We start from the raw sequence: 144,179 nt of genomic DNA, 5'->3' as shown, positions 1-144,179 counted from the left end.
TAACAACGCTATAAGAGGGGCTGAGCAAAGCGGTAACATAACCAAGCAACGGTTTGCTAGGAATGGTGAAAAGGTTAGAGGTTGTCATGGCAATATGGGAGGCATGGTAAACAAGTGATAGGTAGCGCAGCATAGCGATAGAACGAAGCAACTAGCAAGCAAAGATAGAAGTGATATCGAGGGTAATGGTCATCTTGCCTTAGATCCCGCAAGGAAGAAGAACGAGTCCATGAAGAAGACAAACGAACGTAGTCGAACGAATCCTCACAACTCCGGAACGAAACCGAAGCTAACGAGAGAAGCAAACCGGAAAGAAGCAAACAACGCGGTAAACACACAAGCATAAACAAGGTATGATGCACAACCAAATATGATGCATGTCCGGTTTAATGAGGCATGGCATGGCAATATGCACAAACAACACTACAAGTTAAGTGGAGCTCAATATGCAATAACTTGCATATTGACGGAACACCACAACAATTATTTAGTTCTCTCTCGTTTAGGTACAACAATATTAAATGTTATTAAACATGGCAAGGGGTGAAGCATAATTGAACTAACTATTTAGACAAGTTTAAATGAGGCCGGAAACAACAAACAACAATTCCGGAAAATCCCCATATGTCATTTAGTAGTTTAATGCAACAACAATTTTAAGCATTTAAAAGTTGTTATCATGATGCGGATGACATATGAAAGTTTTATGCAATTTATGAAAACGTTGACATCTAATATGATAGGGAGCATTTGGTCACCATGGAGGAAAAAAAGGGGTGCCACGGCAACGATAACAAAAATGGTGCCACGGCAACGATAACGAAAATGGTGCCACGGCAACGATAACGAAAATGGTGCCACGGCAACATTTCCGGTCCCAATAACTCGAGTGAGATACCGATGCAAACGAGAAGTGTGACATGAGCGTGTCATGCAAGGATGGTGGGGTGCTCCCGGCTTCCGGGTTCCCACGGGATGGCGGCATGGAAACGAGTGACAATTCGGACACGGTGCAAACATATCGTACATCTCATACATGCAAGGGCATCTCATCGCGGTCGTCTCGGGTTATACCTTTGAAGCGAGCGTTTCTGGATGGAACGAGTTCGTAGTGGAAGTAGTAGTTCACGGGCCGTAGTGGAGGTAGACGTTCACGGGTCGTCGTGGGAAGTAGTCGTACACGGCGTAGTGGAAGTCGTTGTACACGACAATCGTAGTGGAACTTGGTGTGTCCAAGGTCTTCGGCGTAGTGGTACAAAAACAACATCGGACTTGGACGAATCCAGAGGCGTGCACAGGCAGTGGTGGTCGTCCATGGAGGGGCGCAAGTTGCCGGAGAAGGGCCACGCCACGGGGCTCAGCAAGGAAGGCGACGAAGCAGCAGAGGCGATCTTGCCAGACCTGCGCCTGCGGCTGATGACGGCAGCACAGGAGAGCTTGGGGTCGGCCCTGGCGTCAACTTGGCCAGGGAGATGGCGGAGGGGCTTGGAGCCGCGGGGACGGCTTGCGGAAGCTCCGGCGAGGGCACCGTGGTCGCGGACGGGCGAAGCGACGACGAGGAGGTCGGGGAAGGTCCGGGCGCGCGTCGGCGAGAGGGTGTAGCAGCTGCTGCTGCTGCCGGTGGCGAGGTCGAGGCGGAGGAGGAGCTGCAGAGGAGCGGCTGGAGGCGATAAGCCGGCAATGGAACCGGGCGCGGGTTCGGGCGATGCGGCGCTCGCGCAGAGGCTACGGGGGAAAGGGATGGAGGCGGCGAGGGGAAGGACTCGCGGCGGAGAGGATGGGGCCACGCGCGGGAGGAGGGTTGGGGCGCGGTGGAGAGCTCGGCAGCGGGGCCAGCAGCGGAAGCCGCGGGAGGCCGAGGCCGGTGGAGGTGCGAGCATCGAGGCAAGGCAACGGGAGGAGGAGGCTGAGAGGGGCGAGGCGGAGGCGCAAGGATCTCCTGTTTCATGGCGGCAGAGGGGATCGAGACGAGGGGAGCTCGATGCGTGTGGCGCTGGAGGGAGATGGGGATCGAGCAGGAGGCTCTCCCCTGCGCTAGGGTTAGGAGGGGCTAGGTGGGCTGGGCCTTAGAGGCCGGCCGGCTGGGCTTTAGGAGGTTAGGAAGGCTGGCCTAGCTGCAGGGCTTCTTCTCCCTCTCTTTTCAAAACTCTTCCAAAAACAGAAAAACAAGGAAAGAAAGGAAGAGAAAAGAAATGAGTGGACAAGAATTAGGGCATGAGGGTAATTTCCCGGACTCGCAAAAATATGCTCGTTCCAGGAAAAATAGAAAAGAGGCACGAATGCAAGATTTGAATTCAAACTCATTTGAATTTAATTCAAATGGGTTTGAACTAGGACTTGATGAAAGGAAGGTCCAAAAATGTTCGGATTTTTGGTGGAGTTCCGGAAAATGATGAAAGAATTTATGGGCAGAGTTGGAGACCAATAATTAAGATAATAAAGGCATTAGGATATTTGGCAAGTGGGTTATGGTGATTTCCAAAATAAAGAAATATTTAAATATAGCTCCCTAATATTGGAGGATATGTTATAAAGAGAAGTCACCATGTGAATATCCCTCGATTTAAATGGATCAAAAAATCCATACAATTTTATTTAGTTGAGTTTTAAAAATTAAATGGCATGATGGCATGATGACGTGATGCAATGCACATGATGCAGAGATGAAAGCACGAACCAAACAAAATCACACAACGAATCTCGGAAACCCTGGAAGGCATCTGAAGCTCCGGTCTTGGGGCGTTACACCCTTTCACCATTGCTAGCCTCTCTAGTACCGTGCAACTTTCGCCGGTGCATTACACCCACCATATACCTTCCTCAAAACAGCCACCATACCTACCTATTATGACCTTACATAGCCATTTCGAGATATAGTGCCATGCAACTTCCACCGTTCTGTTTATTATGACACATACCATCATTGTCCTATTGCTTTGCATGATCATGTAGTTGGCATAGTATTTGTAGCAAAGCCACCGTTCATATTTTTTATACATGTCACTATTGATCATTGCACATCCCGGTACACCGCTGGAGGCATTCATATAGGTTCATATCTTTGTTCTAGTATTGAGTTGTAATTCTTGAGTTGTAAGTAAATAAAAGTGTGATGATCATCATTATTAGAGATTTGTCCCATGTGAGGAGAAGGATGATGGATACTATGATTCCCTCACAATTTGGGACGAGGATCCAGGCAAAAAAAGAGCCCAAACAAAAAAAGAGAGGCCAAAGAGCCCAAAATAAAAAATGAGAGAAAAATAGAGAAGGGACAATGTTACTATCCTTTTACCACACTTGTGCTTCAAAGTAGCACCATGATCTTCATGATAGAGAGTCTCCTATGTTGTCACTTTCATATAAAAGTGGGAATTTTTCATTATAGAACTTGGCCTGTATATTCCAATGATGGGCTTCCTCAAATTTCCCTAGGTCTTCGTGAGCAAGCAAGTTGGATGCACACCCACTTAGTTTGTTTTTGAGCTTTCATACACTTATAGCTCTAGTGCATCCGTTGCATGGCAATCCCTACTCACTCACATTGATCTATTGATGGGCATCTCCGTAGCCCGTTAATATGCCTAGTTGATGTGAGACCATCTCCCTCTTTTTGTCTTCTCCACAACCACCATATTCTATTCCACCTATACTACTATATCCGTGGCTCACGCTCATGTATTGGGTGAAAGTTGATTTTTTTTGAGAATATCAAAAGTATGAAACAATTGCTTGGCTTGTCATCGGGGTGGTGCATGATTTAATACTTTGTGTGATGAATATGGAGCATAGCCAGAATATATGATTTTGTAGGGATAACTTTCTTTGGCCATGTTATTTTGAGAAGACATGATTGCTTTATTAGTATGCTTGAAATATTATTGTTTTTATGTCAATATTAAACTTTTGTTTTGAATCTTATGGATATGAATATCCTTTGGATAAATATGTTAGGTAGAATTCCACATCAAAAATTCTGTTTTTATCATTTACCTACTCGAGGACGGGCAGGAATTAAGCTTGGGGATGCTTGATATGTCTCCAACGTATGTATAATTTTTTATTGTACCATGCTATTATATTATCTGTTTTGGATGTTTTATATGCATTAATATGCTATTTTATATTATTTTTGGGACTAACCTATTAACCTAGAGCCGAGTGCCAGTTTTCGTTTTCCCTTGTTTTTGAGTTTTACACAAAAGGAATATCAAACAGAGTCCAAACGAGCTGAAAATTTACGGTGATTTTTTATGGACCAGAAGAGACCCTCGGAGCATCGGAGCCAGGCCAGGAGGTGGATGAGGATTCCACAAGCCTAGGGTGCGCCCCCCTAGGGCACACCCTCTAGCTTGTGGGACCCTCGAGCGTCCCCCTGATGTGAGACCGATGCCAAAAATTCCTATAAATCCCGAACCCCGAGAGAGAAACCTAGATCGGAAGTTCTGCCTCCATAAGCCTCCATAGCCATGAAAAAACAATCGGGAGCCCGTTCTAGCACCCCGTCGGAAGGGGAAACCATCCCAGTGGCCATCTTCATCATCTAGGCGGTCTCCATGACGAGGAGGGAGTAGTTCACCCTCGGGGCTGAGGGTGTGTAATAGTAGCTATATGTTTGATCTCTCTCTCTCTCTCTCTCTCTCTCTCTCTCTCTCGTGTTCTTGACTTGGCACGATCTTGATGTACCGCGAGCTTTGTTACTATAGTTCTGTCATATGGTGTTTCTCCCCTCTACCTTCTTGTGATGAATTGAGTTTTACCTATGAGGTTTCACTATTATCGGATTGAATATTATTATGGATTTGAGAACACCTAATATATATCTTGCGTGGGATACCCGTGGTGGCAATGGGGTGTTCTATTGATTCACTTGATGTATGTTTTGGCACTCAACTCGCGGATTCCCGAGGTGACATTGGGGTAATCTATGCGTAGGGGTTGATGCACGTTTTCGTCCTTGTTTCTTCGGTAGGAATCTTGGGGCACTCTTTGAGGTTCTTTGTGTTGGATTGAATATTACGAATCTGAAGTTGTTTGATGCATATTGTATAATTGACCCACGGATACTTGTGGTGACATTGGAGTATCTAGGTGACATTAGGGTTGATTCATGTGTATCATATGGTGTTATTTTACTATGAACTCATGGGCTGTTTGTGACACTTATAGGAATAACTCAATGGATTGATCGGAAAGAATAACTTTGAGGTGGTTTCGTACCCAATAAACAATTTCATCTTATGTTCTCCGCGATAGGAACTTTGGAGTGACTTTTGTCGCACATTGAGGGATTGCCATAGGATTTAATTATGCTATCATTGTTGAAAGAACTTGCACTAGTGAAAGTATGAACCCTAGGCCTTGTTTCCAAGCATTGCAATACCGTTTTTGGTCACTTTTACTACTAGTTACCTTGCTGTTTTTATATTTTTAGATTACAAAAACCTATATTTACCATCCATATTACACTTGTATCACCATATCTTTGCCAAACTAGTGCACCTATACAATTTACCATTGTATTGGGTGTGTTATGGACACAAGAGACTCTTTGTTATTTGGTTGCATGGTTGTTTGAGAGAGACCATCTTCATCCTACGCCCCCATGGATTGATAAACCTTATGTCATCAACTTGAGGGAAATTTGCTACTGTCCTACAAAACTCTGTGCTTGGAGGCCCAACATGAGTCTACAAGAAGAAGGTTGTGTAGTAGACATCCCCATGGTCTAATAACATGACTACCAGGATAGGATTACCGTACCACTCTGGTGCGGAACGTGTTCTGGTCGACCTACGAAGTTCAACAGTAACTTGATCCGAAGTTTCATGATCATCATCATTAGTTTCCTCTCTAGTTGGTGTAGGCATCACGGGAATGGTTTTCTCTGATGTGTTACTTTCTAATTTGAGAGAAGGTAAAATTACCTCCTCAAGTTCTACTTTCCTCCCACTCACTTCTTTTGTGAGAAACTCCTTCTCTAGAAAGGACTCATTCTTGGCAACAAAGATCTTGCCTTCTGATCTGTGGTAGAAGGTGTATCCAATTGTTTCCTTAGGGTATCCTATGAAGACGTACTTCTCCGATTTGGGTTTGAGCTTATCAGGCTGAAGTTTTTTTGACGTAAGCGTTGCATCCCCAAACTTTAAGAAACGAAATCTTAGGTTTCTTTCCAAACCATAGTTCATACGCTGTCATCTCAACGGATTTATACGGTCCCTATTTAACGTGAATGCGGCTGTCTCTAATGCATAATCCCAAAACGATAGTGGTAAATCAGTAACAGACATTATAGAACACACCATATCTAATAAAATATGGTTATGACGTTTGTACGCACCATTACGCTGTGGTGTTCTAGGTGGCGTGATTAGTGAAATAATTCTACATTGTTTTAAATGAAGGCCAAACTCATAACTCAAATATTTGACTCCGTGATCAGATTGTAGAAACTTTATTTTGTTGTTATGATGATTTTCCACTTCTCTCTGAAATTCTTTGAACTTTTCAAATGTTTCAGACTTGTGTTTCATCAAGTAGATATACCCACACCTACTCAAATCATCTGTGAAGGTTAGAAAATAATGATATCCGCCGCGTGCCTCAACACTCATCGATCTACATACATTGGTATGTATTATTTCCAGTAAGTCATTAGCTCGCTCCATTGTTCGGGAGAACGGAGTTTTAGTCATCTTACCCATGAGACATGGTTCGCAAGTATCAAATGATTCATAATCATGTGATTCCAAAAGTCCATCCGCATGGAGTTTCTTCATGCGCTTTACACAAATATGACCTAAACGGTAGTGCCACAAGTGTGTTGCACTATCATTATCAACTTTGCATCTTTTGGCATCAATATTATGAATACGTGTATCACTAAGATCAAGATTCAACAAGAATAGACAATTCAACAAAGGTGCATGACCATAAAAGATATTACTCGTATACATAGAACAACCATTATGCTCAGACTTAAATGAATAACTGTCTCGCAATAAACAAGTTCCAGATATAATGTTCATGCTCAGCGCTGGCATCAAATAAGAATTATTTAGGTCCAAAAACTAATCTCGAAGGTAGATGTAGAGGAAGCGTGCCGATGGTGATCACATCAACCTTGGAACCATTCTTGACGCGCATCATCACCTCGTCCTTAGCCAATCTTCGTTTATTTCGCAGCTCCTGTTTCGAGTTACAAATATGAGCAACTGAACCAATATCAAATATCTAGGTGCTACAACAACATGTATATCAAATATACCTTTGTTCAGTTTGCCATCCTCCTTATCCACCAAATACTTAGGTTAGTTCTGCTTCCGGTGACCATTTCCCTTGCAGTAGAAGCACTCATTTTCAGGCTTGGGTCCAGCTTTGGGCTTCTTCGAGGGATTATCAACTTGCTTGCCATTATTCTTGATGTTCCCTTTCTTTACCTTGCCATTTTTCTTAGTGGTCTTGTTAACCATCAACACTTGATGCTCCTTCTTGATCTCTACCTCGGTACCTCATCCTTAGCCAATCTTCGTTTATTCCCCCCATATACTTTCCTCAAAACAGCCACCATACCTACCTATTATGGCATTTCCATAGCCATTTGGAGATATATTGCCATGCAACTTCCACCGTTCCATTTTTTATTACACATACCATCATTGTCATATTGCTTTGCATGATCATCTAGTTGGCATAGTATTTGTGGCAAGGCCACCGTTCATATTTTTTATACATGTCACTCTTGATCATTGCACATCCCAGTACTCCGTCGGAGGCATTCATATAGAGTCATACTTTGTTCTAGAATCGAGTTGTAATTCTTGAGTTGTAAGTAAATAAGTGTGATGATCTTTATTATTAGAGCATTGACCCATGTGAGGAAAGGATGATGGAAGCTATGATTCCCTCACAAGTTGGGATGAGTCTCCGGACTTTACAAAAAATAAAAGAGGCCAAAAGAAGCCGAATAATAAAAATGAGATAAAAGAGAGAAGGGGCAATGCTACTGTCCTTTTACCACACTTGTGCTTCAAAGTATCACCATGATCTTCATGATAGAGAGTCTCCTATGTTGTCACTTTCATATACTAGTGGGAATTTTTCATTATAGAACTTGGCTTGTATATTCCAATGATGGCTTCGTTAAATTGCCCTAGGTCTTCGTGAGCAAGTGAGTTGGATGCACACCCACTTAGTTTCTTTCTGAGATTTCATACACTTACATCTCTAGTGCATGGAAATCCCTATGCACTCACATTGATATCATTGATGGGCATCTCCATAGCCCGATAACACGCCTAGTTGATGTGAGACCTTCTTCTTCTTTTTTCTTCTCCACAACCACCATATTCTATTCCACCCATAGTGCTATGTCCATGGATCACGCTCATGTATTGCGTGAAAGTTGAAAAAGTTTGAGAACATCAAAAGTATGAAACAATTGCTTGGCTTGTCATCGAGGTTGTGCATGATTTAATATTTTGTGTGATGAAGATGGAGCATAGCCAGACTATATGATTTTGTTGGGATAACTTTCTTTGACCATGTTATTTTGAGAAGACATGATTGCTTTATTAGTATGCTTGAAGTATTATTGTTTTTATGTCAATATTCAACTTTTGCTTTGAATCTTATGGATCTGAATATTCATGCCACAATAAAGAAAATTACATGGATAAATATGTTAGGTAGCATTCTGATACGTCTCCAATGTATCTATAATTTTTGATTGTTCCATCCTATTATATTATTTGTTTTGTATGTTTTATATGCATTAATAAGCTATTTTATACTATTTTTGGGACTAACCTATTAACCTAGAGCCAAGTGCTAGTTCCAGTTTTTCCCCCATTTTTGAGTTTGGCAGAAAAGGAATACCAAACGTAGTCCAAACGGAATAAAACCTTCATGATTATTTTTCTTCGACCAGAAGACAACCAGGGGACTTGGAGATGAACTCGGAGGAGCCACGAGGCAGCCACGAGGACGGAGGGTGCACCCAAGGGGGTAGGGCGTGCCCCCCACCCTTGTGGGCCACTCGTGCACCTCCTGACCTAATTCTTTTGCCTATATATTCCCATATGTCCGCAAACCACCAGAGGCATCCACGAAAACACTTTTCCACCGCCGCAACCTTTTGTACCCGTGAGATCCCATCTAGGGACTTTTACGGCACCCTGCCGGAGGGGGATTCGATCATGGAGGGCTTCTACATCAACTCTATTGCCCTTTCGATTAAGTGTGAGTACTTTACCACACACCTACGGGTCCATAGTTAGTAGCTAGATGGCTTTCTTCTCTCTCTATTTTATTCTCAATACCATGTTCTCCTTGATGTTCTTGGAGAACTATTTGATGTAATACTTTTTTGCCGTGTGTTTGCCGAGATCCGATGAATTGTGGATTTATGATCAGATTATCGATGAATATTATTTGAATCTTCTCTGAATTCTTATATGCATGATTTTATATCTTTGTAATTCTCTTCGAACTATCAGTTTGGTTTGGCCAACTAGATTGGTTTTTCTTGCAATGGGAGAAGTGCTTTGCTTTGGGTTCAATCTTGTGGTGTTCTTTCATAGTGACAGTAGGGGCAGCAAGGCACGTATTGTATTGTTGACATCGAGGATAAAAATATGGGGTTTTCATCATATTGCTTGAGTTAATTCCTCTACATCATGTCATCTTGCTTAATGGGTTACTCCATTCTTTGTGAACTTAATACTCTAGATGCATGCTGGATGGCGGTCGATGTGTGGAGTAATAGTAGTAGATGCAGAATCATTTCGGTCTACTTGACATAGACGTGATGCCTATATTCATGATCATTGCCTTAGATATCGTCATAACTTTGCGCTTTTCTATCAGTTGCTCAGCAGTAATTTGTTCACCCACCGTATTATTTTCTATCTTGAGAGAAGCCTCTAGTGAAACCTATGGCCCCGGGTTCTATTTTCCATCATACAAGTTTTCGATCTATCATATTAGTTTCCCATCTACTATTTTGCAATCTTTTACTTTCCGCTATATAAACCAAAAATACCAAAAATATTTACTTTATCGTTTATCTATCTCTATCAGATCTCACTTTTGCACGTAACCCTGAAGGGATTGACAACCCCTTTATGGCATTGGGTGCAAGTTGTTTGATTGTTTGTGCAGGTATTCAGTTATTTGTGCGTTGTCTCCTACTGGATTGATACCTTGGTTCCCAAACTGAGGGAAATACTTATCTCTACTTTGCTGCATCACCCTTTCCTCTTCAAGGGAAAGACCAACGCAAGCTCAAGAAGTAGCACATTCCACATCAAAAAATTTATTTTTATCATTTACCTACTCAAGGACGAGCACGAATTAAGGTTGGGGTTGCTTGATACAGCTCCAGCGTATCTATAATTTTTTTTATTGTTCCATGCTATTATATTATCTATTTTGGATGTTTTATATGCATTAATATGCTATTTTATATTATGTTTGGGACTAACTTATTAACTAAGAGCCCAGGGCCAGTTTTTGGTTTTTCCCTTGTTTTTGAGTTTTACATAAAAGGAATATAAAACGGACTCCAAACGTAATAAAACTTTCGCGATGATTTTTCTTGGACCAGAAGACACCCAGCAAACTTGGAGAGGGGGGCAGAAGAGTCCCGAGGGCTCTACAAGCCCTCAAGGCGTGCCCTAGGGGGCGTGCCCCTGGCCTATGGGCCCCACAAGACTCCTCCAACCCTAATTCTTTTGCTATAAGTTCCCAAATATTCCCAAACGACCAGAAGCATACACCAAAATACTTTTCCGCTGCCATAACCTTTTGTTCCCGTGAGATCCCATCTTGAGGCCTTTTTCGGCACCCTGTCAGCGGGGATTCAATCACGGAGGGCTTCTACATCAACCCTATTGCCCTTCCTATGAAGCATGGGTAGTTTACCACAAACCTACGGGTCCATAGCCAGTAGCTAGATGTCTTATTCTCTCTCTTTGATCTTCAATACAATGTTCTCCTCGATGTTCTTGGAGATCTATCTGATGTAATATTTTTTTGTGGTGTGTTTGTCAAGATCCGATGAATTTTGGATTTATGATCAGATTATCGATGAATATTATTTGAGTCTTCTCTGAATTCTTATATGCATGATTTGATATCTTTGTATTTCTCTTTGAATTATCGGTTTGTTTTGGCCAACTAGATTGGTTCTTCTTGCAATGGGAGAGGTGCTTAGTTTTGGGTTCAATCTTGCGGTGTCCTCACCCAGTGACATAGTAGGGGTAGGGAGGCACATATTGTATTGTTGCCATCAAGGATAAAAAGATGGGGTTTTCAACATATTGCTTGAGTATATCCCTCTACGTCATATGTCATCTTAATTAAGGCATTACTCCGTTCTTATGAACTTAATACTCTAGATGCATGCTGGATAGTGGTCGACGTGTGGAGTAATAGTAGTAGATGCAGGCAGGAGTCGATCTACTTGACATGGACGTGATGCATATATTCATAATCATTGCCTTAGATATCGTCATAACTTTGCACTTTTCTAGCAATTGCTCGACAATAATTTGTTTACTGATCGTATGTTTTCTTTCAAGAGAGAAGCCTCTAGTGAAACCTATGGCCTCGGGGTCTATTTTCTATCATATATTTTCAGATCTATAAACCAAAACCCCCAAAAATACCTCGCTGCAATTTATTTATTTTTATTTTGTTTTACGTTTAAGTAATCTTTTATATCTATCTCTATTAAATCTCATCCTTGCAAGTGACTGTGAAGGGATTGTCAACCCATTTATTGCGTTGGGTGCAAGTGTTTAATTGTTTCTGCAGGTGCATAGATTGGAGACTTGCGTGTACCTCCTACTGGATTGATACCTTTGTTCTCAAACTGAGGGAAATACTTATCTCTACTTTGCTCCATCACCCTTTCCTCTTCAAGGAAAACACCAATGCAAGCTCAAGAAGTAGCATGGTAGTGACTGAAGAACTCTGTGAATAACAATCTCAACTGGAAGATCAATTCCCAACTGAGTCAAGTGGTTATGATACCCAGACATTTTGAGTATGTGTTCACTGACAGAACTGTTCTCCTCCATCTTACAGCTATAGAACTTGTTGGAGACTTCATATCTCTCAACCCAGGCATTTGCTTGAAATAGCAACTTCAGCTCTTAGAACATCTCATGACACATGTTCAAAACGTCTTTGAAGTCCCAGTTCTAAGCCGTAAAGCATGACACACTGAACTATTTAGTCATTAGATCGAGTCTAGCAGACGTTCATAACATATGTAGTAGCTCCTACAGCAAGTCTGTCACCTAGCAGTGCATCAAGGACATAATTCTTCGGTGCAGCAATGAGGATAATCCTCAAGTTATGGACCCAGTCCGTGTAGTTGCTACCATCATCTTTCAACTTAGCTTTCTCTAGGAACGCATTAAAATTCAAGGGAACGGTAGCATGGGCCATTGATCTACAACATAGATATGCAAAAAACTAATAAGACTAAGTTCATGATAAATTAAGCTCGGTCAATCAAATTACTAATGAACTCCCACTTAAGTTAACATCCCTCAAGTTATCTAAGTGATGATACAAATCGACTACCCCATGTCCGATCATCACGTGAGATGGGGTAGTCATCAATGATGAACATATCTATGTTGATCATATCTACTATATGACTCATGTTCGACCTTTCGTTCTCCAGTGTTCCGAGACCATGTCTGTACATGCTAGGCTCGTCAAGTTTAACCCATGTATTCTGCGTGTGCAAAACTGTCTTACACCCACTGTATGTGAACGTAGAGTCTATGACACCCGATCATCACGAGGTGCTTCGAAACGATGAACTTTCGCAATAGTGCATACTCAGGGAGAACACTTTTATCTTGAAATTTAGTGAAGGGATCATCTTACAATGCTACTGTCGTTCTAAGCAAAATAAGATGCATAAAGGATAACCATCATATGCAATCAAAATATATGATAGGATATGGCCATCATCATCTTGTGGTTTTGATCTCCATCTCAAAAGCATCGTCATGATATCCATCGTCACCGGCTCGACATTTTGATCTCCATCGTTGCATCAGGGTCGTCTTGCCAACTATTGCTTCTACAACTCTTGCTAACACATAGCGATAAAGTAAAGCAATTACATGGCGCTTGCATTTCATACAATAATTAAGAGACAACCCTAAGGCTCCTGCCGGTTGTCGATATTACAAAACATGATCATCTCATACAACAACGTATATCACATCACGTCTTGACCATATCACATCACAACATGCCCTGCAAAAATATGGTAGACGTCCTCTACTTTGTTGTTGCAAGTTTTACATGGCTGCTATGGGCAACTAGTGTGAACCGTTCTTACCTACGCATAAACCACAACGGTGATTATCAAGTTTGCTATTTTAACCTTCGTCAAGGACCGATAGTAGTCAAATTTGATTCAACTAAAGTAGGAGAAACAGACACCTAGCAGCCACCTTTATGCAAAATAAGTTGCATGTCTGTCGGTGGATCCGGTCTCATGTATGTGAACACGTAAGGTTGGTCCGGGCCGCTTCATCCCACAATACCGCCGAATCAAAATAAGGCGTTGGTGGTAAGTAGTATGACCATCACCGCCGACAACTTCTTTGTGTTCTACTCATGCATATCATCTACGCATAGACCTGGCTCATGATGCCACTGTTGAGGAACGTTGCATGGAAAACAAAAATAATTCTACACACACGCAAGATCTATCCATGGAGATGCATAGCTACGAGAGGGGAGAGTGTGCCTACGTACCCTCATAGACCATAAAGAGGAAGCGTTTATTAACGCGGTTGATGTAGTCGAACACCTTCGTGATCCAACCGATCAAGTACCGAACGTACGACACCTCCGCGTTCAGCACACGTTTAGCTCGATGACGTCCTCGTCTTCTTGATGCAGCAAGATGGGCAAAGTAGTAGATGAGTTCCGGTAGCACGACGATATGGTGACAGTGATGGTGAACTCATTCCCGCAGGGCTTCGCCGTGCACCGGGGAAAACTAGACGGAGGACTAAATTGTGGAGAGGGGCTCCACACACGGCTAAGAGATTGTCGTGGGTTGTGTGGCGCCCCTCCCTCTCATATATATATATATATATATAGGTGGAGGGAGAGGAGCGGAGGCAGCCTAGGGCTCCACAAGTGGCATGCGGCCACCTTTGGGCTTTGCTCTAGCCGCACCCCTACTTTGTCTTTTTTAGGCGCGTGTGGAAAGGCAGGGGAGCGTGGTGCCCCCTTTCCTTTCTCCCATGAGGAGGGAAAGGCAGGAGAGGATAGCACTTCTCCCTTTCCGTCCCTTATGGCCGACAGCCAGGGAGAGGGCATGCCAGCCCCTTGCGGGCTGGTGTGTGCCTCCCCTTGGCCCATTAGGCCCATAGACCTCCCGGGGCCTCCCAAAACCCCTTCCGGTGATCTGATGAATACCCGGTTCACTCCAAAACCTTTCTGGTGACCAAATAGTTCCATCCTATATATCAATCTTTACCTTCAAACATTTTTGGAGCTCCTCGTTATGTCCGTGGTCTCATCCGGGACTCCGAACAACATTTGGTCACCAAATCACATAACTCATATAATACTATATCGTCAATGAATGTTAAGTGTGCGGACCCTACGGGTTCGAGAATGATGTAGACATGACCGAGAAACCTCTCCAGTCAATAACCAATAGCGGAACCTGGTTTCCTATATTGGTTCCTACATATTCTACGAAGACTTTATTGGTCGAACCTTATGACAACATACACAATTCCCTTTTTCTGTCGGTATTTTATTTGCCCGATATTTAATCGTCGGTATCTTCATACCTAGTTCAATCTCGTTAACGGGAAGTCTCTTTACTTGTTGAATAATACGTCATCTCATAACTAACTCCTTAGTCATTTTGCTTGCGAGCTTCTTGTGATGTGTATTATCGAGAGGGCCCAGAGACACCTCTCCGATACACGGAGTGACAAATCCTAATCTTGATCCATGCCAACTCAACAGACACCTTTCGGAGATACCTGTAGAGCATCTTTATGGTCACCCAGTTATGTTGTGACGTTTGATAGCACACAAGGTATTCCTTCGGTATCCGGGAGTTGCATGATCTCATAGTCGAAGGAATATGTATTTGACATTAAGAAAGCAATAGCAATAAACTGAACGATCATATGCTAAGCTAACGGATGGGTCTTGTCCATCACATCATTCTCCTAATGACGTGATCCTGTTATCAAGTGACAAAATATGTCCATGGTTAGGAAACCTTAACCATCTTTGATCAACGAGCTAGTCTAGTAGAGGCTTACTAGGGACACGGTATTTGTTTATGTATCCACACATGTATTTAAGTTACCGATCAATACAATTCTAGCAATAGCAATAGACCTTTACCATGAATAAGGAAATATAATAATAAAACTTTATTATTGCTTCTAGGGCATATTTCCATCAAATATTTGGGATTACAACTGAGTATCAAGCAACTGACAAGGTTGGAATGGCAACCGATAGTGGATGCTTCACTCAAAATCGTGCCCGGTTGGCAAAGGGGGATGATTACCCATGCAGGGAGGTTAATTCTACTGAACCAGGTGATGCATGGGTGGCGTACGCATCATTTGATTGTTGTAGAAGCCCCCAAATGGGCTATTGAGAAAGTGGACAAGGGGTGCCGCTCATTTTTCTGGGCCGATTCAGAAGAGATTAGCGCCTAAAAATGCTTTATATCTTGGCAGAGGGTATGTTGTCCAAAGAATCTGGGGGGGGGATTAGGAGTAACGGATTTACGCAAACACAGGCTAGCGCTCATATTATGTTGGGAGTGGTTTAGGAGAACAGATGACGTCGGGCCATAGCAGGGCCTGAACGTGGCGCCGGATCGGCAGGTGCTCGCGGCCTTTAACAATCTGGTACATTCGCAAATTGGAGATGGAGCTCAGATTCTCTTCTGGAAGGATAGATGAATCAGTGGCTTTAGCATGGAAGAGGTTGCTCCACTGATCGTTCCAAAGGTTAGAACATGGGTGGCCAACAGGAGGACAGTCAAGGAGGGGATGCTGTTACACACATGGACTAGGGATATTTCTGGAGATCTTTCAACGGAGGAACTTTCCTAGTTCATTAAAATTTGGGAAGTACTAATTGATATCCAGATTGAGTTGGCCAGGGAGGATAAGGCTGTCTAGGTGTGGGATGCGAATGGCAAGTGCTCAGTGTTGGGGAACGCGGTAATTTCCAAAAAATTCCTATGATCATACAAGATCTATCTAGGTGATGCATAGCAACGAGGGGGAGAATGTGTCCACATATCCTCGTAGACCAAAAGCGGAAGCGTTAAGTAACACGGTTTATGTCGTTGAACGTCTTCGCAATCCAACCAATCAAGTACCGAATGCACGACACCTCCGCGATCTGCACACGTTCAGCTCGGTGACATCCCTTGAACTCTAGATCCAGCTGAGGCTGAGGGAGAGTTTTGTCAGCACGAAGGTGTGGTGATGGTGATGATGAAGTTACCGGCGCAGGGCTTCGCCTAAGCACTACGACAATATGACCGAGGTGGAAATCTATGGAGGGGGGCACCGCACACGGCTAAAAGATCAACTTGATCAACTTGTGTGTCTATGGGGTGCCCCCCTCCCTCATATATAAAGGAGGAGAGGGGAGGCCGGCCGACCCTCCTTGGCCCACCCCAAAGAGGGGAATCCTACTAGGACTCCAAGTCCTAGTAGGTTTCCGCCAAAAGGGAGAGATGGGGAAGGAAGGAGAGGGAGAGCGAGAAGGAAAGGGGGCACCGCCCCCTTCCTAGTCCAATTAGGACTCAAAGCAGAGGGGGCACGTGGCCTGCCCTGGCCGCCCCTCTCTCTCTCAACTAAGGCCCATCGAGGCCCATTAGTTCCCCCGGGGGTTCCGATAACCCTCCCGCACTCCGGTTTTATCAAAAACTTCTCCGAAACACTTCAGGTGTCCGAATATAGTTTTCCAATAGATCAATCATTATGTCTTGACCATTTCGAGACTCCTCGTCATGTTCGTGATCTCATCCAGGACTCCGAACAATCTTAAGTACATCAAATCACATAAACTCATAATACCAATCGTCATCAAACGTTAAGCATGCAGACCCTACGGGTTCGAGAACTATGTAGACATGACTGAGACACGCCGCCTGGTCAATAACCAATAGCGGAACCTGGATGCTCATATTGGTTCCTACATATTCTCCGAAGATCTTTATTGGTCAAACCGCATAACAACATATGTTGTTCCCTTTGTCATCGGTATGTTACTTGCCCGAGATACGATCGTCGGTATCATCATACCTAGTTCAATCTTGTTACCGGCAAGTCTCTTCACTCATTCCTTAATACTTCATCCCACAACTAACTCATTAATCACAATGCTTGCAAGGCTTATAGTGATGAGTATTACCGAGAGGGCCTAGAGATACCTCTCTGAAACACGGACTGACAAATCCTAATCTCGATCTATGCCTACCCAACCAACACCTTCGGAGACACCTATATAGCACCTTTATAATCACCCATTTACGTTGTGACGTTTGGTAGCACACAAAGTGTTCCTCCGGTATTCGGGAGTTGCATAATCTCATAGTCTGAGGAACTTGTATAGGTCATGAAGGAAGTAGTAGCAATGAAACTAACACGATCATAATGCTAAGCTAACAGATGGGTCATGTCCATCACATCATTCTCCTAATGATGTGATCCCGTTCATCAAATGACAACACATGTCTATGGTTAAGAAACATAACCATCTTTGATTAACAAGCTAGTCAAGTAGATGCATACCAGGGACAATATGTTTTGTCTATGTATTCACACATGTACTAAGTTTCCGGTTAATACAATTCTAGCATGAATAATAAACATTTATCATGAAATAAGGATATAAATAATAACTTTATTATTGCCTGTAGGGCATATTTCCATTAGTCTCCCACTTGCACTAGAGTCAATAATCTAGATTACATAGTAATGATTCTAACACCCATGGAGCTTTGGTGCTGATCATGTTTTGCTCGTGGAAGAGGCTTAGTCAATCGGGTCTGCAACATCCAGATCCGTGTGTATCTTGAAAATCTCCATGCCCCCACCAACACTTGATGACGGATGGAATTGAAGCGTCTCTTGATGTGCTTGGTTCACTTCTGAAATCTGGATTCGTTTGCCAAGGCAATTGCACCAGTATTGTCACAAAAGATTTTCATTGGACCCGATGCACTAGGTATGACACCTAGATCAGATACGAACTCCTTCATCCAAACTCCTTCATTTGCTGCTTCCAAATTAGCAATGTACTGTGCTTCACATGTAGATCCCGCCACGACGCTTTGCTTGGAACTGCAAAAACTGACAGCTCCATTCAATAAAAATATGTATCCGGTTTGCGACTTGGAGTCATCCGGATCAGTGTCAAAGCCTGCATCGACGTAACCATTTACGATGAGCTCTTTTTCACCTCCATAAACGAGAAACATATCCTTAGTCCTTTTCAGATATTTCAGGATGTTCTTGACCGTTGTCCAGTGCTCCATTCTGGGATTACTTTGGTACCTCCCTGCTATGCTTATAGCAAGGCACACACCAGGTCTGGTACACATCATTGCATACATGATAGAACCTATGGCTGAAGCATAGGGAATGACTTCGATTTTCTCTCTATCTTCTGCAGTGGTCGGGCATTGTGTCTAACTCAACTTCACACCTTGTAACATAGGCAAGAACCCTTTCTTTGACAGATCCATTTTGAACTTTTTCAAAACTTAATCAAGGTATGTGCTTTGTGAAAGTCCAATTAAGCGTCTTGATATATCTCTATGGATCTTAATGCCCAATATGTAAGCAGCTTCTTCGAGGTTTTTCATAGAAAAACTCTTATTCAGGTATCCCTTTATGCTATCCAGAAGTTCTATATCATTTCCAATCAACAATATGTCATCCACATATAATATCAGAAATGCTACAGAGCTCCCACTCACTTTCTTGTAAATACAGGCTTCTCCAAAAGTATGTATAAAACCATATGCTTTGATCACACTATCAAAGCATTTATTCCAATTCTGAGAGGCTTGCACCAGTCCATAAATGGATTGCTGGAGCTTGCACACTTTGTTAGCACCCTTTGGATCGATAAAACCTTCTGGTTGCATCATATACAACTGTTCTTCCAGAAATCCATTCAGGAATGGAGTTTTCACATCCATCTGCCAAATTTTATAATCATAAAATGCGGCAATCGCTGACATGATTTAGACAGACTTAAGCATCGATACGGGTGAGAAAGTCTCATCATAGTCAGCTCCTTGAACTTTTTGAAAACCTTTTGCAACAAGTCGAGCTTTGTAAACAGTAACATTACCGTCTGCGTCGGTCTTCTTCTTAAAGATCCATTTATTTTCTATGGCTTGTCGATCATCGGGCAAGTCCACGAAAGTCCACACTTTGTTCTCATACATGGATCCCATCTCAGATTTCATGGCTTCAAGCCATTTCACGGAATCTGGGCTCATCATCGCTTCCTCATAGTTCATAGGTTCATCATGGTCTAGTAACATGACTTCCAGGACAGGATTACCGTACCACTCTGGTGCAGATCTTACTCTGGAAGACCTACGAGGTTCGGTAGTAACTTGATCTGAAGTTTCATGATCATCATCATTAACTTCCTCATTAATTGGTGTAGGAATCACTAGAACTGATTTATGTGATGAACTACTTTCCAATAAGGAAGAAGGTACAATTACCTCCTCAAGTTCTACTTTCCTCCCACTCACTTCTTTCGAGAGAAACTCCTTCTCTAGAAAGGATCCATTCTTAGCAACAAAGATTTTGCCTTCGGATCTGTGATAGAAGGTGTAGCCAACAGTTTCCTTTGGGTATCCTATGAAGACGCACTTCTCCGATTAGGGTTCGAGCTTATCAGGTTGAATCTTTTTCACATAAGCATCACAGCCCCAAACTTTAAGAAACGACAACTTTGGTTTCTTGCCAAACCACAGTTCATAAGGCATCGTCTCAATGGATTTTGATGGTGCCCTATTTCAAGTGAATGCAGCCGTCTCTAAAGCATAACCCCAAAACGCTGGCAGTAAATCAGTAAGAGACATCATAGATCGCAACATATCCAATAAAGTACGGTTATGACGTTCGGACACACCATTTCGCTGTGGTGTTCCAGGTGGCGTTAGTTGTGAAACTATCCCATGTTGTTTCAAATGAAGACCAAACTCGTAACTCAAATATTCTCCTCCGTGATCAGATCGTAGAAACTTTATTTTCTTGTTACGATGATTTTCCTCTTCACTTTGAAATTTTTGAACTTTTCAAATGTTTCGGACTTATGCTTTATTAAGTAGATATAATCATATCTGCTCAATTCATCTGTGAAGGTAAGAAAATAACGATACCCACCACGAGCCTCAATACTCATTGGACCGCATACATCAGTATGTATTATTTCCAACAAGTCAATAGCTCGTTCCATTGTTCCGGCGAACGGAGTTTTAGTCATCTTGCCCATGAGGCACGGTTCGCAAGCACCAAGTGATTCATAATCAAGTGATTCCAAAAGCCATCAGCATGGAGTTTCTTCAAGCACTTTACACCGATATGACCCAAATGGTAGTGCCACAAATAAGTTGCACTATCATTATTAACATTGCATCTTTTGGCTTCAATATTATGAATATGTGTATCATCACTATCGAGATTCAACAAAAATATATCACTCATCAAGGGTACATGACCATAAAAGATATTACTCATATAAATAGAACAACCATTATTCTCTGATTTAAATGAATAACTGTCTCACATTAAACAAGATCCAGATATAATGTTCATGCTCAATGCTGTCACCAAATAACAATTATTCAAGTCTAAAACTAATCCCGATGGTAGACTAGAGGTAGCGTGACGACGGCGATCACATCGACCTTGGAACCATTTCCCACGCGCATCGTCACCTTGTCGTTAGCCAATCTTCGCTTAATCCGTAGCTCCTATTTCGAGTTGCAAATATGAGCAACAGAACCAGTATCAAATACCCAGACACTACTACGAGCATTAGTAAGGTACACATCAATAACATGTATATCAAATATACCTTTCACTTTTCCATCCTTCTTATCCGCCAAATACTTGGGGCAGTTCCGCTTCTAGTGACCAGTCCCTTTGTAGTAGAAGCACTCAGTGTCAGGCTTAGGTCAGACTTGGGTTTCTTCTCTTGAGCAGCAACCTTTTTGCCATTCTTCTTGAAGTTCCCCTTCTTCCCTTTGCCCGTTTTCTTGAAACTAGTGGTCTTATTGACCATCAACACTTGATGCTCCTTTTTGATTTCTACCTCCGCAGCCTTTAGCATTGCGAAGAGCTCAGGAATAGTCTTGCTCATCCCTTGCATATTATAGTTCATCACGATGCTTTTATAGCTTGGCAATGACACTATCATCAGGAAGATTAACTCCCAGTTGAGTCAAGTGTTTGTGGTACCCAGAAATTCTGAGTATATGTTCACTGACAGAACTATTCTCCTCCATTTTAAAACTGTAGAAATTATTGGAGACTTCATATCTCTCAATCCGGGCATTTGCTTGAAATATTAACTTCAACTCCTGGAACATCTCATATGCTCCATGACGTTCAAAACATCGCATCAGTCTCGGTTGTAAGCCGTAAACCATGGCACACTGAACTATCGAGTAGTCATCAGCTTTGCTCTGCCAGACGTTCTTAACGTTATCAGTAGCATCTGCAGTAGGCCTGGCACCCAATGGTGCTTCTAGGATGTAATTCTTCTGTGCAGCAATGAGGATAATCCTCAAGTTATGTACCCAGTCCATGTAGTTGCTGCCATCATCTTTCAAATTAGCTTTCTCTAGGAATGCATTAAAATTCAAAGGAACGGTAGCACGGGCCATTGATCTACAACAACATAGAGATGCAAAATACTATCAGGTACTAAGTTCATGATAAATTAAAGTTCAATTAATCATATTACTTAAGAACTCCCACTTAGATAGGCATCCCTCTAATCATCTAAGTGATCACGTGACCCAAATCAAGTAAATCATGTCCGATCATCACGTGAGATGGAGTAGTTTTCAATGGTGAACATCACTATGTTGATTATATCTACTATATGATTCATGCTCGACCTTTCGGTCTCAGTGTTCCGATGCCATATCTGCAAATGCTAGGCTCGTCAAGTTTAACCCGAGTATTCTGCGTGTGCAAAACTGGCATGCACCCATTGTATGTGAACGTAGAGCTTATCACACCCGATCATCACGTGGTGTCTCAGCACGACGAACTGTAGCAACGGTGCATACTCAGGGAGAACACTTATACCTTGAAATTTAGTAAGGGATCATCTTATAATGCTACCGCCGTACTAAGCAAAATAAGATTGTTGGGGAAACCGATCACCTATGGGGTCACAAGGATCCCTTCTATGTTCGGCAGGCATTAGTTGCACGAAGAGCAGGTCGAGCCGTTAGCACACAGAGGATTTTTATCCAGGTTCAAGCCGCAAAGATGCATAATACCCTAGTCCTGCTTTATCTGGTTATATGTGTGTTCTTGAGCTCTTGAACTAGCTACGATGCATGCTTTGTCCAAAATTCCGAATCCTCTCTCTGTGCGCCTTGGGCCTCCTTTTATACACAAAGGGATTGCCACAGTGGCACACAGGAGGTGGCAAGCTATAGTGCTACGAGCTTATTGCTCGATCAACATAGGACAAGTGCATTTAATGCGTTGCCTACGTGTCCTCTCGCTTTATTAGGGACGGCAACAAAGGCCATCTCATCCTTTGCCACTCCTCTTCTTCTCGCCATGCGTCCGGGCTGATGAGGCATGTAGCGCCATGCTGGCCAACTAGCTGTTGTGTTGGCGAAATGGTAGGCTTCCACGAAGATCTGCATGCCGCCACGCAGGCGCCTGCTTAGCTGGCAAGCCTATCGTTGCATTGGAGTGGTGGCCTTGTTGGTTTCTTCACGGGCCGCCCCGGCAAGGAACTTGCCGGGGGCCTCACAGGTTGCCTCGGCAAGGCTTGTTGCCGGGCGTGGCCCTGCTGGTCTCCTGCTGCCTGTTACCTTGAGTGTCTTCTCTGATATTCTTTGTTCCCCTCTTGCCTTCTGCCGTTCTCCTCTGCCTTGCCAAGCCCTGCTATAGGTGTAGCTGCGATCATCTGTGCACAATTAAGGGGTACAGAAGTACCCACACTTTTGTACACCGACTGGAGCCCCCGGGCCTCGGCCACACATAAGCGCAAGGCGTAGTTGGGCCAGGCCCAAAGTAGTGCGCGGGCGGGCATGGCAGAGGCGAACCGCCATGATCTTTCTGTCAGTTGTGCTTCCCCACACCCAGCATCGTGTGCGTGACGTGGGGGTCGTGCATGGGATGGCCTCAGCATGCTCGCGTCATCTCGCAGTCGATAGCAAAGAGCCGGCATGTGCTTCCCTTATTAAAAAGGAAGGAATCTACAGGGGCGCTACTCATTTACTAAGTGGACTCGGGTCGCAGCCTGCATAGCGCCGCAACCCACGATCATGGGGTGGCAATCGGTCGTCCCACCCGTTCTTATGCCCCTTCTTCTTCATCACATACACTCCATGCGTTGGGAAGGGCAGGTGGCGGTTGTGGAGGACGTGGGCATTAATGCCGAGGCGGAAAATCAGGCATTCATGGATTGGGGGAGCGGGCCGGTTCCGATTCCCTGTGCTTCAAGAGGTCGCATTGGCCGTGCGGGGCGGCCGCCACTTGGGCTGGGTGGCCAGGCTCCGGCCTTGCTCTTCTATAAAAGGGGAGAGGGATAGTGCTTCTCCGCACTCGCTCTCTTCTCTCCCTCTTGCTTACCATCTTCCTCTCATTCATCGTGGTGAAAGGGCGCGCTAGCGCCTCGACGACAGCGATGAGGGCTTCTGCTCGACAACGTGTCCCTCCTCCCTCGGAGCCTCCGGCAGTGGAGCCCGCCGCGAGAGGAAGAGGAAGGAGACCGGGCCGAGGTTGTCGCAGCGCTCGGGGAGGAGGCGGAAGGGGAGGCGTACCCGCTGCGCTCCCGCCAGCGGCCCCTCCTCCCATGGGTGACCACATCGGGGACCAACCCTATGAGTTCTTCATCAGGCTGTATAAGCTTGTGTGCAGTCGCCTCCAGCTTCTGACTCCGTTTGCTCGGGTGATGGATGAGGAGGCCCCGCGGGCCTTGAGGCTTCACATGAGGGACTGCGGGAACGGCAGCATGTGGGCCGATGTCGACTTTCCCCACCCTCACTTCATGTATCTTCGTCAGGGGTGGAAAACCTTTGCACGTGACCACAACTTGACGGAGGGGCACGTTCTCTATTTTAAGTTAATGGAGAGCGGCCTGCTCTCCGTCAAGGTCGTCGGGAACTCCGAAATTCGCCTAGGGTGCTGTGTGGAGAGCTCTAGTGATGATGAATGCTCCTCCTCGAGCGACAGTGGTGAGGAGGACATCGCGAGTGACGACGACAACATCGGGCGGGAGGACGATGACTCCGACTCTGGCTGACCGCCAGTGGCCGCACCATCATCTGGCCCGCTCCCTCCCCCGGCAACACGCCTTGTCGGGGGCTTCATCCTGCTGTCCCTGGCGACAGTGGTTGGTGGGCTTCCTCATCAACCTCTCCATCGCCCAGTTCCCCATGCCCGTCACCTTGTGCGGCCTACCGGCCTGGAGAGGAATGAGGCAAGAATGGGGATTATGGGACACTTATCTTTTTATCAATTTGTAGGCACTTGCCAAATCTTAACTTTCTAGGAAATGTACTCTACCAAGCCCATGCTTATGTTTTGTAATATCTATAATTGCATCAACATATCAATGAAAAAGATGAGCTTTCGCTGGGAACTCATGCACGTGTACGTTCGTGCAGAGGCAAAATGCCCCTTTAATGAAAATAAATGAGTCTCCCCGGCAAGCTACCTTACCGGCGCTCCTGTGCCTGCCGGAGAATCACATCTGCCGGGTTACATGCACAGGGTCCAGCCCCCCTGCTAAACTCTTCTTTTGCCCATGGTTACTGCAACTACCCCGACCGAAGCAGCGTTCGAGTCGGGGATGGGAGCACCCAAGTCTAGACAGAGTGGTGAGGTTTTCTATTGCACAAGCCACAAATTACGAACTTGAATGGGCAGGTGAGGAACTTTATCTGATTAAGCTGTTGATGGAGACGCCGCACCAAGCAGTCTTCTCAATCTCTTGTCGGGGCGTTGTTACTACGGCCGGAGGGAAGAGAGGACAGGGGCATGGAGTCTTGGCAGTTTCCCAACACCTGTTAGAATCTAAGGTAGCACAATATCCTGGACAAGTATACATGCATACATATACATATATAGACATGGAATCTAGTAGGAAAATGTACATGCTAAAGACTATCTAGCTGCGTGCAGGGTCTGCGCCTGGCTTTGTACATTGGGTTGTGTGCCTTATTGGCAAGGCTAGTACAAAAGGTGGTTGTGGAAGCTCCCGACAACCGTGCCCTATGGGTAAAACTTACGAAGATGCTCGATATTCCAGGAGTTTCTCACTGGAATGCCATCTTCAGTCTCCAGGCAGACTGCACCGTGCCTCGTGACTCATATTACCCGATAGGGGCCTTCCCACTTTGGCGTAAACTTGTTTGAATTCTTGGCGGTCTAAGCGCGCCGAAGAACAAGGTCACCTTCCTCAAGGCTTCGGGCGTGAACCTTGCGGCTATGATAGCGGCGCAAGGCATGCTGGTAGCGAGCAGCTCGAAGACGATCTTCCTCAAGGAGCGTTGCATCATCTTGGCACAACTGCTCTTGCTCAAGCTCATCATAAGTGAGCACTCGAGGTGACCAGTATATGAGTTTAGTGGGGAGAACTGCTTCTGCCCCATAAACCAGGGCAAAGAGTGTCTGGCCAGTGGCTCGATTTGGTGTCATTCTGATTGACCAAAGAACCGTTGGCAATTCATCAATCCATCACCTTCCACACTTGCGCAGCTTGTCGAAGGTTCTTGTTTTGAGGCCTCGCAATACTTCAACATTTGCCCTTTCCGCCTGGCCATTGCTCCTTGGGTGAGCAACAGAAGCAAAGCATACCTTGCTGCCAGGTGTTGGGATCTACGGTAGGGTACGTCGACTGCAAATTAAAATTTTCCTACACGCAGAACATCCAGGAACATGCTATGGGAGATGGATCACAGTTTGTTACCACTAGACGCGCAGTGCCGTGCAGCGAAAGAAGAGTTGGGGCAGCACGTCCATGTGGATCGTCTCCTCCTCGTCCGATCTCCCTCGAATAGCCGGTCGTCCGATCCCGCGTACAAGTTCGCCGGAGCAGCACAAGTGCACCACCTCTAACGGTATCCGGGCGTGCAGGAGGAACACCGTGCGGCGGACTGCTAGGTCCGATCACACAGTCGGCAGCGAGTGGAGGTGGCTATTCGCAACACATGCAAACCCTAGTGACGGTGCCGAAGCGATCAACCCCCATGAGTGTGCCGCACCTCCACTTTATATAGGCGTCCATCGCAGGCTCAACACTTGGGCCTTGCATGGACCCTAAAGCCCAAAGTCTACTTGGTCACGTTCCTTGTCCAGTTTGGATCACATCCGACCAGTGTCCTATGAACCGACCTCGTAGGTTCCTTCCCTTAAGCGCGCGACCCCTTAGGTTCAAGTTGGCTTTGTCACAGTTTGGATCACCTCCGACCTTCATGGTTGGTAGCGGCCTCTAGCAAGGTGTGCCGACCACCAAGCAGACTATGAAGCTGGTTAGGCGAACCTGTACAACGTGTCACACTTCTGTTCCCTTTGCCACACGATATATGTTGTCGAGCTCAAGGCGAGATTGTCATCCTTGTGCTAGCCCGACCTCTTTCTCGTTCTAGTGATTCTGACCACTATCCGGATTATCTCATAATCCTTGTTGCATGGCCATGCTTATCCTGGTCGGATCACACGAGGGGCCCAGAGTATATCTCTCCTAATCGGAGGGGAAAATCCCATCTTGCTCGACCATGTCTCACAGCATGGGACTGGACAAACCCGAAACCTACCTTTGTAACTACCCAGTCACGGAGTAGCGTTTGGTCGGCCCAAAGCAAGTCTGTCACCATCCCGAGTACATGCGTCAGCTCATGTCTTAGGACATAGAACGTATGTTGTACTAGAGACTCACAGATGACATATCGCTGCATCTCATAGTTGGGTCTGTCCGACTCGGATCCGACTACGTCGAATCCGACCAGACCTTTCCAAGTCCATATTATCCGGTTAGCATCCAATGCTCCATGGCTAGTGAGACCAAGCCATCGACCGTGTCATATGCTAGTCTAGTCGGCTGCGCATCCAGACAGCCCTTTCGACTAGGGACCTTTTAGGACAGTCGTCATACAATGCATAGTCTCACAAACAAGTCACGTACTTGCTGATACACATCATTGATAATGTCCAAGGACTATCTTTATTTATAAACACATAGGAAATATCATCATACATGATTGCCTCTAGGGCATATCTCCAACACTAGGGTCCTGGATATACTGCATGAAGGTGCGGCTCATGAACTACGTGCCGTTGTCGGTGATGACTCTGTTTGGCACACCAAAACGGCAGACGAGTCCCTTGAAGAACTTGATGGCTGATTGTGCTATCACCTTTCTCACTGGCTCCACTTCTAGCCACTTTGTGAACTTGTCAATCGCGACGTACAAGTACTCAGAGCCCCTGACAGCGCGGGGAAAGGGGCCCAGTATGTCGAGCCCCCAGAACGAAAATGGCTAGGAGAGATGGATTGTTTGAAGGGCTTGAGCTGGTTGATGAAGCTTCTTCGAATGAAACTGGCACGCTTCACATTTGGTTACTAGTGCCATTGCATCCTAGAGGGTAGTGCGCCATAAGAAACCTTGCCGGAATGCCTTGCCGACAAGGGCTCTTGACCCTACGTGGGAGCCACATATACCTCTGTGTATCTTTGCCAACAACTCTAGCTCGTCCTCCTGAGGAATACATTTCAATTTCATGTCGTTCAGCCTTCTTCTGTAAATGACATCGTCCACAAACTGGTACATGCTAGACCGACGGGCTACTTTCTCTGCTTCTTCCTGCTCCTTGGGGAGCTCCCTTGTTAGGAGCAAGTGGACTGGATGATGTGCCTGACGGTGTCCAGGACTAGGGAGTACTCACCACGTCGTCTGCCGATCAGTTAGATTGGGCCAAGGACCCCCATGGCCGTATACTCATGGGCCAGTTCGGACAGTTGATGCATACACGAGGAAGATTCCACAAGACTTGTTGATCAAGACAATGACTCCTCCCCACCGGCGTATTCGGCTAGGACTCTTGTTATCCTAGGCCTCTGGTACATTATATAAACCGAGGCAGGCTAGTCGATATGGGGGCTAGATCATTATGACATTACTCATCATACCTCTAGGGTTTAGACCACAACATATGATCTCGAGGTAGATCAACTCTTGTAACCCTATATTCATCAAGATCAATCAAGCAGGAAGTAGGGTATTACCTCGATAGAGAGGGCCCGAACCTGGGTAACATCGTGTCCCCTGTCTCTTGTTACCCATCGATCCATGACACACAGCTTGGCACCCCTACCCGAGATCTGCCGATTTTGACACCGACAATGGTGCTTTCGTTGAGAGTTCCGTTGTGTGATCCGCAAAGGATCGATGGCTCATCTGCAGATTAACTATGGTGTCGGCATCTTCGTCACCGGCTTGACTGGTCACCTCGGCTTGACCGAGGACTATGCCCTACCTCGATAGTCATGTTCAGACGAGGGCCTTCATCAACATCAACTCCGATCTCTATGCAGACAGTGAACTTGTATCCGCCGCCACCGCCTCCTCGAGTGTCGTCTTAACGATTGCTTCGGTGGAATTGTGCGGAGTTCATTCTACAACAACCCGGGAAGATTTCGTCGAGTTCCGATGGAGGAATCTCTAGCAATCTACGATATACCAGAGCCCTGTCAAATCTGGACGAGAATCTAGATGAGTTTAGGGCGTGGTCTCTAGAGCCCATCTCGGAGGTCCTTTGGAAGATCCAACCGTTCATCTGCTGCAGAATTCCCATATCTACCAACCCTCAAAATTTCAGCTCAATCCGACCGTTCAAACTCCGGAAACCTTCCAATTAGTGCATCCCTTTTCAGATCTGCTTTCTGTGCGAGAACGAATCCGATCCGAGTTCATATTTTTTATGAACGGGATTTCGGACATCCTTTTCGAAGGAAGTTTTGTAAGGGGTATTGTGTTTTGTTACCAAACACATCCCGCTAATTTTAAAGTCTTTTCCAATATGATCTTCACCATCGCGCCGGTGTCAAACCAACCCGACAACGTTACTCTATGGCTGCCGACCTGCGCTAGACACGTCGTCGCTTTGTTGAGCCGAGCTCAACTTCTCTGGATCATCATCTCGGTAAGCCGAACAAGAGTTCAGCATCGCGAAGGATAAATCGTCACCAACATCGCCGCCCCACAGATTACATGGAGAGGGCACACCGGCATCGCTGCACGGTCACTTCATCAAGCCAGCATTGACCATGTCACAAGTTACGACCTACATTGGCATGGCCGAACCCTTGCTTCATCGAGCTGATGTCCATCACGCCGAACTACTTCAACACCTCGGCTGACATGGCAGGTGCAACATCTCCTCACCGACCTGCTCCGTCTCCTCTCTGGACCGGGGGCTTCGTCATCCCTTCATCGACCTACTCGGGAGACTTCGGCTTTGTCAACCGACCACCTTCATCATGTTAGCTGGACCAGGAGCTTTGCCTCGGCAAGCCAACCTTTGCCAGCATCGCCATGTCGCCGCTCCATCGCTCACCAGGCAATGGGTGTGCGGATCAAGTCCCAATTTCGGGAGCAACCTTTTTTTAGATTGCTACAACAGATAAACCAGGTGCTATTAATCCTAGTAATTTTTTCTTGCTTGGGTTTATTTTTCTAAAAAGTTATTACTCTAGTTTGTTCCATCATCTTTACACAGGTCTGTTAAATGATGGCCACATTAACGATGGTTGCGCGATGGTTTGGTATGTTTCCCGTCCGTAGTTCGGCGAACGCCGCATCTAGAGCCCGGACCGCCCTGCAAATTCAGGCTTTGTCACGCCTTCACTGTGTCACACCGACGCCCTGCATCGACATTGGCTTCGGCGCCAGGCCACATCTTTTTAAATAAATTATTTTTGCTTAAAGCAATTATACAAGGCTTATATATATTTATTATTATTATTTCCTGGACCGCACTGTTTTATGTGTGCAGGTAATCGATTTTGACTGCATTACGCGGTCACTACTCCGGAGTGCCGAACCCCTTGCTCGGACACCTCGGGCCTGGGGGCTGGGTCCTCGACCATGCTGAGGACTGCGAACCTTGTCGGATCTGTCACAGATCAATGGGCGTCTTCATCCCACCACAAGCCCGAACCGCGTCATCACCGGCGAGCGCATTAACCAGCTAAGTCGCTTTCATGCTCAGAAACTTTCAGTTTTAAATTTTGTTCGGTTCAACCAAGCATTATACTTTTTTGGCAAAAATTTGTTTGTGAAAAACTTCCTTGTCAAAAGTAACTTTGTGACACACAAATTCAAATACCCCGTTTACTTTGGGGCTTCCTTTATGAAGCCTTTCCTCTTGCATATGATTATACTTGTATGGCTTCGTTCCTTGTTCGTGTATTACACCACAATATGCACTATGTTGACTTAAGTGTTCCGCAAGCTGGGTTGCCTTGCTCTTGTGTTTACCCCTACGTTCCCGATTGTTCGGCTAGGGAGTAAAGGGAGCACCTCTGCGATTGTCACGATCGGGTCATCCGAGCTCGGACCTCAGACTGGGTGAAGCCGAAAGGTAGTACTCTTATTGTTTTCAATCATGGTCGGCACACAATGGAACTCATGGATACAAAAAATCTATTGCACAAGTCTCATAGTAACAATGAGAAACCGAAGAAAGGTATCGGTGGGGGGGGGGTACTATTTTCTTCGAAGATGCTTCTTACACTTCATTAGTAATATAGCATAAGTTCCCTGAGCGCGCTTTGTCTGTTACAGCCTTATGGCCTGATTACCTGGTTATCGGCAACACCGTCGATATTCTCGACAGGTGGAGTACATAACACTTTTCGGCCCTTGACTAAAGAGGGAGAAGCCGATGGTCGGTTAAGACGCGTTTAAAGTTCGTGTGGACACATATATGATATAAGTACTTCGGTACATACAATCATTATACATAAAATTCTTTTACCCAAGTCACTTGGGGGCTCTTAAATTTATATGAGCTGTTTCATAGTAAATGTGTTTTCTTCTTGGTCATCGCAAAGTCTTTTTCTACCACTCCTTTTTCGACTCGAGTGTATGATCAATAGCCGGATAGCCTGTCTTCTCTCTAAAAACCGCTCGAGTTTAGTTTGCTAAACTAGCCTCGGTGAAGTACTCCGCCTTCGGGATAAGGAGCTTGAAGTTGTAGGCTGACCCGCTTGAACTCTTGAGATCGGATGTGTCATGTTAAAGCACGACAGAAGCACAATTTTTTTAGGACAAATTTTGGATTGGCACCGAACAGTTGATCTAGTTCGGACGTCAAATTTTTACTGAAGTTTTTTTGGTTTTCCAAGCCTATGGCACTTTTAAACTATTTGTGTGTTTCCAGCATAAGTCTCGCAGTGCAACGCCGTACACCTTTAGAGATTCGGCAAAAACATTCTCGGATATTGCTATATATGTATAGGTTTCAGATGGTCAATAGTTGGGTTGCCCGGCTCCCGTGCTTGCCTCCTACGGTCCGCTTTGTTCGGCTAGGTGCGCAAAGGGAGAACCACTGCGATTGTGCTTCCATCTAGCATGGTTAAGCGCCTCAGTGGAGAAAGCCGAAAACTGACTATCACAATACGCGTAAACTGGTCAGCAATCCAATGACTCATTAAACTATAAGATCGATAGAGGTCACCCCGTGTTAAATTACAGCGTTCGTAACATTGGCCGAAGTGTTTACGGCTTGACCTCTACTGTCGTTGAACACTAACCGGGGGCTAGTTACCGGCCTCCCAACTTTAAGCTCCTATGACTAAGTGAAAGTTATAAAGCCCGGATATCTGATTGCCTCGTTTCCGCTAACACAACCTCCTTCGAGCATCAAGGCGTCGGCTAAGGGTTGTCTTGTTATTGCGGAAACACCCTGCGTAGTATCTACAAAGGGGTAGAAGCCGACGATGGGCCACTTTCAACTGATAAACGGTCGCAATGGAGTCAAAATAAGTATATATCATCAGCGTTTGTATTCATTATACAAGCGCTGCCTTCCGTAATTATCGTTATATAAAGCCATGAATATGCATCAATTTGACTTAAGATTTTGGCCAAGTTGGGTTGCCTGGCTCCTGTGCTTACCCCTACGTTCCCAATTGTTTGGCTAGGCGGTAAAGGGATCACCTCTATGATTGTTACTACTGGGTCATCCGAGTTAGTACCTCAGACTGGGTGAAGCCGAAAGCTAGCAATCTCAAAGGTTCACATTGGTCGGCAACAACGGAAGTGAAAATTTTGGTTCATTAATACCATAGAGTTCGAGAACTTTCCCCGAACTAAATCCTCAATATTTTTCTCCCACATTGAACAAAGATGAGGTTTCATGATCATGGCCAGCATGATAAACCAAATAAAGGAACTGATAGCAGGACTATTTTCTTTGGAAGATGTTTCTTACGTTAAAAAGTAATATAACATATCTCTCTGTGTACCTTTGTTTATAAAACCATATGGCCAGATTGCCTTGTTTGTCGTAAATCTTTGCCCTCATAAAGGCTTTATAAAGTAGGACAAACCCTCCTTGGCTACTGGCCGAGGAGGTTGAAGCCAATGGCCGGTCAACAAAGTTTTGTACAATACGGATTCGAGCATTAATGATGTAGAGTACTTGGATACATAGAATCATTACATATAATTTTTTATTTTACTATGGATATCGATCCTTAATTTGGCCACCCGTGTCCACATTAAGGCTCGGGGGTTATTGGTCTCCGGGCTTGTTATTTAAAACTATTAAAGGGGCACGTCGATCCCCTGATCCGGTGTTGCCACCCGACCCGTGTCTCGGGGGCTACTGTGTTGCCTGTTCAATGCAGAAAATTCAAAGTGCTTAGTGTTTGGCTTGACCGAACTATGGGCAAACGCGTCTTTGGACAACAATAGGTACCATCTGGACATATCTGGCGTCAAGCTAATATATTGCGGCAACTTCTCAAGACCCTTTCTCAAGGGCCCGTTCGCCGATCACTATTATCTCTAATATATTACAATGCGTTTCTATTCCTAAGTATGCTGCCGAGCTAAGAGTTGATCCTCAGGCCAATTTCGCACATCGACCTGAGTCTCAGGAGCTACTAGGATCAGCGGTTTCATGTTTTCCTTCAGGTGCATCTCGGGTTTTAGACTGACACACACCTTGAGGACTACTGGATATACATATACTGGCTATATATTTCGACAGAGAATAAATTGCACCAGTCAAAAATATTCACCAAAAATCAGCCCACGGTCGGGGTGGTGCACCACCTCGGAAGTAGTCCGGCATAAAGCTCGGGCGCCAGTGGCTAGCTCCGTAAAGGGCATTTCCGGCATTAAGCTCGGCTAAACTCCTTCAACTTTTTTCAACCAAGGTGATCTATGACACCTCGGATATAGTCCAGCGTTGGAGCTCGGATGCAGCCCGACGTTGGAGCTTGGACATAGTCTGGCATTGGAGCTCAGATACATTCCAGCGTTGGAGCTCAGAAGCAGTCCGACGTTGGTGCTTGGCTGCAAAAGATACCTCAAATGCAGTCCGGCGTTGGGGCTCGGATGCAAGAGGACACCGCCGCACGGGAACAACTTCAAACCCGAGGTGTGGCGTAAAAAATTACAAGGTATTATCAAAGGCCGAGAACTTAAATGGGCTCCTCGGATATCCGACGTGTGAACTCTCCAAATTCACCTCGGTGATCCTCAAGATCGAAGAGAAGATTTGGTGAACTAGTTTTCAAGACCGATGACTAAAGATGAAGAATAGTTTGGAATAATCAAGGAGCGTACACAACTTGAAGACCGGTTCAGGGGGCTACTGACAGTGTCCTGGACTAGGGGGTACTCACCACGTCGTCTCCCGATCAGTTAGATTGGGTCGAGGACCCCCATGGCTGTATACTCATGGGCCAGTTCGGACAGATAATGCATACACGAGGATGGTTCCACAAGACTTGGTGATCAATACAACGACTCCTCCACCGGTGTATTCCGCTAGGACTCTTGTTATCCTAGGCCTCTGGTACATTATATAAACCAAGGCTAGGCTAGTCGATAGGGGGGCTAGATCATTATGACATTACTCATCATACCTCTAGGGTTTAGACCACACCATATGATCTCGAGGTAGATCAACTCTTGTAATCGTATATTCATCAAGATCAATCAAGCAGGAAGTAGGGTATTACCTCGATAGAGAGGGCCCGAACTTGGGTAACATCGTTTCCCATGTCTCCTGTTACCCATCGATCCACGACACACATCTTGGGACCCCCTACCTGAGATCTGTCGGTTTTGACACCGACAGTGCCCACGCTGGAGCCTGAGGCTCGACGGCAAGGACTAGGGGCATGTCTTCTACTGCGGGGGCAGCTTCTTCGACGGCGGGGACCGGGGGCCCCTCCGGAGGCTGCTGCCCCTCGGCAACTTGGGGTACCCGGCAACTTCTTTGCCAGCAGCTCCTGGGAGATCTGCGGGAAAGTACTTGTCGAGCCCTACCTTATTTTGCTTGTTCTATCCTACCGAGGGTTCTACGGATGGCTGAGCTAATTGGAGCATGAAGGTACCTGGTTCCACAGGTACTTGAGGGTGGCGCGCTTCGACAAGTTGTTGGCGACGTTGTTCTCTGCTCGAGGAACATGCTCCGCTTGCGGACCATCAAAGCGCTCTTCCAACTTCCTCACTTCATCCACGTAAGCCTACATCAATGGGCTCTGATAATTCTTGTTAACTTTCCCGACAACAAGTTGTGAATCTCCTCTGATAATAAGCTTCATGATCCCGAGGTTTATCGTGATCCTGAGACCGGGGAGCAGCCCCTCTTTCGGGGGAAGTGCATCTGGATCACGTACTTGAGGCGTTCTTTGGTGGGCGCGAAGAGCAACACGCCGACACCTGCACCTTGTAACGAGATGGCTCCATCGAAGTACATAGTCCAATGAGTACTTGCCTCTTTGCCGGGAAGGGTGGTTTCTTGAACTCCTTCGTCGGGCGTGGATGTCCATTCTACTATGAATTCCGCCAAGGCTCTGCTCTTGATCATTGAGGTGCTCTCGAACTTAAGGCCAAAGCTTGACAGCTCCAACACCCACTCCGCAATCCTCCTGGTTGCATCTGGGTTATGCAAGATGCGTTGCAAAGGGAGGCATGTGACGACAGTGACTTCATGTGCTTGGAAGTAATGACGCAGCTTTCTGGAGGCCATAAGGATGTCGAAAAGCAATTTCTGCATCCCAGAATACCTTGACCTAGCCCCCTACAAGAGGGAGCTGACAAGGTAGACTGGGTCCTGCATCACCTTCTTCTTCTGCTTTACCTCGCTTACTTGCGCAGACACTGCCTTGCCAGGATCGGATCCTGTCGGGGGCTCTCCCTTGCCGGGGTCAGATCCTGGCAGGTCCAATTCCTCTCCTATGGGCCTTGTTGCTGCTGTCGCCTTGTAACGCCCCGGATCCGATGCGCCAGGTGTCTGCGAGTTATTCACCGTCGTTGCCATGTCATTTGCTTGCGTGTTGCATTTTGTCTTGTCATCATGTGCATTGCATTGCATTGCATTGCACACGTGTTTATCTCTTGCATCCGAGCATTTTCCCCGTTGTCCGTTTTGCGATCCGGCACTCCTATGCCCTCCGGCGTCCCCCTTTCGTCTCTTGTTGTGAGTGGGTGTTAAACTTTCTCAGAATGGACCGAGTCTTGCCAAGCGGCCTTGGTATACCACCGGTAGACCGCCTGTCAAGTTTCGTGCCATTTGGAGGTCGTTTGGTACTCCAACGGTTAACCGAGTTAGCCCGAAAGCCTCTTTCTCCTTGCAGCCCAACACCCCTCCAAAGTGGCCCAAAACCCATCTAACTCCCCTCCATGCTCTCGGTCGTTCGATCACGATCGCGTGGCCGAAAACCGCTCCTCATTTGGACTCTCCTAGCTCCCTCTATCTATATATATGCCCTCCCCCCAAAAATTCGCGGATGAAAACCCTAGTTCCATTCCTTCCGCGCCGCCGGACATGTCCGCCCGGCGACCGGACGTGTCCGCCCCTCTCCCCCCGTCCAATCCCATCCCGCCACGTGGCCGCCGTCGCCGTCCGCTGCCCGCGGCCCGCCCAGTCCCGCGCGGCCGCCCGAGCGCCCCGTGCCCCGCCGCCGCTCGCCCCGCTCGCCCTCCACCGCCGGCTCGCCTTGCCGTCCGCACCTCCTCCTCCCTGACCGGATCCAGCCGCGGGAGGGCTAGATCCTCCTCAGCCGGCCCTTCTCCGGCTATCCCCACCAACTCCGGCGAGTCTCCGGCGATCCTCGACATCCGTGCAGTACGAAGGTTGACATTTCCCCCTTCCCCGAATTGTTGTCCCCGATATTTTTGTAATTTTCATGTCATGTTCGTCATGCCGTATCTCCGCATCCGTAGCTCCGTTTCGTGCGTGTAATATGTCAAATTGTTCGTCTCAACAAGTACATCATTTCATTCCATTGAATCATATTCATTTGAGGTCATCCTGATGCCTGAATCATCATTGTAAGAGTGCTTCATAATGTTTTCTGCTGTCTGTTAACAGAACGAGCTCTTTTGTCATTTTTGCCATGATTGATGTGTGCATCCTATGAGGTTGATGTCTACATGTGTTTTGATCTATGTTATGTCTTCTTTACAGTGGTGTTTGCCATGTATATTTGTGATCAATGTGGTGACTAGCACAAGCATGCAAACATCCATCTATGCCCCTGGTTGCATTTATAGCTTGCTATAGATTGTTTATATCTTGCTCCAAAGTTGCTTGATAATGTTGCTGTTAGCCTATTAACATTAAGTTCAGTTGTTGCCATGTGTTTTCCTAGTGTTCCATGCACCCTATGACCTTGCTATTGCCATGCTTAGCTTCACAAATATGCCTTCTTACTGTTGGTTGCCTTGCCATGCCATGTTTTGCTATGTAGTGAGTTGCACAAGCTCATTAACATGCCTTCATAATTCTGTTTCTGCCATGTTTGAATCTGTATTATAACTTGCTATGTTTACGTGGGTGCCATCATATTTTCTGATCCTTTTTGGCTCATGGTCAGTAAGGGACTTTTGATCTATGCAATTAGTAGATTCATGCCATGCCTTTGTTTGCCATTATAAGTTCCTATAACATGTTGTTTGATAGCTCTAAACATTGCATCGTGATGTTATTTTCTGCAAAGTTTGAAACTGTTATTACTTGCAATCTTACCATGTGTGTTTGAGCTTGTTCTAGTGATTTCTGGAGATAGCTCAGTGTTCATGTTTTGTAATGCTTTACCTATACATCATGTCCATGCCTTTTGTTATCATGTTGGGGTGCTGTAGCTTATTGTTTTGATGCTTGCAATATGCCTAGTTGCTGTTTTGGACAGCTTGTCCTTTAAACTTGCTTCATGTGTGTGTGTTGAACCGTTGCTCCGTTTTGAGTGTGCTCTATATGAAACTTACTTGCTTTTGCATATAGTTTCATATTATCATGTTGCAGCCTTGTTTTGAGGTGTTTGCTTGATGTTTGGGTGCATTTTGCATCAATGCCATGTTTAACTTGTTTTGCTCATATCTTCTAGGCCGTAGCTCCGAACTAAATGAACTTTATATGTAACTTGACTAGAATCTCGTGTAGCTCATCTTTGTTCATCTTAACTTGCTGTTTAACAACTTGAACATAAGGTTTATTCAGATCTGGACCAATTTCGAAATATGCATCTGAGGACTTACCGGAATTGTTATATGTTGTTCCCGGCCTCATTTAAACTTGCCTTGATGTGTTGCTCTTGTTTGCATCATCTCTTGCCATGAGTAGCTTTGTGTAGCTTTGTCATGCATCATACTTGGTTGAGCATCATGCCTTGTTCTTGTGTGGTGTGTTTACTATGTTGTGTGCTTCTTTTCAATAGTTCCTGTTTCGTTGTGATCGTAAGGATTCGTTCATCTACGCTTGGTTCGGCTTCATCCGTTCATCTTCTTCATGGACTCGTTCTTCTTCCTTGCGGGATTTCAGGCAAGATGACCGCTACCCTGGATCTCACTACTATCATTGCTATGCTAGTTGTTTCGTTCTATCGCTATGTTGTGCCACCTATCACCTGTTTATCAAGCCATCCCAAATTGCCATGCCAGCCTCTAACCTTTGACACCTTTCCTATGCAAACCGTTGTTTGGCTATGTTACCGCTTTGCTCAGTCCTCTTATAGCGTTGCTAGTTGCAGGTGAAGTTGAAGATTGCTCCATGGTGGACAGGATTTTAGTTGGGATATCACAATATCTCTTATATTATTAATGCATCTATATACTTGGTAAAGGGTGGAAGACTCGGCCTTTTGCCTAGTGTTTTGTTCCACTCTTGCCGCCCTAGTTTCCGTCATACCGGTGTTATGTTCCCGGATTTTGCGTTCCTTACGCGGTCGAGTGATTTATGGGACCCCCATGACAGTTCGCTTTGAATAAAACTCCTCCAGCAAGGCCCAACCTTGGTTTTACCATTTGCCTCAGCACCACCTATCCTTTCCCTTGGGTCGGCCAACCCAAGGGTCATCTTTATTTTAGCCCCCCCCCCCGGGCCAGTGCTTGTCTAAGTGTTGGTCCGAACCGAGCCGCCTGCGGGGCCCCCTCGGGGCAACTCGAGGTCTGGTTTTACTCGTAGCCTGTCTCATCCGGTGTTTCCCTGAGAACGAGATATGTGCAGCTCCTATCGGGATTGTCGGCGCATCGGGCGGTCTTGCTGGTCTTGTTTTACCATTGTCGAAATATCTTGTAAACCGGGATTCCGAGTGTGATCGGGTCTTCCTGGGAGAAGGTCTATTCTTTCGTTGATCGCGAGAGCTTGTCATGGGCTAAGTTGGGACACCCCTGCAGGGTATAATCTTTCGAAAGCCGTGCCTGCGGTTATAGGCAGATGGGAATTTGTTAATGTCCGGTTGTAGATAGCTTGACACTAGATCCGAATTAAAACGCATCAACCGTGTGTGTAGCCGTGATGGTCTCTTTTCGGCGGAGTACGGGAAGTGAACACGGTTTCTGGGTTATGTTTGATGTAAGTAGGAGTTGAGGATCACTTCTTGATCATTGCTAGCTTCACGACCGTTCCGATTGTTCTCTTCTCGCTCTTATTTGCGTATGCTAGCCACCATATATGCTTAGTCGCTGCTGCAGCCTCACCACTTTACCCCTTCCTTTCCCATTAAGCTTTGCTAGTCTTGATACCCATGGTAATGGGATTGCTGAGTCCTCGTGGCTCAAAGATTACTACAACAACAGTTGCAGGTGCAGGTTATGCGATGATCATGACGCGAGAGCGATGCTTGCTTACGTTGAGTTCTTCTTCTGCTTCTTCGATTAGGGGATAGGTTCCAGGTCGGCAGCCTGGGCTAGCAGGGTGGATGTCGTTTGAGTTTCTATTTGTGTTTCATCCGTAGTCGGATGATAATCTTATGTATGATGATGTTGTATTCATGTGGCATTGTATGCCTTATGTATGTATCCCCATATATTATGTAATGTTGATGTAATGATATCCACCTTGCAAAAGCGTTTCAATATGCGGGTCTATCCTTGGTCGGACCTTCGAGTTCCTTTTGGATAGGGTCACATATTGGGCGTGACACACCTCTTCCTCGACTTCTCTGTGCGCCACTAGCGCAGCACCAACCACTTGATTTGTTGCCGCCAGGTATAGCAGCAACAACTCTTGTGGCTTGGGCGCGACCAGTATTGGTGTAGAGGAGAGGTATCTCTTTAAGTCCTGCAGTGCTGCCTCTACCTCCGGGGTCCATTTCATTGGACCTGCCTTTTTGAAAATCTAGAAAAGGGGAGAGCATGCTCAACGGACTTAGAGATGAACCTGCTCAGGGCGGCGATGCAGCCGGCAAGCCTTCGGACATCTTTGACCCATTGAGGGAGTCCCGGATTAAGGGGTCCTCGGACAGCCGGACTATATACATTGGTCGGACTGTTGGACTATGAAGATACAAGATAGAAGAATTCGTCTCGTGTCCGGATGGGACTCTCCTTTGCGTGGAAGGCAAGCTTGGCGATTCGGATATGTAGATTCCTTTCTCTGTAACCGAATTTGTACAACCCTAGCCCCCCCGGTGTCTATATAAACCAGAGGGTTTAGACTTCTAGGGTTTAGCCACAACAATCATAACCTCACAGGCTATACTTCTAGGGTTTAGCCATTACGATCTCGTGGTAGATCAACTCTTGTAAAACTCATATTCATCAAGATCAATCAAGTAGGAAGTAGGGTATTACCTCCATAGAGAGGGCCCAAACCTGGGTAAATATCGTGTCCCCTGTCTCCTGTTACCATTAGCCTTGGACGCACAGTTCAGGACCCCCTACCTGAGATCCATCAATTTTGACACCGACATTGGTGCTTTCATTGAGAGTTCCGCTACGTCATCACCTGAAGGCTTGATGCCTCCATCAATCATCTACAACAACTCAGTCCAGGGGCGATCTTCCTCCCCAGACAGATCTTCGTACTCGGCGGCTTCGCACTGCGAGCCAACTCGCTTGGCCATCTAGAGTAGATCGATAACTACGACCCTGGCCATCAGGTCGGATTTGGAAGCCTGAATTTTGTGGCCGATATCTGTGAAGACTTGATCTTCGACGGGTTCGAGCCCATAAGGGCTGTCCCTGGCCACCATGATAAACAGGACCTAGATCTGTCATCTGGCCGTGTGTAGGAGATAGCGCATGTGACTGCCCTGGCCCTAGAGCCGGAGCGGACTGCGTCATCCGAAGATGGGATGCTTAACCCCGGCATGGAGGCTGCAAACTCAGCGGCGCTCGAGACGCACACAGACCCAACATCGAGCTAGGCTTGTGTCACCGGAACCTCGGACTCGTCTCCAGCCATGGGTTCCGGACCGTGTTCATCCACGTCCATTGAACCTGATTGGGCGCCGGTCTTGGAGTTCAGCTCCGCGAACATCTCCCAGCACTCGCCTTTTGGCGATGTGTTAAGCTCATTGAAATCCCTCTCCTTGTGAGGGGACTCTCGGCCGAACTATGTCCGGCTCGAATGGTAAGCGTACGACAAAGAACTTCGTTTCCCAACCACCACCCACTTCATTGCCACCGTCGAGGACTTAACCGACACGCTTGATTACGGCTCCGAAGACATCGACGGTATGGACGACGATGCCAGAGAAGAGTAGGCACAAAAACCACCACCTTTAGGGCAGTGGACAGCTACATCATCATACGATATATACATGGTGGACACATCTAAGGAGAATGAGGCCGACGTCTATAACATCATGCATGTCGATGAACTTCCTAAGCGCCGGCGTCCCAAGCACCTACCTCAATCCGACAAAAGGAAAAACAACAACATTGTCACGGACGATGATGATAATCTGAACTAAGCCGAGGACCCAGCAGACCCAGCGTTGGAGCAAGGCGTGTGAGGGGACGTCGAATATAGTCCGGAGATGTTGTCCAACCATAGCGACGCCGAAGATAGCAACTACCAACCTGTCTCTGAAGAGGAGATCAGCCTGGGCGTTGACGAGATCGTCATCCCAGAAGAACCATTAGAACAAGAATGCCTCCACCAAACGCTAGTCGCCACTTCAAGGAACCTCAGAGTGAAGACGAGGACGAACCTCGCCAGCTAAACACAGGGGGACAGAAGAATTTTCCACCAGAGATCAAAATAGTGAACATGATCTATGTCACTCATATCCCAAAGAGGGAGCGCAAACGTGCACTCCGAGATGTCTACACGATGGAGCCCGTCGTCCCCAAATTCAAACCATGGTCGGCCTGCCTGATCACCTTTGATCACAGGGATCATTGCTACGTCTTGAGCTTGCGTTGGTTTTCCTTGAAGAGAAAAGGGTGATGCAGCACAGTAGCGTAAGTATTTCCCTCAGTTTTTGAGAACCAAGGTATCAATCCAGTAGGAGGCTCCTCAAAAGTCCCACGCACCTACACAAACAAAGAACTCGCAACCAACACGATAAAGGGGTTGTCAATCCCTTCACGGCCACGCGATAAAGGGGTTGTCAATCCCTTCACGGCCACTTGCGAAAGTGAGATCTGATAGAGATAATATTATAATATATTTTTGGTATTTTATGATATAGATTGGAAAAGTAAAGATGCAAATAAAAGTAGATTGAAAGCTTATATGATAAAAGATAGACCCGAGGGCCATAGGTTTCACTAGAGGCTTCTCTCGAGATAGCATAAGTATTACGGTGGGTGAACAAATTACTGTCGAGCAATTGATAGAAAAGCGAATAATTATGAGATTATCTAGGCATGATCATGTATATAGGCATCACGTCCGTGACAAGTAGACCGACTCCTGCCTGCATCTACTACTATTACTCCACACATCAACCGCTATCCAGCATGCATCTAGAGTATTAAGTTCATAAGAACAGAGCTACGCATTAAGAAATATGACATGATGTAGAGGGATAAACTCATGCAATATGATATAAACCCCATCTTTTTATCCTCGATGGCAACAATACAATACGTGCCTTGCTGCCCCTGCTGTCACTGGGAAAGGACACCGCAAGATTGAACCCAAAGCTAAGCACTTCTCCCATGGCAAGAAAGATCAATCTAGTAGGCCAAACCAAACCGATAATTCAAAGAGACTTGCAAAGATAACGCAATCATACATAAAAGAATTCAGAGGAGATTCAAATATTTCTCATAGATAAACTTGATTATAAACCCACAATTCATCGGATCTCGACAAACACACCATAAAAAGAGTTACATCGAATAGATCTCCACAAGAGAGGGGGAGAACATGGTATTGAGATCCAAAAAGAGAGAAGAAGCCATCTAGCTAATAACAATGGACCCGAAGATCTGTGGTAAACTACTCACAACTCATCGGAAGGGCTATGGTGTTGATGTAGAAGCCCTCCGTGGTCGATTCCCCCTCCGGTGGAGCGCCTGCGAAGGATACAAGATGGGATCTCGCGGATACAGAAGGTTATGGTGACGGAAATATTTCTTTGGTGGCTCCCTGGATGTTTTTGGGGTACGTGGGTATATATAGGAGGAAGAAGCATGTCGGTGGCCGCCCGAGGGGCCCACGAGATAGGGGGGCGCGCCCTATAGGGGTGGGCGCGCCCTCCACCCTTGTGGCCGCCTCGGCTTCTTCTTGGCTTGCACTCCAAGTCCTCTGGATCACGTCTGTTCCAAAAATCACGGTCCCGAAGGTTTCATTCCATTTGGCTCCATTTGATATTCATTTTCTTCAAAATACTGAAATAGGCAAAAAACAGCAATATAGGTTGGGCCTCCAGTTAGTAGGTTAGTCCCAAAAATGATATAAATGTGTAAAATAAAGCCCATAAACATCCAAAACAGGTAATATAATAGCATGGAACAATAAAAAATTATAGATACGTTGGAGACGTATCAAGCATCCCCATGCTTAATTCATGCTCGTTCTCGAGTAGGTAAATGATAAAAACAGAATTTTTTATGTGAATGCTACCTAGCATAATTCTCAATGTATTTCTCTTTAATGTGGCATGAATGTTCGGATCCAAATGATTCAAAATAAAAGTTCATATTGATATAAGAAATAGTAATACTTCAAGCATACTAATAAAAGTAATAATGTCTTCTCAAAATAACATGGCTAAAGAAAGTTCATCCCTACAAAATCATATAGTTAGGCCATGCTTCATTTTCGTCACACAAAAATGTTCCCAAATTCTACACCCCCGATGACAAGCCAAGCAATTGTTTCATACTTAAATAATCTCAAACTTTTTCAACCTTCACGCAATACATGAGCGTGAGCCATGGATATAACACTATGGGTGGAATAGAATAATGATGGGGATTGTGTGGAGAAGACAAAAAGGAGAAAGTCTCACATTGACGAGGATAATCAACGGGCTATGGAGATGCCCATCAATTGATGTCAACATGAGTAGTAGGGATTGCCATGCAACGGAGGCACTAGAGCTATAAATGAATGAAAGCTCAACAAAAGAAAACTAGTGGGTGTGCATCCAACTTGCTTGCTCATGAAGACCTAGGGCATTTGGGGAAGCCCATAGTAGGAATATACAAGCCAAGTTCTATAATGAAAAATTCTCACTAGTATATGAAAGTGAAAACATATGAGACTCTCTATATGAAGAACATGGTGCTACTTTGAAGCACAAAATATGAGACTCGCTATATGAAGAACATGGTGCTACTTTGAAGCACAAAATATGAGACTCTCTATATGAAGAACATGGTGCTACTTTGAAGCACAAGTGTGGAAAAGAGATAGTAACATTGCCCCCTTTTTCTTTTATTCCTTTTTTTCTTTTCTTTTTTTTCTTTTTTTTCTTTGGCCTTTTTTTTCTTTGGCCTTTTTTTCTTTGGACTTTTTTTTCTTTGGGGACAATGCTCTAATAATGATGATCATCACACTTTTATTGATTACAACACATGAATTACAACTCGATACTAGAACAAGATATGAATCTATATGAATGCCTCCGACGGTGTACCAGGATGGTGCAATGAATCAAGAGTGACATGTATGAAAAATTATGCATGGTGGCTTTGCCACAAATACGATGTCAACTACATGATCATGCAATGGCAATATGACAAAAGTAATGCGTGTCATAATGATAAACGGAATGGTGGAAAGTTGCATGGCAACATATCTCGGAATGGCTATGGAAATGCCATAAATAGGTAGGTATGGTGGCTGTTTTGAGGAAGATATAAGGTGGTTTATGTGTGATAGAGCCTATCATATCACGGGGTATGGATGCACCGACGAAGTTTGCACCAACTCTCAAGGTGAGAAAGGGCAATGCACGGTATCGAAGAGGCTAGCAATGATGGAAAGGTAAAAGTGCGTATAATCCATGGACTCAACATTAGTCAAAAGAACTCATATACTTATTGCAAAAATTTAGAAGTCATAAAAAACCAAGCACTACGCGCATGCTCCTAGAGGGATAGTTTGGTAGGAAAAGACCATCGCTCGTCCCCGACCGCCACTCATAAGGATGCACAATCCAAGGACACTTCATGTTTCAAATTTGTTACACAACTTTAACCATACGTGCATGCTACGGGACTTGCTAACTTCAACACAAGTATTCTTTAAATTCATAATCACCCAACTAGCATGACTTTAATATCACTACCTCCATATCTCAAAACAATTATCAAGTATCAAATTGATCATAGCATCCAATTCACTTCCTATGATAGTTTTTATTATACCCAACTTGGATGCCTACCATTCTAGGACCAATTTTATAACCATAGCAAATACCATGCTGTTCTAAGATACTGTCAAAATAATATAAGTGAAGCATGAGAGATCAACAATTTCTTCAAAATGAACCCACCGCCGTGCTCTAAAAGATATAAGTGAAGCACTAGAGCAAAAAATATCTAGCTCAAAAGATATAAGTGAAGCACATAGAGTATTCTAATAAATTTCAATCAAGTAGGCTTCTCCCAAAAGGTGTGTACATCAAGGATGATTGTGGTAAACTAAAAAGCAAAGACTAATATCATACAAGACGCTCTAAGCAAAACACATATCATGTGGTGAATAAAAATATAGCTCCAAGTAAAGTAACCAATGAACGAAGATGAAAGAGGGGATGCCTTTTCGGGGAATCCCCAAGCTTAGGATTTTGCCACTCCTTATTCCATAGTCCATCAAATCTTTACCCAAAACTTGAAACCTTCACAACACAAAACTCAACAGGAAATCTCATAAGCTCCGTTAGTGCAAGAAAGAAAAACCACCACATAAGGTACTGTAATGAACTCATTCTTTGTTTTTATTGGTGTTAAACCTACTGTATTACAAGTTCTCTATGGTTTATACCACTTAATACTAGCCATAGATGCATCAAAATAAGCAAACAACACACGAAAGGCAGAATCTGTCAAAAACAGAACAGTCTGTAGCAATCTATAACTTTCGGTTACTTCTGGAACTCCAAAAATCCTAACAAAATAGGAAGTCCTAATAAATTTGTCTATTGATCATAAGAAAAAATAATCAATGCAAAAACACGTTTCTGTGATTTATTGAATTTTTTCTCGTGAGCGCAAAGTTTCTGTTTTTCAGCAGAATCAAATTAACTCATACCATAGGTTATCCTATAGGTTCTACTTGGCACACACACTAAATAAAACATGAAAACACATCTAAACAGAAAGTAGATGCAAAATTTATTACTATAAACAGGAACAAAAACAAAGAACATAAAGAAAATTGGGTTGCCTCCCAACTAGCGCTATCGTCTAACGCCCCTAGCTAGGCATAAAAGCGAAGATAGATCTAAGTAGTGCCATCTTTGATTTTCAGTTTTTTAGCGGAATCATGCTCAAATCCGGGAGGCTCTTTGCGTTTCCCTTCATACTCTGAAATTTTTAGATCTAAAGAATCCAACCGCTTATTGCAAAGAGTAATCAACATATTCATGCGGTGAAGATTTCCGCTAACACTCTTAAGAGGTTCAACAGACTTTTGTAATATTTTTATTACTTCACAAATCTTTTCAAACACTTGAGTTTCTTCTACGGTAGGATGTGATCCCCCTTTTTGAGGTAGTGTTCCCACTATTCCCTCTATAATATCATGCGCAATACTGGGATCAATTTCAATAAAATTTCCTTTAGCAATGCAATCCAAGAGTTGTCTATGGGGCATATTTAACCGAACATAAAAATTGCAAAGTAGAATTCTAAAATTCACCTCTAAAGTGCAATTATGATAAGATCCCATCATCCTATACCAAGCATCTTTTAAGTTTTCTCCTTGCCTTTGCTTGAAGTGAAGAACTTCAAACTCGGGAGACATAGGAGCGGAAATGGGACTAGCCATAACGACAAGATAAACGATCTAACACACAAGCAAACAGAAAAAGGCAAGCAAAAGAGGGAGGAAGAAGAAGACAAGCGGAAAAGAGAGGAGATTGGGAAAGAGAGGGCGAATAAAACGGCAAGGGTGAAGTAGGGGAGAGGAAAACGAGAGGCAAATGGCAAATAATGTAAATGCGAGGGAGATGAGTTTGTGATGGGTACTTGGTATGTCTTGACTTGAGCGAAGACCTCCCCGGCAACGGCGCCAGAAATCCTTCTTGCTACGCCTTGAGCTTGTGTTGGTTTTCCTTGAAGAGGAAAGGGTGATGCAACATAGTAGCGTAAGTATTTCCCTCAATTTTTGAGAACCAAGGTATCAATCCAGTAGAAGGCTCCTCAAAAGTCCCACGCACCTACACAAACAAACAAAGAACTCGCAACCAACGCGATAAAGGGGTTGTCAATCCCTTCACGGCCACTTGCGAAAGTGAGATCTGATAGAGATAATATTATAAGATAAATATATTTTTGGTATTTTATGATATATATTGGAAAAGTAAAGATGCAAATAAAAGTAGATTGAAAGCTTATATGATAAAAGATACACTCGGGGGCCATAGGTTTCACTAGAGGCTTCTCTCAAGATAGCATAAGTATTACGGTGGGTGAACAAATTACTGTCGAGCAATTGATAGAAAAGCGAATAATTATGAGATTATGTAGGCATGATCATGTATATAGGCATCACGTCTGTGACAAGTAGACCGACTCCTGCCTGCATCTACTACTATTACTCTACACATCGATCGCTATCCAGCATGCATCAAGAGTATTAAGTTCATAAGAACAGAGTAACACATTAAGAAAGATGACATGATGTAGAGGGATAAACTCATGCAATATGATATAAACCCCATCTTTTTATCCTCGATGGAAACAATACAATACGTTCCTTGCCGCCCCTGCTGTCACTGGGAAAGTACACCGCAAGATTGATCCCAAAGCTAAGCACTTCTCCCATGGCAAGAAAGATCAATCTAGTAGGCCAAACCAAACCGATAATTCAAAGAGACTTGCAAAGATAACTCAATCATACATAAAAGAATTCAGAGGAGATTCAAATATTTCTCATAGATAAACTTGATCATAAACCCACAATTCATCGGATCTCGACAAACACACCACAAAAAGAGTTACATCAAATAGATCTCGACAAGAGAGGGGGAGAACATGGTATTGAGATCCAAAAAGAGAGAAGAAGCCATCTAGCTAATAACTATGGACCCGAAGGTGTGTCTTAAACTACTCACAACTCATCGGAAGGGCTATGGTGTTGATGTAGAAGCCCTCCGTGGTTGATTCCCCCTCCGGCGGAGCGCCGACGAAGGCTCCAAGATGGGATCTCGCGGATACAAAAGATTATGGTGGCGGAAATATTTCTTTGGTGGCTCCCTGGATGTTTTCGGGGTACGTGGGTATATATAGGAGGAAGAAGTATGTCGGTGGCCGCCCGAGGGGCCCACGAGATAGGGGGCGCGCCTTGTAGGGGTGGGCACTCCCTCCACCCTCGTGGCCGCCTTGGCTGCTTCTTTGCTTGCACTCCAAGTCCTCTGGATCACGTTTGTTCCAAAAATCAGGCCCCCGAAGGTTTCATTCCGTTTGGACTCTGTTTGATATTCCTTTTCTTCAAAATACTGAAATAGGCAAAAAAACAGCAATACGGGTTGGGCCTCCGATTAGTAGGTTAGCCCAAAAAAGGATATAAATGTGTAAGATAAAGCCCATAAACATCCAAAATAGGTAATATAATAGCATGGAACAATAAAAAATTATAGATACATTGGAGACGTATCAATCATCCGACTAGTATCCGTCACGGGGGTTCGGCTGCCCTAGTGCTCGACCCAATAATCAACGGATACCACCTCACTCGAGTCTTCATGGACGGCGGCAGTAGTCTCAATCTGATATACCAGGACACTGTCCGCAAGATGGGGATAGATCCGTCAAGAATCAAGCCAAGCAGCACTACCTTTATTGGAGTTATACCAGGCATGGAAGCCCGCTGCACGGGCTCTCTAACATTGGATGTTGTATTCGGCTCCCCCGACAACTTTCAAAGCAAAGAACTAATCTTCGACATTGCTCCGTTTTGAAGCGACTATCATGCACTATTCGGAAGAAGGGCCTTTGCCCGTTTTAATGAAGTCCTGCATTATGCTTATTTAAAACTCAAAATGTCTGGACCACGTGGCGTCATCATGGTTAGCGGAAATATGGAGCACTCTCTTCGTACATGAAATACACAGCGGCCCTAGCAGTCGAACCACGAAACGGCCTATTCAAGCCAAGCAGCTCATCGGTGTTTAAGACCGCGGACACAGCTAAACGTGTTTGGCGCACACCTCAGTGCGGCAGCTCAGATAAACCTGAGCTCGATTAGCAGCTACGCCCCCACCGACCGCCCCATAAGGAAATAGTGCATGTGCCATGTATACATAAATATACACTCAAAACTCCTCGGGAGGCGACGGGGGAACACTGCACACAAAAAGTCCATAGTTTGGCTAGACCCTATCGGGCTCCGGAAGCTATATTTCATGGTTCATTCAACGAACCAGCTTTACTTACGGCACACTAGATTCTTTTACCTGGTCTTTTCCTTTCTATAGATGGCCATCATATTATACCCTTCAAGGACACTTCGCAACGGAGACAAAGGCGCAGACGCGCAGCAGGGCCCCGCACTGAGGTTTCTTTTTTAGATTAAGACCTGGTGTAAACCTTTTTTATCTCTTTTTGTTTTATACTTTCCTGGCATGTAAAATGTCCAAGAAAGATATCGGCATTATCTATAAATATACGGCTTGTTGTACTAAAGTGGATGTTATAGAAGCAGCTTGGTTCGTGTTGTGTTTTGAGATTCATGCTCTCACCACCTACGCTCTTCCCCCACGTCAGATTGCCATACGTGCCTTGATACCAGGGTCTATCACTAGGGGCTGTATTCAGCCTGGTGTATATTGAAAAGTCTGGACACCTATAGGGAGTGTTTGGCGTTGCGAGTTTGGCCTTATATGCATGAGCTCCGAATCATGTCTTTGGTCAATAGTTGGGTTGCCCAGCTCCTGTGCTTACTACCTTACGTTCTGCTATATCAGCTAGGGTAGTAAAGGGAGAACTACTGCGATTGTGTCCTGGCTCGTCCGGATGAGCACCTCAGTAGAGAAAGTCAAAAACTGACTGTCATGATGCGGCGAGAGCTGGTCAACCATCCAACGACTCATCGGAATCTTCACGATTCCCTCTGTGTTAAACGAAGGACCATCCTTCTGGTCATGTATGTACACGCACCGTATTCGGATAACCGCAGACATACCAGAGGCTATGTAGTAGCCTCACCATCAAACTCCTATGGCTACGTGAAAGTGTTAAAGCTCTATACTCCGATTGCCTAGTTCGCCACACTAACACCTCCTTAACGGACCAAGACGTTGGGTCAAGTGTGATAAAGTGCTTTTCCAAACACCCCCGCGTTATACGCGAGGGGGCTGAAGCCGATGACTGCAAACTTTCAGATTGTATATATAAAAAAGACGGCCGCACAGGAGGCACCAAAACTTTTCAGGCAAAAGTATAAAAATACAGCCTCAAATATATCATAATATTGTTATTACAATTTTGACACACCTTACTCGAGCATAATATTTTTCGAGCACTGGCCCTCTATTAAGAGGGAACCCTCTAGGACATCTTCAAAGTAATGTTCTGGCATGTTAAGGTCCTTGCCTTTGAATGGACTGTGCTCTGCAATATCGGTGGCCTTCATCTTCGCCCAATATATCTTGACACGGGAGAGGGCCATCCGTGCACCTTCTATGCACGTTGACCGCTTCACAGCATCGATACGTGGCACCACATTAATAAGTCGCTGCACCAAACCGAAATAACTATTCGGAATGGGTTCAGTTGGCCATAGCCGGACTATGACGTCCTTCATGGCAGTGCCGGACATACTGTGGAGCTCGGCCCACTGGGCCATCTGTTCGTTCAAGAGTGGATGCTTCGGCGCGTCAAATTGTGACCAAAATAGCTTTTCCATCGCATGTCCTTCTTGCGCGTGGAAAAATTGATTCGCATCGACAGCACTCTTTGGCAGGTCCATAAAGGCATCTGGAGAACTCCACAGTTGATTAAGCGGCGCATACTTCTTATTGCCTAACTTAGTTTGCAATAAAAAGGGCTTTCCAGCTACGATCTCCCCAGCTTGTCGGATCTCCTCCCGAGATGCTCTAGACTCAGACCGGGCTTCCTTCGCCTCTTGTAAGGCCTTGTCAAGATCGACCGCTGTGGCTTTGTTATCTTTCTCAAGAACTTGGCATTGGCTAGTGGCATTCCTTAGATCAAGTGCCATGGTAGATATCCTCTCCTTGCACTGACGCCGAGCAGTCTGCTTGACTTTTAATTAGGAGGCTACCTTTTCGGCAGCCGCATTACTCAACCTGGCTTGCTCCTTGGCCCCGGCAAGTTCCGCCCGAAGGGTTTCAACAGCGGCGGCACTATCTGCAGTTATGCATATAGAAATAATCAGTATCACACTCATTTTATAATACTAGCTTGTACGTAATGCCCCAAAGACATACCCTGCACCTCATCGAGCTGGCTGTTAATAAGCGTGATGTTATCATCCGCCACATCAACTTTCTGCTTCAGATGTGTACCTCGGTAGCTTGGGCAGTCGCAACGGATGTAACAACCTGTGTTTCAATTAGTCAGATCATTTCCTGGGCATATATTTTTGATCCTCTGATCGCATCCCTTTGGATGTCAACCAGAGTCTCGGGGGCTACTATCTATACACAGGCACAATTTGCACTTACAATATAACTGAAATTACACTACGTATCTCGAAGCCTCTTAGTAGGCTAGAAAAGGCTTCATTTAATCTGCTCTTCACGGACCGAACTCTTTCAAACACCGTACCCATCAAGGTACAATATTCCTCTGAGACGGAGGCATGTCACAATATGTCCATCAATGTATCCGGCGCCTTCGGATCTGGAACAAGTAGCGTCATTTCTTGGACATTGGATAGTTCGGGACTTTTTTTGTTCCCTGTAGGGGCCACACACCTCAGACCATGGGCGGCCAAAGTATTACCTTCGGCCCCAGTCTTAACTGCCCCTTGCGCCACTCATAGATCGGGAAAGATCCTCTGGGATGACACCTCGGTGTCGTCTGCCTTATCAAGCAGGGAGATCTGTGGAGGCGTCTCGCTCTCCATCATTTCCGGAAGTAGATCCCCCGAACAGGATGACTGTTGAGGAGGGCTGCGTGCCGGACTACAAACATGTGTTTAAAATATTACCTTATAGCCAGGAAAGAACGGGACATGTTTAAAAACACCCTATTTCACTTACGATTCGGCTAAGGGCGCCTCTTTACGGGGTGACTGCGTGTCAGCAGTGTCACAGCCCCAGATCAACCTTGCTTGACTTTGCCTGCTCATCATGTCATCATGTTTAAATTACTAAGAAACTTGAAATGGGGATGTTGAAACCCTAGCAGTAAATGAATTCAACTAGGGCTTACTAAAATCTTTTCAATGAAACCAAAATGCCCTTCATAAATGTTCACCATCTTTGGTCCTGACTAAACCCTCTGCCAAAAATGGTTTCATATTTTTGGAGGCTATTTTGGATTTTTGAATTAAATCATATTGTATTTGACTTTGGGCATTTAAACGTTATAAATAATTTAAATGCTCAAATAATATTGGAATTATTTGTGGGACACTGAAATAATTCATAAAGTGCTCATGAATATTTTTAGGATTTATAAAATTGATTTGGTTTTTAAAACTGGATCAAAACAAACTACAAAAATAGAAATAAAAGAGAGAGAGAGAAGGAATACCTGGCGCTTACCTACAGCCCAGATGCCCACTACTGTGCGGCCCAGCCCACCAGGGGCATACCTGTCTTCAACCTCTGCCTACTGGCAGAGGCAAGCCGAGCACGGCACCCGCGCGTGCCAGCACGCAGCTGCCTCCCTGCCTGGCTGCCTCCTCCTCCCCCTGGATGTCTCCCGCAACGCCACACACCCCCCTGGCCCCTCTCACTCTCTCCCTGTGCTCCTCCTCCTCCTCTGTTTCTCTCTCGCGCGCAGCCCGAGCGCGGCCATCGCCACCGTCCGCACCACCGCAGCCATAGCCAACCCATGCTTCTCCGTGCTGACCCTGTCGTCCGCCTCGACGCCGTGAAGTTTCCCCTCAACAAGCGCAAGCCCGGACGCCCTGCAACACCGACTTCACCGTTGCCTTCCTCCTCGGGCTCCGACCACCACTATCGTCGATTCGCCGCACGCAGGACGCCCCCGAGCCCGCCGAGCTTCTCTCCGACCTTGCTGTGAGCCCCACTCCGTTTCCCCTTCCTTGTTTTGCTCGTTCCCGTGCCGTAGCACCCTCGCCCTGTGTCACTGACAGACCAGCCCCACTACTCTAATTAACCACAGGTAACCCCTGTTTAATTTTAACCTAACCACCATGGGCCCACGCATCACCTTTGACCAAGCTGACGTGGCTGTTGACTGGGCCCACATGTCTGTGACCCAAAGAGCACTGTATCACTGACACGCGGGACCCACTGGTCAGGTTTGACCCGGACCAGCCCCTGTTGACCTGCTGACGTCATGCCAACGTCATGCTGATGCAGTTAATAATTTTCTGGATTTAAAGTAATTCAGAAAATTCTAGAAAATAGCCAAAACTTCTAAAAATCATAGAAATTCAACCGTAACTCCAAATGAAATAAATTATATATGAAAAATGATCAGAAAAATCCAATCTTTCCATATGTACCATTTTCATGCATGCTAGAGCAACCTAACCTTGCTGTTTAGATGAAACAAGATAATGCACTTATATGAGTTCATATTTTGGGTTTGCATTTGAATCCTTGATTCAAATGAACTCAAACCACCCTGCTTGTAGTTGCATTAGCCCAACACACTCATTTTGCCATGTCATGATCATGCATCATATTGTGCATTGCATTGATTGTGTTTCCTTCTGTGTTGCCGGTATTTGTCCCCTCTCGATAGACGTGATACCGATGATGAGATCGATGACACCGATGAAGAACTATACCATCTTCAGAAGTGCCAGGCAAGCAAAACCCCCTTGTTCATTCCGATACAATCCCACTCTCTCGCTCCTGCTCTCTTTTACTGCATTAGGACAACAACGATTCAACTGTTACATGCTGTGGTAGCTGAACCCCTTTATCCTCTGCATGACCTGTCATTGCCACAGTAAATAGATGAAACCCACTAGCATGAGTAGGAGTTGTTTGAGCCCTGTTGTGCCTACCCATTCATGCTTGTTTGTCATGCCTGCTACTGCTTAGAGTTGAGTCAGGTCTGATTCATCAGGGATGAATCAAAGGTGTGTGAACATGTCTGGCTGTGTGTGAGCTAAGTGTGTGAACACGATTTGGTAAAGGTAGCGGTGAGAGGCCATGTAGGAGTACATGGTGGGTTGTGTCATTGAAGCCGTCCTTAGGAACTGAGTTCTGTGTTTGTGATCCATGATTCAGCTACTACCATGCATTGGGCCCTGAAATATGACCCCGCTCGACTTCTTATTCACCCTTGTCCTCTGTCCAGGAGTTGCAAGTAGTTTCTGGTGTTTGTAGCTTGCTAGAGGCCGTGCGCAGCGCTGACCCGAGGGGTGGGATGTGATGCGGTAGGCACGTGGCCGGGTATACCGGGCGCCCGTTTGGTGTCACGGAACCCTGTTCACATCGTTTGGGGCTATGAGCAAAACCTCGGCCGGATCTCCTCATGGATGGAACCCGAATAGGCGATAAACCTGGACTAGAGACTTAGGTGTTTAGGTAGGTCGTGGTCTACACCCACGTCGGTTTTCGCTTGAAGTCTGCCGAGCACATGTCGTGTGCAGACGCTAAGTGGTGGAAGCATGTATGAAGAAGTACACCCCTGCAGGGTTAACATCGTCTATTCGAATAGCTGTGTCCGCGGAAAAGGACTTCTGGGTTGCCTGTACAGTTCATAGACAAGTGAAAGTGGATACTTTAAAATGCGCAAGATAAGCGTGAGTGCTATGGATGGCGTTCTCGTAGGGAGACGGGAGCGGATCCATAGTGGTGTATTGGTTGGTGAATATGTGGACTCGTGTGCGCCACCTCAAAAGAGTTACTTGCAGTCGTAGTTCAGGATAGCCACCGAGTCAAAGCTGGCTTGCTGCAGTTAAACCCCACCATCCCCTTTGTTGATAATGATGCATATGCAGTTAGTTCTGATGTAAGTCTTGCTGGGTACATTTGTACTCACGTTTGCCTATTTTATGTTTTTGCAGAGAGACTTCAGTCTCACTGGTAGATAGTCAGGCTTCTCAGCCTTTTTCATTTGGTGATGTCTGTACTCAGACATGTTAAGCTTCCGCTTGTGCTTTGACTTGTATGCTTTGAATGTTGGGTCATGAGACCCATGATTGTAATATCACGCTTCCCGGAGCCTATTGAATAAATACTTGAGTCGTAGAGTCATGTTGTGATGCCATGTTGTATTTGCACATATCGAGCATATTGTGTGTATGTTATTGAAATGCTTGGTATGTGTGGGATCTGACTATCTAGTTGTTTATCCTTAGTAGCCTCTCTTACCGGGAAATGTCTCCTAGTGCTTCCACTGAGCCATGGTAGCTTGCTACTGCTCCAGAACACTTAGGCTGGCCGGCATGTGTCCTTCTTCGTTCCTGTGTCTGTCCCTTCGGGGAAATGTCACGCGATGAATACTGGAGTCCTGTTAGCCCGCTACAGCCCGGTTCACCGGAGTCCTGCTAGCCCAGTGCTACAGCCTGGATTCACTCGCTGATGACCGACACGTTCGATGCTGGGTCATGGATGCCTGTCCCTGTAAGCTTGTGCCACTTTGGGTTTACGACTAGCCATGTCAGCCCGGGCTCCTTATCATATGGATGCTAGCGACACTATCATATACGTGTGCCAAAAGGCGCAAACGGTCCCGGGCAAAGGTAAGGTGACACCCGTGGGAATACCGTGCGTGAGGCCGCAAAGTGATATGAGGTGTTACATGCTAGATCGATGTGGCATTGAGCCGGGGTCCTGACAAGCAGCATCCCCTGACTGGGATACCTTCCCCGCTTAGAAGCTTCTCTTCTCGAGTCTTCGAAGGCCTTCTTCCCGTGAGGAGTAGGGATGTCTGTTCTCCCTTCCCTTCCGTCTTCGGAAGTAGAAGTTCCAATCTCCCCGGATAAATTGCCTGGTGTGCCTCCAGAATGGAGGCCACCTTGGGCCTCTTTGCTCTCCTCCTTATCTTCCCCCGCCGGCACTTGATATGGTGCCAACATCCTTGATAACACCGGATTGTCAGAGTCTTCGGCAAGTGGAGCCGAATTCCTAATTCTCTTCGCCTTCTTTAGCCAGCCCTGGCCGAGGAAATTTTTATCAGTACATTGTTATGAGGCATCTGACAAAACTATGTTCAGGAGTTAAGTTCTTACTAGAGTATCTGGATGATTGTAGTCAAGACCAATGTATTTTGTAGTATCCGGCCACTGTTTTCGTGCTCCGAAGAACAATTTCCACATCTCTCCAAGCATCATGCAAGAGAGGTGCTAAAGAGTCCGTGGACCTTCTGGATTAAACTCCCACATGCGGAGAGGGCGTTGCTGACAGGGTAGGATCCGACGGACTAGCATTACTTGGGTTACATTGATGAGACCAGTGTCCTTCTCAATGAGGCTCCGAATGCGGCTTTGTAGCGTCCGCACTTCATCAGTAGATCCCTAGTCCAGCCCCTTGTTAATCCATGATGCGAGCTGTGGCGGAGGGCCAGACCGAAACGCAGGTGTGGCTCCCCGCTTTTTACCGCAGGGCTCGGTGATGTAAAACCACTCCCGTTGCCATAAGTGAGAAGATTCTGTGAAGGAGCCCTTCGGCCAAGAGGAGTTGATAAGCTTGCTTATGGAAGCGCCTCCACACGCCGCTTGTTTCCCGTCGATTACCTTCGGTTTCACGTTAAAGGTCTTAAGCCATAAGCTGAAGTGTGGGGAAATACGGAGGAAGGCCTCACACGTGGTGATGAACGCCGAGATGTGGAGGAAGGAGTCCGGGGCTAGATCGTGGAAATCTAGCCCGTAATAAAACATGACCCCTCGAACGAAGGGATGGAGAGAAAACCCATGCCCTCGAAGGAAGTGAGAGATAAACACGACCCTCTCATTGGATCTGGGAGTAGGAATAACCCGCCCTTGAGTAGGAAGCCCGTGGTCGATTTCCGCAGTCAAGTATCTTGCCTCCCTGAGCTTCGAGATATCTTCCTCGGTGACAGAAGAGTCCATCCGCCATCCTTGAAGGCCAGGTTCGGACATGGCTGGAAGCTCGAAGCGACTTGATTGACCCTTGGGTGTTGGAACTTGAGGTGGGGATGGAGGAAAGAACTAGCGTGGAAAAGAAAGGACATGCCTTAGCCTCTTTATAAAGGAAACGAATATCAAGCTTCCTTTCCGTGGCCTTAAAACATGCCTATTCCCAAGGAATCATGCCAACAGACTGGTTGGGTTACCCACTCCCGTGTTGATGAAAATCCTGTGATAAGGGGACACAATCTCCGCTTTGATGGGCGTGCCAATAAAAACCGCCTCTAGAAACGTGGAAGTGGCATGCTAGATCCAAAATAATGGTCAGGTAATGACGTAATGCCATGCTGCCAAAATTGTCAGCGGATTGGACTCGTAAATACTATACTCTCTACGGTTGTTTGTGGAACTTGTTTTGCAGAGTCGGACACGATTCTTGAGTTCGAGATCTACTTTGGAGTATACGAAGAAGAAACCCACCTTGCAATGCCAAAGAAAATCTGTGCACCAAACTCATTGTCATTTAAGCCTGGTTCAGGGGCTACTGAGGGAGTCCCAGATTAAGGGGTCCTCGGACAACCGGACTATATACATTGGTCGGACTGTTGGACTATGAATATACAAGATAGAAGACTTCATCCCGTGTCCGAATGGGACTCTCCTTTGCGTGGAAGGCAAGCTTGGCGATTCAGATATGTAGATTCCTTTCTCTATAACCGACTTTGTACAACATAGCCCCCCCGGTGTCTATATAAATCGGAGGGTTTAGACTTCTAGGGTTTAGCCACAAGAATCATAACCTCATTGGCTAGACTTCTATGGTTTAGCCATTACGATCTCGTGGTAGATTAACTCTTGTAAAACTCATATTCATCAAGATCAATCAAGAAGGAAGTAGGGTATTACCTCCATGGAGAGGGCCCAAACCTAGGTAAACATCGTGTCCCTTGTCTCCTGTTACCATTAGCCTTAGACGCACAGTTCAGGACGCCCTACCCAAGACCCGCCGGTTTTGACACCGACACCCGTCTTGGCGCCTATATTTGCTTGATTGCTTTGATTTTGTCGGGATTTGCTTCGATCCTGCGTTGAGATGCAAAGAAACCAAGAAGCTTGCCGGACGGAACGCCGAACACGCACTTCTCTGGGTTGAGCTTGAGGTTGATGTTGCGCAAGTTTTACGAAAGTTTCTTCCAGGTCCTGCAAGAGCGTGGCCTTGTCCTTGGTTTTGACCACTATGTCATCCATGTAAGCTTCCATATTTCTATGGAGCCGGAGCTCAAAATCAATTTGGACTGCTCGAGCGAAAATTGAACCAACGCTCTTCAACCCGAAAGGCATCCGTACAAAATAGTACATAACAAATGAGGTGATCAACGCGGTCCTATCTTCATCTTCCTTTGTCATGAAGATCTGATGATACCCAGAGTAAGCATCAAGGAACGACAACAAGTCGCACCCAGAAGTGGATTCCACTATCTGATCGATACATGGCAATGGGAAAGGATCCTTTGGATAGGCTTTATTGATATTAGTATAGTCGATACATAGCCTCCACTTCCCATTTGCGTTACGTACTACAACCGGATGGGCCAACCACGTCGGGTGGAGAACTCCCTTGACCAAACCTACCGCCTTAAACTTCCCGATCTCATCGACGATAAACTCTTGTCACTCCAAAGCTTGCTTGCTGAACTTTTGCTTGACGGGCCGCGCATGGGGGCGGACAACAATATGGTGCTCAATCACCTCCCTGGGAATGCCGGGGATGTCGGATGCTTGCCATGCAAACACGTCGACATTCGCCCATAAGTAGGTGACAAGCGTGCTTTCCTATTTGCTGTCGAGGGTGGAGCTTATGACGAAAGCTCCGCCCGTGCCATCCTCCTTGACGGACACCTTCTTAGTTTCCGGCGGGGCCGCCTTGGACTTTTTTCTCTTGCTGGTAGAGCTCTCTGGTACATCTCTAGCGGAAACATAGCACTCCGAGGAGGCACGTTCGCTGGAGAGGGTACAGGAGCTCTTGCCGGAGCCAGGAGTCCTGCCGGTGGCTGAGGCCTTACTGGTCCTCTTCTCGGTAGCAGGAGCAGGTGCCTTGGCGGTAGATGCTGCAACCGCCTCTCGATAGAGCTGATCGGCGCAGATGAGCGCATCCTTCCTATCGCAACTGACGGTGATGATGCTCATTGGGCCAGGCATCTTCAACTTGTTGTACGCGTAGTGCGCCGCCGCCATAAACTTGGCCAGCGCAAGGTGGCCATGGATCCCGTTGTATGGCACGGGATCTCAGCCACATCGAAAATGATCCTCTCCGTCCTGTAGTTGAGGCTGCCACCAAATGTAACTGGTAGCATGACCTTTCCCTTGGGCTGACTCCTCCCCCGACTGATCCCTTGGAACGTGCCCGTCTCCTCGAGATCTTCATCGGGGATCTGCAACCTCTTGACCACGTTGGGCGAGATCAAGTTAAGGTTGGCCCCACCGTCAACTAACATCTTCGTCACCTTGAGGTTGCGTATTGTTGGGAATACCAACAACGGCAAACACCCGACCGCGGTGGTGCGATCAGGGTGATCCTCGGAGTCGAAAATGATAGGCGTGTGGGACCACCTGAACGGCTTCTGGGCGTCGACCATTGGTTCCATTGCATTAATCTTAGGCGCCCACTGCTTCAGTTGGCAGCGGGAAGAATGCAGCGAAGCACCTCCGTCAACACAAATGACTTATGTTGCCTTCTGGAACTCATGCTCGGTGGATTCATCATCATCATCATGATTGCCATCCTCCTCTTTCCTGTCACGGCCTCAGGCATGCCTCTCTTGTTGCTTTTCCTTGTTGCCGCATCCTCCTTGGCCACCATGCTTCTTGCCGGACACTTTAGCGCCTTCTTGGCCCTTCTCCTTGTCTTGCCTCTCGTACTCAGCCCTTTGCTTCTCCATTAGCAGCTCCACTTGGCGGCAGTTCTGGAGGTCGTGGCCCTTGGTACGTTGAATCTTGTAGTACTGCTTGTCAGAGCCCTCTGACTTGCCGGCAGCCGCCAAGGCCCGGCAGGCGTTGCACCCGGCAACCTCCTTGCCGGGGTCGTCAACCTTGGCCTTCTTGGCGGTGTCGAGGTCGCCGGATTCATCGACGGCAAGCATGGTCTTGCCCTTGTGTTTCCTGTTTCGCCACCGGCCTTTCTTTGTCGGGGCAACGACGTCTTCATCTTCTGAGTCATTTCCCACAACAGCATCCTCGCCGGGATACTTCCTTCCTTCCTCTACTCGGGCACATCTGTCAGCCAGAACGTACAGCTCGGCAACATCTGCGACCTTGTTCATGGCCAAATCTTCATGCATCTTTCGATTGCGCACATTCTGGTGGAACGCGCTGATGACGGTGGCGGGATGAACATCAGGGATGTTGTATTGCACACGGCTAAACCTCTGTATGTACTTGCGCAAGGATTCGTCATCTCTTTGATGGATCACGTGCAAGTCACTTGCCTGTTCAGGAGGTACGTGGCGGCCCGTGAAGGCACCAACGAACTCATGGCACAGGTCGGACCAAGAAGCGATGGAATCTATCGGCAGATGCATCAACCATGACCTGACGTTGGTCTTACGTGCCAACGGGAAATAGTTGGCGAGTATCTTGTCATCTCGTGCCCTGGCAGCTTGCATCTAAATAGTGTAAACGCTCAGGAACTCAGTCGGGTGGGTCTTGCCATCGTACTTCTCTGGGACCTCTGGTTTGAACGTGCGGGTGTTGGACCACTGGAACTGCCGCAGCTCACGGGTGAATGTTGCACAAGTGATTGCATATGGAAGCTCACGGGAGGCTCAACCTCGCCACGGAAGCCGCAGACTCAGCGGCGTTAGAGCCGAACACAGATCTGACCTCCAACGAGGTATGTGTCGTCGGAACCCCGGACTCGTCTCCGGCCATAGGCTCCGAACCGTGTGTATCCGCACCCATCGAATCTGACCGGGCGCCGATCTTAGAGTTCAGCTCCATGGACATCTTCCAATACTCACCCCTAGGCGATGTGTTAAACTCATTAAAATCTCTCTCTTTGTCAGGAGATTCTTGGCCGAACTATGTCCGGCTTGAGTGGGAAGCAGACGACGAAGAGCTTCGTTGCCCACCCACCACCCACTTGATAGCCACTGTCGACGATTTGACCGACATGCTTGATTTCGACTTCGAAGACATCGACGGTAAGGATGATGAGGCCGGAGAAGAACAGGAACCACCGCCCACAGGGCGCTGGATAGCCACCTCTTCATACGACATATACATGGTGGATACACGCAAAGAAGACAATGGCGATGACAAAAAGGATCCAGTTGAGGACAAACTTCCTGGGAAGCAGCCAAAGCCCCGACGTTAGTGGAGCCGCTCTAAATCACGCGATGGTAAAAATAGCGATACCGGCACAAGAGAAAATAACACTCCGGACGATGCCGAAGACAACGAAGACCCCGCCAAGCCAAGTTTCGAACAGGCTCAATGGGAAGATGGGCGAGCCAGCCCCGATGAACAGGCCGTGAATGACGACTCAGAGGACATCAATTACATGCCCATCTCCGAGCATGAGTTGAGCCTTGGCGATGAAGAATTTATCGTGACAGAGGATCCCGTCGAGCAGGAGTGTTTTAAGCACCGTCCTATAGCCACAGCAAAGAGCCTGAAGAAGAAACAACAACAACTTCAAGCTGATCAAGATCTTCTTACTAATAGATGGACTGAGGTCCTGGCAGCCGAGGAATACAGACTCGAACGTCCAACCAAAAGTTACCCGAAGCGCAAATTGCTACCTCAATTTGATGACGAGGCGCTGGAGCCAGTACTACCAGCGCATAATGCGGCTGACCGACCACCGCGTGATCGAGATAAAATGGCAATTCAGCCTGAACACCAGTCGACACGGCCTCGTCAAAAAAATAGAAACACAACAACTCGAGAATACACACATGACCTGCGGCATGATTTGGAAAATAGAGTAGGACAAACCAGATCGATCTATGGATCACGGGGGTGCGCCCCAACCCGCAATGACTGCTATCGGGCCGGATATAACAAATACACACCTGTCTGGGCCGAATACCGCAGACCGGCTCCATTCGAGCTGCATCACGACGTAGCCCGACACAGAGGCGCCGTACACCCCCTATGCTTCACCGATGAAGTAATGGAACATGAATTCCCAGAAGGGTTCAAACCCGTAAACATTGAATCATACGATGGAACAACGGATCCCGTGGTATGGATCGAGGACTTCCTTCTCCATATACATATGGCCCGCAGCAATGATCTCCATGCCATCAAGTATCTCCTGCTAAAACTCAAGGGACCAGCTCGACACTGGTCGAACAGTCTGCCCGAAAACTCCATTGGCAGTTGGGAGAACCTGGAAGATGCATTCCTTGACAACTTCCAAGGCACTTATGTCCGACCTCCGGATGCCAATGACTTAAGTCATATAATCCAACAGCCCGGAGAGTCCGCCAGGAAATTCTGGACTCGGTTCTTAACTAAAAAGAACCAAATCGTCAATTGTCCGGATGTCGAAGCCCTATCGGCCTTTAAGCATAAAATCCGCGACGAGTGGCTCGGCCGACACCTTGGCCAAGATAAGCCGAAGTCCATGGCAGCCCTTACGACGCTCATGGCGCGCTTTTGTGCGGGCTAGGATAGCTGGCTAGCTCGTAGCAACAGCACGTCAAGTAAACCTGGCACTTCTGAAGCCAGAGATAGCAACGGCAAGCCCTGACGCAATAGACACAAGCATCGAAATAATGGCGATAACACCGAAGACACGGCCGTCAATGCCAGATTTAGTGGCTCCAAGTCCGGTCCGTGGAAAAAGCCATTTAAGAGAAATAATCTGGGCCCGTCCAGTCTGGACCGCATACTCGATCATCCATGTCAAATCCACGACACCCCTGATAAACTAGCCAATCATACCAACAGAGAATGTTGGGTCTTTAAACAGGCCGGCAAATTAAACGCCGAAAACAAGGAAAAGGGATCGCAAAGCGACGACGACGAGGAACCACGGCCACCAAACACAGGGGGACAGAAGAGGTTTCCTCCCCAAGTTAAAACGGTGAACATGATATATGCTACCCATATCCCCAAAAGGGAGTGGAAGTGCGCACTAAGGGACGTCTACGCGATGGAGCCAGTCGCCCCAAAATACAACCCGTGGTCCTCCTGTTCGTTCACTTTTGATCAAAGGGACCATCCGACTAGTATCCGACATGGCAGTTCAGCCGCACTGTTGCTTGACCCTATCGTTGACGGATTCCACCTCACATGCGTCCTCATGGACGGTGGTAGCAGCCTGAACCTGCTCTATCAGGATACAGTGCGCAAAATGGGTATTGATCCCTCGAGGATCAAGCCCACCAAAACCACCTTTAAAGGTGTCGTACCAGGTGTAGAGGCCTGCTGTACGGGATCAATCACACTGGAAGTGGTCTTTGGATACCCGGATAACTTCCGAAGCGAAGAATCAATCTTCGACATCGTCCCCTTTCGCAGTGGTTTTCACGCACTGCTCGGACGAACCACATTTGCTCGTTTCAACGCGGTGCCGCACTATGCCTACCTTAAGCTCAAGATGCCCGGACCTCGCGGTGTTATAACAGTCAATGGAAATACGGAGCGCTCCCTCCGTACTGAGGAACACACCGCGACCCTTGCAGAAGTAGTACAGAATAGCCTTCTTAGGCAAAATCTCAATTCGGCAATAAAGCCCCCGGACATCGTCAAGCGTGTCCGAGCTACTCCGCAACAGGACCATCCGGCTCGTCCAGAGCTCAACTAGCAATCCAGCCTTCGTCCCAACCCCAATAAAGCGGTAAAATTCATGCTGCGCGCACACAACTATGCACTTAAAATACCATGGGCATAGGCGGAGGCACCGCTAGACCGCGGTCCACAATATGGCTCAACCGCTCCCGGATCCGCATACCTTCACTTTTTCTCTTTCTTTCAGGTTTTTTCTCCTCTCAAGGATTTCCTGATAAACCTGATCATCGGACCCATAGCGGGACGGATACACCAGGAAAGCTAGGGGCTTGGACGTACAAGGGAATACTCAGGTGGTCTCCGCTAATGATCTTCATACTTGTTTTAAATACCCGCACGCAGCTCGCTCTTGGTCGTGGCATGTTAAATAGCCTTATTTGCTTATTACACTACTTGTACACATACGCCTTGACGTATTAATTAAATTACAATGAAAAATAATTTGCAGCATCATCTCATTACTTAATTTTCCCTTGTCTATTTATTTATTATCAATTGCACCCGTACATTCTGGTACGCCTTAATTTGCCAGGGGCTTCATTGTACCCCATAACAACGCAAGAAAGTCCGAACACATTTACAGTGCAGTTCGGCACCCCCAAACTTATAACATTATATGCATTGGCTCCGAATCATGTCTTTGGTCAATAGTTGGGTTGCCCGGCTCCTGTTCTTGCTACCTTATGTTCCTCTATATCGGCTAGGGTAGTAAAGGGAGAACTACTGCGATTGTGTCCCGGTTCTTCCGGACGAGCACCTCAGTAGAGAAAGACGAAAAATGACTGTCACGATGCGGCGAGAGCTGGTCAGCTGTTCGAGAGGTCACAAAATCTTTAGCGATTTCTTCCGCATTATGCGATAACTAATGCATTGTGCAACAGATTGGTTTTTATCCGATCAGGTGTTTTACAATACCCCAAGTTTGACCTTCCGAACACTAGGGGCTGCGCCTACCTTTCTTTTGTCAAACTCATATGGCTAAGTGAGGGTGATAAAGCCTTATAGTTTGATTGCCTGGTTCGTCGCGCTAAACACCTCCTTTAAGGACAAAAAATATGGAGTAAAGAGTGTTTAGATTTATCCCGAACACCCCGTACTTCCTACATGGGGGCAGAAGCCGACGAATGGCCAACTCTCAGAATTAATTTAAAAACGGCCACACAGGAGGTAATAATTCAAATAATAAGCATTATTTTTCATAACGACCTTGTTTCATATTATAACATAGGATAACATGCATACATTCATGGGAATATAATATCCTTGGCACATTGCTCTGCCACAAGGCGGGATCCCTCCAGGACACTGTCACAATACAGCTTGGGCTTGTGGTGCTCTTTCCCTTCAGGCGGTCCTTCGGTCATCAGCTTCACAGCATCCATCTTCGCCTAATGCACCTTTGCACGGGCAAAGGCCATTCATGGACCTTCGATGCAGACCGACCGCTTGATGGCGTCAAGCCAAGGGCAAGCACTAACCAGCCGTTTCATGAGTCCGAAGTAGCTGCTAGGAATCACTTCAGCAGGCCATAGCCGGATAATCAAATCCTTGAGGGCTAGTTAGGCCGCCCTATGCAGCTCAACCAGCTGCTTCAGCTGATCGGTAAAGGGTACTGGGTATTCTGGCGCAAGATATTGCGACCAGAACAGCTTCTCCGTAGAGCTCCCCTCTTCGGCTCGGTAGAATTGTGCGGCGTCAGACATGCTATGCGGCAGATCCGCAAACACCCCTGGAGAACTCCGAATCCGTGTCAGTAAACGAGATCTTTCCATTGCGTATTTGCTCTGCATAATAAAGGCCTTACCCGCTGCGATCTTTCGGGCCTCCTGAATTTCCTGGAAGGCGCCTTGGGCTTCAGCCCAGGCATCGTGTGTGGATTGGCGAGCCTGGGTGAGTTCGGACTCTTGATCCTTTATACTCTACTCCAAGGTCTCGCACTTCTTTATGGCTTCCTGGAGCTCTTGTTGAACTTCAATGACCTGGGCCTCGTGGTTTTCACGAGTGGTCTGCTCCTTGGCCGCCTTCTTCTCGGCCTCGGCTACCGCCCTCTTAAGAGCCTCGACTTCAGTCGCTACTCCTACTACATATCAGGACATTTTTCAGTCAAAATAACTATTCACTTGTATTTAAATACAAACAAAGTTATCACATACCTTGGTTATCTTCCAATTGCTTTTTTACTTGGCCAAGCTCCTTTTCGGCCCGCTCCAGTCATTGCTTCAGTCCGGAGACCTCCGCAGTATGAGAGGTTGCAGTCAATAACGAAGCCTGATCATTCACATAGGTATTTCCTAATTAGTCTCATGAGAAATATATTTGATCCTCTGTCTGGCTTTCTTTTCAAAACACCGAACAATGTATCAGGGGCTACTATCTATATTATGACATTCTTTTAACTTCATTACTTACCTCAAAGCCTGTTAGAAGGCTGGTGCAGGCTTCGGTCAGCCCGCTTTTGGCGGACTAGACCTTCTCAATCACCGCACCCATAAGGGTATGGTGCTCTTCAATGATGGAAGCGCTTTGCAGCACCGCCAATTAAGTATCCAGCACCTCTGGGTGGACTGAGGTCGCCGGTGGAATAGCCGCACCACCTTCTGTTGAAGAAGGTTGATGGCCTGATTTCAGAGCCGTATTGGTCTCCGGAGTTGTCTTTGGCTGGGGGCCGAATTCAGGACGGCCCCTTGTCGGTGTCAAAACCGGCGGATCTCCGGTAGGGGGTCCCGAACTATGCGTCGAAGGCTAATGGTAACAAGAGGCGGGGGACACGATGTTTACCCAGGTTCAGGCCCTCTCTATGGAGGTAATACCCTACTTCCTGCTTGATTGATCTTGATGATATGAGTATTACAAGAGTTGATCTACCACGAGATCATAGAGGCTAAACCCAAGAAGCTAGCCTATGGTATGATTGTTCTTGTCCTACGGACTAAACCCTCCGGTTTATATAGACACTGGAGGGGGCTAGGGTTACACAGAATCAGTTACAGAGAAGGGAATCTACATATACGAATTGCCTAGCTTCCCTTCCATGCAAAGGCGAGTCCCACCCAGACACGTGACGAAGTCTTCAATCTTGTATCTTCCTAGTCCAACAGTCCGGCATGCGCATATAGTCTGGCTGTCTGAGGACCCCCTAATCCAGGACTCCCTCACCCCTACCTTCAGCATCCATGGGGTTTTGCTCCCCCATGTGTCCGGTTGTCGAGGTTTGACCCTCCAGCGCCGCCTCGACGGACTCCCGAGCTTCGCCCTAGCCTGGGCCCCTTTGGGACGACACCCTAGTGTTGTCCACGCTTTTGGGGAAAGAGGCCGTCAGGAGGGTCTCGCTGTTCATCGCATCCGGGTCCAATGAATCTTCTGACGAAGATCGCTCGATGTTGGACCCGGCTGGACTGTAGAATATGTGACTCAATGCATTAATGCTATGCAAAAGTGAGAGTAGATATATGGATGTGTCCAGGTTTTCTTTGTACTCACGATTTGGCCAGGGGCTTGACCCTAGGTTCCCACTCCAGGCTGCTGTCGGTGGCTGCGGTGGATTCGTCTAGAAGGTTGGCTTTCCCCTTCTTAGACGTTTCAGCCTCCAAACATGTGGAGGTCGTCCTCTTCTTTCTCCACCTCGTGGGGGGGACTGGCTTTCCTCTTATTCCTCCTCTTCTTCCTCATCTTTTTCGGCGGAGGAGTGGGCCTCGGTGTCTTCGGACACCATGTCTGAAGCACCCTTGCGACAGAGCCCGCCCCTAGTCTCCTTGGCCTGCTTCTTGGCCTTCTTGTTTGGCGCCTTATATGGCGCTCGGACCAGCATCTTCATCAGAAGTGGGCCGGCTTGTTTTTCAGGCAGCGGAGCCAGACAGTAGATTGGCTTTGCCTTCTTCATCCAGTCCTGGGAGAATCATTAGGGAAATATTATGTGTTTTCCCCAAGGTATACAAATAAAGGATACACCTTGAAAACATGTAAAGACTTACCGAACTTGCGGGGCGGGACAATTTGTGCCCATGATCCTCGGCGGTGTCCGACCACAACTTGCCAAGATTGAATAGCACCTTCCAGATGTCTTCGTGCGTCGTGCCGAAGAACTCCAGCAAGGTTTGGTGCTTGGCCGGATCAAACTCCCATAGATTGCAAGTCCGGTGTTGACAGGGAAGGATTTGGCGAACTAGCATCACCTGGACCACATCGACAAGTTTGATATTCTTGTCCTCCATACTCTTGATACGCGCTTGGAGCGTCATTAACCCGTCTGACGAAGGCCAGTCTAGGCCCTATTCGGGCCAGGACATGAGCCGCAATGGGGCTCCAGATCAGAACTCGGGGGCGGCGGCCCATATGGTGCCGCGTGGCTCGGTAACATAGAACCACTGTTGTTGCCAACCTTTGATGGACTCGTTGAATTTACCTAATGGCCATTTGACATTGGGCATCTTGCTCACCATGGCTCCTCCGCACTCGGCGTGTTCGCCGCTGACCACCTTTGGCTTCACATTGAAAATCTTTAGCCACAGTCTGAAGTGTGGCGGGATGCAGATGAAGGCCTCGCACATGACGATGAATGTCGAGATGTTGAGGAAGGAATTGGGAGATAGGTCATGGAAATCTATCTCGTAGTAGTACATAAGGCTATGAACAAATGGGTGGAGAGGAAACCCCATCTCGTGGACGAAGTGAGGGAGGAATACAACCCTCTCGTGGAGTTCCGGAGTAGGGGCGATCTGTCCCGCCTCCGGGATACGGTGTGCGATCTTCTTGGCCAGGTATCCGGCCTCCCGGAGTTTCTTGATATCCTTCTCCTTGATGGAGGAGGCCATCCACTTGCCTTGTGCTCCAGATCCAGACATGGTTGGAGTGCTTTTTGGGCGGAAGAGATGGGTGCTTGGACGCTGGAGCTCGAGAACGAATGAGCAGAGGAAGAAGAGGGCGTGGGTGAAAGAGGGGAATCCTTATCCCTTTATAAAGACAGTATAAATCATGCGCCTCCCCACTCGCCCTAAAGCTCGCTTATTTCCCAAGTGTCGTGCTGATGGCACGGTTGGGTTACCCATGCCCGCATGATGAGAATCCCGTGATAAGCGGACACGATCACTGCTTTGACAAGATGTGCCGATAAAACCACGCCTCGAGATACGGAGGGGTAGGAAAAAATGGTTCGAATAAAGACCGGGCCGTGGCATGATGTCATGCTATGAGTTGTCAGCAGATTGGACTCGTGGGACATTATACTCTCTATAGTGGTATGTGGAATTTGTTTTGTAGAGCCGGACACGATTCTTATGATCAAGATCTACTTTTGAGTATTCAGAGAAGGAACCCGCCTTGCAATGCCGAAGACAATTTGCGCCCGACTCATCATCATTGAAGCCTGGTTCAAGGTCTACTGAGGGAGTCCCGGATTAAGGGGTCCTCGGACAGCCGGACTATATGCATATGCCAGACTGTTGGGCTATGAAGATACAAGACAGAAGACTTCATCCCGTGTCCGGATAGGACTCTCCTTTGCGTGGAAGACAAGCTTGGTGATTCGGATATGAAGATTCCTTTCTCTGTAACTGACTCTGTGTAACCCTAGCCCCCTCCGGTGTCTATATAAACCGGAGGGTTTAGTCCGTAGGAGCACAACAATCATAACTGTTGGGGATATAACTATTGAGTGTAAACCACCCAGGAGGGGCCGGTTCACCCTCAACTATATTGAAGCCCACGAAGACCCAAAAGATGGCGCTTTACTATGAAACCTAGAGGCCCGGAGCCCAAATGTGGATTAGGGCCCATAGTGGTAAACCGCCATAGTCATGTAACTTGTGTTGTAAGATAAGGAAGGGAGAGACCGAGCCGAACACTTGTATGAGTCGGCCTCGGGACTCTATAAACCGGCCAGGCGTCAACCCGGGGTATATAAGGGGACGACCCGGTGGCGGTTCAGGAACAAGAAACAACAACTCGATAGCCAGGCATAGCTTGTTTAGCTCCCTGGTTAGCGAGACCCCAATAATCCCATCACAACTAGACGTAGGCCTTTATCTTCATCGAAGGGGCCGAACTAGTATAAAATCCCTCATGTCCTTTGTCCGGTTTAACCCCTTTAAGCTAACCCATCGCGATGGCTCCACGACTAAGTCCTTACACAAGGACATCTGACGTGATATTTCCACGACAGTTGGCGCCCACCGTGGGGCTATCGCACGATGGTTTCGAGTTCTTGAAGGGCAGCTTTGATGTATTCAAAGGATATGTTGTGGGCTAGATGACCAAGAGTCATTGTGGCAAGCTCTACATCGACGATGCAGGCTGGGGCCCCAAGGCCGGCTCAATCGAGTACGGGTACCGGGTCCCCTTCGACGGAATTCACGTCTTCATCGGCAAGATCGATGAACCGGGCCCTGAGCCGGACACCTGCACCGACCTCGTCGAAATGGCTCAGCGTGCAAGTCCTACCCAGATTCAGCCTACCGTGAAGCGTGCATTCGTGGGATGTGTCCACGGGTGTGGATCTGAACCGGTGTCTGAGGGTGAGACGGTCGCTTATTCCAACGGCGAATCATCCGCTGGTGAAACTGAATCCCTGTACCAAGTCCAGGATGGCGTGTTTGAAGGGTATTCCGATGGCACCAGTATTCCAGAATTTCTTGAACCGCCGAACCATGTTGGAATTTTCATGGCCGGAACACAGCCAACCTTGCAAAACTCTACTGCGGCGGCGTTTGGACCGGTGGCAGGGGCAGGAGGCTCCGGGCGCCGGCCGGCTCAAGTCCTCTCCGGTTTGATGGATGCCTGGGTGGCCTTGTTGACTATGGTAGTAACACCGGCAACGCAGGATCATCATAATGCAGATGTGGCAAGTCTAAAGGATCAGATAACACAAGCCAAGGAGTACTTAGCAGCTGAGGAAACTAGGATGGCTGAGGAACGGGCCACTTTAGGCGCCCAGGCGCAAAGGATTCAAGTCGAGAATTATCGGCTTTTAATGGATCAGAACGCTTTAAATTAAATATCTAGGAGGAAACATCAATCTCGCTTGCCGGTGGATTACAATGCAATGAATCTCTTTGGAATGCCAGGTGCAGGAACCAGCAACCCGCCAGCAGTAAACCGGAATACCGATCCAAGGACCGGGGCGCCGGATCAACCTCAGGTGATGGGTCCGCCTCAACGTACGGACAACCTGCCGCGGTATACCACCCCGCCGCCGGGTCACTTTTCTACCCCGTTGGACAATATGATAGCAGCAGCATCCCAGTTGGCTGCTATTCCGATTGAAGGTGAATTGCCGGCAGCGGTTGAGACACGGCGGGCCATGGATCTTCTTCAAACAGCTTTGACATAGCAGCAAGCTTACTCATATAGCCGAGACAGGGTTCACTCAACTCCACGGCCGAGCAAAAGCTATAGCAGGCACATAGATAAATCGGAGGTGTCTAGCAGTGCGCGGCACCACATTGTCCCTCAAGGGCCTAATCCGCTGTGTGGTGATATGAACGCTCAGGACGTGGTGGATAATGGTAGAGCACAAAGGGAGGCCGCTTTAGCAGCACAACATACGGGGCGATACCAACCCGCCCCGGTTCAGCCAGCAGCATCAGTGGACCGAGGTGTCAGAGTTGCCTTCAGCTCGTGGGGAGTGCCGTGCCTTATTCCGGTTCTCCGTAATGTGCGATTTCCTAAGGACTTCAAGGGCCCACGTAAGGTGCCGAATTACACCGCTAATCAGCCACCCGAGGTGTGGGTAGAAACTTATGAGATGGCAATGGAGATGCTGGACATTGATGAAGCGTCTTGTGCAAAGTACTTCACGATGATGTTGGAGGGAACAACTCGTACTTGGTTGAAAAATTTACCACCTAACTCCATCGAGTCATGGGACCAGTTGAAGGCCCGATCTATAGCCAATTTCAAAGACACATGTAAGCACGCTATGTCCATTGTGGATCTCGACGCCTGTGTGCAAGGGGAGAACGAGTCAACAACTCATTGGGTGCGCCGGGTCTCAGAAGTCTTGCATTCATCGGACCGTATTAATGCTGGCTCGGTGATCATCACCTTGGAACATAATTGCCGGTTTAAGTCACTAAAGATGAAGTTGGGACGGCTCAAGCGCCACTGCAATGACATGGGCACCCTCATGGCCGCCTTGGTCAAGTATGCCAATTCTGATAATACCAAGGATCCCGATTCTGATGAGGAGAAACCGAAGAAGGGAAAGAAGAATGGCGGTGCAAAGGGACAGCAGCACAACCAAGGAGGCCATGGGAATAACGGTAAGCATAAAGCAGATTCAGATTTTGTGGCTAACGCTAATGTGCAGCGTCGTAAGGGTAAACCGCCCCAGTGCGGCGGCAGAATGAATCTGGAGCATTTGTTGAATCAGCCCTGCCCAAAACATGGGACCAAGGAGGTTCCTGCGACGCATCTTTTCCGGTATGATCAGGGTCCATCAGGCGATTCAGGTCCAGGTTTTCATGGTGGCGGTGGTTCAAACTCTGGATTTCGGAATAATCAGGGCAACCGGAACAACCAAGGTGGTAATAACCAGCAGAGTAATCAAGGAAATCAGCAGCAGTCGGGTTATCAGAGTCACCCAAAGCAGTTGAATGGTGGGCAGTATCATGTGTTCACCACTAGTTTGTGCAAGCGTGATCAGAAGCTTCACAAGAGGGCTGTTAATGCTGTTGAACCGGCAGTACCACGTTACCTGCGGTGGTCCGAGCAACCTATTGTATGGAGCAGAGAGGATCATCCGCCCCGGGTTGACAATCTGGGTCACCTGGCTTTGGTGGTGGCACCTCAGGTGGGAGGTTATAAGTTCACCAAGGTACTCATGGATGGAGGAATTAGTATCAACATTCTGTATTATGAGACCTTCCGCCGCATGGGGTTGACAGACAAGAGTCTTAAACCATCCAACACTGTTTTCCATGGTGTGGCACCAGGTAAATCGGCATATCCTGTTGGTAAGATCGCTTTGGAAGTTGTGTTGGGTGATGAACATGATTCCCGGTCTGAGACATTGACCTTTGAAGTAGTGAGGATCCAGAGCTCGTACCATGCACTGTTTGGGCGACCGGCTTATGCAAAATTCCTGGCAAGGCCTTGTTACATTTACTTGCAGCTCAAGATGCCGGGTCATAAAGGGACCATTACGGCTCACGGAAGTCATAAAATCGCTTTGGATTGCGAAGAAGGTGATGCGACCTATGCTGAATCAGTTTGTGCTACAGAGGAGCTGAAGTTTTATAAAGAAAACGTTGATCCGGCAGACATGACCCAACCCTGCATTTCAAACTGGCTGATGATACTAAGCTTGTTGACTTTGTTCCTGGCGATTCGTCCAAGCAGTTCAGCATCAGCACAAATCTAGATCCGAAATAGGAAAGCGCGCTCATCGAGTTCATCCGTGAGAACCGGGACATTTTTGCATGGAAGCCTTCCGACATGCCAGGTGTAGCGAGGGAACTCAGTGAGCACACTCTCAATATTGATCTGAAGTTTAAACCGGTCAAGCAATTTCTTCACGCTTTAATGAGGAAAGACGCAAGGCAATTGGTGAAGAGGTAGCTCGGCTGTTGGCTGCTGGGTTTATCGTTGAAGTGTTTCACCCTGAGTGGTTGGCTAATCCGGTGCTTGTTCTTAAGAAAAATGGCACTTGGCGCATGTGTGTGGACTACATAGATTTGAACAAAGCTTGTCTGGCTGATCCTTTTGCTCTCCCACGTATTCATCAGATCATTGATGCAACAACGGGTTGTGAGCGTTTGAGTTTCTTGGATGCTTATTCAGGATATCATCAGATCAAAATGGCAGTTAAGGACCAGGAGAAGACTGCCTTCATCACTCCCTTTGGAGCCTTCTACTATGTTTCTATACCCTTTGGGCCCAAGAGTGCCCAGGCAACTTATCAGCGTTGTGTGCAGAATTGTCTACACACTCAGATTGGGCGTAATGTTCATGCCTATGTTGATGACATTGTGGTAAAGTCCAGGAAGAAGGAGACATTGATAGATGACCTCAAAGAGACCTTTGACAATCTGCAGGTTTACAAGATGATGCTCAATCCGTACAAATGTGTCTTTGGTGTTCCGGCAGGCAAGCTTCTAGGCTTTCTGGTGTCCAACAGAGGCATTGATGCTAATCCGGAGAAGATCAAAGCGATTACATCTTTGGCTAAACCGGCATGCATCAATGATGTTCAGCGTCTAGCAGGTCGGATTGCAGCCCTAAGCCGTTTTATCAGCCGTTTGGGAGAGAAGGCGATCCCTCTATATCAGATGTTGAAGAAAACAGACACCTTTGTCTGGAGTGATGCGGCTAATGCGGCGTTTGAAGACTTGAAGCGGCAGTTGGCCGAACCGCCCATCCTTGCTGCTCCGATTGACAGGGAGCCTTTATTGTTGTACGTGGCTGCTAATGCCCGTGCTGTCAGTGTGGAAATTGTGGTGGAGCACAAGGAGGCCGGTAAGGAGTACCCGGTTCAATGGCCGGTTTATTATATTAGTGAGGTGCTTATCGAGTCAAAGCAGCGATATCCGCATTGGCAGAAGCTAGTATATGGGGTTTTTTTGGCAAGTCGGAAGCTCAAATAGTATTTCCAGGGCCATCCCATTACGGTTGTCAGTTCAGCTCCGTTGGGTGATATAATTCAGAACAGGGAAGCAACTGGTCGGGTTGCAAAATGGGCAATTGAACTTGGTCCACATGGTTTGAAGTATGTGCCTCGAATAGCCAGAAAATCTCAAGCACTTGTGGATTTCATCAATGACTGGACCGAGTTACAAGCACCAGAGGACAAACCAGATAATACATACTAGACGATTCACTTTGACGGATCCAAGCAATTGGAGGGCTCGGGGGCTGGAGTTGTCCTTACTTCCCCTCGAGGTGATAAAATACGTTATGTCCTCCGTTTAATGTTCCCCTGTACTAACAATGCAGCTGAGTACGAGGCTTTGCTCCATGGGCTCCGAGTGGCCAAGGAGATGAATTTAAGCTGGGTACGATGCTTTGGAGACTCTGATCTGGTGGCTCAGCAAGTTTCTGGCACTTGGGATTCTAAGGATCCACTCATGGCGGCTTACAGACGTGAAGTGGATAATGTGGCGGGTCATTTCAAAGGGTATCAGGTTGAGCATATCGATCGGCGCAAAAACGAAGCAGCAGACGCTTTAAGCCGGCTTGGATCTCAGTGTAAACCGGTACCTCCCAATACCTTTTTAGATATATTGCATAACCCGTCTGTTAAGTTGCCTACAGAGGAGGATTTGGCTGTTCCTGATCCGGAGGCTCAATTGGTTGCCGCTTTACACATTGTGCCGGATTGGAGGGTTCCATATCTGGCGTATATGAACCGAGGCGAGTTACCAGATGATGAAGTCTTGGCCCGGCAGATAGTCCGGCGATCCAAGTCCATGGTTATTCACAATGGCGAGTTACACCCCTGCAGCGTTTCAGGCGTATTTCAGCGTTGTGTTTCTCCGGAAGAGGGCCAAGAGATCCTACGGGAAATTCATGAAGGGGATTGTGGTCATCATGCCGGTTCAAAGTCCTTGGTTGCAAAAGCCTTTCGTCATGGGTTCTACTGGTTGACAGCTCATGCTGATGCGTAGGATCTGGTAAAGCGATGTGACGCTTGTCAAAAGTTTTCACGCAGAGCTCACGTTCCGACTCAAGAATTAAGGATGATTCCCATCACTTGGCCATTTGCCACTTGGGGGCTTGACATGGTGGGCCCCTTTAAACGCTCCAAGGATAAGAAGACCCACCTGCTGGTGGCGGTTGATAAGTTTACCAAGTGGGTTGAAGCAGAGCCTGTTAGCAAGTGTGATGCGGCTACAGCGGTTCAATTTCTCAAAAAGATTATCTTCCGCTTTGGCTTTCCACACAACATCATCACGGATAATGGCACAAACCTCTCTTAGGGTGAGATGGAAGATTTTTGTCAGAGAGAACACATCTGGCTTGACTTAGCATCCGTGTCGCACCCCCAGACAAATGGTCAAGCGGAGAGAGCTAATCAAGAAATCTTGAAGGGGATTAAACCCCGGCTTATGGTCCCTTTAAAGCGGACGCCGGGTTGTTGGGTGGAAGAATTACCTTATGTATTATGAGCATCAACACCACCCCAACAGATCGACGGGTTACATGCCTTTCTTCATGGTGTACGGGGCAGAGGCGGTTCTCCCAAGTGATATTCGTCACGATTCGCCCTGGGTTGCTAATTATGTTGAAGCAGACAATGATCAAGCACGCCAGGAGGCGTTGGACCTGTTAGATGAAAAACGAGATATGGCTTTAGCCCATTCGGCGGTTTACCAGCAAGACCCGCGACGTTATCATAGCCGCCGAGTTAGGACAAGAACCATTCAAGAAGGCGATTTGGTGCTCCGGCTCATCCAGGATCAGACCGACATGCACAAGTTATCCCCACCTTGGGAAGGACCCTTTGTGGTCAGCAAAAATCTGCACAACGGATCATACTACCTCATTGACGTTCAAGACAACTCACGCACCTCTGAGGAGGAGACCCGGCGGCCATGGAACATAGCTCTCCTACGGCCTTACTACACCTGAGCCATAGGCTTTTCTTATGTACATATTTCGACAATGTATATATTATGATCAATAAAATAAACCGGCATCCTTGCTATAAGCAGTGCCTCTACTGTTTTTTCTCAAATATCCTTTGAGTTACATTTTGGCTTAAGCTAACAAAGCGAAGTACTACCTGTTAAACCGGCTATCATGCTACCATACAGCTTGGGAGCTTCATACCCAAGGGGCCAAAGAGAGTCTGGATGCTATGCACGGCTCAAACATAGGCACCCAATGAGCACAACTCATCACGTTACTTGGGGGCTCTTTGTGTAAAGTAACAAAGAGTTTGAAAGGACCCTTGTAGCTGGGTATCGACCCACGGCTTGGAATCCTGGTATATTTACCTAAAACCCTAGGTTAACCTGCCTTCATCAAGTAAGCCACTCCTATCCAGGTAATCCTGGCACGACCCTCCGAACGTTTGACAGTTACTCTCATTCAGACCCTGAACTTGTCAAAGTTAAAACGGTGATTGGTAAGTTGGAGGCCCATCTTAAAAGGCTTTGTCAAATGGTTTAACTCAGCGGCCTGGCAGCCCATGAAAAGCCTCGAATTTGGGCCTGGCAGCCCTCGAAAAGCCTCGACTACACGGTTTTATTTGCACTTGTCACTATTTTTCTTTTGATGACTTTTGTGTTAAACCGGTATCTTTGATCTGGTATGGCTTTTCAGTCATCATATTAACCCGGTGTTTGTTAACCCGGCTTGAATCTCAACTAAACGTTGACGAGCCTTATCAATAAACCGGAGTTTATTAACCGGGCCTGGCTTTGACTACTTGTCGCCAGTTTTTGTTATCTGGTGTTCATCGTAACTCGGCATGACTTCTTATACATCATTAGTACATGATGAAGTTATACAAAATTCAAGATTTGGGTTTTCACCCTTATTACAATCAAAGTTGGTAAACCAACTAAAGTGATATCACATCACAGGTATGAGTTTATTTCATATTTCTTAAAGGTTTGATTATCAATCAGCCTTTATCTTGGGTATTATGACCTGTCCAGCGGTAAACCGCCAGGACAAACTTTCTTTATGCAGGCTTCAGAGTCGCGTTATCACAGCATAAGCAAACATTTCATGTGTTATGACGGTTCAACACAAGTCGTGCATCAGCATAACCAATCAAAGAGTTTTTACTAGCCTATTACAGGGCACTTTGAGGCCCAAAAAGCTGATTGTTCTTGCATAACAAAAGTTTGTCACGGAAACACAAAGGCCGGATTAAGACTCGTTGCCGGGACGACGTGAAGTGGAAGGATCTTCAGGCACCGGTTCAACCTCCTCCTCTCCACCCAGAGGCTGGAAGTCAAAGGTGGTCCAATCAATCCGGGTTAATGCCTGAAATACAACTTCTTCATCTATCAGATCGGACGGATCAACATCAGGGGCGTAAGTGTGCTTACGAATTGGCGGGATAAGGTTTTGAGTCTCTGTCATAGTCGTGTCAACTCGATGGTTCTCAAGACCGATGAACAGTCAGGTTAGCTTCTGCCGCTAGTTGACTTGATAGTGGACGCATCTCCTTTGTCAGAGCTTTGAGTGTGTCATTGTCAAATGCTGATCCGTCTGCCTGTTCATCTGGAAATCCCTTGGCGATGTCAACCGGATCCAAGTCAGATATCCATGCTTTGGCCCGGGTCAGTGCCAATAAAGCGCCAGCCCTGGCAGCAGACCGCTTCACCTCTTCTATCTGAGCCGGTGTCATGGATAATCTTGCTAAAGTGTCCTTGATCAATGTTGGTGCCGGTTTATTATAAGAGGCTACAAAGATAACCCGTTGTGCTCCGGTATACAGTTGTTCAATCAGGGTATAAGTCGCCTTCAGTTTCATCCGCATATTTGTTCCCAGATGGGTAATGCGTTAGCCTGCAACGGTTCAAGAAAATTCAAGTTAAACCGGCAGAGTTGATAATATTACAGAACATGTGTTTTAAGATACTTACCAAACACGGCAGCCGTCATGGAATTCACTTGATGCTTGAGACCCGCCAGTTCTTCTTCAACCGGTTTAAGGGCCGTTTCAGCATCTTCTGCCCGCTTCAATAACGCAGCCTTTTCAGTCCCCCAGTTGGTGCGTTCAGTTTTGAAGCCCTCTTTAAGTTGCTCCATGGCTGACAAGGCACCTTTGAGCTCTTCTTTGGCTTTGGAAGTATCTTATTGCTGCAACTTAAGGATTTCTTGAAGATCGGCGGTTTGGGACTCTTTCGTCTTCATGTCAGCCTGCACAAGTCACAACAAGTTATATATTTCTTGAAGTCCCAATCACAAAACAAGTTATACACTTGGCACTTGGGGGCTAATGTGGATTGCTTTTTACAGTGGATATTTTTTAAAGTCCCAAGGCTCAATCCAAATATTAAGCTTGGCACTTGGGGGCTAATGCACATTTGATCATTCATAAGGAAAGGCAATGAAACAAGGACAAGACAGTTCTGGTTTGTCTTCAAAAAGACAAACCGGCCCCTGGTTGCTACTGCATGGAAATTTTTTATATATCAAAGTCCCGGTTTGTCTTTAAGAAGACAAACCGGCCCTTGGGGGATACAATGGAGAAGATATACAGAATGAAAATTCAAAGTGTTCATACCTCATAATGCTCCTTCATCAGATTTACCAAACCGGCTTCCAAGTAATGGCTGGTGTACAGGAGGTTTAAGTAACCGGAATGAAGCTCTTCAACGCTAAGATTGACAAAGTGGGATAAGTCTGCCTTCCCCTTCCCTTTGCCCATAGCGGCGAATTCCTCCTTAGCAGTATGTTTGGCCAAGATAACCGGATTGCCAGGACTGGTGTGACCCATGCCAGTAATTACAACAGCATCGTCATCATTTCTTGGTGGGCTTGGTGGATTGTTGGCACCCCTGTCTGGACTTGGCGGGTTAGCAGCCGGGCTTGGCGGATCAGCAGCTGGACTTGGTGGAGTGGTAGTACGAGGGCTCGACGGATCAGTATGGATTGCCGGGTCAGCGTCCGGCGGATTAGCCTCAGTGCTTGCATCTTGCGGGATGGAATCATCCATAACATCGGCATTTCTAGCGGTGTCCTCAGCAGCCTTCTCCGTTTCCACTTCACCAATGGGAGCACTGGTTTTAGCCTTTTCGCTCAGGCGAGCTTTGTCACTGTAACATCACAACAATGATTAGCACGGTAAACTAAACTATGAAGGGAAAACATGAATCATAATATACTTACCCAGGGACGGTCTTAAGGGGAGGCAGCTGAGTGGTTGATGAACTGCCAGACGAGTTGGAAGATTCCTGGTAATTGGGATCAGACGGATTAAGTGGGTCTCTGAAGAAACCCTTCAAAGGATAAAGTTTTTTAGGAGAATAAGTAACCTCTCGGCGACGTTTCCGGTTTGGCGTATCCGGTAAACCGGAAGAGGTAATCTGCTGGCCACTGCGCCAGGTTGTGCGACGCTCTTTAGCTTGCTGTGTCTTTAAAGAAAATTTTGGATCCAAATGAGCAAGAGGGTGAGAGTGTTTTACTTTCCGAACTGTACGACGAACTCTTTGAACCGGCACAAGATCAGAGTTGGAAGAAAGAGTGATTACCTCAATGTGGTCTGCGCGGCTGGCCTCAGTGTCATCCTAGGAATAATCATTGTCAATAAGGTATATGAAAAGAGAACCAAGTGAATCAAGTTCTACCTCTGGATCTGATTCATCAACCTCCTCTGGCGGATTAGAAGACTCGGTGATTTTCTTCTTGCCTGCTTTCTTGGTGGCTTTGGTCTTTGCACGAGCCCTCGCCGGTTTAGTCCGTTTCCAGAAAGAGCTGTCGGCCTGTAAAAATTAAAGGAAAAGAGTATTAGCACATTATTAAGGCACAGGCAAAACTATGAGCATTAAGTCAAATTTACCGCCGTCGGTTTGTTGGTGACGCAAAATGGTGGCAACCCGGTTTGGCTGCAGGCAGAGATTGTTTCGTCAAGCATCTTCTTCACAGACTCAGTAACTTCAAGGTCTGTCATTACCACTTCATGATATCGTTGAGGATCTTTGACGTTGCCAGTGTATTCATGCATCAATCCGGGACAGCGGCTTAAAGGCTGAATACCCCAGGAAACCCAACAGCGGACGAGATCAATACTAGTCAAACCATTGGCCATGAGAGCCCGGAGCTTGGTGATTTGAGGAGCAAAAGTTTTTCGTTCTGCGGCGGATAAACGTGAAGGTAATGGGTGACCGTTGCTAAGCCGTTGAGGGCGGTAACCCGACAAAGGATTTTCTCCGCCAGGAGCAGTATTCCGGCAATAAAACCAAGTTTGGTTCCAATCTTTAGGATGACTATGATGTTTTGCATCAGGGAAATCAACTTCTTTCCTTTTCTGAATTGAAATGCCACCAAGTTTTGTGTTGGGACCATCAGAGAACTCCGTACGGCGGTTCAAATGAAAGAAATCCCGGAACAACTCCACAGATGGTTCTTCTTGAAGGTAGACTTCGCAGAATACTTGAAAGTTGCATATATTGGACACGGAGTTCGGTCCAATATCTTGTGGATGGAGTTGGAAGCTTGCGAGGACATCCCGGAAGAATTTTGATCCGGGTGGGATGAATCCCCGGTCTAAGTGTTGCATAAATACAATCACTTCTCCATCTTGAGGTTCAGGTGGGCATTCAGAGCCCGGAACACGCCAATTAAGGACCCTTTTTGAAGCTAAAGCGCCAGTGGTGACATATCCATTAATTTGTGTTTCAGTGATCTTGGATGGAACCCAATTGCAGGCAGAGAATTGTTTGGCCATCCCGGAAGGAAAACTGTGAAAGGACAAATAAAGGCCGGTTTACAATTTAACGGTTTAAGCGTACTATTCAGTGTTAAACCGGCAAATTGACGTTCAAGTTCAGTTGGCGATTTAAGAGAGGGCTAATGATATATGGCGGGTTGGTTATCACAGGTTAAACCGCCCGTAGGCAGAAGGACCAGGGTTCAAAATTTACTAAGTGTTACAAAAACAGGTTTCACAATAGCACAGTACAATTTTGGATCTACCGTGGATAACTAAAGAAAATTTTACTGAACCCTACAATGGCGCTAAGAGGAACAGTGAAGATCTAGACGCAGTCTGTCAGGAGCAGCAAGAAGCCGCGGGATGGTGGACTATAAAAATGAATCTAGCCGCGACTCAAAACTAGCAGACGCATATATATATCCTTGGTAAATGGACTAAAGAGAAAGCTGCGGAAGAACTGAGGAACGGCGACATGGATGAACTCGAAAACCCTAATGGAGATCTAGGGTTACGGGACATGAACTTACCAGAGCCACTCGGCAGCGGAAGAGCACGGCAGGGTTTCAGGAACAAACAGTTTGATGCAACGGCCTTGGTCGGTGCAGATTCGAAGGTCGACGGCGGCGCCGGCGCTGGGGTTCTTCGGGTCGCGAGGAAGAAGATGAGAAAGGGAAGAAAATGAAAGTACCTGTCGGGCTTATTTATAACAGGGCAAGGGGATAAGTGACAGGCGCGAGAATCGAGGGGGCCAAAACGGCGAGTGGCGCAGATGTCGCCTTGATTTCCGGGATGACATTAAATGAAGGGAATCTTTTTATTCATTTTTTTAAAGAGGTGATGCCATGATGACCCGTTGCTGTGTCCGGAGGATGACGTCACGGCGGTTTAACAAGATTTATAAAGGGAAGACATCATGGCAGTTTATGAGAAATGAAGGAAGATGTTCACAAGTTTTTTCTAAGTGTTGAAGATTGACATAAACGGGTTCAAATCACTAGGGCCTAATGTTGGGGATATAACTATTGAGTGTAAACCGCCCAGGAGGGGCCGGTTCACCCTCAACTATATTGAAGCCCACGAAGACTCAGAAGATGGCGCTTTACTATGAAACCTAGAGGCCCGGAGCCCAAACGCGGATTAGGGCCCATAGTGGTAAACCGCCACAGTCATGTAACTTGTGTTGTAAGATAAGGAAGGGAGAGACCGAGCCGAACACTTGTATGAGTCGGCCTCGGGACTCTGTAAACCGGCCGGGCGTCAACCCGGGGTATATAAGGGGCGGCGGTTCAGGAACAAGAAACAACAACTCGATAGCCATGCATAGCTTGTTTAGCTCCCTGGTTAGCGAGACCCCAATAATCCCATCACAAGTAGGCGTAGGCCTTTATCTTCATCGAAGGGGCCGAACTAGTATAAAATCCCTCGTGTCCTTTGTCCGGTTTAACCCCTTTAAGCTAACCCGTCGCGATGACTCCAAAACTAAGTCCTTACACAAGGACATTTGACGTGATATTTCCACGACAATAACCATAGGATAGCTTCTAGGGTATAGCCTCTATGATCTCGTGGTAGATCAACTCTTGTAATACTCATATCATCAAGATCAATCAATCAGGAAGTAGGGTATTACCTCCATCGAGAGGGCCCGAACCTAGGTAAACATTGTGTCCCCTGACTCCTGTTACCATTAGCCTTAGACGCACAGTTCGGGACCCCCTACCCGAGATCCGCCGGTTTTGACACTGACACCCGGTGTATGCCTGTACTTAGTGGGCCCAACACGCCTGTCAGACTAGTGACGTGCTTCTCGTCGCAACTCGGTAGTAGTCCAGGCGTCCTCCTTGAGGCGCTCTCGAAGAACTTGCCGTTGGTCATGGCGCGTCTGTGGATCTGATGACACCGTGACACCTTGTCCCGGGCGTCGCCCCGACGGGCCAACCGGGGCGGAGGGGAGTGCACCGTGGTTGCGGTGCCCTCAACCCTTCCACTTCCTGCACGTGTCGGTTCGTCATTTCGGCGCCGTGAGGGGCTTGCTCCTCGGTGGCCATCCCTATTGGCATGGCCAATAAGGCTTTGGATAGCAACCCTCCACTCTTCTTGCTTCTCCGGGGCAGGAGGAAAGTCGACGAGCAGTTGCGCCCGCGATAGTGCTTCCGCTCACATGGGTGGCAGCGACAGGCGTGAGGAATGGGAGGAACTCAGACTTCTAACGATGTTAGAAGGAGTCCAATCACGATTCCACGGCCGCGCGCCCTTTTCGCCTGCATCATGGCGTGCATGTCGTCCTTGTGTGTCGTGAGAGTGATGCTGAGGGCTCTCGCTGTGGCGATGCCCGGGGTCCTCAACATCACGGCGCGGTTCGTCGCACACGAGCTGAGGAGACCGCGATACGCGCGTCGGCGAGATCAATCTTCTGCCCTTGGAGGTCCCCGCACCACCCACAGGCGGCACAACTCCATCCTTGGGCATGACGGCATGCCAACCTCCATCGCTGCTGTGGAGGACGCCGGCGGCCTGGCTTCTTGTATTCGGATGATGTGGATGATCTCGATCTCCTCCGCCACTAGCGCCCGCCCTGTCGCCTATTCGCGTGGGTGCGGGCGGGGCGGCCCCGATCGGGCCGATCGCCAAAGCCGTCTTCTTCTTCGGAGCAATGGCGATGAAGGAGCTACTGTACTAACTATAGACCAGATTCTCACAACTAAAGCACCCCCTACCTGGCGCGCCAAAGATGTCAGGGAAACCGATCACCTATGGGGTCACAAGGATCCCTTCTACGTTCGGCGGGGGATTAGTTGCACGAAGAGCAGGTCGAGCCGTTAGCACAAAGAGAATTTTTATCCAGGTTCGGGCCGTGAAGATGCGTAGTACCCTAGTCCCTCTTTATCTGGTTACATGTGTGTTCTTGAGCTCTTGAACTAGCAACGATGCGTGCTTTGTCCAAAAGTCCGAATCCTCTCTCTATGCGCCTTGGGCCTCCTTTTATACACAAAGGGGTTGCCACAGTGGCACACAGGAGGTGGCAAGCTACAGTGGTACGAGCTTATCTCTCGATCAACGTAGGACAAGCGCATTTAATGTGTTGCCTACGTGTCATCTCGATTTATTGGGGACGGAAACAGAGGCCATCTCATCCTCCGCCGCTCCTCTTTGCCTCACCATGCGTCCGGGCCGACGAGGCATGCAGCGCCACGCTAGCCAACCAACTGTTGTGTTGGCGACATGGTAGGCTTCTATGAAGATCTGCATGCCGCCACGCATGTGCCTACTTAGCTGGCAAGCCTATCATTGTGTTGGAGTGGTGGCCTTGTTGGTTTCTTGGCAGGCCGCCCCGGCAAGGAGCTTGCCTAGGGCCTCGCAGGTTTCCTCGGCATGGCTTGTTGCCGGGTATGGCCCTGCTCGCCACCTGCTTCCTGTTGATGACCCACAACTGTAGGGGATCTATCATAGCCCTTTCGATAAGTAAGAGTGTGAACCCAACGAGGAGCAGAAAGAAATGAAAAGCGGTTTTCAGTAAGGTTTTCTCTGCAAGCACTGAAACTGTAGGTAACAGATAGTTTTGTGATAAGATAAAGAGTAACGAGTAACAATCAATGAAAGTAAATAAAGTGCAGCAAGGTGGCCCAATCCTTTTTGTAGCAAAGGACAAGCCTGGACAATTTCTTATAATGAGAAAAGAGCTCCCGAGGACACATGGGAATTATCGTCAAGCTAGTTTTCATCATGCTCATATGATTCACGTTCGGTACTTTGATAATTGGATATGTGGGTGGACCGGTGCTTGGGTACTACCCTTACTTGGACAAGCATCCCACTTATGATTGACCCCTCTTGAAAGCATCCACAACTACAAAATAAGTATTAAGGTAAACCTAACCATAACATTAGACATATGGATCCAAATTAGCCCCTTAAGAAGTGATAACCCACAAGTATAGGGATCGCAGCAGTTTTCGAGGGTAGAGTATTCAACCCATATTTATTGATTCGACACAAGGGGAGCCAAAGAATATTCTCAAGTATTAGCAGCTGAGTTGTCAATTCAACCACACTTGGAAACTTAGTATCTGTAGCAAAGTGTTTAGTAGCAAAGTAATATGATAGTGGTGGTAACGGTAACAAAAGTAAAGACAATAAAAGTAACATTTTTGGTATTTTTGTAGTGATTGTAACAGTAGCAACGGAAAAGTAAGTAAGCGAGAACAAGTATTTGGAAAACTCGTAGGCACCGAATTAGTGATGGATAATTATGTCGGATGTGGTTCGTCATGTAACAGTCATAACATAGGGTGACAAAGAACTAGCTCCAGTTCATCAATGTAATGTAGGCATGTATTCCGAATATAGTCATACGTGCTTATGGAAAAGAACTTGCATGACATCTTTTGTCCTACCCTCCCGTGGCAGCGGGGTCCTATTGGAAACTAAGGGATATTAAGGCCTCCTTTTAATAGAGAACCGGAACAAAGCATTAGCACATAGTGAATACATGAACTCCTCAAACTATGGTCATCATCAGGAGTGGTCCCGATTATTGTCACTTCGGGGTTGCCGGATCATAACACATAGTAGGTCACTATAGACTTGCAAGATAGGATCAAGAACTCACATATATTCATGAAAACATAATAGGTTCAGATCTGAAATCATGGCACTCGGGCCCTAGTGACAAGCATTAAGCATAGCAAAGTCATAGCAACATCAATCTCAGAACATAGTGGATACTAGGGATCAAACCCTAACAAAACTGACTCGAATACATGATAAATCTCATCCAACCCATCACCGTCCAGCAAGCCTACGATGGAATTACTCACCCACGGTGGTGAGCATCATGAAATTGGTAATGGAGGATGGTTGATGATGACAACAGCGATGAATCCCCCTCTCCAGAGCCCCGAACGGACTCCAGATCATCCCTCCCGAGAGAGATTAGGGCTTCGCGGTGGCTCCTTATCGTAAAACGTGATGGTTTCTTCTCTCTGGGTTTTTTCTCCCCGAAAGCCAATATATGGAATTGGAGTTGGCGTCGGAGGGCCACCAGGGGGCCCACGAGGTAGGGGGCGCGCCCTGGGGGGGAGGGCGCCCCCCACCCTCGTGGATAGGGTGTGGGCCCCTTGGTCTTCATCTTTGGCGAGGATTTTTTTTATTTATTGTAAGATATTCCGTGGAGTTTCAGTTCATTCCGATAACTTTTATTTTCTGCATAAAGAACAACATCATGGCAATTCTGCTGAAAACAGCGTCAGTCCGGGTTAGTTCCATTCAAATCATACAAGTTAGAGTCCAAAACAAGGGCAAAAGTGTTTGGAAAAGTAGATATGACAGAGACGTATCAACTCCCCCAAGCTTAAACCCTTGCTTGTCCTCAAGCAATTCAGTTGACAAACTGAAAGAGAAAAAGAAAAACTTTTACAAACTCTGTTTGCTCTTGTTGTTGTAACATGAAAAGCCAGCATTCAAGTTTCAGCAAATATTATGAACTAACCATACTAACAATAACACAAAGTTCTCACAATTACTCATATCAATAGCATAATCAGCTAGCGAGATATAATAACAAAACTCGGATGATAACACTTTCTCAAAATAATCATAACATGATATAACAAAATGGTATCTCGCTAGCCCTTTTTGAAACCGCAAAACATAAATGCAGAGCACCTTTAAAGATCAAGGACTAACTAAACATTGTAATTCATGGTAAAAAGAGATCCAGTCAAGTCATACCCAATGTAAACCAATTATAATGAATGCAAATGACAGTGTGCTCTCTAGCGGGTGCTTTTTAATAAGAAGGGTGATGACTCAACATAAAAGTAAATAGATAGGCCCTTCGCAGGGGGAAGCAGGGATTTGTAGAGGTGCCAGAGCTCGATTTTAAAATAGAGATTGAATAACATTTTGAGCGGCATACTTTTGATGTCAATGCAACAACTATGAGATGACAATATCTTCCATGCTAAACAAATTATAGGCGGTTCCCAAACTGAATGGTAAAGTTTATACTCCCCATCCTCCATAGGCATTAATCCATGGCTTGCTCGAAACAACGAGTGCCTCCAACATTCAACGGTTCCCAGGGGAAGTTTTGTTGGCAATTATTTTGATTTAGTTTGCATAACGCATGGGACTGGGCATCCTGGTGACCAGCCATCTTCTCGTGAATGAGGAGCGGAGTCCACTCCTCTTGAGAATAACTGCCTAACATGGAAGATAAGGGCAGCCCTAGTTGAAACATGAGTTGCTCGAGCATACAAAACAGAATTTTATTTGAAGATTTGGAGTTTGGCACATACAAATCTACTTGGAACGGCAGGTAAATACCGCATATAGGTAGGTATAGTGGACTCATATGGAACAACTTTAGGGTTTAAGGAGTTTCAATGCTCAAGCAGTATTCCCGCTTAGTACAGGTGAAGGCTAGCAAAAGACTGGGAAGCGACCAACAGGGAGAGCGACAACAGTCGTAAACATGCATTAAAATTAATTTACATCGAATACAAGCATGAGTAGGATATAATCTACCATGAACATAAATATCATGAAGGCTATGTTGATTTGATTCAACTACATGCGTGAACATGTGCCAAGTCTAGTCACTCAATTCATTTAAAGGAGGATACCATCCCATCACACCACATCATAATCATTCTAATAGCATGTTGGCACGCAAGGTAAACCATTATAACTCATAGCTAATCAAGCATGGCACAAGCAACTATAATCTCTAAATGTCATTGCAAATATGTTTACCTGATAATAGCTAACTCAGGAATGATGAATCATCATATTTACAAAAACAAGAGAGGTCGAGTTCATACCAGCTTTTTCATCCCAATAAGTCCATCATATATCATCATTATTGCCTTTCACTTGCACGACCGAAAAATGTGAATAATAATAAGAGTGCACGTGCATTGGACTAAGCTGGAATCTGCAAGCCTTCAATAAATAGGAGAAGACAAGTAATATGGGCTCTAAGTTTATAAACAATCATGCATATAAGAGCCACTTCAACAATTTAATCATGGTCTTCTCCTACTGACCCCCAAAGAAAAGAAAAGAAATAAAAACTATTTACACGGGAAAGCTCCCAACAAGCAAAAGAAGAACGGGAAATCTTTTTGGGTTTTCTTTTTAGTCACTACAGCAAAGAAATAAACTACTACTATTTTTTTTTTGTTTTTCTAAAGGTTTATTAAACACACAAAAAGAAAGCAGGAAAAAGAAAGTAAACTAGCATGGATATTACAGTGAAAGAGTATGAGCACTGACATCTAGCAACGAGTGTGTGTGAACATGAATATAATGTCGGTGGGAAATACGTACTCCCCCAAGCTTAAGCTTTTGGCCTAAGTTGGTCTATTGCCAGGGATAGCCTGGCGGATACCCGTAGGTGAAGCTGGGGTCATACTGCGATGAAGAAGACTCTGACTGCCACTGGCTGGCAACCACCTCTGGATCCCAAGAATAAACAGACTATCGTGGAGGCTCATCTTGTGGCTCCGGTTCCGGGGCGGGTGCAGGATTTCGATAGGCTTGAATGGCCGTCCACGGAACGATGTGAGGACCTACAGACAAGTTAAACAAAGAGGGAGCAGGCAAAGCAATAGTCTGAGGGTGATGTTTATCAAAGTACAATTTATATTTGAGCTCCCCTTCACGACTCTTAACAAGAAAGTCATGCGCTAGCATGCTCTTATAATCTAAATAAGCACGGGGCAATGATGTTTCCTCTTTCTCCTCATGCCTAATAGGTATTTCAAAATATTCAGCTAGGCATGAAGCATAAATGCATCCAAAGATGGGGCCCTTAGTACGGTTCAAACTTAACCGTCTAGCAACAATTCCACCCATACTAACAGAGTTATTGCGGTATAAACCATGGAACAAAATGATAACATCAGGAACAGTAAGGTTTCGACACTTCCCGCGACCAATCAAGCAACGACTAGCAAATAAGGCAAAGTAGCGTAAAACAGGAAAATGTATGCTAGTGATTCTTGCATCAGAAACCTTCCTGGTTTCTCCCACCGTGATAGTGTTAATAAAAGCTTCTACTTCGTTACGGTGTGGTTCATCCAAGGTGCCCTCAAAGGGTATTTTGCAAACCTCGCAAAATTCAGCTAATGGCATCCTCTTAACAACGTCATATAAATGAAACTCTACTGATGGAGGTGAATTCTTAGGGAAAAAGTAGAAGTTTTGCACAAAAGTATTTGTGAGTAAGAGGTACTGATGACGTTGGTCGCGGAGGAAGTCGGTGAGGCCAGCATTCTCAATTAATAAATAGAAATCTTCATAAATCCCGGCTCTCCTCAAGAAGTCATCGGAAGGCCATTCACATGGCCGGACCTCCGCGGTGCGAGGCAGATTAAATTTGGGCTTCTGTTCTTCTTGCTTTTGTTTTTCCTTCGAGCTTCGGCTCGACGAGCCCCTCAAAAGTCTCTTCATTATTTCAAGGAACAATCTTCCCAAGCAGTTTTGTGAGAGGTGCTTTGAGCAAGGAGATCAAAAATCACAGCAACCGGGGCTGGAACTCGTGCTTGAGTTGGTTTTTCGTGTTTATGTGAGGCAGAGGAAGAAGATGGGTGCAGGGATAAGTGGAGGAGGGCCACCGTGGGCCCACGAGGCAGGGGGCGCGCCCAGGGGGGTAGGGTGCGCCCTCCACCCTCATGACCAGGTGACAGCTCCCCTCGCGGTGATTTTTGCACAGTAAATCCTCAAATATTCCCGAAAAAATCATATTAAATTGGCATGGCATTCCAAGGACTTTTATTTTCGGGATATTTTTATATTGCACGGATAAGTCAGGAGACAAACAGAAAATACTATTTTACTTTATTTCTACTAAATAACATAAAATATAAAGAGGGTACAGAAGGTTGTGCTTCTAGTTTCATCCATCTCGTGATCATCAAAATGAACCCACTAACAAGGTTGATCAAGTCTTGTTAACAAACTCATTCTGAATAATCACGGAACCGGAGAAATTTCGAATGACACTAAGTTACCTCAACGGGGATATGAAAATCCCGAACAATAAGAATATCATACTTTTTCTTGACAGTAGGGAGAGGAAATTCAAAACCTCCAAATATAATTGATGGAATTTTCCCAATAGAGTTGATACTATAGACTTGAGGTTGTTTCCTCAGAAAGTGTACCGTGTGCTCGTTACCATTAACATGAAAAGTGACATTGCCTTTGTTGCAATCAATAACAGCCCCTGCAGTATTCAGGAAAGGTCTTCCAAGAATAATAGACATACTATCATCCTCAGGAATATCAAGAATAACAAAGTCTGTTAAAATAGTGACGTTTGCAACCACAACAGGCACATCCTCACAAATACCGACAGGTATAGCAGTTGATTTATCAGCCATTTGCAAAGATATTTCAGTAGGTGTCAACTTATTCAAGTCAAGTCTACGATATAAAGAGAGAGGCATAACACTAACACCGGCTCCAAGATCACATAAAGCAGTTTTAACATAATTTCTCTTAATGGAGCATGGTATAGTAGGTACTCCGGGATCTCCAAGTTTCTTTGGTATTCCACCTTTAAACGTATAATTAGCAAGCATGGTGGAAATTTCATCTTTCGGTATCTTTCTTTTATTAGTAATAATATCCTTCATATACTTAGCATAAGGATTTGTTTTGAGCACATCAGTTAATTGCATACGCAAAAAGATGGGTCTAATCATTTCAACAAAGCGCTCAAAATCCTCATCATCCTTTTTCTTGGATGGTTTCGGAGGAAAAGGCATGGGTTTCTGAACCCATGGTTCCCTTTCTTTACCATGTTTCCTAGCAACGAAGTCTCTTTTATCACAACGTTGATTCTTTGATTGTGGGTTATCAAGATCAACAGCAGGTTCAACTTCTACATCATTATCATTACTAGGTTGAGCATTGTCATGAACATCATCATTAACATTATCACTAGGTTCATGTTCATTACCAGATTGTGTTTAGCATCAGACATGGAAATATCATTTGGATTCTCAGGTGGTTCAGCAATAGGTTCAGTGGAAGTTTGCAAAGTCCTATCATTTTTCTTTTTCTTGCTTTTAGAAGAACTAGGTACATCAATATCACTTCTCTGAGAATCTTGCTTGATTCTCTTAGGGTGGCCTTCAGGATACAAAGGTTCCTAAGTCATTCTACCAGTTCTAGTAGCCACTCTAATAGCATAATCATTTTTCTTACTATTCATTTCATCAAGCACTTCTTTCTGAGATTTAAGTACTTGTTCTACTTGAGAGGTAACCATAGAAGCATGTTTGCTAACAAGTTTAAGCTCACCTCTAATATTAGCCATATAATCACCCAAGCATTTAATCATATAAGCATCTTGTTTAATTTGTCTACCGGAATAAGCATTAAAGTCATCTTGCTTAAACATGAAGTCATCAAACTCATCCAAGCACTGACTAGCAATTTTAGTAGGAGGGACTTCAACTTATCATATCTATAGAGAGAATTTACCTTTACTACCTATGCCGGGATATCGGGATCAGGAGGTTCTTCAGTGAATAAGGAATTGAGATCATATACTTCTTCAACAGGCGGTAAATTAAGACCATATATTTCTTCAATAGGAGGTAAATTCTCAACATCTTCAGCCTTAATACCTTTTTCTTTCATAGATTTCTTTGCCTCTTGCATATCTTCGGGACTGAGAAATAGAACACCTCTCTTCTTCGGAGTTGGTTTAGGAATAGGCTCAGGAATTGGCTCAGGAGCTGGCTCGGAGGTGCCCAATTATTTTCATTTGTCAACATATTATTCAATAGAATTTCAGCTTCATCCGGTGTTCTTTCCCTGAAAAGAGAACCAGCACAACTATCCAGGTAATCTCTGGAAGCATCGGTTAGTCCATTATAAAAGATATCAAATATTTCAGGTTTCTTAAGTGGATGATCAGGCAAAGCATTAAGTAACTTGAGAAGCCTCCCCCAAGCTTGTGGGAGACTCTCTTCTGCAATTTGCATGAAGTTGTATATTTCCCTCAAAGCAGCTTGTTTCTTATGAGCAGGGAAATATTTAGCAGAGAAGTAATAAATCATATCCTGGGGACTATGCACACAACCTGGATCAAGAGAATTAAACCATATCTTAGCATCACCCTTTAAGGAGAACGGAAATATTTTGAGTAAATAAAGGTAGCGCGATCTCTCATCATTAGTAAACAGGGCTGCTATATCATTTAACTTAGTAAGATGTGCCACAATGGTTTCAGATTCATAGCCATAGAAAGGATCAGATTCAACCAAAGTGATTATATTTGGATCAACATAAAATTCATAATAATCCTTATCAGGAACACAAATAGGTGAAGTAGCAAAAGCAGGGTCGGGCCTCATTCTATCTCTAAAAGATTCTTTACTCCATTTAACTAGCAACCACTTAAGTTCGTATCTATCCTGGCAAGCAAAAATAGCTGCAGAAGATTCCGCATCAAAAAGATAACCCTCAGGAATAGCATGCATATTTTCATCATCACTCTCATCATTATATTCAGATTCAATAATTTCTCTTTATTTAGACCTAGAAATTTGCTCATCTAGAAATTACCCAAGGGGCACAGTAGTATCAAGCATAGGAGTAGTTTCATCATCAGTATCATGCATAGCAGAAGTGGCATCATCAATAACATGCGACATATCAGAGTTCATAGCAGTAGCAGGTTTAGGTGTCGCTAGCTTACTCATAACAGAAGGTGAATCAAGTGCAGAGCTAGATGACAGTTCCTTACCTCCCCTCGTAGTTGAGGGATAAATTGTTGTCTTAGCGTCTTTCAAGTTCTTCATAGTGTCCAGCAGATATAAATCCCAAGTGACTCAAAGAATAGAGCTATGCTCCCCGGCAACGGCGCTAGAAAAAGGTCTTGATAACCCACAAGTATAGGGGATCGCAACACTTTTCGAGGGTAGAGTATTCAACCCAAATTTATCGATTCGACACAAGGGGAGCCAAAGAATATTCTAAAGTATTAGCAGCTGAGTTGTCAATTCAACCACACCTGGAAACTTAGTATCTGCAGCAAAGTGTTTAGTAGCAAAGTAATATGATAGTGGTGGTAACGGTAACAAAAGTAAAGACAACAAAAGTAACGTTTTTGGTATTTTTGTAGTGATTGTAACAGTAGCAACGGAAAATTAAGTAAGCGAGAACCAGTATATGGAAAACTCGTAGGCACCGGATCAGTGATGGATAATTATGTCGGATGTGGTTCGTCATGTAACAGTCATAACATAGGGTGACACAGAACTAGCTCCAGTTCATCAATGTAATGTAGGCATGTATTCCGAATATAGTCATACGTGCTTATGGAAAAGAACTTGCATGACATCTTTTGTCCTACCCTCCCGTGGCAGCGGGGTCCTATTGGAAACTAAGGGATATTAAGGCCTCCTTTTAATAGAGAATCGGAACAAAGCATTAGCACATAGTGAATACATGAACTCCTCAAACTATGGTCATCACCGGGAGTGGTCCTGATTATTGTCACTTCGGGGTTGCCGGATCATAACACATAGTAGGTGACCATAGACTTGCAAGATAGGATCAAGAACTCACATATATTCATGAAAACATAATAGGTTCAGATCTGAAATCATGGCACTCGGGCCCTGGTGACAAGCATTAAGCATAGCAAAGTCATAGCAACATCAATCTCATAACATAGTGGATACTAGGGATCAAACCCTAACAAAACTGACTCGATTACATGATAAATCTCATCCAACCCATCACCGTCCAGCAAGCCTACGATGGAATTACTCATGCACGGCGGTGAGCATCATGAAATTGGTGATGGAAGATGGTTGATGATGACGACGGCGATGAATCCCCCTCTCCGGAGCCCTGAACGGACTCTAGATCAGCCCTCACGAGAGAGATTAGGGCTTGGCGGCGGCTCCATATCGTAAAATGCGATGATTTCTTCTATCTGGTTTTTTATCCCTGAAATCCAATATATGGAGTTGGAGTTGGCGTTAAAGGGCCACCAGGGGGCCCACGAGGTAGGGGGCATGCCCTAGGGGGGCCACCCTCGTGGACAGGGTGTGGGCCCCCTGGTCTTCATCTTTGGTGAGGATTTTTTTATTATTTATTCTAAGATATTCCGTGGAGTTTCAGGTCATTCCGAGAACTTTTATTTTCTGCACAAAAAACAACATCATGACAATTCTGCTGAAAACAGCATCAGTCCGGGTTAGTTCCACTCAAATCATACAAGTTAGAGTCCAAAACAAGGGCAAAACTGTTTGGAAAAGTAGATACGACGGAGACGTATCACGAAGCAACGCATAAACTAGGGTTTAAGCTTCTGTCACTCTAGCAACCCATCATCTACTTATTACTTCCCAATACCTTCCTCTAGGCCCAAATAATGGTGGCGTGTCATGTAGTCGACGTTCACATAACACCACTAGAGGAAAGAAAACATACATCTCATCAAAATATCGAACGAATACCAAATTCACATGACTACTAATAGCAAGACTTCACCCATGTCCTCAGGAACAAACGTAACTACTCAGAAAGCATATTCATGTTCATAATAAGAGGAGTAATAATATGCTTTAAGGATCTGAACATATGATCTTCCACCAAGTAAACCAATTAGCATCAACTACAAGGAGTAATCAACACTACTAGCAACCCACAGGTACCAATTTTTGGTTTTGATACAAGATTGGATACAAGAGATGAACTAGGGTTTTGAGAGGAGATGGTGCTGGTGAAGATGTTGATGGAGATTGACCCCCTCCCTATGAGAGGATCGTTGGTGATGACGATGGAGATGATTTCCCTCTCCCGGAGGGAAGTTTCCCCGGCAGAACAGCTCTGCTGGAGCCCTAGATTGGTTCCGCCAAGGTTCTGCCTCGTGGCAGCAGAGTTTCATCCCGTAAGCTTCCTCTTGATTTTTTCCAGGACGAAAGACCTCATATAGAAAAAGATGGGCTCCAGAGGGCCATTAGGGGGCCCAGGAGACAGGGGGCGCGCCTAGTAGGGATGGGCGCGCCCCCACCCTCCTAGCTAGGGTGTGGCCCCCCTCTTGTGCTTTCTTCACTCAATAATTCTTATTAAATCCAAAAATGACTTTCGTGGAGTTGCGAGACTTTTGGAGCTGTGTAGAATAGGTTTCCAATATTTGCTCCTTCTCCAGCCAGAATCCCAACTGCCGGCATTCCCCCTCTTCATGGTAAACCTTGTAAAATAAGAGAGAATAGCCATAAGTATTGTGACATAACGTGTAATAACAGCCCATAATGCAATAAATATTGATATAAAAGCATGATACAAAATGGACATATCAACTCCCCCAAGCATAGACCTCGCTTGTCCTCAAGCGGAAGCCGAAATCAAAAAATATGCCCACATGTTTAGAGATCGAGGTGTCGATAAAAATAAAATACAGACATGAGGGCATCATGATCATTCTTATAACAACAACATGTGTAGATTTTGTCATATGATTTCTTATGATCAAGTAACAATCTATTCACAATGTCAAGTATAGAACATAAACTTCATTGGGAACTAACAAACTATAATCTCAGTCATTGAAGCAATTGCAATTTATCATAATGTCAGAAAGAGTCAAGAATAGAGCTTTTCAGCAAGTCCACATACTCAACTATCATATAGTCTTCTACAATTGCTAACACTCATGCAATATTTATGGTTATGGAGTTTTAATCGGACACTGAGAAAGATAGGGGCTTATAATGTTGCCTCCCAATGTTTTACCTCAAGGGTAATGTCAAAAATAATAGTTCATGCTAATGAACATCCAATTGGATATATGTATCAGGATCTTTCCAACACGAGGTGCTTGCCAAAGGATAAAATGAAAAAGGGAAAGGTGAAGATCACATTGACTCTTGCATAAAGTAAAAGACATAAAGTAGAAGATAGGCCCTTCGCAGAGGGAAGCAGAGGTTGTCATGCGCTTTTAGGGTTGGATACACAAAATCTTAGTACGAAAGAACATCACTTTATATTTCCACTTGTATATGAACCTTTATTATGCAGTCTGTCGCTTTTATTGCTTCCATAACAAGATCGCATAAAGCTTATTTTCTCCGCACTAATAAGTCATGCATATTTAGAGAGCAATTTTTACTGCCTGCACCGATGACAAATTACTTGAAGGATCTTACTCAATCCATAGGTAGGTATGGTGGACTCTCATGGCAAAACTGGGTTTAAGGATATTCGGAAGCACAAGTAGTATCTCTACTTGGTTCTAGGAATTTGGCTAGCATGAGGGGGAAAGGCAAGCTCAACATGTTTGAATGATCCATGACAATATACTTTAACTGAGATGCGAGAAAACATAAACCATTATGTTGTCTTCCTTGTCCAACATCAACTCTTTAGCATGTCATACTTAACGAGTGCTCACAATCATAAAAGATGTCCAAGATAGTGTATTTATATGTGAAAACCTCTCTTTCCTTATTACTTCCTATTAATTGCAACGATGACCAAAACTATGCTTGTCAACTCTCAACAATCTTTAAGCCTCATACTTTCTATGTCTGAAGTCATCACTATCCACAAGATCAATATGAACTCTTTTAATCTTTTTATTCTTTCTTAAGATCATAGCAAGATAGCAAAGCCCTTTGACTCAACACTAATCTTTATTATAGATAGCTCACGGACTCGATTACATAAAGAGATCACAAAGCAAAACTGAAAACTAATTCATATCAAAACTTCAATCTACTAGATCAAGATATTACCAAAGGATCGAACTAAGTAAAACAGTAAAGATAGGAGTGTGCTGGTGATACGATACGGGGGCACCTCCCCAAGCTTGGAAGTTTCCAAGGGGAGTTCCCATACCCATGTGATTACGTCCTCGGAGGTGATGAAGGCGGTGATGATGATGGTGGATAATCGCACATTGAGCACAAAAGCTCCTCCAACTTGCGGATAATGCCCTTGAGTCCGGCGATATGATCTTTCAGCAAAATATTTTCCTGTGTGAGATACTTGTTTTGTATGCGAGCTAACTCAATCATCTTGAAAGCTTCAATCTCAGTAGGGGTAAAGAGATTAGGAAGAGGTTGAGGGATGTCTTCTTCTTTCTCCATCGGAGCTTGATCCTCCGCGACCTTCTTGATCCCTTCATCCCTGTTGATCTCCTCTGGTTCTTCTCTTTTCAGCTCTATCTTCAATAGCCAAGCATCCTTGTCTTCATTTTTGTAGGAGGGCGACGTCATGGTGCTCTAGATCTGTCAGAAAAATAGCTCGAAACGAAAACAGAGGATATTTGCGTGATACGGTGGTTAAAACCTTTGGGAGATTATATAATAAATTTTTACCGACCAAAATACGTAATGTGCAAGAAAACGGAGTCCGGGAGGCACATGAGGTGGCCACGAGACAGGGGGGCGCACCCAGGAAGGGTGGGCGCGCCCTCCACCCTCGTGGAGGCCTCGTGTCCCTGTCGTACTACTTCTTTCTTCCCAAAATTCTTAAATATTCCAAAACGGATAAAAATTGCCATTAGAATTGTTTTGGAGTCGGTTTACTTACCGTATCTCATACCTATTCCTTTTCAAAGTCTGAAACGTTCTGGAAAGTGTCCCTTATGTAGTCCTCCGGGGTTACGGTTTCAATAATATAAGTTTCAATATTGATAGGATTGCCTGAGATATAATGTTTGATTCTTTGACCGTTCACCACCCTCGAACTTGTGCCTTCGAAGTTGTTAATTTTTATGGAACCAGAACGACAGACATCCTTGATAACGTAAGGACCTTCCCATTTAGAGAGAAGTTTTCCTGCAAAAAATCTTTAACGAGAGTTGAATAATAACACATAATCACCTACGTTAAACTCACACTTTTGTATCATTTTGTCATGCCAGCGTTTGACTTTTTCTTTAAATAGCTTGGCATTCTCATAGGCTTGGGTTCTCCATTCATCAAGTGAGCTAATATCAAATAATCTCTTCTCACCGGCATGTTTGAAGTCATAGTTGAGCTCTTTAATAGCCTAATATGCTTTATGTTCAAGTTCAAGAGGTAAGTGACATGCTTTCCCACAAACCATCTTATACGGAGACATACCCATGGGATTTTTATATGCAGTTCTATAGGCCCATAATGCATCATCAAGTTTCTTGGACCAATTCTTTCTAGATCTATTAACAGTCTTTTGTAAAATTAATTTGAGCTCTGTATTGCTCAACTCTACTTGACCAGTAGACTACGGGTGATAAGGAGATGCAATTCTATGATTAACATCATACTTAGCAAGCATCTTACGGAAAGCACCATGAATAAAATGTGAACCACCATCAGTCATAAGATATCTAGGAACTCCAAACCTCAGAAAAATAACTTCTTTAAGCATCTTAATAGAGGTGTTATGATCAGCACTACTAGTTGGAATAGCTTCTACCCACTTTGTAACGTAATCAACAACAACTAAAATATGTGTGTAACCATTAGAGGCCAGAAAAGGTCCCATATAATGAAAGCCCCAAACATCAAACGGTTCAATAACAAGAGAATAATTCATAGGCCTTTCTTGACTTCTACTAATATTACCAATTCTTTGACATTCATCACAAGACACGACAAACTTACGGGCATCCTTGAAGAGAGTAGGCCAATAAAAACCGGATTGCAATACCTTATGTGCAGTTCTATCTCCGGCGTGGTGTCCTCCATATGATTCAGAGTGACACTAGTGTAGGATTTGTTCCTGTTCATGCTCAGGTACACAACGTCTAATAGCACCATCTACTCCTTTATAAAGGTGTGGGTCATCCCAGAAGTAATGTCTTAAATCATAAAAGAACTTTTTCTTTTGCTGGTATGTGAAACTAGGTGGTATAAATTTAGCAACAATGTAATTAGCATAATCGGCATACCAAGGAGCAGTACAAGAAGCATTAATGACCGCTAATTGTTCATCAGGAAAGCTATCATCAATAGGTAGTGGGTCATCAAAACATTCTCTAACCTAGACAAGTTGTCTGCAACGGGGTTCTCAGCTCCCTTTCTATCAATAATATGCAAATCAAATTCTTGGAGCAAGAGAACCCATCTAATGAGTCTAGGCTTAGCATCTTTCTTTTCCATAAGATATTTAATAGCAGCATGATCAGTGCGAATAGTAACTTTGGAATCAACAATATAAGGTCTGAACTTATCAGAAGCAAATACAACTGCTAAGAATTCTTTTTCAGTAGAAGCATAATTTCTCTGGGCAGTGTCAAGAGTCTTACTAGCATACTGGATAACATTCAATTTCTTATCAACTCTTTGCCCTAGAACATCACCTATAGCATAATCACTAGCATCACACATAATTTCAAAAGGTAAATTCCAATCAGGTGGCTGAACAATAGGTGTAGTAATTAAATCTTTCTTAAGTATTTCAAATTCTTCTACACAATCATCATTAAAGATAAAAGGAATATCTTTTTGCAATAAATTAGTCAAAGGCCTAGAGATTTTAGAGAAGTCCTTAATGAACCTCCTATAAAAACCGGCATGACCAAGGAAACTTCTTATACCTTTTATGTCCTTGGGACATGGCATCTTTTCAATAGCATCAACTTTAGCTTTATCAACTTCAATACCACTCTCGGAAATCTTATGCCCCAAGACAATGCCTTCATTAACCATAAAGTGGCACTTTTTCCAATTCAACACGAGACTAGTGTCTTCACATCTCTGCCTCAAGGAGCTTTAGTATCTCATTTCTTACCACTTCTTTCATCTTAGGATTCAATCGTCGTTGAGGATCTATAATTGGTTCGGCATCGTCCTCCAAATTAATTTTGTGTTGGCATAACATGGGACTAATGCCCTTGAGATCATCCAGAGTATATCCAATAGCAACACGGTGCTTCTTTAGGATTTGCAATAATCTTTCTTCTTCTTGCTCTGAAAGGTTAGCACTAATAATAACATGATATATTTTCTTTTCATCAAGATAAGCATACTTAAGATAATTAGGTAATGGTTTGAGTTCAAACATGGGATCACCCTTGGGTGGAAGGGGATCCCCTAGAATTTCAATGGGTAGGTTGTGTTTTAGAATAGGTTCCTGTTGAAGGAACACTTCATCTATTTCCCTTCTTTCTTTCATAAACATATCATTTTCATGGTCTAGCAAATATTGTTCTAACGGATTAGTAGGAGGCACGGCAATAAAAGCAAGACCAATAATCTCATCCTGACTAGGTGATTCTTTATCACAGGGTTGTCTATGAAATTTAGCAAAATTAAACTCATGAGTCATATCATCCAAGCCAATCGTAACAACATCCTTTTCGCAATCAATCTTAGCATTAACAATGTTCAAGAAGGGTCTACCAAATATGATGGGACAAAATTCATCTTGTGGGGAACCAAGAACAAGAAAATCAGTAGGGTATTTGACCTTCCCACACAAGACTTCAACATCTCTAACAATCCCAAAAGGCTTAATAGTATCTCTATTGGCAAGCTTAATTGTAACATCAATATCTTCCAACTCAGAGGGTGTAATATCGTGCATAATTTCTTGATATAAGGAAAAAGGTATTGTACTAGCACTAGCACCCATATCACATAAGCCATGATAACAATGATCTCCTATTTTAACAGAAATAACAGGCATGCCTACAACGGGTCTATGTATCTTAGCATCTGGTTTTGCAATATTAGCAGTTTCATCACAAATAAATAACATGCCCATCTATATCATCATCCAAGAGATCTTTAACCATAGCAATACTAGGTTCAACCCTGATTTGCTCAGGAGGTGTATAAGTTCTAGTATTACTCTTACGAACAACAATTGAAGTTTTAGCATGATCCTTTATCCTAACAGGAAAAGGTGGTTTCTCAACATAAGTAGTAGGAACAATAGGATCACTATAATTGACAGTCTTTTCTTCAACTGTAATAGGTGCAACTACTTTTACTTCAATGGGAGGATTATATTCAAACCACTTCTCCATAGGGAGATCAACGTGAGTAGCAAAAGATTCACAGAAAGAAGCTAATATCTCAGAGTCAAGTCCATATTTAGCGCTAAATCCACAAAAAGCATTGGTATCCATAAAATATTTAACACAATCAAACTTAGGTGTCATACCTGACTCCTTACCATCTCGGAACCCTAATCTTCAAAGTTGCGTTTAATTCTTTCCAATAAGTCCCATTTGAATTCAATAGTCTTCAGTATATAAGAACCATCACAGGAAGTATCGAGCATGGTGCGATCATTGAGAGAAAGCCGAGCATAAATTTTTTAAATAATCATTTCTCTTGAGAGCTCATGATTGGGGCATGAATATAACATTGACTTAAGCCTCCCCCAAGCTTGAGTGATGCTTTCTCCTTCGCGAGGCCAGAAATTATATATGTAATTACAATCACGATGAACAAGATGCATAGGATAGAACTTCTGGTGAAATTCCAACTTCAATCGTTTATAGTTCCAAGATCCTGTATCATCACATAGCCCATACCATGTCAATGCATCTCCCTTAAGAGATAAAGGGAAGACCTTCCTCTTACCAACATCATCGGGAATACCTGCAAGCTTAAATAATCCACAAACTTCATCCACAAAGATAAGGTGTAAATCGGGATGCAATGTTTCATCTCCTGCAAAGAGATTAGCTAGCAGTTTCTCTATCATACCCGAAGGAATTTCAAAGTAAACAATTTCAGTAGGTTCAGTAGGTTGAGGAGCAACTCTTTGCTCTACTGGTCGGGGTGAAGATACCCCGAAAAAGCCCCTCAAAGGATTAGTTTCCATAGTAACAAGTGACAGAAAATTTCAGCACACTATATAAATGTTTCCTTACCAAGTTCCACTCACCAAAGGCGCTTCACTCCCCGGCAACGGTGCCAGAAAAGAGTCTTGATGACCCACAAGTGTAGGGGATCTATCGTAGTCCTTTCAATAAGTAAGTGTGTCGAACCCAACGAGGAGCAGAAGGAAATGACAAGCGGTTTTCAGTAAGGTTTTCTCTACAAGCACTGAAATTGTAGGTAACAGATAGTTTTGTGATAAGATAAATTGTAACAAGTAACAAGCAATGAAAGTAAATAAAGTGCAGCAAGGTGTCCCAATCCTTTTTGTAGCAAAGGACAAGCCTGGACAATTTCTTATAATGAGAAAAGAGCTCCCGAGGACACATGGGAATTATCGTCAAGCTAGTTTTCATCACGCTCATATGATTCGAGTTCGGTACTTTGATAATTTGATATGTGGGTGGACCGGTGCTTGGGTACTGCCCTTACTTGGACAAGCATCCCACTTATGATTAACCCCTACTACAAGCATCCGCAACTACAAAAGAAGTATTAAGGTAAACCTAACCACAACATTAGACATATGGATCCAAATCAGCCCCTTACGAAGCAACGCATAAACTAGGGTTTAAGCTTCTGTCACTCTAGCAACCCATCATCTACTTATTACTTCCCAATGCCTTCCTCTAGGCCCAAATAATGGTGGAGTGTCATGTAGTCGACGTTCACATAACACCACTAGAGGAAAGACAACATACATCTCATCAAAATATCGAACAAACACCAAATTCACATGACTACTAATAGCAAGACTTCACCCATGTCCTCAGGAAAAAATGTAACTACTCACAAAGCATATTCATGTTCATAATTAGAGGAGTAATAATATGCATTAAGGATCTGAACATATGATTTTCCACCAAGTAAACCAATTAGCATCAACTACAAGGAGTAATCAACACTACTAGCAACCCATAGGTACCAATTTGTGGTTTTGATACAAGATTGGATACAAGAGATGAACTAGGGTTTTGAGAGGAGATGGTGCTGGTGAAGATGTTGATGGAGATTGACCCCCTCCCGATGAGAGGATCATTGGTGATGACGATGGTGATGATTTCCCCCTCCCGGAGGGAAGTTTCCCTGACAGAACAGCTCTGCCGGAGCCCTAGATTGGTTCCGCCAAGGTTTCGCCTCGTGGCGGCGGAGTTTCGTCCCGTAAGCTTCCTCTTGATTTTTTCCAAGAAGAAAGACCGCATATAGCAAAAGATGGGCACCAGAGGGCCATTAAGGGGCCCAGGAGACAGGGGCGCGCCCAGTAGGGGTGGGCACGCCCCCACCCTCCTAGCCAGGGTGTGGGCCCCCTCTTGTGCTTTCTTCGCCCAATAATTCTTATTAAATCCAAAAATGACTTTTGTGGAGTTGCGGGACTTTTGGTGTTGTGTAGAATAGGTTTCCAACATTTGCTCCTTTTCCAGCCAGAATCCCAGTTGCCGGCATTCCCCCTCTTCATGGTAAACCTTGTAAAATAAGAGAGAATAGCCATAAGTATTGTGACATAACGTGTAATAACAGCCCATAATGCAATAAATATTGATATGAAAGCATGATGCAAAATGGACGTATCACCTGTCACCTTGAGCGTCTGCTCTGATATTCTTTGTTCCCCTCTTGCCTTCTGTCATTCTCCTCTGCCTTGCCAAGCCCTACTGTAGGCGTAGCTGCGATCGTCCGTGCACAAGTAAGGGGTACAGAAGTACCCACACATTTGTACAGCGACAAAGATGCATAAAGGATAAACATCACATGCAATCAAAATATGTGACATGATATGGCCATCATCATCTTGTGCTCATGATCTCCATCACGGAAGCATCGTCATGATCTCCATCGTCACTGGCGCGACACCTTGATATCCATCGTAGCATCGTTGTCGTCTCGCCAACTATTGTTACTACGACTATCGCTACCGCTTAGTGATAAAGTAAAACAATTACATGGCGATTGCATTACATACAATAAAGTGACAACCATATGGCTCCTGCCAGTTGCTGATAACTTTGTTACCAAACATGATCATCTCATACAACAATTTATATCACATCATGCCTTGACAATATCACATCACAGTAAGCCCTGCAAAAACAAGTTAGACGTCCTCTACTTTGTTGTTGCAAGTTTTACGTGGCTGCTCCAGGCTTCTAGCAAGAACTGTTCTTACCTACGCATCAAATCCACACAAAAAATTCGTCAAGTGTGTTGTTTTAACCTTCAACAAGGACCGAGCGTAGCCACACTCGATTCAACTAAAGTTGGAGAAACAAACACCCGCCTACCACCTATGTGCATAAGCACGTCGGTAGAACCAGTCTCATGAACGCAGACGTGTAATGTCAGTCCGAGCCGCTTCATCCAACAATACTACCGAATCAAAGTATGACATGCTTGTCGTGGAAATATCACGTCAGGTGTCCTCGTGTAAGGACTTAGTCGTGGAGCCATCGCGATGGGTTAGCTTAAAGGGGTTAAACTGGCTAAGGACACGAGGGATTTTATACTAGTTCGGCCCCTTCGATGAAGGTGAAAGCCTACGTCTAGTTGTGATGGGATTATCGGGGTCTCGCTAACTAGGGAGCTAAACAAGCTATGCCTGGCTATCGAGTTGTGTTTCTTGTCCCTGAACCGCCGTCGGGTCGTCCCCTTATATACACGGGTTGACGCCCGGCCGGTCTACAGAGTCCCGAGGCTGACTCATACAAGTGTTCGGCTCGGTGTCTCCCTTCCTTATCTTACAACATAAGTTTACACGACTATGGCGGTTTACCACTATGGGTCCTAATCCGCCTTTGGGCTCCGGGCCTCTAAGATTCATAGTAAAACGCCATCTTCTGAGTCTTCATGGGCTTCAGTACGGTTGAGTGTAAACCGGCCCCTCCTGGGCGGTTTATACTCAATAGTTATATCCCCAACATTAGGCCCCAGAGTGATTTGAATTTATTCATGTCAATCTTTAGTACTTAGGACAATCCCATGAACATCTTCCCTTGTTTCCCGTAAACCGCCATGACATCTTCTTCATAAACTTTGTTAAACCGCCGTGACGTCATCCTATGGATACAGCAACGGATCATCATGACGTCATCTCTGTAAAAAAATGAATAAAAAGATTCCTCTTATTAATATCATCTCGGAAATCGAGGCGACAGCTGCGCCACTCGCTGCTTTTTGACTCCTTGATTTTCGCGCTGGTCCTTATCCATTTTCCTTATAAATAGACCCGGGGGACCTTTCCTTTCTTCCCCTTCCGCACTTCTTCTTCTTCCTCGCGACGCCCCAGCTCTGAAGCTCCGCCGCCGCCCTCGACCTTCGAACGCTGCATCAACAGAGGCCGCTGCATCAACCTGGTTGTACTAGAGACCTTCGGTGTTCCTCTGCTGTCCTGCGCATCCGGTAAACCTTCTCCCTCATAACCCTAGATCTTTCTCTTAGGGTTCCTGTTTGCATCTGCGTTCATAGGTACTCATCCTAGTCTCTTTGTATTCACTTCTGCCATAGCTTTTTTGACTCAACCGTAGCATAAATCCCGTGCGGTAGTTGCTGCGCATCCAATTTAGTACTTAGTAGGTCTTCCTCTTTGTATGGACTCTCTTGATAGAACGCATGAACTTCTCTGCTCTGTTTAACACCTTTATAAGTCGCAGAAAATTTTCTTACTGAACCTTTGGTAGATCCGAATTAATTCCATCACCGTGCGAAACCTGTTTCTGTCAACACTTAACAGATTTTGAACCCAAGCCCTTCTGTCTATGGGCGTTTTAACCTTTGATGACCAATCTTCCATATACCATTAGCCCTCTCTTAAACCGCCAACCGAACTTGATCAGCAATTCACCGGTTTAACACTGGAAAATACACTTAAACCATTTAATTTGTAAACCGGCATTTATTTATTGTTCTTTCAGCTTTTCTTTCCGAGATGACGAAACAATTTGCTGCCTGCAACTGGGTTCCATCCCGGATTACGGAGACACAAATCAATGGATATGTCACCACTGGCGCTTTAGCTTCCAAAAGGATCCTGCAATGGCGTGTTCCGGATTCTGAATGCCCTCCTGAACCTCAAGATGGAGAAGTGGTTGTTTTTATGCAACACTTAGACCGGGGATTCAGCCCGCCCGGATCAAAAAATTTCTGGGATGTCCTCGCAAGCTTCCAGCTCCATCCACAAGACATTGGACCGAATTACGTGTCCAATATATGCAACTTTCAGGTCTTCTGCGAAGTTTACCTCCAAGAAGAGCCATCTGTGGAGTTGTTCTGGGATTTCTTCCACTTGAACCGTCGCACAGAGTTCTCTGATGGTCCCAACACAGAGCTTGGTGGCGTTTCAATTCAGAAACGGAAAGAAGTTGACTTCCCACATGCAAAACATCATAGCCATCCTAAGGATTGGAACCAGACTAGGTTTTACTGTCGGAACACTGCCCCTGACGGAGAAAATCCTCTACCGGCTATCGTCCACACCGGCTTAGCAACAACCATCCATTACCATCACGTTTATCCGTTGTAGAGCGAAGGGCTTTTGCTCCTCAAATCGCCAAGGTCCGGGCCCTCATGGCCAACAGTTTAACTGGCATTGACCTCGTCCGCTGCTGGGTATCGTGGAGTATTTAGCCTTTAAGCCGTCGTCCCGGATTGATGCATGAATACACTGGCAATGTAAAAGACCCTCAACACTATCATGAAGTGGAAATGACAGAGCTTGAAGTTACTGAATCTACAAAGAAGATGCTTGATGAGACAATCTCTGCATGTAGTCAAACCGGACTAGCACCTTTTTGCGTCTCCAATCCTCCACCAGCGGTAAAATTTATCTTATTATTTACTGATTCGCCTCTGTTTTAACTGTGTGTTTGATATTGCTTTGCCTTACTGCTACAGGCCAACAGCTCCTTCTGGAAACGTATTAAACCGGCCAAGGCTCGTCCAAAGACCAAAGTTACCAAGAAGGTTTCCAAGAAGAAAACCGCCGAGTCTTCTGATCCGCCAGAAGATGAGGAATCGGATGCAGAGGTAAAGCTTGACTAACTTGATTCCTTATTTGTGCATTGTATTGACAATGATTGTTTCCCACGAGGAGGCTGAGGTGAGCCACGCAGATAATGCTGAGGTAATCACTCTTTCTTCCGATTCTGATCTTGTGCCGGTTCAAAAAGTTCGCCGCACAATCCGGAAAGTAAAACTATCTCACCCTCTTGCTCATTTGGATCCAAAATTTTCTGTGAAGTCACAGCAAGCTGCAGAATGTCGTACAACCCGGCATAGCGGTCAGCAAATCACATCGTCCGGTTTACCAGATACACCAAACCGGAAACGTCGTCCAGAGGTGACTTATTCTCCTGAAAAGCTTTATCCTTTGAAAGGTTTCTTCAGATGCCCACTCAGTCCATCAGATCCGAATTATCAGGCATCGTCCAACTCGTCTGGCGGTTAATCAACCACTCAGCTGCCTCACCTGAAGATCATTGCTGGGTAAGTACATTTTTGCATTGTTTGTTTCCGGAACATGCGTCGGTTTATTATATTCTAACTTTGAATGTTGTAGCGCCAAGGCCCGACTGAGTAAAAAGGCCAAGACCAGCGGGCATGCTGACGATGTTGATCCGGAGAAGAGCCCTAAAGATGAGGGCGAAAATCCTGAGATTGCCACAGACCACTCTGCTCCGGAAAATCCAAGTGCTAATGTGAATCCACCAGAGGCTGAACCGGAGATACAGGTCGATACATCAACTGATGCCACCCCTCCAAATCAAACTGCTGATCCGCCAAGCCATGGTAACAAGCCGCCGAGCCCTGCTGCCAAAGCGCCAAGCACTGCTAAGGAGAATATCAATCCGTCGAGCCCCGCCAAGGATGATGACGTTGTTGTTACTGGCACGGCATATACCGCCCCAGGCAATCCATTTGTTTTATCCAAGCATACCGCCAAGGATGAATTTGCCTTTACGAATAAGGGGAAGAGCAAAACAGATTTGTCAGACTATGCCGATTTATCTGCCCAAGACCTTCATTCCGGCTTCTTGAACTGTCTCTTCACCAGCCGAGACTATGAGGCCGGTTTGGTAAATTTAATGAAGGAGCACTATGAGGTAAAACGTTGGATCCTTTACTATGTACCTTCATTGCATTGTAGCCCCCAAGGGCCGGTTTGGCTTGAGAAAGTCAAACCGGGACTTTGCATATTTCAGACTGTACTTTGTTGATTTCCCTTGTGCATTTCTGATCAAACACACATTAGCCCTCAAGTGCCATGATTAATACTTGTATTAATCTGTGGGACTTCAATAATAAGTAGAAAAAAGTAATCCTCGTTAGCCCCCAAGTGTCAAGTGTATAACTGGTTATATGCTTGGGACTTTGAAAGAAATCATTGATATGCTCTTCTTGCTGTGGCTGAATGAAATAAATCAACAAATCTCTCAGATTGCCGATCTTCAAGAAAATGTGAAAACCCAACAAGCAGAAACCACCAAGGCCAGGGATGAATTGAAAACTGCCTTAACCACCATGGAACAGCTCAAGGAGTGGTTCAATTCTGAGCGGACCAACTGGGATACTGAAAAAGCTGGGTTGCTGAAGCGGGCGGAGGATGCTTAAGCAACTCTTAAGCCGGTGACAGAAGAACTTACTGGATTAAAGCGCCAAATCAATGACATGACTTCTGCAATATTTGGTAAGTATTGTTTGCCAATGCTTTATGAACATTCCGCTTTAGAATGTTGCCGGTTTAACTTGAAATCCGTAAACTGCTGCAGGTGGCCGCATTGCTCAGCTGGGCTCTGATATGCGGAAGAAGCTCAAGGCCGCCTATACGCTGATTGAGCAGTTGTATACCGGTGCCCAACGGGTTATCTGCACAACTTCTTATGACAATGCAGCCCCAACATTGATCAAGGACACTCTGGCCAAGTTATCTACAACGCCAGCAGAGATAGAAGAGGTGAAGCGGTCTGCTGCCAGAGCTGGCGCTTTGTTAGCACTGACCCGAGCCAAGGCATGGATAGCTGACCTTGATCCGGTCGATATCGCCAAGGGCTTTCCTAGTGAACAGGAAAATGGGGCAGTGTTTGACAATGATACCCTCAAACGTGTGACAAGAGAGATGCGTCCTCTGGCGAGTCAACTGGCAGAAGAAGCAAACTTGATGGTTCACCGGTCCTTCTATGATGTTGACAACAAACGGGTTGTGCCTGTCATTCCGGAAGTGCAAAATCTTATTCCACCAATCCGTAAGCATACTTATGCCCCTGAAGTTGACCCGACTGATCTTATAAGTGAAGAGGCTGTCTTTCAGGCCTTAACCCGGATTGACTGGACCACCGCTGATTTCCAACCATTGGAGGAGGATGAGGAGGTTGAACCGACGCCAGATGATCCATCTACCTCACGTCAACATGGTGATGATGCTTGATCCGACAATCCGGTTGATTTTGCACAAAAACTATTCCATATTTTGGGCTATTTAAGTGCCTTGTAATAGGGTAGCAAAAATACTTTGATCTGCTGCCATCGTGCAGTGGGAAATACTTTATGTGATCCGTCATTGAAATTTCAATGTTGGCTCATATATCATAAGATGCAATCCCTATGTCTGCATAAAAAGAATTGTCCTGGCTGTTTACCGCCGGACGGGTCATAATGCCCAAGGCAAAGCCTGATTGATCATCAAACTTGACGAAATATGAAATAACTCATATCTGTGATGTGATATCATGTTAGTTGGTTTACCAACTTTTGACTGTAATAAGGGTGAAGACCCAAATCTTGAAGTTTTTGTACAACTTCACCTTGTACTAATGGTGTATAAGAAGTCATGCCGGGCTACGATGAACACCAGATGATCAAAAACTGGCGACAAGTAGTCAAAGCCAGGCTGGGTTAATAAACTCTGGTTTAATAAGGTTCGTCAAATTTTAGTTGAGACCCAAGCCGGGTTAACAAACACCGGGTTAAAATGATGACTTGAAAAGCCATACTAGATCGAAGATGCCGGTTTAACTCAAAAGTCAGCAACAAGAAACAAGTGCAAATAAGACAGTGTAGTCGAGGCTTTTCAAGGGCTGCCAGGCCCAAATTCGAGGCTTTTCATGGGCTGCCGGGCCACCGAGTTTAACCATTTGACAAAGCCTTTTAAGATGGCCCTCCAACTAACCAATCACCGTTTTAACTTTGACAAGTGCAGGGTCTCAATGAGAGTAACTGTCAAACGTTCGAAGGGTCGTGCCAGGATGACCTGGATAGGAGTGGCTTACTTGATGAAGGCAGGTTAACCCGGGGTTTTAGGTAAATATACCAGGCTTCCAAGACATGGGGCAATACCCAGCTACAAGGGTCCATTCAAACTCCTGAGTATTTGACACAAGGAGCCCCCAAGTAACATGATGAGATGTGCTCATTAGGTGCCTATGTTTGAGCTGTGCATAGCATCCAGACTCTCTTTGGCCCTTCGGGTGTGAAGCTCCCGAGCTGTATTGTGGCATAATAGCCGGTTTAATAGGTAGTACTCCGCTTTGACAGCTGAAGCCCCCATGCAGCTCAAAAGATATTTTGAGAGAAAAAACAGCAGAAGCCCTGCTTATAGCAAGGATGCTAGTTTATTTTATTGATCATAATATATACATTGTCGAAATATGTACATAAGAAAAGCTTATGGCTCAAGTATGGTAAGGCCGTGGGAGAGCTATGTTCCATGGCCGCCGGGTCTCCTCTTCAGAAGTACGTGAGTTGTCTCGAACGTCAATGAGGTAGTATGATCCGTTGTGCAGATTTTTGCTGACCACAAAGGGTCCTTCCCAAGGTGGGGATAACTTGTGCATGTCGGTCTAATCCTGGATGAGCCGGAGCACCAAATCGCCTTCTTGAAAGGTTCTTGTTCTAACCCGACGGCTATGATAACGCCGCAAGTCTTGCTGGTAAACTGCCGAACAGGCTAAAGCCATATCTTGTTTTTTCATCCAACAGGTCCAACGCCTCCTGGCGTGCTTGCTCATTGTCCGCTTCAACATAATTAGCAACCCGGGGTGAATCGTGACGAATATCACTTGGTAAGACCGCCTCTGCCCCATACACCATGAAGAAAGGCATGTAACCCGTCGATCTGTTAGGAGTGGTGTTGATGCTCCATAACACAGAAGGTAATTCTTCCACCCAACAACCCGGCGTCCGCTTTAAAGGAACCATAATCCGGGGTTTAATACCCTTCAAGATTTCTTGATTAGCTCTCTCTGGTTGACCATTGGTCTGGGGGTGCGCCACAGATGCTAAGTCAAGCCGGATGTGTTCTCTCTGACAAAAATCTTCCATCTCACCTTTAGAGAGGTTTGTGCCATTATCCGTGATGATGTTGTGTGGAAAACCAAAGCGGAAGATAATATTTTTGAGAAATTGAACCGCCGTAGCCGCATCACACTTGCTGATAGGATCCGCTTCAACTCACTTGGTAAATTTGTCAACCGCCACCAGCAGGTGAGGCTTCTTATCCTTGGAGCGTTTAAAGGGTCCCACCATGTCAAGCCCCCATGTGGCAAATGCCCAAGTGATGGGAATCATCCGTAATTCTTGAGCCGGAACATGAGCCCTGCGTGAAAACTTTTGACAAGCATCACACCGCTTTACCAGATCCTCCGCATCAGCATGAGCTTTCAACTAGTAGAACCCTTGACGGAAAGCCTTTGCAACCAAGGACTTTGAACCGGCATGATGACCACAATCCCCTTCATGAATTTCCCATAGGATTTCTTGGCCTTCTTCAGGGGAAACACAACGCTAAAATACGCCTGAAACGCTGCAGCGGTGTAACTCGCCATTGTGAATAACCATGGATTTGGACCGCCGAACAATCTGCCGAGCCAGGACTTCATCATCTGGTAACTCGCCCCGGTTCATATACGCAGATACGGAACTGTCAAATCCGGCACAACGTGCAAGGTGGCCACTAATTGAGCCTCCTTATCAGGAATAGCCAAATCCTCCTCTGTAGGCAGCTTAACAGACGGGTAATGCAAGATATCTAGAAAGGTATTGGGAGATACCGGTTTACGCTGAGATCCAAGCCGGCTCAATGAGTCTGCTGCTTCATTTTTGCGCCGGTCGATATGCTCAACCTGATACCCTTTGAAGTAACCCGCCACAATATCCACCTCACGTCTGTAAGCCGCCATGAGTGGATCCTTAGAATCCCAAGTACCAGAAACTTGCTGAGCCACCAGATCAGAGTCTCCAAAGCATCGCACCCGGCTTAAGTTCATCTCCTTGGCCATGTGGAGTCCATGAAGCAGAGCCTCGTACTCAGCTGCATTATTAGTACTGGGGAACATTAAATGGAGGACATAACGAATCTTATCACCTCGAGGGGAAGTAAGAACAACACCAGCCCCTGAGCCCTCCAATTGCCTGGACCCATCAAAGTGAATAGTCTAGTATGTATTATCCGCTTTGTCCTCCGGCGCCTGCAACTCAGTCCAATCGTTGATAAAATCCACAAGTGCCTGAGATTTTATAGCTGTTCGAGGCACATACTTTAGACCATGTGGACCAAGCTCAATTGCCCATTTTGCAACCCGGCCAGTTGCCTCCCTGTTCTGAATTATATCACCCAATGGAGCTGAACTGACCACTGTAATGGGATGGCCTTGGAAATATTGCTTGAGCTTCCGGCTTGCCATAAAAACCCCATATAGAAGTTTCTGCCAATGCAGATATTGCTGCTTTGACTCAATAAGCACCTCACTGATATAGTAAACCGACCGTTGAACCGGGTACTCCTTACCAGCCTCTTTGCGCTCCACCACCATTGTCACACTGACAGCACGAGCATTAGCAGCCACGTACAACTATAAGGGCTCCTTGTCAACTGGAGCAGCAAGGACTAGCGGTTCAGCCAACTGGCGCTTCAAGTCTTCAAACGCCGCATTAGCCGCATCACTCCAGACAAAGGTGTCTGTTTTCTTCAACATCTGATACAGCGGGATCGCCTTCTCTCCCAAACGGCTGATAAACTAGCTTAGTGCTGCAATCCGACCTGCTAAACGTTGAACATCATTGATGCATGCCGGATTAGCCAAAGATGTAATCGCTTTGATCTTCTCTGGATTAGCCTCTATCCCCCTGTTGGACACCAGAAAACCTAGAAGCTTGCCCGCCGGAACACCGAAGACACATTTATCCGGATTGAGCATCATCTTGTAGACCCGTAGATTATCAAAGGTCTCCTTGAGATCATCTATCAATGTCTCCTTCTTCCTAGACTTTACCACAATGTCATAAACATAGGCATGAACGTTGCGCCCAATCTATGTGTGAAGAAAATTCTGCACACAGCGCTGGTAAGTCGCCTGGGCACTCTTGAGCCCAAAGGGCATAGAAACATAGCAAAAGGCTCCAAAAGGAGTGATGAAGGCGGTCTTCTCCTGGTCCTTAACTGCCATTTTGATCTGATGGTAGCCTGAGTAAGCATCCAAGAAGCTCAAACGCTCACATCCCACCGTTGCATCAATGATCTGATCAATACGCGGGAGAGCAAAAGGATCGGTCGGACAAGCCTTGTTCAAATCGGTGTAATCCACACACATGCGCCAAGTGCCGTTTTTCTTAAGAACAAGCACCGGATTAGCCAACCACTCAGGGTGAAACACTTGAATGATAAACCCAGCAGCCAACAACCGGGCTACCTCTTCACCAATTGCCTTGCGTCTTTCCTCGTTAAAGGGACGAAGAAATTGCTTGACCGGTTTAAACTTGGGATCAATATTGAGAGTGTGCTCAGTGAGTTCCCTCGGTACACCTGGCATGTCAGAAGGCTTCCATGCAAAAATGTCCCGGTTCTCACGGATGAACTTGATGAGTGCACTTTCCTATTTTGGATCCACATTTGTGCTGATGCTGAAGTGCTTGGATGAATCGCCAGGAACAAAGTCAACAAGATTGGTCTCATCAGCCGGTTTGAAATGGAGGGTTGGGTCGTGCTCAGTGGTGGGCTTCTTCAGAGGCGTCATGTCTGCCGGATCAACATTTTCCTTATAAAAATTTAACTCCTCTATAGCACAAACCAACTCAGCATAGGCCGCATCACCTTCCTCGCAAACCAAAGTGATTTTACGACTTCCGTGAACCGTAATGGTCCCTTTATGACCCGGCATCTTGAGCTGCAAGTAAATATAACAAGGCCTCGCCATGAACTTTGCATAAGCCGGTCGCCCAAACAGTGCGCGGTACAGGCTCTGGATCCTCACCACCTCAAAGGTTAATGTCTCAGACCGCGAATCGTGTTCATCACCAAACACAACTTCCAAAGCGATCTTGCCAACAGGACATGCCGATTTACCTGGTACCACACCATGGAAAACAGTGTTGGACGGTTTAAGACTCTTGTCTGTCAACCCCATGCGACGGAAGGTTTCATAATATAGAATGTTGATACTGCTCCCTCCATCCATGAGTACCTTGGTGAACTTATAACCTCCCACCTGAGGTGCCACCACCAACACCAGGTGACCCGGATTGTCAACCCGGGGCGGATGATCCTCTCTGCTCCATACAATAGGTTGCTCAGACCACCGCAGGTAACGTGGCACCGCCGGTTCAACAGCATTAACAGCCCTCTTATGAAGCTTCTGATCGCGCTTGCACAAACTAGTGGTGAACACGTGATACTGCCCACCATTCAACTGCTTTGGGTGACTCTGATAACCCGACTACTGCTGATTTCCTTGACTACTCTGCTGGTTATTACCACTTTGATTGTTCTGGTTGCCCTGGTTATTCTGAAATCTGGGGTTTGAACCGCCGCCGCCATGAAAGCCTGGACCTGAACCGCCCGATGGACCCTAATCATACCGGAAAAGATCAGAGTTTTTGAACTCCTTCATAATATTATAATCTTTCCAGAGATGTGTCGCAGGAGCCTCCTTGGTCCCATGCTTTGGACAGGGTTGATTCAACAAACCTTCCAGATTCATTGTGCCGCCACGCTGGGGCGGTTTACCCTTACGGCGCTGCACATTAGCATTAGCTACAAAATCTGAATCTGCTTTATGCTTACCATTATTCCCATGACCTCCTTGGTTGTGCTGTTGTCCCTTTGCACCACCGTTCTTCTTTCCCTTCTCCGGTTTCTCCTCATCAGAATCGGGATCCTTGGTATTATTAGAATCGGCATACTTGACCAAAGCGGCCATGAGGGTACCTATGTCGTTGCAGTGACGCTTGAGACGTCCCAACTTCATCTTCAGTGACTTAAACCGGCAATTACGCTCCAAGGTGATGATTGCTGAGCTGGCATTAATACGGTCCGATGAGTGCAAGACTTCTGAAACCCGTCGCACCCAATGAGTTGTTGATTCGTTCTCCCCTTGTACACAGGCGTCAAGATCCACTATAGACATAGGATGCTTACATGTATCCTTGAAATTGGCTACAAACCGGGCCTTCAACTGGTCCCATGACTCGATGGAGTTAGGTGGTAAGTTCTTCAACCAAGTCTGAGTTGTTCCCTCCAACAACATCGTGAAGTATTTTGCACACGCTGCTTCATCAACGTCTAGCATTTCCATTGCCATTTCATAGCTTTCCACCCACACCTCGGGTGGCTGATCAGCGGTGTAATTTGGCACCTTACGCGGACCCTTGAAGTCCTTAGGCAGTCGCATGTTACGGAGAGCCGGAATAAGGCACGACACTCCCCACGAGCTGAAAGCAACTCCGACACCTCGGTCTATTGATGCTGCTGACTGAACCGGGGCGGGTTGATATCGACCCGTATGTTGCGCTGCTAAAGCGGCCTCCCTTCCTGCCCTGCCATTATCCACCACGTCCTAAGCGTTCAAATCGCCATGTACCGGATTAGGCCCTTGAGGGACAATGCGGCTCCGCGCACTGCTAGACACCTCCGGTTCATCGATATGCCTGCTATAGCTTTTGCTCGGTCGTGGGGTTGAGTGAACCCTGTCTCGGCTATACGAGTAAGCTTGCTACTGTGTCAAAGCTGTTTGAAGAAGATCCCTGGCCCGCCATGTCTCAACTGCTACCGACGATTCACCTTCGATCGGAATAGCAGCTGTCAGGATCCCGACTCGATTTCACATCGATCTAGCCGGTAACACCTCATATCACTTTGCGGCCTCACGCACGGTATTCCCACGGGTGTCGTCTTACCTTTTCCCGGGACCGTTTGCGCCTTTTGGCTCACGTATATGATAGTGTCGCTAGCATCCATATGATAAGGAGCCCGGGCTGACATGACTAGTCGTAAACCCAAAGTGGCACAGACTTACAGGGACAGGCATCCATGACCCAGCTTCGAACGTGTCGGTCATCAGCAAGTGGGTCCGGGCTGTAGCACTGGGCTAGCAGGACTCCGGTAAACCGGGCTGTAGCGGGCTAACAGGACTCCGGTACTCAAAGCGTGACATTTCCCCGAAGGGACAGACACAGGAACGAAGAAGGACACATGCCGGCCAGCCTAAGTGTTCCAGAGCAGTAGCAAGCTACCATGGCTCAGCGGTAACACTAGGAGACATTTCCCGGTAAGAGAGGCTACTAAAGATAAACAACTAGATAGTCAGATCCCACACATACCAAGCATTTCAATCATACACACAATATGCTCGATATGTGCAAATACAACGAAGCATCACAACATGACTCTACGACACAAGTACTTTATTTAAGGCTCAGGGAGCCATACATAACATACACAAAGGTACGGGTCTCACGACCCAACATACAAGTCATACAGTCATACAAACCAGCAGCGGAAGTACATTGTCTGAGTACAGACAACTAGTAAAATAAAAGAGGCTTGGAAAGCCTAGCTATACTACGTGGTCCATCACAAGCTCAGGGTCACCACCTGGGTCTTTAGCCTACTCGTTGATGTCAACGTCTACATAGAACCCATCAGAAGGGGTTGCAGCGTCTTCTGTAGAAAATGTAGATTATAGCAACATGAGTACAAAGGTACTCAGCAAGACTTACATCAGATCCTACATACATGCATAGTATCAAGAAGGGTTGGTGGAGTTATTGCAGCAAGCCAGCTTTGACTCTTGGCTAGACTATCCTACATACTTCAATTTGAAATGGTTTTGCGCACACGAGTCCACTACTCACCACTTCAATACACTACCGAGGATCCACCTCCGTCTTCCTACGGAAGAGCCATCCTCGGCACTCACACTTATCTTGAGGCTTTTAGTAGTTTCCATTTACTTCTCTATGAACTGTATCGGCAACCAAGTAGTCCTTTACCGCGGACGCAGCTATTCGAATAGATTATGATAACCCTGCAGGGGTGTACTTCTTCATACATGTTTCCACCACTTAGCGTCTGCACACGACATGTGCTCGGCAGACTTCAAGCGAAAGCCGACGTGGGTGTAGACCACGACCTACCTAAACACTTAAGCCTCTAGTCCAGGTTTATCGCCTATTCAGGTTCCATCCGCAGGGAGTCCGGCCAAGGTTTCCCATACGGCCCCGAACGATGTGAACAAGGTTCCCGAGATACCTAACGGGTATTCGGTACACCCGGCCACGTACCTACCGCATCACAGCCCACCCCTACGGTCAGCGCTGTCCACGGCCTCCAGTAGGCTACAAACACCAGAAACTACTTGCAACTCCTGGACAGAGAGCTAGGGTGAATAAGAAGTCGAGCGGGGTCATATTTCAGGGCCCAATGCATGGTAGTAGCTGTATCTTAAATCACACATACAGATCTCAGTGCTTAAGGTCGGCTTCAATGAAACAACCCACCATGTACTCCTACATGGCCTCTCATCGATACCTTTACCAAATCGTGTTCACCACACCACTCTCATTACCGACATAATCATTTCACTCTAGCCCATCACCCAGATGAACCAGACCTGACACGACTCTAAGCATAACAGGCATAGCAAGGTAGGAACAACACATACATATGTCTCAATCAACTCCTACACATGCTAGTGGGTTTCATCTAGTTACTGTGGCAATGACAGGTCATGCAGAGGAAATGGGTTCAACTACCGTAGCACACAGCAGTTTGAAACGTGTTGTCTTAATGCAGTAAAAGAGAGCAGGAGCGAGAACATGGGATTGTATCGATATGATCAAATGGTTGGTTGCTTGCCTGATGGTTCGATGCACTGATACGGTTCTTCGTTAGGGTAATCACGGTACTCCTCGGGGGCAGAACCTGTCGCAAGGACAGCGATGCACAAACATCACCAAACAATATGCGACAATATGATGCATGCATGAAACATGGCAATATGAGTGTGTTGGGCTAATGCAACTAAAACCAGAAGGGTTTGAACAAATTTGAATCAAAGATTCAAATTTCAAACTCAAGCATGGCCTTTTAAAGTGCTTTTCCTTGTTCTGCTTGAAACATCAATTTAACTTGTTTGATCATGCATGAAAATGGTATAGATGGATAGATTGGATTTTTCTGATCATTTTTCATATATAAATTGTCCAAATTGGAGTTATAGAATAAAAGTTATGAATTTTTGAAGTTTAAATAATATTCTGGAATTTCCTGATTAAATTTAAATCCAGAAATTATAATTATTGCGCCAGCATGACGTCAGCATGACGTCAGTGGTCAACTGCGGCTATCTGGGGTCAAACCTGACGTGTGGGGTCCACACGTCAGTGACAGGGGGGTTAAACAGGGTTAGTTTAATCCTAATTAGGGGTTAGTGGCGCTGGGGGCCCACTGTCAGTGTCAGGGGGTTAACCATTTGTGGTTAGCACTAATCCTAATTAGCTACAGGGCTAGGCCCACCTGTCAGGGACTCAGGGGGGGTCCTGCCGTAGTCAAAGTGGGTTAAACCCACCGGCGACGTGACGCCGGCGAGGCCCGAGACGGCGGCGCGACGCGGGATCGCGCTACAGGGCACGGGCGAGGCCGTGCTTGGGCTCGTCGGAAAGCTCTTGCTCCTGCGCGTCGAACGGTGGCCGTGGCTGGGCCTGGGGTGGCCGGAGTCGACGACGGCGAGCTCGGCTGCGGCCGCCGGAGTTCGGGTGCGGTCGGGATCGGTGTTGCAGGGGGTTTGGGGAGGCGTTAGTGCGTGCTGCGTGCTCCTAGTGAGGTGTGGAGCACGATAGTGTGCTCGGTTGGGTGCTACGGTGACCGTGGCCACGACGGCGACATCGCCGGCGGCGTGGAGCTCTCGGCCAAGGTGGGGCTAGGGCCTAGAGATCGAATGAGACCAGGGGAGAAGGGGGAAACGACTCGGGGGCTCACCGCGGTTGCAGTGGGCGTCGAAGCGGGCTCGGAGACGCGCTAGAGACGGCAAATTTGACGGCGACGATGGTCGGAGCCCGAAGAGGGGAACGGCGACGTGGCGGCGATGCAGGGCTTCCGGGGAGCTGTGGGTCGGTGGAGAGGGAAGAGGGGGTCGAGGCGGAGCTCCTGAGCTAGTCGGGGGAGCGAGGGGTGGCCGGAGACGGCTGCTGTGGCGAACGGCGGCGAGGGTGGTGTTCGGCCGTGTGAGAGAGAGAGCGAGGGAGAGGAGGGAAGAGCCGGGGGAGAGTGAGAGAGAGCAGGGGGGAGGCGTGGCGTCGTCCAGGGACATCGAGGCGAGGAGGGGAGGGCAGGCAGGCAGGGAGAGAGGTGGCGTGGCGCGGTGGCGCGCGCGCGCGCCGGCCACACTCCCCTCCCTCTGTCGGGACGAAGACGACAGAGGAGGGAGGTGGGCTGGGCCGGCTGCTGGCTGGGCCGGCCAGCTGGCTGGGCTGCACAGGGAGGAGCCCAGGTAAGCTTCTCCCTTTTTTTTCTGTTTTCTAATTTCTGACATTTGTTTTGATTTAAATAATATATTAAATCATTTATTTAACTTATGCCAATTTTTGCAGGAGCTATATATATTATTCCAGAGCTCCTTTATATTTGGCATAATATTTGGACATATATTAATATATATAATTAACATATTTCCAATGCAAATATTTATGCATTAATTCCAAATGCCCAAAATAAATACCTATGAGCTCTTAAAAATATTGGTTTGATTTTTATCTCTGTCCAATATTTTCAGAGAGCAACATGAGCATTTTCTTGGACCCTTTTGGAGAAATTTTTATTTGGGTCATTTTCAAAATGATTCTGAGGGTTTCACAGATCCCCATTTCAAGTTTCTGATGAAAGAGTAAACATGATGCAACACTCTAATGCATGGCTAACTAGGATGTGACAACTCACCCCCACTCAAAAGAATCTCGTCCCAAGATTTGGGTTCCTCCGGGAAGAAGGCGGGATACTCGAGTCAAAGACGATCCTCCCTTTCCCAGGTTGCTTCATCCTCCGAATGGTGCGACCATTGAACTTTGAGAAACTTGATATTATGACGTCGGGTGGTACGTTCGGCCTGATCGAGGATACGAATGGGGTACTCTCGATATGTAAGATTATCTTGGAGATCAAGCGTTTCGTGGTCCACTTCACGGATAGGATCCGAGAAGCAACGCCTGAGTTGAGAAACGTGGAAGACATCGTGGACCCTGGAGAGGTGCGGAGGTAGTTCCAACTGGTTGGCAACTTCTCCTTGTTTGGCAAGAATGCGAAAAGGTCCAATGTAACGAGGAGCCAATTTGCCTTTGATACCGAAACGATGGGTTCCCTTCAGAGGGGTGACCCGAAGATAAGCCTTCTCGTCAACCTCGAAAGTCATAGCCTTATGTTTTCGGTCATATTGACTCTTTTGACGAGATTGGGCTGTTTTGAACTTTTCACGAACGATGCAAACTTGTTCTTCTGCTTCCTGAATCATGTCCGGGCCAAAGAATTGTCTTTCCCCGGTCTCTGACCAGTTAAGGGGTGTTCGACACCATCGTCCATAGAGAACTTCAAAAGGGGCTTTACCCAAGCTAGATTGATAGCTGTTGTTGTAAGCGAATTCGGCAAATGGAAGGCACTTCTCCCAGTCCATTCCGAATGAGATAACAGAGGCTCGAAGCATGTCTTCTAGAATCTGGTTGACGCGTTCCACTTGACCACTCGACTGAGGGTGGAAGGCGGTGCTAAAGGAGAGACGAGTCCCCATAGCATTTTGGAAACTTTCCCAAAATCGAGAGGTGAAAAGACTTCCTCGATCCGAGTTAATTTCCAAAGGAACACCATGGAGGGACACTATTCGGGAGATGTATAAGTCTGCCAGCTGACTAGCGGTTATACTCTCACGAACAGGTAAGAAATGAGCTACTTTGGAAAGACGATCGACAACGACGAAGATAGCATTATTCCCTCTCTTGGTCCTGGGAAAACCGGTAATGAAATCCATACCAATTTTATCCCATTTCCATTCAGGAATAGCTAAGGGTTGAAGGGTGCCAGCAGGCCGTTGGTGCTCTGCTTTTACACGACGACAGACGTCGCAATTAGCAACATACTGAGCAATTTCTCTCTTCATCCTAGTCCACCAGAACCTCTGGCGTAGGTCCTGATACATCTTAGTACTACCGGGATGAATGGTGAGAGGAGATTCATGAGCTTCTTTAAGGATCAACTGCCGTAGATGCTGGTTCTTGGGAACCACTAGACGGTTCTCAAAGTACACAACACCATGATCATTTGTGGAGAAACAACTAGCACCTCCGCTAGCAATGTTCTCTTTGATTTTAGATATTCCCTTATCTCGCCTTTGGGCAGCGATGATTTGATCCGTAAGAGTAGGTTTTGCTACCAAGGTGGAAAGAAAACCTTGAGGTACAATGTGAAGGTTAAGCTTCCGAAATTCCTCATGGAGAAGCGGTTGACTTTGTTGTAACATCAGGTTGTTACAATAAGATTTACGACTTAGCGCATCAGCCATGACGTTGGCTTTCCCTGGGGTGTAGGTTATTCCTAAGTCGAAGTCTGTGATCAATTCAACCCAACGTCTCTGCCTGAGATTCAAATCCGGTTGGGTGAAAATGTACTTCAGACTTTGGTGATCAGTGAATATTTCGCAACGATTACCGAGGAGGTAATGTCGCCAGGTCTTAAGTGCATAGACTACGGCTGCAAGCTCTAGATCATGAGTAGGATAATTCTCCTCATGTGGGTGCAATTGCCGTGAAGCGTAAGCAATTACGTGTCGATCTTGCATGAGAATGCAACCTAGTCCTTGTCGCGAGGCGTCGCAGTAGATAACAAAGTCCTTGGAAAAGTCTGGCGGTACCAGTACGGGAGCAGAGGTCAGGCGTCTTTTCAGTTCCTGAAAGCTGTGCTCACATTGTGGAGTCCATTCGAACTTTTTATCTTTCTTGAGGAGTTCGGTTAGAGGTTTAGCAACTTTGGAGAAGTTCTCGACAAAGCGACGACAATAGCTCGCTAAGCCTAGAAAACTCCGAACTTGCTTGACCGATTCAGGTGGAGTCCAATTAAGGACGGCTTGAACTCGCTCAGGGTTAACAGCAATACCTTTACCAGATATTACATGACCCAGATAGGTCACTTCTGACAACCAGAATTCACATTTAGAAAATTTGGCATAAAGGCGATGCTCTCGAAGTTTCTTCAACACTAGCCTTAAATGTTCGGCATGTTCTTCCTCGTTCTTGGAGTAGATGAGTATATCATCGAGGTAAACCACGACGAATTTATCCAAATACTCCATGAAGATTGAGTTCATTAACCGAGAAAAGGTGGCTGGAGCGTTGGTTAAACCGAAGGACATGACGGTGTACTCGTATTGGCCATAACGAGTAACAAAGGCCGTTTTAGGAATGTCCCCGTTTCTGATTTTGATTTGATGGTAGCCCAACCTCAAATCCATCTTGGAGAAGACTGAGGATCCAGCGAGCTGATCATACAGGTCGTTGATCCTGGGAAGTGGATATTTGTTCTTGATTGTGACCAAATTGACAGGTCGGTAATCTACAACCATCCGGTCCGTACCATCCTTCTTCTTGACGAATAGGACGGGGCAAGCCCACGGAGATGAACTAGGGCGGATGAAACCCTTTTTCAAGGATTCATCGAGTTGTTTCTTAAGCTCGGCTAGTTCTAGTGGTGCCATCTTATAAGGTCTTCTAGCAATCGGAACGGTTCCGGGGATGAGGTCGATTACGAACTCAACATCCCTGTCAGGTGGAACACCTGGCAATTCCTCTGGAAAGACATCCGGGAAGTCACGGACTACCGGAATGTCCTCAAGGTCTGGCAAAGGGCTGGCGTTAAGAGAATATAATTGTCGCTTGGCTATTCGGGTCAAGACATTGACTATCTTCCCCGAAGGATGGGTGAGTTGAACAGTCCTAGAGAAGCAATCAATTTTGGCTTGATGAGCTGACATCCAGTCCATACCCAAAATGATATTAATATCTGAAGATTTAAGGGCTATCAAAGACGCGAGAAAAACAAGTCTGTCGACTTGGATTTCATTTCCATAACTTACCCTAGAGGTCTGCCATCTAGAACCAGGGGTAGAAATTTCCATAGTGGATGGCATGTCACAGAATGCAACGTTATGCAAACGAGCATAATTTTCGGATATAAAAGAATGAGAGGCTCCTGTATCGAAAAGAACAGATGCCGGGTGGCAATTTACAAGAAGCGTACCGAGAACGACGTTGGGATCCTCTTGAGCTTCTTCGGCAGAGACACAGTTGACATGGCCACGTGAAGCGGTGACCGGTTTGGCGTGGAATATTTTCCCTGTCGGCTTGCCACGGCCAACAGCTTTAGCAGATTGGTTGGGGTTGGTCTGAGGACACTCACGCATATAGTGACCAGATTCCCCACATTTGAAACAAGTCACGGAACTGGTACGTGGAGGAGCATTGTTAGATGGACCCCCATAGGGCTTGGTCGGTGCAGACTGTTGAACAGGGCGAGGCGCCTGGAAAGATGGCCTCGGTGTGAACCTGGGTGGCAGGGCGGTGTTGGGTACCCACACGCGGCGCTTCTGGGGACCAGCACCGGATGAGGAACCCATATCATGGCCATGCTTGCGTGTTGCGTCATAGTCAGTCTGACCAGTTTCAGCACTGATGGCTTTGTTGACAAGTTTCTGAAAAGATGTGCACTCATGCAGACGGAGGTCGCGGCGAAGCTCAGGACTAAGTCCCTTACGGAACCTTGCTTGCTTCTTGGCGTCAGTAGAAACTTCCTCGGTTGCATATCGTGCGAGATTACCAAACTCCCTACTGTAAACATCCACAGAAAGTCGGCCTTGGGTGAAATTGCAGAATTCCTCACGTTTACGGTCCATGAGACCCTCCGGAATGTGATGTTCACGGAAAGCCTCGCTGAACTCAGCCCAAGTAGTGACATGGCCCGCTGGGCGCATAGCTCCATAATTCTCCCACCATAGACTGGCGGGGCCTTCAAGATGATATGCAGCAAAGGTGACCTTGTCAGCCTCCGCTACCAGCGCGGAACGCAGTTTGTGAGAGATACTGCGAAGCCAGTCATCAGCGTCGAGAGGCTCGACGGAGTGGTGGAACGTGGGTGGATGTAATTTGATAAAATCACTGAGTGACACCACGTTAGTCCTCTGATGGTGTGCTGTGTTCTGTTCAATACGCTCCAACAAACGGTTGGTCTCCCGCTTGTTTCTCTCAGCTTCCATCATAACCTCGGCTAGTGAAGGAGGATGAGGCAGATTTGCATCCCTGACTTCACTGCCTTCGGCCTGCTCTTGAGGAGCAGGGTTAGTGCGCGTGTTGACCATCCTAGGTAAACAAGACAATGATTTAGTCAGGATGATAAAATTCCGACATAGGGTACATAATGTAAGGAATAACTCGGAATGCAAGATGATCATCCGTATGACATGGTAGATACAGAAACTGCTTCTTTTATTCCATCGTCATACACACCATACAGGGTTTAGTACAAGACCAAACAAAGTACTAATACGGTGAAAAGAGGATTACATCTCATCGGAGGCATCCCAAGCTCCTATACATTATTTTTCTACACCTCCGGAAAGAGTACAAACTAGGTCATATCCCACGAGTCACGCGGGACGATAGAAGACACAGCTAGTGCGAACTAGTGATACTACCACTAACTCAGACCGATCCGTAGTAGTCCTCGTAGAAGTCACCTCCATAGCCTGGAAGCTCAACATGATCATCCGGAAACAGACGGTCTCGCGGAGCTTGTGGACCATAGGGGCTAGGATGAGGCCTTGGACCAACAGACGGTGGCCTGCGGGGACCGCGAGGTGGGGTGATGCCTCCTACATCACGCCAAACCATCACGTCCGGCAGAGCAGATCTCACAGGATAGAGATCGCGCATATCTGAATATCCAGCTTGCACCGCCGGTGCGAACCGAGTCAAAGTGGCCCAGTGGTCAGCACGGGTATTGAAGAGCTCTAACCTCAAGGCCCGATTTTCACGGTCCTTATCCTCGAGCATCTCAGCAGTGGTGCGAGTCCGTGAATCCTCCTGAGTGGGGTCAGCATAAATAGCCTGGAGATACCCTTGTGCTCCCGGAAGTGATCCTGGCATATACCGGAAATCAGAGTCCCGAAATAACCAGATCTGACTCGCATAATGGTCATCATAGAGTAGGCGGCGTCCTGCACAGCCATCTCAATAGTAACCCCGAGTCCATAGGAGCAGTGAAGAGGCTCGGTGGATCCAGGATAAGATGGAAATATCCTGACAGTGCAGAGATACTGGCTTTGGTTAAAGTCTCGGAATTGCTCTTCGACCGTGTACTCGGGATACCAGCGGTATCCAGCCTCAGTCATTACCCTGACCAACTTGGCAGTATGGCCGGGTACATCTAGACATCGAGTCAGGCGAACCACTTGATTGAGGTCGCGAGTGGCCATCTGAAAGCACAATCATAATGCAAAGGCATTAGAATTTCTAGCAAAATTTCGGCAGCATAACAGCTGTAAATGCTCAAAAAGGATTTTGAGACATTTGACAAAGGATTTCGTACACACTCAACATCATCATATCAAAGTTCTGAAACCATTCTAGCAACATAATGTGGTAGTAGAACTGAACTAGGCTTGAATCCATCAACTTATAAGGTACTACTGATTAGTAACTCGTGATCCTGATAGAGAGAACAGATCCTAATTCCTTAACCCCCGGTGGAAGAATGGACTGACTCAGATCAGAAAGTCATAAGATAAAGGAGTAAAAAGAGCCTTACGTTCCAACCCACAAACAATTCCCCTACATATAACTAAAGAATTTCTAGACTCAACATCGACCAGTTTGGCTTGGAGAACCTACAGGCAGTCCGGCTCTGATGCCAACGCTGTCAGGACCCCGACTCGATGTCACATCGATCTAGCCGGTAACACCTCATATCACTTTGCGGCCTCACGCACGGTATCCCCACGGGTGTCGTCTTACCTTTTCCCGGGACCGTTTGCGCCTTTTGGCTCACGTATATGATAGTGTCGCTAGCATCCATATGATAAGGAGCCCGGGCTGACATGACTAGTCGTAAACCCAAAGTGGCACAGACTTACAGGGACAGGCATCCATGACCCAGCTTCGAACGTGTCGGTCATCAGCAAGTGGGTCCGGGCTGTAGCACTGGGCTAGCAGGACTCCGGTAAACCGGGCTGTAGCGGGCTAACAGGACTCCGGTACTCAAAGCGTGACATTTCCCCGAAGGGACAGACACAGGAACGAAGAAGGACACATGCCGGCCAGCCTAAGTGTTCCAGAGCAGTAGCAAGCTACCATGGCTCAGCGGTAACACTAGGAGACATTTCCCGGTAAGAGAGGCTACTAAAGATAAACAACTAGATAGTCAGATCCCACACATACCAAGCATTTCAATCATACACACAATATGCTCGATATGTGCAAATACAACGAAGCATCACAACATGACTCTACGACACAAGTACTTTATTTAAGGCTCAGGGAGCCATACATAACATACACAAAGGTACGGGTCTCACGACCCAACATACAAGTCATACAGTCATACAAACCAGCAGCGGAAGTACATTGTCTGAGTACAGACAACTAGTAAAATAAAAGAGGCTTGGAAAGCCTAGCTATACTACGTGGTCCATCACAAGCTCAGGGTCACCACCTGGGTCTTTAGCCTACTCGTTGATGTCAACGTCTACATAGAACCCATCAGAAGGGGTTGCAGCGTCTTCTGTAAAAATGTAGATTATAGCAACATGAGTACAAAGGTACTCAGCAAGACTTACATCAGATCCTACATACATGCATAGTATCAAGAAGGGTTGGTGGAGTTATTGCAGCAAGCCAGCTTTGACTCTTGGCTAGACTATCCTACGATACTTCAATTTGAAATGGTTTTGCGCACACGAGTCCACTACTCACCACTTCAATACACTACCGAGGATCCACCTCCGTCTTCCTACGGAAGAGCCATCCTCGGCACTCACACTTATCTTGAGGCTTTTAGTAGTTTCCATTTACTTGTCTATGAACTGTATAGGCAACCAAGTAGTCCTTTACCGCGGACGCGGCTATTCGAATAGATTATGATAACCCTGCAGGGGTGTACTTCTTCATACATGTTTCCACCACTTAGCGTCTGCACACGACATGTGCTCGGCAGACTTCAAGCGAAAGCCGACGTGGGTGTAGACCACGACCTACCTAAACACTTAAGCCTCTAGTCCAGGTTTATCGCCTATTCAGGTTCCATCCGCAGGGAGTCCGGCCGAGGTTTCCCATACGGCCCCGAACGATGTGAACAAGGTTCCCGAGATACCTAACGGGTATTCGGTACACCCGGCCACGTACCTACCGCATCACAGCCCACCCCTACGGTCAGCGCTGTCCACGGCCTCCAGTAGGCTACAAACACCAGAAACTACTTGCAACTCCTGGACAGAGAGCTAGGGTGAATAAGAAGTCGAGCGGGGTCATATTTCAGGGCCCAATGCATGGTAGTAGCTGTATCTTAAATCACACATACAGATCTCAGTGCTTAAGGTCGGCTTCAATGAAACAACCCACCATGTACTCCTACATGGCCTCTCATCGATACCTTTACCAAATCGTGTTCACCACACCACTCTCATTACCGACATAATCATTTCACTCTAGCCCATCACCCAGATGAACCAGACCTGACACGACTCTAAGCATAGCAGGCATAGCAAGGTAGGAACAACACATACATATGGCTCAATCAACTCCTACACATGCTAGTCGGTTTCATCTAGTTACTGTGGCAATGACAGGTCATGCAGAGGAAATGGGTTCAACTACCATAGCACACAGCAGTTTGAAATGTGTTGTCTTAATGCAGTAAAAGAGAGCAGGAGCGAGAACATGGGATTGTATCGATATGATCAAATGGTTGGTTGCTTGCCTGATGGTTCGATGCACTGATACGGTTCTTCGTTAGGGTAATCACGGTACTCCTCGGGGGCAGAACCTGTCGCAAGGACAGCGATGCACAAACATCACCAAACAATATGCGACAATATGATGCATGCATGAAACATGGCAATATGAGTGTGTTGGGCTAATGCAACTAAAACCAGAAGGGTTTGAACAAATTTGAATCAAAGATTCAAATTTCAAACTCAAGCATGGCCTTTTAAAGTGCTTTTCCTTGTTCTGCTTGAAACATCAATTTAACTTGTTTGATCATGCATGAAAATAGTACAGATGGATAGATTGGATTTTTCTGATCATTTTTCATATATAATTTGTCCAATTTGGAGTTACAGAATAAAAGTTATGAATTTTTGAAGTTTAAATAATATTCTGGAATTTCCTGATTAAATTTAAATCCAGAAATTATAATTATTGCGCCAGCATGACGTCAGCATGACGTCAGTGGTCAACTGCGGCTGTCTGGGGTCAAACCTGACGTGTGGGGTCCACACGTCAGTGACAGGGGGGTTAAACAGGGTTAGTTTAATCCTAATTAGGGGTTAGTGGCGCTGGGGGCCCACTGTCAGTGTCAGGGGGTTAACCATTAGTGGTTAGCACTAATCCTAATTAGCTACAGGGCTGGGCCCACCTGTCAGGGACTCAGGGGGGGTCCTGCCGTGGTCAAAGTGGGTCAAACCCACCGGCGACGTGACGCCGGCGAGGCCCGAGACGGCGGCGCGACGCGGGATCGCGCTACAGGGCACGGGCGAGGCCGTGCTTGGGCTCGTTGGAAAGCTCTTGCTCCCGCGCGTCGAACGGTGGCCGTGGCTGGGCCTGGGGTGGCCGGAGTCGACGGCGGCGAGCTCGGCTGCGGCCGCCGGAGTTCGGGTGTGGTCGGGATCGGTGTTGCAGGGGGTTTGGGGAGGCGTTAGTGCGTGCTGCGTGCTCCTAGTGAGGTGTGGAGCACGATAGTGTGCTCGGTTGGGTGCTACGGTGACCGTGGCCACGACGGCGACATCGCCGGCGGCGTGGAGCTCTCGGCCAAGGTGGGGCTAGGGCCTAGAGATCGAACGAGACCAGGGGAGAAGGGGGAAACGACTCGGGGGCTCACCGCGGTTGCAGTGGGCGTCGAAGCGGGCTCGGAGACGCGCTGGAGACGGCAAATTTGACAGCGACGATGGTCGGAGCCCGAAGAGGGGAACAGCGACGTGGCGGCGATGCAGGGCTTCCGGGGAGCTGTGGGTCGGTGGAGAGGGAAGAGGGGGTCGAGGCGGAGCTCCTGAGCTAGTCGGGGGAGCGAGGGGTGGCCGGAGACGGCTGCTGTGGCGAACGGCGGCGAGGGTGGTGTTCGGCCGTGTGAGAGAGAGAGCGAGGGAGAGGAGGGAAGAGCCGGGGGAGAGTGAGAGAGAGCAGGGGGGAGGCGTGGCGTCGTCCAGGGACATCGAGGCGAGGAGGGGAGGGCAGGCAGGCAGGGAGAGAGGTGGCGTGGCGCGGTGGCGCGCGCGCGCGCCGGCCACACTCCCCTCCCTCTGTCGGGACGAAGACGACAGAGGAGGGAGGTGGGCTGGGCCGGCTGCTGGCTGGGCCGGCCAGCTGGCTGGGCTGCACAGGGAGGAGCCCAGGTAAGCTTCTCCCTTTTATTTTTTTCTGTTTTCTAATTTCTGACATTTGTTTTGATTTAAATAATATATTAAATCATTTATTTAACTTATGCCAATTTTTGCAGGAGCTATATATATTATTCCAGAGCTCCTTTATATTTGGCATAATATTTGGACATATATTAATATATATAATTAATATATTTCCAATGCAAATATTTATGCATTAATTCCAAATGCCCAAAATAAATACCTATGAGCTCTTAAAAATATTGGTTTGATTTTTATCTCTGTCCAATATTTTCAGAGAGCAACATGAGCATTTTCTTGGACCCTTTTGGAGAAATTTTTATTTGGGTCATTTTCAAAATGATTCTGAGGGTTTCACAGATCCCCATTTCAAGTTTCTGATGAAAGAGTAAACATGATGCAACACTCTAATGCATGGCTAACTAGGATGTGACAGCAGCCAACCGGGATGCCGCTGCTATCATATTATCCAGTGGGGTAGAAAAGTGACCCAGCGGCGATGTGGTGTACCGCGGCGGGTTGTCCGTACACTGAGGCGGCCCCATCATCTGAGGTTGATCCGGAGCCCCGGTCCTTGGATCGGTATTCCGGTTTACTGCTGGCGGGTTACTAGTTCCTGCCCCCGGCGTTCCAAAGAGATTCATTGCATTATAATCTGCTAGCAAGCGAGATTGATGTTTCCTCCTAGACACTTCATTTAAAGCGTTCTAATCCATCAAAAGCCGATAATTCTCAGCTTGAATTCTTTGCGCCTGGGCGTCTAAAGTGACCCGCTCCTCAGCCATCCTGGTTTCCTTAGCTGCTAAGTCCGCTTTGGCTTGTGTTATCTGATCCTTTAGGCTAGCAATGTCCGCATTGTGCTGATCCTGCGTTGCTGGTGCAACTGTAGTGGTTAGCAAGACCGCCCAGGCATCCATCAAACCGGAGAGAACTTGAGCTGGCCGGCGCATGGAGCCTCCTGCCCCTGCTACCGGTCCAGACGCCGCTGCAGTAGAGTTTTGCAAAGTTGGCTGTGTTCCAGCCATGAAGATTCCAACGTGGTTCGGCGTTTCAAGGAACTCTGGAATACTGGTGCCATCGGAATATCCTTCAAACACGCCATCCTGAACTTGGTACAAGGATTCGGTTTCACCAGATGATTCACCATCGAAATAAGCGATCGTGTCACCCTCAGACACCGGTTCAGATCCGATCCCATGGACACATCCTACGAACGCACGCTTCACGGGAGTCTGAACCCGGGCGGGACTTGCACTCTGAGCCGTCTCGACGAGGTCGGTGCAGATGTCCGGCTCAGGGCCCGGTTTGCCGATCTTGCCGATGAAGACGTGAATTCCGCCGAAGGGGACCCGGTACCCGTACTCGATTGAACCGGCCTCGGGGCCCCAGCCTGCATTGTTGATGTAGAGCTTGCCGCGATGACTTTTGGTCATCCGGCCCGTCACGTATCCCTTGAGTCCTTCAAAGCTACCCTTCAAGAACTCAAAACCATCGTGCGATAGCCCCACGGTGGGCGCCAACTATCGTGGAAATATCACATCAGATGTCCTCGTGTAAGGACTTAGTCGTGGAGCCACCGCGACGGGTTAGCTTAAAGGGGTTAAACCGGCTAAGGACACGAGGGATTTTATTTTAGTTCGGCCCCTTCGATGAAGGTGAAAGCCTACGTCTAGTTGTGATGGGATTATCAGGGTCTCGCTAACCAGGGAGCTAAACAAGCTATGCCTGGCTATCGAGTTGTGTTTCTTGTCCCTGAACCGCCGCTGGGTCGTCCCCTTATATACACGGGTTGACGCCCGGCCGGTCTACAGAGTCCCAGGCCGACTCATACAAGTGTTCGGCTCGGTCTGTCCCTTCCTTATCTTACAACATAAGTTTACACGACTATGGCGGTTTACCACTATGGGTCCTAATCCACCTTTGGGCTTCGGGCCTCTAAGCTTCATAGTAAAACGCCATCTTCTGAGTCTTCGTGGGCTTCAGTATGGTTGAGTGTAAACCGGCCCCTCCTGGGCGGTTTATACTCAATAGTTATATCCCCAACAATGCTGGTAAGAAGTATGACTATTTTCGCCCACAACTCTTTGTGTTCTACTCATGCATATAACATCTATGCATAGACCTGGCTCTGATGCCACTGTTGGGGAACGCGGTAATTTCAAAAAAAATCCTATGATCATGCAATATCTATCTAGGTGATGCATAGCAACAAGGGGCAGAGTGTGTCCACGTACCCTCGTAGACCAAAAGCGGAAGCGTTAAGTAACGCGGTTGATGTAGTCGAACGTCTTCATGATCCAACCGATCAAATACCAAACGCACGATACCTCCATGATCTGCACACGTTCAGCTCGGTGACGTCCCTCAAACTCTGGATCTAGCTAAGGTCGAGGGAGAGTTCCGTCAGCACGACGGCGTGGTGACGGTGATGATGAAGTTACCAGTGCAGGGCTTCGCCTAAGCACTACAACGATATGACCGAGGTGGAAATCTGTGGAGGGGGGCACCACACACGGCTAAAAGATCAACTTGATCAACTTGTGTGTCTATGGGGTGACCCCCTCCCCCGTATATAAAGGAGGAAAGGGGAGGCCGGTAGGCCCTCCTTGGCGCGCACCCAAGAGGGGAATCCTACTATGAATCCAGGTCCTAGTAGGTTTCCACCAAAAGGGAGAGGGGGGGAAGGAAGGAGAGGGAGAGGCAGAAGGAAAGGGGGGCGCCGCCCCACCTTCCTAGTCCAATTCGGACTCAAAAGGGGAGGTGGTGCGCAACCTGCCCTGGTCGCCCCTCTCTCTCTCCACTCAGGCCCATCGAGGCCCATTAGTTCCCCTGGGGGTTCCGATAACCCTCCGGCACTCCGGTTTTATCCGAAACTTCTTCGGAACACTTCTGGTGTCCGAATATAGTTGTCCAATATATCAATCTTTATGTCTTGACCATTTCGAGACTCCTCGTCATGTTTGTGATCTCATCCGGGACTCCGAACAATCTTAGGTACATCAAATCACATAAACTCATAATACCAATCGTCATCGAACGTTAAGCGTGCGGACCCTATGGGTTCGAGAACTATGTAGACATGACTGATACACGTCTCCTGGTCAATAACAAATAGCGGAACCTGGATGCTCATATTTGTTCCCACATATTCTACGAATATCTTTGTCGGTCAAACCGCATAACAACATATGTTTTTCCCTTTGTCATCGGTATGTTACTTGCCCGAGATTCGATCGTCGGTATCATCATACCTAGTTCAATCTCATCACCATCAAGTCTCTTTACTCGTTCTGTAATACTTCATCCCGCAACTAAATCATTAGTCATAATGCTTGAAAGACTTATAGTGATGAGTATTATCGAGAGGGCCCAGAGATACCTCTCCGAAACACGGAGTGACAAATCCTAATCTTGATCTATGCCAACCCAACAAACACCTTCGGAGACACCTGTAGAGTACCTTTATAATCACGCATTTACGTTGTGACATTTGGTAGCACACAAAGTGTTCCTCCGGTATTCGGGAGTTGCATAATCTCATAGTCTGACGAACTTGTATTAGTCATGAGGCAGTAGCAATGAAACTGTCATGATCATAATGCTAAGCTAACGGATGGGTCATGTCCATCATATCATTCTCCTAATGATGTGATCCCATTCATTAAATGGCAACACATGTCTATGGTTTGGAAACATAACCATATTTGATTAACAAGCTAGTCAAGTAGAGGCATACTAGGGACAATATGTTTTGTCTATGTGTTCACACATGTACTAAGTTTCCGGTTAATACAATTCTAGCATGAATAAGAAACATTTATCATGAAATAAGGAAATAAATAATAACTTTATTATTGCCTCTAGGGCATATTTCCTTCACTCAGTGGCGTCAACGTACAAGATGTTGTGCAAAGGAGGCATTAGACTTCGGCTGGCTGATGCGGTGTGGAAGACCCGGGCCCCATTAACCTCCAAAAAAAATTATGTGGCTAGCTGTATAATACCGGTTGTGGACTTCAGAAGATTCGGACGTGGACTAAAAGCCGAGACATCCCCATGTTTCTTCTGTGAGCAGCAAGTGGATACAGTGGACCATTTGATGCTCCAATACGTGTTTGCAAGACAAGTATGGCTTCTCTGTTTTGCAAGAGTGGGCATCAACCAGGCCATTCTGCCTTCGCCACAAGCTAGGATAGAGGATTGGTGGGCTACGAGACGCAACCGGATTTCCAAGACTGATCGAAAGCGTTTCGACTCATTTGTAATGCTCATTTGCTGGACGGTGTGGAAGTAACGCAATGCGCATGTATTTGATCGAGAACCGGTTTGCAATGTTGAGGCCACGGTAGATCTCATATTCCAAGACCTGAATTCGTGGGTTCAACACTTCTGTTTTGACTGCAGAAGGCTAGTGCATGGTGTGGATGGTTGTGTACCTCCGGTGAAGTCTGACTTGAAATGGGTGAATGGTTGCATGCCTCGCCAGGAAGATCCTCATCTTTCAAAGACAATGCTCAATGGCTGACACATAGTGCAAATAGCTCCAACAGTGGAAGATCCAGCATGGGGATGATGGATTGGAAGGGTGACATGGGGAAGAGAGGAACAAGATACGTTCACGGTCTCCCGACGAAGCATAATCTTAATAGACAATTTCATGGCTCGGCTGATTCCCGCACTAGCAAGGATAGAAGTTATGATGGGGTAGAGGTTAATGGCCCAAGCAAGACCGGGCACAGAACAGCTGACCAGAGGTGCGGAGATCTTCGTGAGGACCTAGAGAAAGAGAAGGAGAGCGAGCTAAGGAATGACCTAAAGCAGCGGTAGAAAAATAGGTAAGCGGAGATTCGCCAACAATATAGGCAACATACAATGAGAGAATCAGAGGATGGGGTAGCTCCAGTCGCTATAGAGAGAGAGAGAGGGAGAGGACAAGTGGCAGATATGTTCTGATCCCGAGGCAGGAGTATGTGCCTAGGTCTCCAAGGAGTCCCAACTTTCAGGAGCAGTGGGAGAGAAAGAGAAGGCCCAAGCAGCATTGGGTGGCAAAGGGAGATCCGGATAGGCAAGTTGGCAATGATACTTTCATTCGCAATACTAGACAGAAAACTTCCAGTGTGTTTGACTGTATGTAACATCCCAAAATTTCAATTTGGAATGCTATATATTAGATCATCATTGCATATCATATTTTTTTGCATTTTTGGTTGATCCTAGAAATTACGCAACTCAAGGACCCACGGAGAGAGTTGGGGATTTCGTTATTTTCATATTTGAGTTTTCTCAAATTTTGAAAAGAGGATCATTTGGTTTTAATTATTTTTCTCTTCGAATATTTCTAATATGAAAATAAAAGAGAGGGGATAAAATGACTTCTCCAAAATAAAGAAATATTGGAGGAAAATATTAAAATCAAATAAGAATTTTATTCGGAGTTTTATTGCTATTTTATTTGAATTAGGAAAAAAATGTGTTTTCCAAAATTGCAAGAGGCCCAAATAAATGTTTACTTTGTCCGCAATATTATTAGAGGACCGTGAAAATTTATTTCAGGAATTTTGGACTCCATTTAGTATTTCTTTTGTTAGTTTTTCTGCGTAAGGATTATTTAAAAAAAACTAACCGACCTAACCGGGCCGTGTCCGACCTGGACTCCCGACCCGGCCGGCCCTTATAAGGCCCAAGCCCCCCTCTCCCCGCCGCCAAATCCTAGCCGCCGTCCCCCACCCCTGCCAAATTCGCACCGCCTCCGTCGCCAGCCGAGCCGCCGCCGCCGCCCCGTTCCACCGTCGCCGCTCGCCGCCGCCGAAGCCGCCGCCGCCCGCCGCCGCCGAAGCCGTCGCCGCCCGCCGCCGCCGACCCCGTCGGCGGAGCCGCACACCTCCGCCGCCACCGACCCCGCCACCGCCGAGTTAGACGCCACAGCCGCCGCCGGTTTTCTTATGAAAACCAATCGTTTTTTAGAAACCCTAGATTCATTTTTTTAGTTTCGGTTCTGTTTTTTTCCGGTTTAGTTAAATAGCGGATGTTCGTCCGTACGTTTGTTTTAACGAACGTTGTTTGCCCGTTAGCTGCAGACAGCGAACGTTCGTTCGTTAGCCTGTTCGTCACGTTTTATTTTTCCAGGGTTTTTCTGTGATTATTTATGATCATGATTTCTGCCCTGATCTTCATTTTAGTTTATCTTTTCGCTCATTTATCTGAATCAGGTGATTCAAGCGCCTAGATCTTCGTCTCGAAGCCCTCTTTCTATTTAACCAACTTCAACAAGATTTTGGTACTGTAAAATTTGACTTGAGTCCAGATTAGTAATCAGATCATGTTTCTTTCGTAGTTTGAGTTTTGTTGCTCCGTTTGATTTGATTCTGTTTGCAAACCGGAGTTCTTTAGTTGAACTTTATGGTTAGGTCTGTTATTTGAGTTTTACCCGTGCTTCTAGTTTGAGTGCTTATGTATGTTATTGTTTGTTTGCGATAGAGTACCTGGAGTGCGAAGCTGCTACTACGAGTCTCTAGGTTTTGTGGATCATCATCAAGGCAAGTAACACTTTGATCATACCTCTTTATTACCCAGTTTTTATGCATTAGATCAATCCTCAAACATTGCATGGTTAGGATCTGAATAACATGTGGGTTTGGGAAGTAGATGATGACGTAGATCCTATTGCCCTGTTTATTATCAAACCTTTGTGAGTTACTTCTACGTTATGCTTATATTGCTATGCTATGCTCGTAGACGTGGATTGGGTGAGTGTATCCATGACAGATGTGAGTATTGTTAATTAATGGTTAACTTAAGGTGGCTACTTAAATACACATCTGGGTGGATTGGTTGAGGCACCCTGGAGTACCCAGTGGTTGTCAGGGCACCTGGAGAATCCAGTGTTGTCCTAGGATATCCCGGAGTACCCGTGTGATCATCCTTTGGTTCGCCACCCAGGCTCAAAGGGATCATAAGATTTTTCATGCTAGAACCTTCTGTGTGCAGCCACAAGCCAATATGGTCTCTGGCTTAGTTGAGTAAGTTGCGTGAAGCTCTTGAAGAGGTAGACTAGCAGATGTAGTGGGTTGTAGGTGGTACTGTCTATCCAGAGTAGAGATTTAATGCTTCGAAAAGACTATGTCTCGAATCTCCGATCTTGGATGTGTTCGAGTCTTGTGGGGAAAAGTGCGCAAACCTCTCTAGAGTGTACAAACTAATCATGGTTAGCCGTGTCCCCGGTTATGGACATCTTGAGTATCTGGTTCTTGGATTATCATGTTGATCTCATCACTCTAAAATTAATTTGATTGGGTTAATGATGATGCTTAATTGGGATTGAGTTGGAGGAACCATCTTAATGTTTAACAATCACCATGATAGTTAAATAAAATTTATTCCTTTGTTGTAGGAAAAAATTGGCTTTATGCAAAAAATGTAACCATAGAGCTTTCCACCAGCCATATATGCATGTAATGATATCATTCATTCTGTTCATTACTCTTTTGTGTTACATTGCCAGCATATTCCATGTGCTAACCCGTTTCGGGCTGCAACATTTCATGTTGCAGACTTTTCAGGCGACGAGTAAGGTGCCATAGGTCGTTGTCGTTCACTCAGCTATGCCGTTGGAGTTGTTGGACTCACTTTATCTTCCAAGCCTTTGGTTGTTATTGTTTTTAGATGGCCTTAAGCCATATTATTGTAATAAGTTCTCTTTTGAGACATTCGATGTAATAAGTGTGTGATTGAAACTCTGTTATAAATCCTGAAGTACTATGTGTGTCAGCATTACTGATCCAGGGATGACACTAATGCACAGAGACTAGACTGTTTGAGGTCTGGTCGCTACAAGATGGTATCAGAGCACACGCTGATTGTAGGACATGACCACTGATACGTCCATTTTGCATCATGCTTTTATATCAATATTTATTGCATTATGGGCTGTTAATACACAATATATATCAATACTTATGGCTATTTTCTCTTATTTTATAAGGTTTACCATGAAGAGGGGGAATGCCAGCAGCTGGAATTCTGGCTGGAAAAGGAGCAAACATTAGAAACCTATTCTGCACTGCTCCAAAAGACCTGAAACCCCACGAAACTTATTTTTGGAATTAATAAGAATTATTGAGCGGAAGAAACACCTCAGGGGGACCACACCCTGGCCAGGAGGGTGGGGGGAGCGCCCACCCCTACTGGGCGCGCCCCTGTCTCCTGGGCCCCCTGGTGGCCCTCCGGTGTCCATCTTCTGCTATATGAAGACTTTTACCCTGTAAAAAATCATGGGAAAGCTTACGGGACGAAACTTGGCCGCCACGAGGCGGAACATTGGCGGAACCAATCTAGAGCTCCGATAGAGCTGTTCTGCCGGGGATACTTCCCTCCGGGAGGGGGAAATCATCGCCATCATCATCACCAACGATCCTCCCATCGGGAGAGGGTCAATCTCCATAAACATCTTCACCAGCACCATCTCCTCTCAAACCCTAGTTCATCTCTTGTATCCAATCTTGTATCCAAAACCATAAATTGGTACCTGTGGGTTGCTAGTAGTGTTTATTACTCCTTGTAGTTGATGCTTATTGGTTTACTTGGTGGAATATCATATGTTCAGATCCTTAATGCATATTATTACACCTCTGATTATGAATATGAATATGCTTTTTGAGTAGTTACGTTTGTTCCTGAGGACATGGGTGAAGTCTTGCTATTAGTAGTCATGTGAATTTGGTATTCGTTCGATATTTTGATGAGATGTATGTTGTCTTTCCTCTAGTGGTGTTATGTGAACGTCAACTACATGACACTTCACCATTATTTGAGCCTAGAGGAAGGCATTGGGAAGTAATAAGTAGATGATGGGTTGCTAGAGTGACAGAAGCTTAAACCCTAGTTTATGTGTTGCTTTGTAAGGGGCTGATTTGGATCCATATGTTTAATGTTGTGGTTAGGTTTACCTTAATACTTTTATTGTAGTTGCGGATGCTTGCAATAGGGGTTAATCATAAGTGGGATGCTTGTCCAAGTAAGGGAAGTACCCAAGCACTGGTCCACCCACATATCAAAATATCAAAGTACCGAACGCGAATCATATGAGCATGATGAAAACTAGCTTGATTATAATTCCCATGTGTCCTTGGGAGCGCTTTTCTCATTATAAGAAATTGTCCAGGCTTGTCCTTTGCTACAAAAAGGATTGGGCCACCTTGCTGCACTTTATTTACTTTCATTGCTTGTTACTCGTTACAATTTATCTTATCACAAAACTATCTATTACCTACAATTTTAGTGCTTGCAGAGAAAACCTTACTGAAAACCGCTTATCATTTCCTTCTACTCCTCGTTGGGTTCGACACTCTTACTTATCGAAAGGACTACGATAGATCCCCTACACTTGTGGGTCACCAAGACTCTTTTCTGGCACCGTTGCCAGGGAGTGTAGCGGTTTTGGTGAGTGGAACTTGGTAAGGAAACATTTATATAGTGTGTTGAAATTTTTTGTTACTTGTTACTATGGAAACTAATCCTTTGAGGGGCTTGTTCGAGGCATCTTCGCCCCGACCAATAGAGTGAAGAGTTGCTCCACAACCTACTGAACCTACTGAAAATGTTCACTTTGAAATTCCTTCGGGTATGATAGAGAAACTGCTAGCTAATCCATTTGCAGGAGATGGAACATTGCATCCCGATTTACACCTTATCTTTGTGGATGAAGTTTGTGGATTATTTAAGCTTGCAGGTATTCCCGATGATGTTGTCAAAAGGAAGGTCTTCCCTTTATCTTTGAAGGGAGATGCATTGACATGGTATAGGCTATGTGATGATACGGGATCTTGGAATTATAAACGATTGGAGTTGGAATTTCACCAGAAGTTCTACCCTATGCATCTTGTTCATCGTGATCGTAATTACATATATAATTTTTGGCCTCGCAAAGGAGAAATCATTGCTCAAGCTTGGGGGAGTCTTAAGTCAATGTTATATTCATGCCCCAATCATGAGCTCTCCAGAGAAATGATTATTAAAAAAATTTATGCTCAGCTTTCTCTCAATGATCGCACCATGCTCGATACTTCCTGTGTTGGCTCTTATATGCTGAAGACTATTGAATTCAAATGGGAGTTATTGGAAAGAATTAAATGCAACTCTGAAGATTGGGGTTCCGACGATGGTAAGGAGTCAGGTATGAAACCTAAGTTTGATTGTGTTAAATCTTTTATGGATACCGATGCCTTTCGTGGATTTAGCGCTAAATATGGACTTGACTCTGAGATAGTAGCTTCTTTCTGTGCATCTTTTGCTACTCACATTGATCTCCCTAAGGAGAAGTGGTTTAAATATAATCCTCCCGTTGAAGTAAAAGTAGTTGCACCTATTAAAGTTGAAGAAAATACTATCACTTATAATGATCCTATTGTTCCTACTACTTATGTTGAGAAACCACCTTTTCCTGTTAGAATGAAGGATCATGCTAAAACTTTGACTGTTGTTCGTAATAGTAATACTAGAACTTATACACCTCCTGAGAAAATCAAAGTTGAACCTAGTATTGCTATGGTTAAAGATCTCTTGGATGATGATATAGATGGGCGTGCTATTTATTTGTGTGATGAAACTGCTAATATTGCAAAACCAGATGCTAAGATACATAGACCCGTTGTAGGCATGCCTGTTATTTCTGTTAAAATAGGAGACCATTGTTATCATGGCTTATGTGATGTGTGCCAGTGCTAGTGCAATACCCTATGATTTATATAAAGAAATTATGCATGACATTGCACCCGTTGAATTGGAAGGTATTGATGTTACTATCAAGCTTGCTAATAGAGATACTATTTCACCAGTTGGGATTGTTAGGGATGTTGAAGTCTTGTGTGGGAAGGTTAAATACCCTGCTGATTTTCTTGTTCTTAGTTCTCCACAAGATGACTTTTGTCCCATTATATTTGGTAGACCCTTCTTAAACACTGTTAAAGCTAAGATTGATTGCGAAAAGGATGTTGTTACGATTGGCTTGGATGATATGACTCATGAGTTTAATTTTGCTAAATTTCATAGACAACCCCGTAATAAAGAATTACCTACTAAAGATGAAATAATTGGTCTTGCTTCTATTACCGTACCTCCTACTGATCCGTTAGAACAATATTTGCTAGACCATGAAAATGATATGTTTATAAATGAAAGAAGGTAAATAGATGAAGTATTCCTTCAGCAGGTTCCTATATTGAAACACAACTTACCTGTTGAAATCCTAGGGGATCCCCCTCCACCCAAGGGTGATCCCGTTTTTGAGCTTAAACCATTACCTGATAATCTTAAATATGCTTATCTTGATGAAAAGAAGATATATCATGTTATTATTAGTGCTAACCTTTCAGAGCGGGAAGAAGAAAGATTATTGAAAACTCTGAAGAAGCACCATGCTGCTATTGGATATACTCTCGAAGATCTTAAGGGCATTAGTCCGACTCTAAGCCAACACAAAATTAAAGTGGAAAAAGATGCCAAACCAGTCAAAGATCCTCAACGAAGATTAAATCCTAAGATGAAAGAAGTGGTAAGAAATGAGATATTAAAGCTCCTCGAGGCAGGTATAATTTATCCCGTTGCTGATAGTGAATGGGTAAGCCTTGTCCATTGTGTCCCTAAAAAGGGAGGTATTACTGTTGTTCCTAATGATAAAGATGAATTGATTCCGCAAAGAATTATTACAGGTTATAGGGTGGTAATTGATTTCCGTAAATTAAATAAAGCTACTAAGAAAGATCATTACCCTTTACCTTTTATTGATCAAATGCTAGAACGACTTTCCAAACATACACATTTCTGCTTTCTAGATGGTTATTCTAGTTTCTCTCAAATACCTGTGTCAGCGAAAGATCAATCAAAAAGTACTTTTACTTGCCCTTTCGGTGCTTTTGCTTATAGACATATGCCTTTTGGTTTATGTAATGCACCTGCTACCTTTCAAAGATGCATGATGGCTATATTACCTAACTTCTGTGAAAAGATTTGTGAGGTATTCATGGATGATTTCTCCATTTATGGATCCTCTTTTGATGATTGCTTGAGCAACCTTGATCGAGTTTTGCAGAGATGCGAAGACACTAGTCCCCTCTTGAATTGGGAAAAGTGCCACTTTATGGTTAATGAAGGCATTGTCTTGGGGCACAAAATCTCCGAGAGAGGTATTGAAGTTGATAAAGCTAAAGTTGATGCTATTGAAAAGATGCCATGTCCCAAGGACATAAAAGGTATAAGAAGTTTCCTTGGTCATGCCGGTTTTTATAGGAGGTTCATTAAGGACTTTTCTAAAATCTCTAGGCCTCTGACTAATTTATTGCAAAAAGATATTCCTTTTGTCTTTGATGATGATTTTGTAGAAGCATTTGAAATACTTAAGAAAGCTTTGATCACTGCACCTATTGTTCAGCCACCTGATTGGAATTTACCTTTTGAAATTATGTGTGCTGCTAGTGATTATGCTGTAGGTGCTATTCTAGGGCAAAGAGTTGATAAGAAATTGAATGTTATCCAGTATGCTAGTAAGACTCTTGATGTGCCCAGAGAAATTATGCTACTACTGAAAAAGAATTCTTAGCAGTTGTGTTTGCATGTGATAAGTTTAGACCTTATATTGTTGATTCCAAAGTTACTATTCACACTAATCATGCTGCTATTAAATATCTTATGGAAAAGAAAGATGCTAAGCCTAGACTCATTAGATGGGTTCTCTTGCTGCAAGAATTTGATTTGCATGTTATTGATAGAAAGGGAGCTGAGAACCCCGTTGTAGACAACTTGTCTAGGTTAGAGAATGTTCTTGATGACCCACTGCATATTGATGATAGCTTTCCTGATGAACAATTAGCGGCCATTAATGCTTCTCGTACTGCTCCTTGGTATGATGATTATGCTAATTACATTGTTGCTAAATTTATACCACCTAGTTTCACATACCAGCAAAATAAAAAGTTCTTTTATGATTTAAGACATTACTTCTGGGATGACCCACACCTTTATAAAGAAGGAGTAGATGGTGTTATTAGACGTTGTGTACCTGAGCATGAACAGGAATAGATCCTACGCAAGTGTCACTCTGAATCATATGGAGGACACCACGCTGGAGACAGAACTGCACATGAGGTATTGCAATCTGGTTTTTATTGGCCTACTCTCTTCAAAGATGCTCGTAAGTTTGTCTTGTCTTGTGATGAATGTCAAATAATTGGTAACATTAGTAGACAGCAAGAAATGCCTATGAATTATTCTCTTTCTATTGAACCGTTTGATGTTCGGGGCTTTGATTATATGGGACCTTTTCCTGCCTCTAATGGATATACACATATTTTAGTTGCTCTTGGTTACGTTACTAAGTGGGTATAAGCTATTCCAACTAGTAGTGCTGATCATAACACTTCTATTAAAATGCTTAAAGAAGTTATTTTTCCAAGGTTTGGAGTCCCCAGATATCTTATGACTAATGGTGGTTCACATTTTATTCATGGTGCTTTCCGTAAGATGCTTGCTAAGTACGATGTTACTCATAGAATCGCATCTCCTTATCACCTGCAGTCTAGTGGTCAAGTAGAATTGAGCAATAGAGAGCTCAAATTAATTTTACAAAAGACTGTTAATAGATCTAGAAAGAATTGGTCCAAGAAACTTGATAATGCATTATGGGCCTATAGAACTGCATATAAAAATCCTATGGGTATGTCTC

This window comes from Triticum aestivum, chromosome 6B, assembly GCF_018294505.1.
Source record: "Triticum aestivum cultivar Chinese Spring chromosome 6B, IWGSC CS RefSeq v2.1, whole genome shotgun sequence".
NCBI lineage: Eukaryota > Viridiplantae > Streptophyta > Magnoliopsida > Poales > Poaceae > Triticum > Triticum aestivum.
Note: the sequence above shows the minus strand (reverse complement) of the source record.